At 43.7% G+C, this 144,179-nt stretch overlaps 5 protein-coding genes across 7 annotated transcripts; 3 read left to right on the top strand and 2 right to left on the bottom strand.

Moving 5' to 3' along the window:
- Nucleotides 1-25,925: 25,925 nt before the first annotated feature.
- armc10 (armadillo repeat containing 10) lies at nucleotides 25,926-34,536 on the top strand. Of its 2 annotated transcripts, none has more exons than XM_039001367.1 (6): nucleotides 25,926-26,007; nucleotides 26,926-27,071; nucleotides 27,347-27,481; nucleotides 31,521-31,697; nucleotides 31,819-31,890; nucleotides 32,230-34,536. In XM_039001367.1, exons 2-6 carry the CDS (start codon nucleotides 26,976-26,978, stop codon nucleotides 32,479-32,481), a joined length of 732 nt encoding a protein of 243 aa, XP_038857295.1. In that variant the 5' UTR covers nucleotides 25,926-26,007; nucleotides 26,926-26,975; the 3' UTR covers nucleotides 32,482-34,536. The 2 variants fall into 2 exon arrangements, with proteins under 2 accessions (XP_038857295.1, XP_038857294.1); XM_039001366.1 differs by having other exon boundaries at nucleotides 25,949-26,435.
- Nucleotides 34,537-40,737: 6,201 nt separating this feature from the next.
- cax2 (cation/H+ exchanger protein 2) lies at nucleotides 40,738-58,816 on the top strand. Its single transcript, XM_039001364.1, has 20 exons — nucleotides 40,738-40,863; nucleotides 45,205-45,378; nucleotides 45,538-45,644; nucleotides 48,514-48,622; nucleotides 48,801-48,917; nucleotides 51,378-51,439; nucleotides 51,861-52,025; nucleotides 52,898-53,089; nucleotides 53,330-53,429; nucleotides 53,546-53,687; nucleotides 55,310-55,493; nucleotides 55,622-55,721; nucleotides 55,934-56,058; nucleotides 56,286-56,323; nucleotides 56,465-56,577; nucleotides 56,677-56,822; nucleotides 56,948-57,042; nucleotides 57,209-57,287; nucleotides 57,671-57,779; nucleotides 58,071-58,816. The coding sequence occupies exons 1-20, from the start codon at nucleotides 40,812-40,814 to the stop codon at nucleotides 58,142-58,144; spliced, it is 2,283 nt and encodes a 760-aa protein (XP_038857292.1). The 5' UTR covers nucleotides 40,738-40,811; the 3' UTR covers nucleotides 58,145-58,816.
- Nucleotides 58,817-59,877: 1,061 nt separating this feature from the next.
- LOC120054009 (kelch domain-containing protein 10-like) lies at nucleotides 59,878-73,554 on the bottom strand. 2 transcript variants are annotated; one of them, XM_039001363.1, is made up of 10 exons: nucleotides 73,337-73,554; nucleotides 72,314-72,406; nucleotides 70,011-70,232; nucleotides 69,713-69,867; nucleotides 67,744-67,892; nucleotides 67,564-67,648; nucleotides 67,402-67,468; nucleotides 67,271-67,318; nucleotides 62,820-62,959; nucleotides 62,414-62,740 (listed from the first exon to the last, which is right to left on the bottom strand). In XM_039001363.1, the coding sequence occupies exons 1-10, from the start codon at nucleotides 73,428-73,430 to the stop codon at nucleotides 62,531-62,533; spliced, it is 1,263 nt and encodes a 420-aa protein (XP_038857291.1). In that variant the 5' UTR covers nucleotides 73,431-73,554; the 3' UTR covers nucleotides 62,414-62,530. The 2 variants fall into 2 exon arrangements, with proteins under 2 accessions (XP_038857290.1, XP_038857291.1); XM_039001362.1 differs by having other exon boundaries at nucleotides 59,878-62,959.
- Nucleotides 73,555-84,393: 10,839 nt separating this feature from the next.
- LOC120054007 (ubiquitin-conjugating enzyme E2 H-like) lies at nucleotides 84,394-111,205 on the top strand. The gene is made up of 7 exons (XM_039001361.1): nucleotides 84,394-84,658; nucleotides 108,842-108,918; nucleotides 109,069-109,143; nucleotides 109,277-109,316; nucleotides 109,483-109,535; nucleotides 110,335-110,463; nucleotides 110,548-111,205. Exons 1-7 carry the CDS (start codon nucleotides 84,606-84,608, stop codon nucleotides 110,667-110,669), a joined length of 549 nt encoding a protein of 182 aa, XP_038857289.1. The 5' UTR covers nucleotides 84,394-84,605; the 3' UTR covers nucleotides 110,670-111,205.
- A 6,818-nt stretch (nucleotides 111,206-118,023) lies between these two features.
- Nucleotides 118,024-134,043, bottom strand: LOC120053262 (genetic suppressor element 1-like). Its single transcript, XM_039000404.1, has 15 exons — nucleotides 133,869-134,043; nucleotides 131,612-131,841; nucleotides 127,974-128,146; nucleotides 127,509-127,707; nucleotides 125,425-125,432; nucleotides 122,838-122,999; nucleotides 121,928-122,157; nucleotides 121,427-121,703; nucleotides 120,585-121,216; nucleotides 120,352-120,464; nucleotides 119,977-120,259; nucleotides 119,617-119,730; nucleotides 118,953-119,543; nucleotides 118,617-118,720; nucleotides 118,024-118,347 (listed from the first exon to the last, which is right to left on the bottom strand). The coding sequence occupies exons 1-15, from the start codon at nucleotides 134,041-134,043 to the stop codon at nucleotides 118,024-118,026; spliced, it is 3,615 nt and encodes a 1,204-aa protein (XP_038856332.1).
- Between the last annotated feature and the right edge of the window lie 10,136 nt (nucleotides 134,044-144,179).

The raw sequence follows: 144,179 nt of genomic DNA, 5'->3' as shown, positions 1-144,179 counted from the left end.
TGCCATCTTTATGTAATACATGTATCACTAGCCACTTTAAACTATGCCACTTTATGTTTACATACCCTACATTACTCATCTCATATGTATAGACTGTACACTATACCATCACTGCCATCTGAAACCAGGATTCACATGTAAAAATAGATGACAGCCATCAACGGAAAGTTGTAGCCAAAGAACACTCCAAATATCACGAAGAGGTGATATCGTACATAAACTAAAACAAAGATTCTCACTGTCATCGTTTCTATAATGTTGTTGACTTAATATTTTGGTTCTCTGTGTCTCCGGATTCACGGACACCCAAATATCACTTATGTATATTTTGACATGGCCTATTAATTGACATGGCCACAATATTTCTCTTATAGTTTATGCAATCATTTTCCATTTACCTTGAAACATATGATCATTATAATTTTTGACATTGCTGTGTCTCAATAGGAGCTAAGTGCAATGGTCAGGTCATTCTGAGGAAGACGTTAGTCATCTGTTCGCATCCTGTACAATCCATTAACCTGAGCAAAAATAAATACATCTCTGCTTTATATTGTCGAGTGCTCCAACTCCTTCTTACCTCAAATTAGTCTTTTTTGACGTTTTTCCTTGGTAAGCCATTCTCATTTATAAAATACAGTTACAGTGGCTTGCGAAAGTATTCACCCCCTTGGCATTTTTCCTATTTTGTTGCAATACAACCTGGAATGAAAATACATTTTTGGAGAGTTTGTATCATTTGATTTAAACAACATGCCTACCACTTTGAAGATAAAATCTTTTTTCTTGTGAAACAAACAAGAAACAAGACAAAAGAAACTTGAGCATGCATAACTATTCACCCCCTAAAGTCAATACTTTGTAGAGCCACCTTTTGCAGCAATTACAGCTGCAAGTCTCTTGGGGTATGTCTCTATAAGCCTGGCACATCTAACCACTGGGATTTTTGCCCATTCTTCAAGGCAAAACTAATTCAGCTCATTCAAGTTGGATGGGTTCCGCTGGTGTACAGCAATCTTTAAGTCATACCACAGATTCTCAATTGGATTGAGGTCTGGGCATTGACTAGGCCATTCCAAGACATTTAAAAGTTTCCCCTTAAACCACTCGAGTGTTGCTTTAGCCTGGAAGGTGGGAAGGTGAACCTCCGTCCCAGTCTCAAATCTCTGGAAGACTGAAACAGGTTTCCCCCAAGAATTTCCCTGTATTTAGCACCATCCATCATTCCTTAAATTCTGACCAGTTTCCCAGTCCCTGCCGATGGAAAAACATCCCCACAGAATGATGCTGCCATCACCATGCTTCACTGTGGGGATGGTCTTCTCGGGGTGATGAGAGGTGTTGGGTTTGTGCCAGACATAGCGTTTTCCTTGATGGCCAAAAAGCTCAATTTTAGTCTCATCTGACCAGAGTACCTTCTTCCATATGTTTGGGTAATCTCCCACGTGCCTTTTTGCAAACAGCAAAAATGTTTGCTAATTTTTTTCTTTAAGCAATGGCTTTTTTTCTGGCCACTCTTCCGTAAAGCCCAGCTCTGTGGAGTGTATGACTTAAAGTGGTCCTATGGACAGATAGTCCAATCTCCGCTGTGGAGCTTTGCAGCTCCTTCAGGGTTATCTTTGGTCTCTGTGTTGCCTCTCTGATTAATGCCCTCCTTGCCTGGTCTGTGAGTTTTGGTGGGCGGCCCTCTCTTGGCAGGTTTGTTGTTGTGCCATATTCTTTCAATTTTTTAATAATGGATTTAAATGGTGCTCCGTGGGATGTTCAAAGTTTAAAATATGTTTTATAACCCAACCCTGATCTGTACTTCTCCACAACCCCTGACCTGTTTGGAGAGCTCCTTGGTCTTCATGGTGCCGCTTGCTTGGTGGTGCATCTTGCTTCGTGGTGTTGCAGACTCTGGGGCCTTTCAGAACAGGTGTATATATACTGAGATCACGTGACAGATCATGTGACACTTAGATTGCACACAGGTGGACTTTATTTAACATATTATGTAACTTCTGAAGGTAATTGGTTGCACCAGATCTTATTTAGGAGCTTCATAGCAAAGGGGGTGAATACATATGCACGCACCACTTTTCCATTTGTGATTTTTTTAGATTTTTAAAAAACAAAATTGGAAAAACGCTAAGGGGGATGAATACTTTTGCAAGGCACTGTATATAAGATTCAGAATCGAGAATGAAGAAAGTATTGCAAGAACAGGTTGAAAAATTGCTTCTGTCCCTTTCTACTAGCCAAGGTATGAGGGCTACTATGGAAGAATTCACATATCGCTGTTTTAATGTATAGCTAATAAGAGTCTCTTACATTTTAACCAAAATATAAATGCACTACAGTACATGACCAAAAGTAAGTGGACACCTGCTTGTCAAACATCTCATTCCAAAATCATGGGTATTAATATGGAGTCCCCCCTTTGCTGCTATAACAGCCTCCACTCTTCTGGGAAGGCTTTCCATTAGATGTTGGAACATTGCTTTGGAGACTTGCTTCCATTCAGCCACAAGAGCATTAGTGGGGTCGGGCACTGATGTTGGGCGATTAGGGTTGGCTCACAGTCGGCGTTCCAATTCATCCCAAAGGTGTTCCATGGGGTTGAGGTCAGTGCTCTGTGCAGGCCAGTCAAGTTCTTCCACACCGATCTCACAAACTCTTTCTGTATGGACCATGCTTTGTACACGGGGGCATTGTCATGCTGAAACAGGAAAGGGCCTTCCCCAAACTGCTGCAGAAAAGTTGGAAGAACAGAATCGTCTAGAATGTCATTGTATGCTGTAGCGTTAAGATTTCCCTAACGGGCCTAGCCCGAACTATGAAATACAGCCCCAGACCACTATTCCTCCTCCACCAACCTTTACAGTTGGCACTATGCATTCAGGCAGGTAGCTTTCTCCTGGCATCCGCCATACCCAGATTTGTCCATCGGACTGCTAGATGGTGAAGCATGATTCATCACTCCAGAGAACATGTTTCCACTGCTCCAGAGTCCAATGGCAGCAAGCTTTACATCATTCCAGCCGACACTTGGCATTGCGCATGGTGATCTTAGGCTTTTGCACGGCTCCTTGGCCATAGAAACCCATTTCATGAAGCTCCCGACGAACAATTATTGTGCTGACGAACAGTTATCGTGCTGACGTTGCTTCCAGAGGAATTGGTAGTGAGTGTTGCACCCGAGGACAGACACTTTTTACGCGCTTCAGCACTCTTGCGGTCTTGTTCTGTGAGCTTGTGTGGCCTACCACTTCGCTGCTGAGCCGTCGTTGCTCCTAGATGTTTCCACTTCCCAATAACACCACTTACAGTTGACCTTGGCAGCTCTAGCAGGGCAGAAATTTGGAGAACTGACTTTTTGGAAAGGTGGAATCCTATGATGTTGCCACGTTGAAAGTCACTGAGCTTTTCAGTAAGGCCATTCTACTGCCAATGTTCGTCTATGGAGATCACAAGGCTGTGTGCCTTATTTTGTACACCATTCAGCAATGGGTGTGGCTGAAATAGTCTAGTCCACTAATTTGAAGGGGTGTCCACATACACTATATATACAAAAGTATCTTCTAAATTGCCAAAATTGCACCCAATAAAATTACAGAGGCTTAAACTGTAGTTTACCTACAGTAACTCTGTAGGCTATAACGATGACTCTGCAACACATGGTGACAGTAGTTGCTAGTGATGGGATGATTGATTCGCGGAGCTCCGATGCTGTTTTCTAAGCACTACTGATCCGACTCAATGTACCGATGCTTGTTTCAAAGTAACAGCATCACGTTATAAATTACGTCTGAAGCTTTGTTTGATCAAGTGGTTTTTGAAACCGTATTTTGCAAAATACGAAATCCCACTGATTTCGCTGTGGTTCCGGTGCTTTCTTCGATTCCAAGTTGCTCTTGAAACACCGACCTTTACTTGACACCATACTTACAATGTAGTTAGGATTATTTCATGTAGTGTCACCTGAACGGTAGTTTAGCAGGTAGAGTTGAATTTTTTTTTGCGACACCATACTTTCTGCAAATTGTTGTTCAAACAATTCATATTATTTAGTAAAGTATAAGCTTCTATCCTAAATAATGCCATACATTCAGTTTTTGACAGCAAAAAAATGGTATTCACAACAAAAAATGGAAGCATGATGGAAGGTGCGAACCTGTAACGGTAACTAATAGGAGGCTAACCACTGCGCCTCAGAGATTTAATTAATATTGTTTAAAAAACTTCTACTGTATATGAACATCAAACACTGCTTTTCATTACTGACCAGAAGATGTCACTAAAGTGTCAAAAGCTCAGAGTAATTAACCTTTCTCGGGAACAGGCCCAGATCCCCGTGATTTGCGTGAAGAGGAGGTGGAGAAAAAAGGGCCGGAGGGCAGGCTGCCTTCTGAGAATTAGTAGGCGATCGAATAAACCCCCACTTCCTTCCATTCTGCGAGCAAATGTGCAATCTCTGAAGAATAAAATAGATGACCCATGCGGAAGATTAAACTACCAACGGGACATTCAAAACTGTAATATCTTATGCTTCACGGAGTCGTGGCTGAACGACGATACTATCAGCATACAAATGGTTATACACTGCGCCGGCAGGATAGAACAGCGGCGTCTGGTAAGACAAGGGGCGGCAGACTATGTATTTTTGTAAATAACATCTTATCTAAGGAAGTCTCGAGCTATTGCTCGCCTGAGGTAGAGTATCTCATGATTAGCTGTAGACCACACCATTTACCTAGAGAGTTTATCTATATTTTTTGTAGCTGTTGACATACCACCATAGTCAGAGGCTGGCACTAAGACAACATTGAATGAGCTGTATTCCTCCATAAGCAAACAAGAAAACGCTCACCCAGAGGCGACGCTCCTAGTCGCCGGGGACTTTAATGCAGGGAAACTAAAATCCGTTTTACCAAATTTCTATCAGCATGTTAAATGTGCAACCAGAATGAAAAGAACTCTGGTCTACCTTTACTCCACACACAGAGATACCTACAAAGCTCTCCCTCGCCCTCCATTTGGCAAATCTGACCATAATTCTATCCTCCTGATTCCTGATTAAAAGCAAAAAATTAAAGCAGGAAGCACCAGTGACTAGATCAATAAAAAAGTGGTCAGATGAAGCAGATACTAAGCTACAGGACTGTTTTGCTAGCACAGACTGTAATATGTTCCCGGGACTCCTCCGATGGCATTGAAGAGTACACCACATCAGTCATTGGCTTCATCAATAAGTGCATCGATGACGTCGTCCCCACAGTGACCGTACGTACATACCACACCCAGAAGCCATGGATTACAGGCAACATCTGCACAGAGCTAAAGGCCAGAGTTGCCGCTTTCAAGGAGGGGGACTCTAACACGGAAGGTTATAAGAAATCCCATTATGCCCTCGGACGAACCATAAAACAGGCAAAGCGTCAATACAGGACCAAGATCAAATCGTCCTACACCGGCTCTGACGCTCGTCGGATGTGGCAGGGTTTGCAAACCATTACAGACTACAAAGGGAAGCACAGCCGAGGGCTGCCCAGTGACACGAGCCTACCAGAAGAGCAAAACTACTTCTATGCTTGCTTTGAGGAAAATAGCACTGAAACATGCATGAGAGCACCAGCTGTCCTGGAAGACTGTGTGATCACGCTCTCCGCAGCCGATGTGAGTAAGACCTTTAAACAGGTCAACATTCACAAGGCCACAGGGCCAGACGGATTACCAGGACGTGTACTGCGAGCATGCGCTGACCAACTGGAAAGTGTCTTCACTGACATTTTCAACCTCTGCCTGTCCGAGTCTGTAATACCAACATGTTTTAAGCAGACCATAGTGCCTGTGCTCAAGAACACTAAGGTAACCTGCCTAAATGACTACAGACCCGTAGCACTCACGTTTATAGCCATGAAGTGCTTTGAAAGGCTGGTCATAGCTCACATCAACACCATTAACCCAGAAACTCTAGAACCACTCAATTTGCATATCGCCCTAACAGATCCACAGATGATGCAATCGCTATTGCACTCCACACTGCCCTTTCCCACATGGACAAAAGGAACACCTATGTGAGAATGCTATTCGTTGACTACATCTAAGCGTTCAACACCATAGTGCCCTCAAAGCTCATCAATAAGCTAAGGACCCTGGGACTAAACATCTCCCTCTGCAACTGGATCCTGGACTTCCTGACGGGCCGCCCCCAGGTGGTAACGGTAGGCAACAACACATCGCTGATCCTCAACACAGGGGCCCCCCAATTGTGCGTGCTCAGTCCCCTCCTGTACTCCCTGTTCACTCATGACTGCACGGACAGGCACGACTCCAACACCATCATTAAGTTTGCCGATGACACAACAGTGGTAGGCCTGATCACCGACAACGACGAGACAGCCTATAGGGAGAAGGTCAGAGACCTGGCTATGTGGTGCCAGGATTACAACATCTCCCTCAACGTGATCAAGACAAAGGAGATGATTGTGGACTACAGGAAAAAGAGGACTGAGCACGCCCCCATTCTCCTTGACGGGACTGCAGTGGAGCAGGTTGAGAGCTTCAAATTCCTTGTTGTCCACATCACCAACAAACTAACATGGTCCAAGCACACAACAAAACCTATTTCCCCTCAGGAGACTGAAACGATTTGGCATGGGTCCTCAGATCCTCAAAAGGTTCTACAGCTGCACCATCGAGAGCATCCTGACCGGTTACATCACTGCCTGGTATGGCAACTGCTCGGCCTCCTACCGCAAGGCACTACAGAGGGCAGTGCGAACGGCCCAGTACATCACTGGGGCCAAGCTTCCTGCCATCCATGACCTCTATATCAGGCGGTGTCAGAGGAAGGCCCTAAAAATTGTCAAAGACTCCAGCCACCCTAGTCATAGACTGTTCTCTCTGCTACCGTATGGCAAGCGGTAACGGAGCGCCAAGTCTAGGACCATGACGCTTCTAAATAGCTTCTATCCCCAAGCCATAAGACTTCTGAACACCTAATCAAATTCGGTACCCAGACTATTTGCATTAACCCCCCCCCTCCCTCTTTTACACCGCTGCTACTCTCTGTTGTTATCATCTATGCATAGTCACTTTAATAACTCTACCTACATGTACTTATCACCTCAACTAACCGGTGCCCCACCACATTGACTCTGTACCGGTACCCCCCTTTATATAGTCTCGCTATTGTTGTTTTACTGCTGCTCTTTAATTACTTGTTACTTTTATTTCTTATTCTTATCTGTAATTCTTTTAAACTGCATTGTTGGTTAGGGGCTCGTAAGTAAGCATTTCACTGTAAGGTGAAACCTGTTGTATTCGGCGCATGTGACTAATAAAATTTGTTTTGATTTGATAAGCTTCTGTCTTAAACATCCAAAATAATGCCATAGATTGTTTTTTTATATTGTAAACTTGAAGGCAAAAAAAGGGAAGAATGATATAAAATGCAAACCTGAGATCCCAACTGATTTTTGGCTATGGAGTTTTGACAAAAACAGTGGCAAATGTTTTTTACATCTGATAATCAGATGCTGCTATATTGCTGACCAGCATATGTCACTAATGTGCATTGTGAACAGATAATGAAGCTCCGAGTAATGAACTGGTTTTCAGCACATTTTGGTGAAAGTGCCGAAGCCTTCAGAAAGCCTCGGTTTCCCATCACTAGTAGTCAGTGACACTGGATACTAATATCAGCCTCCCAGGGCCTGTGCTACCTGAAACATTAGGCGGTGAAAGGAAATCCAAGGGTGTATTCATTTCGGAAACTGTTTACCGTTTAAGAACCAAAGGGACGGAAACAGAGCAAAACCAGAGTTTATTTTGGACAAGATCATGTAGGTCCCTCCGCTTTCTGTTCCATTTGCTTCCGTTTAAGAAAAGTTTTGCAACCAATCTTTTGACCAATCACATCAGCTCTGAATGTGATTGGTCAAAAGACCAATTAGTGGGAAAAACATCAGAATTGTTCTGCCTGTGTACCTGCAGCCATATTGATGTCTAAGCTGATGATTTACTTTGGAATGGACTAATCAATTGGAAGAGTGGTGTTCTATTCAAAATGGGACCCACTTATCTAATGGCTACACATTTCTGTGGGCCTGGGTCACAGATTGGTCACATTATCAGCTGTGTAATCAGCCAGCCAGAGAGCAGGGGCGCCTTCAGTATGACAAAACGTTGTGCAACGTTGAATTCAAAGGAAAAGTACTGTACTGAACGACCAGTGAAGAACGGTGTGATCATGGTGGCCCAGAGGGAGATTGTATGGTGTGTGCTGCATGAGTTTTGTGATTTCAAATGGTCACAGTTATCGATCAGGCCACACAGACAAAACGATAGCAAATGTACCTCAAAAGTTGCTGAAGAGTGGTGCGGAAAACGAGTCATTAGGTACAAACCGTCACACAACGTAGTAACCATTGAATTGAACTGAATGCACCCCAGAGGTATATAACAAATGGAACCGAACAGAATAAAACTGAACAAAATGGGGTGGGACCTACCTGAATTTATTCAATAGGAACTTTAGTTGTTGTTGCAAAACGTTTCCTCTACGAAACGAAACGTTTTGCTCCGGTGTGCACTAATGAATACATGACACCAGCACTCACCCAGTTAAGGCAGAAAGGCTCTCACAGGGAAGTTCTACTGGGCTGGTATCTCACTCCATAGCTGCTGGGGGTTTCTAGTGTGGTGGCGTATCAACAGACTGCTATGGCTTCTGGGCTCACTTTCAGGTAAGTTCAATTGCTGAATTAATTGTCTTCTGTTTGTTTGTAAGTTGGTAAAGTGGTTTATGGTGACCTATTTCTAATTCCAATGTTTTACAGGGCCTTCTGGATTTGTTTTCTATTGTTTGACGGTGCTAACTGTTTACCTGCCCAAAAAGGTGCGAATTCTGCAGACACAGTTCCATTTGCATATTGACCAGAATAGTACAGCAACCTTAATAATATTAAACCACGTGTGAAACTCATTCCACGGAGTGACGATTGTCTGCGGGTTCTCTCCCCCCTTGTACTTGATGGATTAATTAAGGTCACTAACCAGTAAGGCACTCCCCTCACTTGGTTGTCTAGGTCTTAATTGAAAGGAAAAACCTGCAGACACTCAGTCGTCCATGGAATGAGTTTGACACCACTGGGCTAAACTTTACACCTTGTTTGTCCTCAGGAAACCCTGTTCTGCGTGAATATCCTTTCAGTAACATTGAGTCCAACAGTTATGGAGGTGTGCCTGCCCCGTATGGAGATGACTCAGGCCTCCTGAACTCTGGAGGCTTCCCAAGGTCTGGTTCGGACTCTGGCTCTGCTGGCATAAGCTACCAGTTTAGTGGAGGGAAACCAGTCCCCAGCTTTGTCTCTGTGCAGAGAGAACCAGTCCCCCAATCCCAGGAGCCTGGGCAATACACACAACTTGTCTCCACTCCAACTAAACCAAAGCCTACGCCAAGCAGATTAAGCCTCGCCAAGGGTGGAACTGTCCCAAACGAATATGAGCCAAGAGAAACCGTGGAGCAGGCAAACTACCCCAGTCACTCCAGCGTTTATCACAATCATGTTTCTAGCCATTCTGGATCTGCCCAGACCGGAACCTCCACAGGGCATGAGCCCAATGAGTTTATCTCAGCTCCGTCCGACACCTTTGTTCAAGAGCCTGAATATGCTAGCACTGGTAAGGATGTCCAAACTCCCTACAACCCTTTGCATGAGAGGCCAGCACTGAGCAGCATTGTCAAGGATGTCAGTTTTGCAACCATTCATGATTTAAAACAATTTGTGAAGTCTATGAGGAACAGCTTCCTTAAGCCAGATCGACCTTTCCAAACAATCTTTGACAACAATGAACAAGTCCCCAGCATTCAGCTGCCAAGCCAAATATCCAAAACCAGCTATGTCCCTATTGATCAAAGGCTTGCCCAAAATGGCTACAGTTCAACCTGGGGTTTGAGAGAGCCAGTCCGTACTGGATCCAACCAGAATGAATGGGTCACAACCATCATCCTACAGCCCCATGAGCCTCTCCAAAGCCCCAGTGCAAGGACATCTGTCCCTGATCCTCTCATCTATACCCAAGATCCAGATTCTCACAGTGGTTATTATGGATGTAAATGCCCTGATCCTGTACCCTTGTATCATTCTAACAAAGTCCCCGCAGGGGAATCTGTTTCAAATACTTATGGAAGCCTTGCTAATGCTGGCTCAACCTTTGGAAACGATAGTGGTGCTAATAACAGTTTTGCGGCCCAGACTGAACAAGTCCCTAATGTCAAGAAGCCGTTCAAAGTGTCAAAAACTGGCTATGCCCCTACTATACAAAGGCCTTCCCCTTCCAGTTCTTCCTCTGGCCAGGATGGACAAGTGTTGTCTTCCAAGAGTGGTGGCTACCTGAGTGCCCCAAGACTCAGCCCCCCTCGCCCATTCATCCCATTCCCTTATCCCCTGGGTCATGGGAATACTTCTCCATCTGAATTATACAAATCTGCACAAACTGGTCATGTCCCTATTGTGCAGAAACCTTCCCTGTCTAGACCTTTCTCTGTTCAAGGCTCTCCTAGCAGTAGTGACTATGTGAGTACCTCAAAAGTTAATCCAGCTATCCAATTTCCCAAGCCCACAAGCTACCAGCCAGGTCCCAGGAAGATGTCTCCATCCGTCTCTGAGCAGCGCCAGCAAATCCCCATTGAACAAGGAACCAAAAATGTAGCCTACAAACCAAGTAACTTTCATAATGCCGACTCTAGCTTTGGAAGCTATGCAGCTGTCTCTATCAGTTATAATGCTCAGGGTGAACAAGTTCCCAATGTCCAGTCGTCAAGCAAAGCATCCCATACTGGCTATGCCCCTAATGTACAAAAACATTCCCACTCTTCCACTGGACAAGGTGGTCCTTACAAAACTGGTAGCTATGTGAGCGACCCAAAGATCAGTCCCCCTAGCCAATCAATATTATTTCCCAAGGCAACAAACTACCAGTCCTCTGGTCATTCAGTTTCTGAGCAGCAGAACAAAGTCCCAATTAATCGGACTCAGAAGCCCAAAGACATGACCTCCAGACCCGGGGTCCAGCTTCCAGCATCCAGTGGCTTTGGAAACTATGTAGGTGACTCTAGCAGTTTGGATGCCCCTAATGACATAGTCCCTAATGCCCAGCAGCCAAACAAAGTGTCACAAACTAGCTATGTCTCCAGTGTACCAGGACCTGCCCCCTCCAGCTCTTCTGGCCTAGATAGACAAGGCTTCTCTAGTCAATCCATCTTATTTCCCAAGCCCACTAGCAACCAGCCCTTGGGTCAAGGGAAGACATTTCCTGTCTCTGAGCAACAGGTGAAAATCCCCATCAGCAAGAAGCCCAAATATGTGACTTCCAGACCCGGGGTCCAGCTTCCTGCATCCAGTGGCTTTGGAAACTATGTAGGTGACTCTAGCAGTTTGGATGCCCCTAATGACATAGTCCCCAATGCCCAGCAGCCAAACAAAGTGTCACAAACTAGCTATGTCTCCAGTGTACCAAGACCTGCCCCCTCCAGCTCTTCTGGCCTAGATAGACAAGGCTTCTGTAGTCAATCCATCTTATTTCCCAAGCCCACTAGCAACCAGCCCTTGGGTCAAGGGAAGACATTTCTTGTCTCTGAGCAACAGGTGAACATCCCCATCAGCAAGAAGTCCAAACATGTGACCTGCGGAACCAGTGTCCAGCACCCTGTATCCAGTGGCTATGACTCTACCCAGACTGGAGGTTTTTCTCAGAGCAGTGGAAGCTATGTGAGCACTCAGAGAATCAGCCCACCCACCATCCCATCTAAAAGGGAAACAGTCCCTAACATTGTCTCAGAGCAACATGTCAAAGTCCCTGTTAAACAAGGGGCAAAAGAAGTGCCTTACAAACCCTGTGGCTTTGGAAATTACATGAATTATGTTGACTCCTCTTTTGGAGCTAATAAAGTTGACTCCAGCAGTTTTGATTTACATGAAGAACAAGCTGCCCAAATCCATCAGCCCAGCAAAGTATCACAAGCTGGCCATATCCCTCTTCGTCCTTATATTGGTAAAGGCCATATGAGTGCCTCAGGAGTTGGCCCCACTCAACCAGCCATCCCATTACCCAAGTGTTCTGGTCAAGGGAAGATATCCCTTTCTGGTTCTGAGCTGCAGCCTGTATCCAGTGGCTCTGATTCCAGACAGTGGTGGTTCTCCTGAGAGCAGTTGTTGCTATGCGAGTACACAGAGAATCGGCCCATCTACAGACTTCTATATGCCCCCTTCTCCTCAGTCCGCTATGTCTGTCAGTCCCACAACAGCTATGAGAGGCAAGGTGGTCTTCTCCAAAACCCGCTACACTGGATACATTTATTTTGCTAAACCCTCCACTAGCAGTGTTGGCTCAAAGAGTGGCAGTAGATCCAGTAGACCTGTCCCTAAACAACCTCGCTACTGCCAAAGAATCAAATCCCATGGTGTGAAGATTCATCAGAGGTAATTTGCAGTCTCTACGAAACCTACTTGGATTTTAAAATGTCTCTACTTTATATTTGAATTCTATTTTGCAGGAATACATTGTGATTTGACAACCAGTTCTCCTTCGAAGGTAAGACTTCCAATATTGTGAAACCATCCAACACATTACTTGCATCTACACTAACTATCCCTGTTTTTTTGCCTTTAACTAGGTTCCATGTGTCATGGCCTGAATCCCTGCTGTTCTGCAAAGATGAATAAAATTGCTTTAACTGAATATTTTCTCTTCAGTCTTTGATGTACTGTAACTTGACAATTTCCAACTACAGTAGTTGCTGGTACTGGTTTATTGGTTGTATTGCTTATGTAGTGGAGTTCACACCCTGGTAAAACAATCTGTTCCTCTCTGTATCCTAACTAAACATGGTTCTCAAAATGGGACACTTTCTTTTATTCAATAGGTTTGCTTTAGATAACAGGGGTTACTTACTTGAAGCACATTGAACACACTGAACAAAAATATAAACGCAACATGTGAAGTGTTGGTTTCATGAGCTGAAATAAAACAACCCAGAAATGTTCCATACACACAAAGCTTAATACACACTCATTTTGTGCACACATTTGTTTACATCCCTGTTGGTGAGCATTTCTACTTTGCCAAGGTAATCCATCCACCTGATGGGTGTGGCATATCAAGAAGCAGATTAAACGGCATTATCATTACACAGGTGCACCTTGTGCTGGGGACAATAAAATGCCACTCTAAAAGGTGCAGTTTTGTCACAACACAATGCCTCTGTGTCTCAAGTTTAGGGAGCTTGCAATTGGCATGCTGACTGCAGGAATTTCATTTGAGAGAATGAGAATGAAAAACGCCAAGGGAGATGAATACTTTTGCAAGGCACTGTAAACGTCAGCCCAGGACCTCCGCACCAGGCTTCTTCACCTGGGGGATTGTCTGAAACGAGCCACCCGGACAGCTGATGAAGCTGTGGGTTTGCACAACCAAAATAATTTCTGCAGAAACCGTCTCAGGGAAGCTCATCTGCATACTCGTCATCCTCACCAACGTCTTGGCCTGACTGCAGTTTGGCGTCGTAACAGACTTCAGTGGGCAAATGCTCACCTTTGATGGCCACAGGCACTCTGGAGAAGTGTGCTCTTCATGGATGAATCCAGGTTTCAACTGTACCGAGCAGATGGCAGAGCGGTTTGTGGGCGAGGGGTTTGCTGATGTCAACGTTGAGCAGAGTGCCCCATGATGGCGGTGGGGTTATGGTATTGGCAGGAATAAGCTACGGACAATGAATACAATTTCATTTTATCTATGGCAGTTTCAATGCACAGAGATACGAAATCCTGAGGCCCATTGTCGTGCCATTCATCCGCCGCCATCACCTGTTACAGCTTGATAATTCACAGCTCCATGTCGCAAGGATCTGTACACAATTCCTGGAAGCTGAAAATGTCCCAGTTCTTCCATGGTGTGCATACTCACCAGACATGTCACCCATTGAGCATGTTTGTGATGCTCTGGATCGACGTGTGCGTCATCGTGTTCCCAGTTCCTGCCAATATACAGCAACTTCGCACAATCATTGAAGAAGAGTGGGACAACATTCCACAGGCCACAATCAACCGCTGATCAAAACTATCCGAAGGAGATGTGTCACGCTGCATGAGGCAAATGGTCACACCAGATACTGACTGGTTTTCTGATCCACGCCGCTACCTTGTTTTTAAAGGTATCTGTGAATTTATTTCAGTTGACTAATTTCCTTATGAACTGTAACTCAGTTGCATTTATATTTTTGTTCAGTGTATTTGTTAAATGTACAGTGCAGTTGGAAAGCATTAAGATCCATTGACTTTTTACATATTTTGTTACGTTACAGCCTTATTCTAAAATGGATTAAATGTTTTTTCATCAATCTACACACAATACCCCATAATGACAAAGCAAAAACAGATTTTTAGAGTTTTTTGCTAATTTATTAAAGAACTGACATATCACATTTACTGAAGTATTAAGACCCTTTACTCAGTACTTTGTTAAAACACCTTTGGCAGTGATTCCAGCCTCAAGTCTTCTTGGGTATGACTCTACAAGCTTGGCACACATATATTTGGGGAGTTTCTGCCATTCTCCTCTGCAGATCCTCTCAAGCTCTGTCAGGTTGGATGGGGAGTGTTGCTGCACGGCTATTTTCAGGTCTCTCCAGAGATGTTAGATCGGGTTGAAGTCTGAGCTCTGGCTGGGCCACTCAATGACATTCAGAGACAAGTCCCAAAGCCACTCCTGCGTTGTCTTGGCTTTGTACTTGGGGTTGTTTTCCTGTTGGAAGGTGAACCTTCCCCCCAGTCTGAGGTCTTGAGCACTCTGAAGTAGGTTTTCATCAAGAATCTCTCTGTACTTTGCTCTATTCATCTTTGCCTTGATCCTGACTAGTCTCCCAGTCCCTGCAGCTAAAAAACATCCCCACGGCATGATGCTACCAACACCATGCTTCACCTTAGGGAAGGTGCCAGGTTTCCTCCAGACGTGACGCTTGGTATTCAGGCAAAAGAGTTCAATCTTGGTTTCATCAGACCAGAGAATCTTGTTTCTCATGATCTGAGAGTCTTTATGTGCCTTTTGGCAAACTCCAAGCGGGCTGTCATGTGCCTTTTACTGAGAAGTGGCTTCCGTCTGGTCACTACCATAAAGGCCTGATTTGGTGGAGTGCTGCAGAGATGGTTGTCCTTCTGGAAGTTTCTCCCATCTCCACAGAGGAACTCTGGAGCTCAGTCAGAGTGACCATCGGGTTCTCTGTCACCTCCCTGACCAAGGCCCTTCTCACCCGATTGCTCAGTTTGGCCGGGCAGCCATCTCTAGGAAGAGTGTTGGTGGTTACAAACATCTTCCATTTAAGAATGATGGAAGCCACTGTGTTCTTGGGGACCTTCAATGCTGCATTCATTTTTTGGTACCCTTCCACAGATCTGTGCCTCGACACGATCCTGTCTCGGATCTCTATGGACAATTCCTTCGACCTCATGGCTTGGTTTTTGCTCTGACATGCACTGTCAGCTGTGGGACCTTACATAGACAGATGTGTGCCTTTCCAAATCATGTCCAATCAATTTAATTTACCACAGGTTGACTCCAATCAAGTTGTAGAAACATCTCAAGGATGATCAATGGAAACAGGATGCACATGAGCTTAATTTCTTGTCTCATAGAAAAGGGTCTGAATACTTATACCTTATTTACATATGTTTTTTATTTTTAATACATTTGCAAATATTTCTAAACCTGTTTTCGCTTTGTCATAACGGGGTATTGTGTGGAGATTGATGAGGGGGAAAAAATATTTTATCAATTTTAGAATAAGGCTGTAACAACAAAATGTGGAAAAAGTCAAGGGGTCTGAATACTTTCCAATTATACGGTAAATCTAAGAGGAGTAGGCCTTCTCAAACAAATGGGTGATAATCTGTTGATGAAGGGAAAGATGTACAGTAAATTAATAGAGCTTGAGAAAATCTGCAAGGAAGATGGGGAGAAAATCCCCGAATCCAGATGTGCAAAGCAGATAGACATACCCAAAATGACTCAAAGCTGTAATCGCCGCCAAACGTACTTCTACAAAGTATTGACCCCGGGGTGTGAATACTTATGTAAATTGATTTCTGTAATTCCTTTTCAATAAACTAAACAACATTTCTATAAAACATGTTTTGACTTTGTCATTATGGGGTGTAGATCGCTGAGAAAAAAAAATGTAATCAAATGTGAATTTAGGCTTTAACATGGCAATGCAGACATTTTTGGGGGACCGTGCTACAGACCGCTATATCAGCCAAAAGGCTGTTTTAGCATGGGCAGCACCATTGAGGGCTTCCACTATGCTTCCGCCATTTTAAAGTAGTAAAAGTAGTCAACTGGGTGGGGATTCCTTTGGGTTGTAGCCTCAATGGCACAGATGTAAAGCGAGTCCTCTATCTCTATGGGTGGAACTGCAGGCATTGTCAGCAGACAACAGGATATCCCCTTTATGGTAATAAAAAAATGACAATCTTAGTGGTGAATCTTCGTGTAGATAAAATGCTTTTTTGAAGACTTATGGTACCAATAATTGCTTCTAATACACTAGATGTATGTCCTTGAACAGATTATTTTTAAAACGCACACAGTAGCTTTGATTGGACTGATAATGTCAACATCATACTTTCACAATCTTAGCTAGCAGTCATCATCATGAATCAAGTTGATAATCTACTGAAAAATCCTTTTTAATCCTTGTTATATGAAGAGAAATAATGAAGAGAAATTATAGATAAAACGTATCGGTGCTCATCGGCTATTGGACATAAACATTACACAACAACTTAGAAATCACAAATTCAACGAGTGGTTCGGAAGGAATCATTGGCAGTGGCTGTGGCTGTGTGGTCCCAAATTTGGGATTAAGGGGCTCTTTTCCAAATTTAAAATGATAAACATTCAACATTGGCCAGGCTGTCAATAAAGCATGATTTGTGCCGCGCTCAAAACAACTAACTCGGAGGACCACAGCGCCATCTTCCTGTTCTAGTGAGCACAGCATGAACAATGTGAGTCCAAAAATGTATAGTATGCTGCTTCATAAATGATGTAATATGCCATGGAGATATGTATACTGTAGCTAAGAAAGTAATGCTAAGTGTTTGTTGTGTAGTAAGATGTTAGTAGCCCATGTCCCTTGCTCTAATAATTTGGTCTATTTACCCCTATTAATTTCGCTTACTGTTTTGACTGTTCTACTGTAGCCTATAACCTGTTTTAGAGAAATGTAATCATCAAATATTGTAAGAGATTTCACTGTCTGCTTATATGGCCCCTTTATTTATCCTACAGTTCTGACTTGGTGTACAGGGAGAACACTGTAAGAACGGCCCATGTTCTGAATTCTGTTGCTGTACATTTTAAAAGTGCTAAACAAGTAGTTATATTGACTGTTACGTCCACCCTAGCTCGCTCATTAATGTCTTAATCAGAATTAAGAATGGCCTCTTATCCGCTTGTCGTCCCCTTATGCCATAGTTTGTACATCTCAATTGTCAATAGAAACCACATCTGTTTAAGCAAGTCAGCCATATCAGCTATGTTTTTTTAAAAGGCAGTAAATGAGGCTGAATTAACTGTTTCGGTGCCAGACAAGGCTCCGCTGATAGCCAGGTGTAGCAGTGGTAAAATGTTGGGACTGCTGTTGGGACAGCTTTCTGTAGACCCTAACAGTTTGTGGGCACCGTTTGTCACCGTTATTGTGCGATTAATGTATTGTTTAGTGTTGTGTAGTGTAACTGGTTGTTGACCTACCCCCAAGCCATAAGACTCCTGAACACCTAATCAAATGGCTTCCCAGACTATTTGCATTGCCCCCCCCCCCCCCCCCTTTTACACCGCTGCTAATCTCGGTTGTTATCAAATCAAAATCGAATCAAATCAAACTTTTTGTCACATGCGCCGAATACTACAAGTGTAGACTTTACCGTGAAATGCTTACTTACAAGCCCTTAACTAACAGTGCAGTTCAAGAAGAGTTATGAAAATATTTACCAAGTAGACTAAAATAAAAAGTTATAATAAAAAGTAACACAATAAGAATAACGAGGCTATATACATGGGGCACCGGTACCGAGTCAGTGTGCGGGGGTACAGGTTACTTGAGGTAATTTGTACATGTAGGTGGGGGTGAAGTGACTATGCATAGATAAACAGCGAGTAGCAGTAGTGTACAAAAAGGGATGTGGGGGGGTCAATGTAAATTGTCCGGTGGCGATTTTATTAATTGTTCAGCAGTCTTATGGCTTGGGGATAGAAGCCTTCGAGGAGCCTTTTGGTCCTAGACTTGGCTCTCTGCTACCGCTTGCCGTGCAGTAGCAGAGAAAACAGTCTAACTTGGGTGACTGGAGTCTCTGACAATTTTATGGGCCTTCCTCTGACACCACCTATTGTATAGGTCCTGGATGGCAGGAAGCTTGGCCCCAGTGATTTACTGGGCCGTTACGGTCAGATGCCGAACAGTTGCCATACCAGGCAGTGATGCAACCGGTCAGGATGCTCTCGGGGGTGCAGCTGTGGAACCTTTTGAGGATCTGGGGACCCATGCCAAATCTTTTTAGTCAACTGAGAGGGAAAAGGTTTTGTCGTGCCCTCTTCATGACTGTCTTGGTGTGTTTGGACCATGATAGTTCGTTGGTGATGTGGACACCAAGGAACTTGAAACTCTCGATCCGCTCCACTACAGCCCCGTCGATGTTAATGGGGGCCTGTTCGGACCGCCTTTTCCTGTAGTCCACGATCAGCTCCTTAGTCTTGCTCATATTGAGGGAGAGGTTGTTGTTCTGGCAACACACTGCCAGTTCTCTGACCTCCTCCCTATCACCGTCTCATTGTTGTCGGTGATCAGGCCTATCACTGTTGTGTCGTCAGCAAACTTAATGATGGTGTTGGAGTTGTGTTTGGCCACGCAGTCGTGGGTGAACAGGGAATACAGGAGGGGACTAAGTACCCCTGAGGGGCCCCAGTGCTAAGGATCAGCGTGGCAGACGTGTTGTTGCCTACTCTTACCACCTGGGGGCGTCCCGTCAGGAAGTCCAGGAACCAGTTGCAGAGGGAGGTGTTTAGTCCCAGAGTCCTTAGCTTAGTGATGAGCTTCATGGGCACTATGGTAGTAGAGATGTAGTCAATGAACAGCATTCTCACGTAGGTATTCCTTTTGTCGACAAGGGCAGTGTGGAGTGCGATTGAGATTGCGTCATCTGTGGATCTGTTGGGGTGGTATGCGAATTGGAGTGGGTCTAGGGCTTCCGGGAGGATGCTGTTGATGTGAGCCATGACCAGCCTTTCAAAGCACTTCATGGCTACTGACGTGAGTACCACAGGGCGGTAATCATTTAGGCAGGTTACCTTCACTTCCTTGGGCACAGGGACTATGGTGGTCTGCTTGAAACGGTAGGTATTACAGACTCGGTCAGGGAGAGGTTGAAAATGTCAGTGAAAACACTTGACAGTTGGTCAGCTCATGCTTTGAGTACACATCCTGGTAATCCATCTGGCCCAGCGGCTTTGTGAATGTTGACCTGTTTAAAGATTTTGTTTACTTCGGCAATCGAGAGCGTTATCACACAGTCATCCAGAACAGCTGGTGCTCTCGTGCATGATTCAGTGTTGCTTGCCTCGAAGCGAGCATAAAGGCATTTAGCTCGTCTAGTAGGCTCGCGTCACTTTCCCTTTGTAATCCATAATAGTTTTCAAGCCCTGCCACATCCGCCAAGCGTCAGAGCCGGTGTAGTAGGATTCAATCTTAATCCTGTATTGACGCTTTGCTTGTTTGATGATTCATCTGAGGGCATAGCGGGATTCCTTATAAGAGTCCGGATTAGTCTGCCGCTTCTTTAAAGCGGCAGCTCTAGCCTTTAGTTCGATGCAGATGTTGCCTGTAATCCATGGCTTCTGGTTGGGATATGTACTTACAGTCACTGTGGAGACGACGTCGTCGATACACTTATTGATGAAGCCGATGACTGAGGTGGTGTACTCCTCAATGCCAATGGATGAATCCCGGAACATATTCCAGTCTGTGCTAGCAAAACAGTCCGGTAGTGTAGCATCCGCGTCATCTGACCACTACCGTACTGAGCGAGTCACTAGTACTTCCTGCTTTAGTTTATGCTTGTAATCAGGAGGATAGTATTATGCTCACATTTGCCAAATGGAGGGGGGGGGGAGCTTTGTTTGCATCTCTGTGTGTGGAGTAAAGGTGGTCTAGGATTTTGTTTCTGTTTGCAAATTTGGTAAAAATGATTTAAGTTTGCCTGCATTAAAGTCTCCGGCCACTAGGAGCACCGCTTCTGGGTGAGCATTTTCTTTTTTGCTTATGGCTTTATAGAGTTGGTTGAGAGCGGTCTTAGTGCCAGCTTCGTTCTGTGGTCGTAAATAGAATGTTACAAATAACATAGATGAGAACTCTCATGGTAGATAGTGTGGTCTACAGCTTATCATAAGGTACTCTACCTCAGGCGAGCAATATCTCGAGACTTCTTTAATATTAGACATCGCGCCCCAGCTGTTATTGACAAATAGACACACAACCCCACCCCTCGTCTTACTAGAGGTAGCGTCTCTGTTCTGCCGGTGCATGGAAAATTCCGCTAGCTCTATATTGTCCGTATCGTTGTTCAGCCACGTCTCGGTGAAACATAAGATGTTACAGTTTTTGATGTCCCGTTGGTAGGATAATCTTAATCATAGGTCATCAATTTTATTTTCCAATGATTGCACGTTAGCAAGAAGAACGGATGGCAGTGGGCGTTAACTCGCTCGCCTACGGATTCTCCGAAGGCTGCCTGATCTGTGGCCCCTTTTCCTACTTCTTCACGCCAACAGTGTAGATCTGGTCCTGTTCCAGTGAAAGAAGGATATCCTTCTCGTTGGACTCGTTAAAGGAAAACGTTTCTTCCAGTCCGCAGTGAGTAATCGCTGTTCTCATGTCCAGAAGTTATTTTCGGTCATAAGAGAGGGTAGCAGCAACATTATGTACAGAATCATCTATGCATTGTCACTTTAATAACTCTACCCACATGTACATATTACCTCAACTAACCGGTGCCCCTGCACATTGACTCTGTACCAGTACCCCCCTGTATATAGTCTCGCTATTGTTATTTTACTGCTGCTCTTTAATTACTTGTTACTTTTATTTCTTATTCTTATTCTTATCCGTATTTTTTATATTTTTTAACTGCATTGTTGGTTAGGGGCTCGTAAATAAACATTTCACTGTAAGGTGAAACCTGTTGTGTTCGGCACATGTGACTAATACAATTTGATTTGATTTATACACGTGCCATGTTCAACCAGTTAGCAAGTCCTAAATTTCCAAGTTCCGACTAACACGTGAACGCGGCATATGTACAAGGTATGACAGCAATCCATGCTTTCATTTAGTTTCCCTGGCAGTGGCTGGCACTGTTTCCAAATGCTAACCTTTTAGCATTTGTGGCACAAATCCCATTCAAGACATGGGTCTGATATTAGCATTTTTCAGGCATCATGTTCAAAGCATGGATAGGTAGCTCAATATATGGTAGTTGTGTGGTAAGAAACGGAAGGAAAAAAACACTGCTCACTCAAGACTGTCTAACTTATAGCAGAGCACTTTTGACACACCCACTACTTTCCACACGCCCACTACATTCTTTTCAACACACCTACTCGTCCATACTCCGGTCGCCATATTGGGAGGCAGTTATCCCCTTTTCAAGAGATTTCCTCTTGAATTTTCCCTGAATTAATTTAGTTAGCCAACATGTAATCTTGGTTACTAGGTAAAGGTAAACCGTACAGGGAAGTCTCCAAACACAGTGAGGCATGGCTTAATGTGACCACGCCCCAATAGACGGTACAGCCATAGGTAATATAGCTAGCTATAAGTGCAAAATTATCTAAATATTTGTCACATTACGTACGTAGTGACGTCTCCAGCTTCAGCAATTTTTGCAATTCGTTCCAGTCACTGGCAGCAGAGAACTGGAAGGAAAGGCGGCCAAAGGAGGTGTTGGCTTTGGGGATGACCAGTGTGATATACCTGCTGGAGCGCGTGCTACGGGTGGGTGTTGTTATCGTGACCAGTGAGCTGAGATAAGGCAGAGCTTTACCTAGCATAGACTTATAGATGACCTGGAGCCAGTGGGTCTGGCGACGAATATGTAGCGAGGGCCAGCCGACTAGAGCATGCAGGTCGCAGTGGTGGGTGATATAAGGGGCATTGGTAACAAAACGGATGGCACTGTGATAGACTGCATCCAGTTTGCTGAGTAGAGTATTGGAAGCTATTTTGTAGATGACATCACCGAAGTCGAGGATCGGTAGGATAGTCAGTTTTACTAGGGTAAGTTTGGCAGCGTGAGTGAAGGAGGCTTTATTGCGAAATAGAAAGCTGATTCTTGATTTGATTTTGGATTGGAGATGTTTAATATGAGTCTGGAAGGAGAGTTTACAGTCTAGCCAGACACCTAGGTATTTGTAGTTGTCCACATATTCTAAGTCAGAACCATCCAGAGTAGTGATGCTAGCCGGGCGGGTGTGGGCAGCGAACGGTTGAAAAGCATGCATTTGGTTTTACTAGCGTTTAAGAGCAGTTGGAGGCCACGGAAGGAGTGTTGTATGGCATTGAAGCTCGTTTGGAGGTTAGCTAACACAGTGTCCAAAGAAGGGCCAGATGTATACAGAATGGTGTCGTCTGTGTAGAGGTGGATCAAAGAATCACCCGCAGCAAGAGCGACATCATTGATATATAATATATATATATTATCACGGCATCTGGTCATTACATACACCTCTGAAGGTAAATAACGTACTTATTTTCAGTAATCTTGAGGGTCCCAGAGATAAAATGTAGCATAGTTCTGTTTGATAAAATCTATTTTTATATTCAAATGTAAGAACTGGGTTCTACAGTTTGAACCCCTGCCATCTCTTATCTGATTGTATTTTATTTATTATATCTTTATTTAACTAAGCAAGTCAGTTAAGAACAAATTCTTATTTACAATGACGGCCTAGGAACAGTGGGTACAATAACTGCCATGTTCAGGGGCAGAACAACAGATTTTTACCTTGTCAGCTCGGGGATTCGATCTGGCAACCTTTCAGTTACTGGCCCAACGCGCTAACCACTAGAATACCTGCCGCCCCAATTATACCTGAAAATGTACAATTATTTGTGTAAAACTAAGTGAAATACGACTCATACGATCCACTGGCTCATGAATAGAAGTCCCAAACTCTCGTGGTAAGGTGACTTTGGTGAGCTTAACAATCAATTTTAGATACTTTCGGTTGATTACAAACAAAAGATAATACAAACAAAAAAACATTTTCACATTTATTTATTTTTCATCTTTGAAATGCAAGAGAAAGGCCATACAAGCTTTCTCTTGCATTTCAAAGATGGGGAAAAAAATGAAAATGTTTTTTTTGTTTGTATTATCTTTTACCAGATCTAATGTGTTATATTCGCCCACATTAATTTCACATTTCCACAAACCTCAGTGTTTCCTTTCAAATGGTATCAAGAATATGCATATCCTTGCTTCAGGTCCTGATCTGAACGCAGTTAGATTTGGGTATGTCAACTTAATTGAAAGAAAAGGGTCAGATCCTTAAGAGTTGGTTAAAGGGCTAGTTCACCCAAATTACAAAATGACAGCCTATTGGTTTCCTTACCCTGTAAGCAGTATATGGACACGGTATGACAGCAATCATTGGTTTAGTTTCCCTGGCACCGTTTCCAAATGCTAACATTTTAGCATTTGTGGCACAAATCCAGTTCAAGTAATGGGTCCGACATTAGCATGTTTCTTGCATGTCCAAATCATCCGAAAGTATCTAAAATTGATTGTGAAGGTCACCAAAGTCACCTTACCTCGAGAGTTTCTTCTGTTTAAGCCAGAGGTTGAGTCTGAGTCGTATTTCACTTGGTTCTAAACAAATAATTGTACATCTTCAGTTATAAAACTGACGATTGTTTATTTTTATTAAAAGTATCGATGATGGTTGTACTGTTGTTTCATGCGTTGTATGCGTGTGCTTACTGTGACCGTCACTACTTCCCAAGTTGTTGCTGGACTGTAGTGCTTGTCAAGCGGGAGCAAATGGCACTGTGTCCACTTGCATAATGGTATATACCATATAGTTGCTATTTATAAACTTCTAATAAAAATTACATGTTAATATCTGAACAATGAGGAAAAAAGTAGTCAACTTCAGGATAAATTCAGCCACTACTCAGGGGGTTTTGTCTGGCTAATAGCCAACACAAATGGGATGCAATATTCAAGATCAATTCAATTAAATCCCACTTGAGACTACCCTGGTCTTGTGAAGTCCCATTTTGTGTGCAAATATTCTCAGCACAGCCTGTAGGCATAGTGCCGTTGCAGAATTATATATTTTTTTATTGGTCCGCTAATACATGACTAGTAAAGGCCCAGTGCATTACTTTTGTGAATAAAAATATATTTTTATTTCGATTTTTCAGGGGTTGCCGCAACACTCTCAGAACCCTTACTTCCCGCGGCTATGCCTGTAGGTCCAGGTTGTGGGAACGACTGTTTTCTATACTGACTATTGCCAACCCAGCAGTGGTGTAGTGGTGCTTGGAGAAGTGGGTATACTCTAACATTGGACAAATTTTCAAAGCAGCCCGTCCGGCAAAGAAAAGGCACCCTGTGTAAAACATTCTAACAGTGACCTACATTCTGAATTATAAAACCCATCATATTGGTCTTTCACAGTCAGGCCAACCCCAGCTTTACTGTGCAGTAGGCTAATGGTAGGCCTACTATTGAAACAGAAACTGAGTCTGAAATTCCCAGGTTTCAGATTTTCCCCAATGTTTCCAGGTTTTCGTTCAGTCATTTTCTTTTTTTTTACAGAAAAACAACTAAATTGTATGATCTACACTGCTCCCCATTAACTTGACACCTGTAACAACGTAATGTATTTGGTACAAAAGCTCATACAGGATAAATTATATATCCTAACATCACTTTGTCGGGCAAAGACTCAACATCAAAACTCAAAATTACAGACAATGACTCTGTTTCACCACTCTAGCAACCATGTCTACGTCGCACCAAATGACGAGCGTCACAAACACCGGGAATCTTCCACTTCAGTTGGTCAACTTTAACATTTACTACAACCCCAGTAATAACTCCTTTAAATGGCGCCATTTTCTTGTGAGCGAAACAAGTCACACATGCCCCCATTCGTTTAACGCCGAGCACCTTCTTCTCCCTCTGACCTGCAGAAACACAAACTATCACAAGACCACTTTTGGTTACCCTCATCGATTTCAAAGTACCCAACTCTGTTTTCACCCACCCTGAACCACAAATGGATCAGCCAAAAGGCAAGAGTCCACTTTCTCCAAAAACTCATCTTTATCCTGACCCTCCGTGTAAGCCTCGGGCTCCGAGAACTTCACCACACCTACCACCTCTGATACTTCGCCCTGATTCACTTCTATTTGTCCTCAGCTCACTTGCTACCATTCATCTTTAACAAACCATCTCCCTTTCCCCACAATTTTTAACCGGCTCAAGCTCGTTTTAACCGACTCAAGCGCTCTCTCTCGTGACATATCTTGTTCTTGCTTTCTCAAGGGACGCCATGTCACAATCTCCGTACAATCAGCATGAACCCCTCGGGATGTATGTAGCGCTCAACTGTGCATCCCACTTATAATGCAGCTGCTTCGTGTTGATGTTATTATTTATCAAAAGCTACAGCGACACTTTTCAATTTCAAACAAGCTCGCTCTCCGCCTTCCTTCTCCGACGTGCCTGCGTTCAGCCACGCAAAACGGTCTTGATCTGCCCAATTAGCTGATTCGCTTTCCATACACCCACTCCTTTCGACACACCCACTCTCTCATACTCCGGTCGCCAACAACCCATACTTGAAACTCATGAACAAGGAACTCCCGTGAAAGCAGTTGGGCGGCCATTGGGAAAAAGTGTACGGACTAGCTAAATTGTCATCTTCAACCTAGCTCGTAGCGTGTGTGCAAAATGAGTTAAATTCGTCATAATAATCTTTAGTTTGGCTAGATGATTCACTTTAAAGATCTGTATTTACTATTTGAAGATCTGTTCATGCGTTTCACTGAAGTTCCAGCATGGGAGATGGCAGTGTCATACCCAAGTTCGGTAGTATGAAGGCTTTGCTTGGGATAGTGGCCGGGGCTGGAGCCTCATACGGGATTTATAAACTTCTCAGTGTAACTAGCTTCAAGGAAAATAAAAAAAGTGCCTACAGCGAAAGTCATGGCCCCAAGAATAACTCACCCGGTGGTATAGTTCTGCAGCCAGGGAGCTTGTTAGCTAAGGTGTCCGGGTTGGTTGTGGTTCGTGGAGGCGAAAGTCAGGCCGTGGATGTTGCATCAAGTAAGAACATTAGCTAGCGAGGTAACGTTGGCTAGCTAGCCAATAAACTAGCGAGCCAACTGAGCCTGTCATTTTGTCAAGCTTACGTTACCAAGTCTTTAGTTAGCTAAGCTAGCTAGTCGGTTTGTTTAAATCATTAATGATCGTGTACTGTAGATTATCGAACGTCTTATATATACTTAGCTAGGTAACTAGTAAATTCGTGCGGTGCCGTGGTTGAGCATAAATCATTATTCATAACCTTAATTGTCGAGTTAGCATGTTTAGTCCTCTAGCTAACATGCAGCTTACATGTGTGTTGAAAAGGTTGCTGCTAGCCAGCTAGGTAACTAGCTAGCATTGTTGACCGCATGATCTAGTTTTGCTGTTGACAAACATGCCAGCGAACTTGCCAGCTAGCTTGAGTAACTAGTGATTCATGGGAAGAGTACTGTATGTCCTGTTGTCTACAAGCATTTGGCCAGTTTAAGACATTGCTTCTCTTCCTCAGGTGACATCATCTCTAGATCACCTGGAAGCCTGGAGCCACAACACTTGAAGATGCTCCTGTCACTTCTTCAGGGCAGCCCCAACCCCTCTGACAGAGCCCAGATCCTCATCACTTTAGGAAATACTGCTGCCTTCACTGTAAACCAGGTGAGACGGGCTTCTCTAAAGCTTGTCTGTTGCCTCAATTCAAACCACTGTGAAAAGGTTTCAAACGATAATTTTCCAATTCACATGTTTGGCTTTCTAGCGGTGTCATTACTCTTTAGTGGAAAATCTGTATTTTCTTGTTATATTCAATTGGTGTAATATTTCTGAAATGTACCATATGTTAAGGGATTCAAATACCTGTGTTTAATGATTGTGCCCTGTCTGAGTATTGCACATACAAGCCAACTTAATTTTCTACCCCCTCTCCCTCCCAGGATCTCATCCGTGAGTTTGGGGGCCTTCACATCATAGCTGGCTTCCTGTCAGATCCTGTGCCAGAGGTCAGAGTGCAGACTCTGAATGCCTTGAATAACCTGAGCATGAACCTTAGGAACCAAGAGCAACTGAAGGTAAAACCCACCAGATTTATTTTAGTCTTTTGCTTGATTCCAAAGTAAAACATCACCCCTCTAGGCACTTATAGTACATCTGAAAGGATGGATGCATGTGCAAATCAGGAGGGCTATGATTTCCTACTATGCCAATTTCTCTACATGAAATGGGACATAACTATAAAACTATCCCACTCTTGAACTTTGATATACCTGTAGAGTATATTAGGTTCAACAATAAATATATTTTTTAAATGGTATATTTTCAATATTCATGTTTATATTTTTCAATATTCATGTGAGAAATACTACTCATATTACAGAGCAAACGGTAAAGCTTCATATGACACTGTTGTTTCATTATGGAGTCTTCAAAGGGGGCCTGGTTAAGGCCAAAATGTCACAAACGTTGGAACTTCAATCAATTATTTCTCAATTATGCTTTAAGATACAAGTGTCAGATATGTAAACAATCCTTCCTCCAAAATGTCCTTCTATGTATTACATTTCATGAAGAAAAAAAAAATCATGGTCCGGTTTTGTTCTAGTTTCGTGCGGTAAATAAGGTAAAAATTCAGAGCCTACCAAATGTCTAGCAGTTATCATATTGCAGATTCTAATCAAATCATTTTGGTTCTTCAGGAAGTTAATTCATTTAAAATTGAGTACCTGAAGATGGTTAGGATTAAAGGTCCCGAACAGTCATTCTGATTCCAGTGTAAAATAGCCTTTTGAGTGTCTAAAACATCACCCATAATATTTGTTTTGGATAGAAATGCAAAAAAATTGAGATCACTCATGGCTAATTACCAAAACGTTTTAAAAGACATGCTGAGTTGGCTGGCCGCTTATATTCTTGAGCTTGCATTGACTGAAAGCTCTTTGAAATGCCGATGTCAAGCAAGTTCAAATAACATTTTATTTGTCACATGCACTGAATACAACAGGTATTTCACCTTACAGTGAAATGCCTACTTACAAGCCCTTAAACAACAATGCTTTAAGAAGTTAAGAGAAAAAGTGTTAAGTAAAAAATAGAAAAAGAAAAAAAAAGTAACGTAATTTAACAGCAGCAGTAAAATAACAATAGCAAGGCTATATGCAGAGGGTACCGGTAAGGAGTTAATGTGCGGAGGCACTGGTTAGTTTGAGGTAATATGTACATGTAGGTAGAGTTAAGGTGACTGCATAGATTAAAAAAAATAAAATAAAAAAAAAAACAGTAGCAGTAGTGTAAAAGGGGAGGTGGGGGGGCATTTGATTAGCAGTTCAGGAGTCTTATGGCTTGGAGGTATTTGTATTTATTATGGATCCCCATCCTGGGGTCCAGCAAAATTAAGGCAGTTTATACAATTTTAAAACATTACAATACATTCACAGATTTCACAACACACTGTGTGCCCTCAGGCCCCTACTCCACCACTACCACATCTACAGTACTAAATCCATGTGTATGTATAGTGCGTATGTTATCGTGTGTGTGTGTGTATGCATGTGTCTGTGCCAATGTTTGTGTTGCTTCAGTCCCGCTCTGTTCCATAAGGTGTTTTAACTGTTTTTTTAAGTCTAATTTTACTGCTTGCGTCAGTTACTTAATGTGGAATAGAGTTCCATGTATTCATGGCTCTATGTAGTACTGTGTGCCTCCCATAGTCTGTTCTGGACTTGGGGACTGTGAAGAGACCTCTGGTGGCATGTGTTAAGGGGTATGCATGGGTGTCTGAGCTGTGTGCCAGTAGTTTAGACAGACAGCTCGGTGCATTCAACATGTCAATACCTCTCATAAATAAAAGTAGTGATGAAGTCAATCTCTCCTCCACTTTCAGCCAGGAGAGATTGACATGCTATTAATATTAGCTCTCTGTGTACATCCAAGGGCCAGCTGTGCTGCCCTGTTCTGAGCCAATTGACATTTTCCCAAGTCCTTTTTTTGGGCACCTGACCACACGACTGAACAGTAGTCAAGGTGCGACAAAACTAGGGCCTGTCGGACCTGCCTTGTTGATTGTGTTAAGAAGGCAGAGCATCGCTTTATTATAGACAGACTTCTCCCCATCTTAGCTACTACTGCATCAATATGTTTTGACCATGACAGTTTACAATCTACTTCCTGCTTTAGTTTTTGCTTGTAAGCAGGAATTAGGAGGATATAATTATGGTCAGATTTGCCAAATGGAGGGCGAGGGAGAGCTTTGCACGCGTCTCTTTGTGTGGAGTAAAGGTGGTCTATAGTTCCCCGCCTCTGGTTGCACATTTAACATGCTGGTACAAATGAGGTTAAACGAATGAGTTTCCATGCATTAAAGTCCCCGGCTACTAGGAGCGCTGGCCTCTGGATGAGCGGTTTCCTGTTTGCTTATGGCCGTATACAGCTCATTGAGTGCTGTCTTAGTGCCAGCATCGGTTTGTGGTGGTAAATGGACAGTTACGAAAAATACAGATAAACTCTCTTGGTAAATAGTGTGGTCTACAGCTTATGATGAGATACTCTGCCTCAGGCGAGCAAAACATTGAGACTTCCTTTGATTTCGTACACCAGCTGTTGTTTACAAATATACATAGAACGCCACCCCTTGTCTTACCCGAGGCCATTGTTCTATCCTGCCGAAGAAGCTTAAAACCCGCCAGCTGTAGGTTATTCATGTCGTCGTTCAGCCACGACTCGGTGAAAAGTAAGATATTACAGTTAATGTCCCGTTAGTAGGATATACATGATCGTAGTTCGTCTATTGTATTATAGATTGATTGTACATTGGCTAATAGGACCGATGGTAAAGGTAGATTACCCTCATGGAGACGGATCCTTACAAGGCACCCAGATCTTTGTCCACAATACCTCCGTCTCTTTCTCCTGCAAATGACGGGGATGAGGGCTTTGTCGGGCGTCTGAAGTAAATCTTTCCCGTCCGACTCAAAGAAAAAGTATTCCTCCAGAACGGGGTGAGTAATCGCTGTCCTGATAACTAGAAGCTGTTTTCGGTCATAAGACACAGTGGCAGAAACATTATGTACAAAATAAGTTACAAATAACGCAGAAAAACAAACAGCACAATTGGTTACGGGATTGTAAAACGGCAGCCATCTCCTTCGTCGCCATTCTTATGGATGCAGTGTTGCAGTGAAATCATCTCAAGCAAATTTTGTGATACACAAAGCAACTCAAACAACATTCAAATTGCATCAGTGATGTCAAATGTTTTATACTTCTCCCGTTTGTCATGCCTCTTGTGACGCAGTTAACAGCAGCACTGATGGATGTGTTGACTTGAACAGCCCCTCCCTCCCTTTGTTCCATGCTGGCTGAAGACCTAGCTAGCCAGTAACTAGCTAACACCAGACACAGGGGAAACATATAAGTAACTTTGCCATAGATGAATATGGTAAACTTTCAGTTATATTTGCTGATACCCTACAGCAGAGGTGTCAAACTCATTCCATGGAAGGCCTAATGTCTGCAGGTTGTTGGTTTTTCCTTTCAATTAAGCCCTAGACAACCAGGTGTGGGGTGTTCCTTACTAATTAGTGACCTTAATTAATCAAGTACAAGGGAGGAGCGAAAACCCATATACACTCGGCCCTCCGTGGAATGATTTTGAAACCTGTGCCCTGTAGTCAAATGTTGGCACCAGTAGAGTAGCTATATAAACCACACTCCACTGCAAACATGCATTCTCTGATGTTGGTTACAATGCAGTACTTATTTAAAGTAGGTAAGAGAATATCGTGTTACCATTGATATGTTAAAATAAGAGAGTTAGGGTGATGTCACCCTGTCCCGCCTCTGGAATCAAAGTGTTTGACATGGGGGAGGGGACCTGTAACTTTATGATCAAACTTTATAAATGTAGAAGCAACAGTCATTTTTCCTACTTTGGTCAGCATTCTCATGAAAAACATGATTTTGACTGTTCGTTGCCTTTTAAGACCTTCCATCCTTAAGTGTTTCTATACTCAATACTCCATTCAATACCTAACCTTCTCTTCAAAGAGGAGAGGGTTTTTAACTACATCAATTTCTTCAGTTTAACAATCAACGTGTCTGTCCTCTGTCTGTCAGGTGTACGTGGCCCAGTTGCTGGAACTAATCGAGATGTCTCCGGTGAACTCTGACCTCCAGATGGCTGCCCTCCGGCTGCTGACCAACCTGTCCGTTACAGACGACCACCACCAGCTACTCAGGGGGTCCATCACCCTCCTCCTTTCTCTGCTCGTTGTTAGCAACCAAGTGTTACAGGTACAGTAGGAGCCATTTATGGACTGTTGTATAGCTTGTGTATATTGGAACTCAACCCAAATGTGATTCAGTGTAAATCCCAGTTATGATTGAATAATGTATTCCTACTTTTTCTTTACAGATCCAAGTTTTAAAAGTGCTTGTGAATTTATCCTCCAATCCTGATATGATGGATGACATGGTGCAAGCTCAGGTAAGACCGACATACAAATACATTTACAGTCAAAACAGACACACGGTCATCAACTCTGATAGGGCCTCGTATTACGATGATTGATAATTTAGCCTACATTTAAGCTTGAACTATCTAGTCACAAACCAGATCTGTTTTCTTTGAACTGTTGGCTCAGTTCAACACCTGGGTCTTTGGGTGTGCATATCATACCTAGTCTCATGAGCCAGACTCAGTCTTCCTTTAGTATTCCCCTGATGGGTGTCCTATGCGCCAGCCTCCATGGTCCTGCTGTGTCATTATTGTTTAGAGCTCTAAACTTGACTTGAGCTGTGTTGTTGCTCTCTGCGTCCTTCCCAGGCTCCAGCCTCTGTGGTGCTGCTGTTTGACGTGCGGACCAGCTCGGCGGTTCTCCTGCGGCTGCTGATGTTTGCAGGGAACTTGAAGGCCTGGAGGCCTTCTGCCCAGGTGGCGGAGGCCCTGAGGAGGAGACAGGATGGCCTGTACCGAGTCCTGCTGGATGAGTCCTCCCAGCTCCAAAGCAAACTGATCCAGCTGCTCTCTCACCCCGATGGCGAGGTCCGAGCCCAGGTGGCCCGTGTTCTCTTGTAGACCCCCATACCGAACTTCAAATCTCGACACAACCTCTTACCTACATTATTAATTTAACCTCCAACTCCAACCTGATTTTTCCCAACCTTGACTCCTTTAACCTCCAGCTCCTCCAATCTTCCTAATCCCCAGTCCTCCTTAATCATGCCACCAAACATACATCCTACTTTCAAACCTCCACCCTCTTACCTCCACACCCCAACCAGACTTAATCAATCTGCCCAGGCCTGCCCGTGCCTTCAAACACCACCCTGCCCTTCACCCCTTCTGTCAATTTCCACCCAATCTGTGTCCTACTTCTCCACTCCAAACCTCAACCCAACCATCATAAACCTTCACTTCAGAAAAATCACCTACAGCCATTGGAAATCTATCCAATTATCCACCGATCAGTGATCATAAAGGAAGGAGGCGAGGTGGAGAGGAAGCCATTTAATAGTATTGAGACTCGGGCCACCTCTCCCTCCCACTCCTCCTTCACTTAGGCTGGAATTTTAGGCTGTATTTAGAGGCAGTGCTCCACTTCCACTGTGTCTTTCTCTCTCCTGAGAACATGTTGTCCACTTTTTCTTGAGGCATCCTGTTCTAGGCGAAGCCCCTTAACCTAAACCCACTGCCAAAACCTTTCAAGCAAGGAGAATGTGTCAGTAATATGCCCTCCAACACCTCACCCAACTAACTGCCCCTGCGTGGTGTGCTGTGCATATGTAATGGCGTTGGTTTGGTGAACCACACTTGCATGATGCGTAAACTTGCCTGAGAGCTGAAGACTTGCAATTGCTCCCTGACCTAATACCTAGGCTTTAGCAGAGTGGGCTAACACATCTTGTGGAGGAGACAAACTGGAGAGGCTGGCCAATCGTTACTGTACTTTGAAGTTACTTGATGCACACAATTTGAATGCCTTGTTGACACCAGGGATACACAGCTCCAGTCTTCGAGTGTCAAGTCTTGCCCTCTTAAACTATCAATCAGTAACTGATTTACATCTGGGAAACAAAGGTCAAGTTAGGTATATCTGAAATGTGTGCACTAGCAGCTTAACGCTTTCAAGCGGAAGGGGTACTCCCTACAGACTGCTTAAATAAATTATAGGCTGAAACATTCCGTGACTTGAATTGTTTGTTTAAAGCACTGAGATAAGAAAGATGACAACCAGCTCGTCTCAGGCTTCCTATAAAATCATACAGCTGGTGAATGAGACTGAGCCAGGTCAGACCTGAGAGGACTGGAGTTAAGGACCCCTGATGCTGGTGTGTCACACACTAGACAGTTTACAGAGGAGCGAGGGAGACTACTGTCACTGATCTCCTGTTTGTATGACTCAATAAATGTCAATGGGGTTTTCCCTGATCCAACAACATTCACATCATCCAAATGGGATTTTTTAGCATTGATCTCATAAGACATGAGCTGAGGCTGATTTGAAGTATAGGCTGCACTGTACTAGGTTTCTCCAACTCCCAGCACCTAGTTCAGGTAACCGTGGCCAGATTGAAGACCATGACTGTTTCAGTGTTTCCCCTACCCATTGTTTCCCCCCCTCCCCCCTGTATAGTTGTTCCCCGTCTCAGCAATTTTAGTGCCAAAAGGCCTGGATGTGGCTTTGGGGGCCTTTGCGCCCCACCTGGAAAGTCATCTAGGGGGAAGACTGGATAAATAGATTTTTTTTTAGATAGGTGTGTCAGTGCTGGTCTGGAACAAAAGCATGCACACCCAGAATTTCTCTGGGACTGGAGTTAGACCTCACTGGTCTGGTCTGTACAAATGCTGCAAAATTCTGATGTCGAGAGACTCCGTGCCAGACCCAAAACTATCTCTTCTCCCAGGCTTTTGTGTTTTCGAGCAGAGATGGGAAGATGGATGTGTATTTTTTAATCAGTACCAACGGTAGCATCCCCTTGTGTAAAGCTTATCTACTACAGTTATTCAGGAAATATTTATTTTGGATTATTCAATTGTTTCTTGTTTCAACCCAGTTTTGGCCTTCTTAATGTATAGATTTGTTTAGTTTGTTTTACATTTGTGAGTAAATATGTTTTATTTTAAAGGTGACTGCCTCCAACTTTCCATGCCTCATTATTTGAGGTTCCTTTATTTCCAGTAAAATACGATGTGCAATCTATGCCCTCTAGTGTTGAAGCTGGTAAGTGGTTCAAAGCCAGCATATTATTATGGCACTGTCGGTTTCTCTGACCAAGAGGGAGGGGAAAGGTTTGTGAATGCTCCCCCCCACATAGCAAAAGATTATTCATGTTTTCATGCTAATACAACTCTTTCCACAAACAAAAGCAGTGAGATCACACACATTGATTGTATTGTCAAAGTCAGACCATGTAGACCAGTAGCATAACAGTTGATTTAAGCAGAAAGACATTTGTCAATCACAGTGAAGACTCAGAGGAGGAAGGGGAGGACCATCCTCCTCAGTGAATTTCATAAAAATAGTAAAACATTAAAGTTATCCTTTTTAGATAAAACTATACTAAATATATTAACGTCACCAAATAACTGCTTAAAACACACTAATTGTCAATGAAAGTCTACAGTAGCCTCAACAGCACTCTGTAGGGTAGCACCATTGTGTAAATGGAAGACAGTTCGTTTCCGTCCTCTGGTCACATTGACTTCAATACAAATTCTTAGGAGGCTCAATTATGACAACTTCCAGAGGACACCCTCCAACCTATCAGAGCTCTTGCAGCATGAACTTGTTGGATGCATTTGCAGTTTGTTTTGTCTGTTTCTGAGTAGGGATATCTTCCCTTGACTCGACAGCTTGGGTAATGGGATGGCTGGTTGAGTGGGGCTCCCGAGTGGTGCAGTGGTTTGAGGCACTGCATCTCAGTGCTAGAGGCGTCACCACAGACACCCTGGTTCGAATCCAGGCTGTATCACAACCGGACGTCATTGGGAGTCCCATAGGGCAGTGCACAAATGGCCCAGCGCTGGCCGGTGTAGGCCGTCATTGTAAATACGAATTTGTTCTTAACTGACTTGCCTAGTTAAAGGTTAAATTAAATAAATTCAGCTTGTTCATTATAGGCATCAAAACTGCTGGAGTCACCTCTATTAGCTCCAAAAGAGGAGTCAACATAATTCATGTAATTTCCAACGCCACAGGGTTTGTAAGGCACTTCTTTTGCCCCTTGTTTAACAGGGACTTTGACATGTTGCTCTGAGACAATGTTAGGGACTGTTTCCCTTTTAGATGGGATGGTGGGTGGGCTGATTCTCTGAGTGCTCACATAGCTTCCACTGCTCTGAGGAAAACCTCAAGTCTGTGCTGGAAACTCTTTCCACAGGTCACATATTTGGGCTTCTTGCTGATGGGGACTTTCAGCTATTGCTTAGAGAAGGGAGAAGTCTTCTTTGACCCAAGGCCTGGTTACTAGTGGGCTTGGGAAATAAGATGTTTTGACGAGAGAAGCCTCTAGGCCAGAAGAGCTGGATGCGGCAGGTCGGTACGCTGGAGACATATCTGGATATGTCTCCAGCGTATTGTGTTTGTGGGCATTGGGGACTGTGTCATTATGGCATCAACTGCTAGAATAACCTTAATAGTTTCCAAAGCGACTTGAATGCAAGAAGCTGGACACCGGGTCTTCAGCCCATGTCTTTGGGCTTCTGAATCGGACTGATTGGGACTTGGTTCTGCTGCTCAGAAACTGAGTGACCAGAGAGCTGGTAGTTTGTGGGCTTGGGAAATAAGATGTATTGGCTAGGGGGGCTGACCTTTAGGAAACTCACTTAGCCACCAGTTCTGTAAGGACCACATTGTCCAGAGGAAGCGCTAGAGGGGGAAGGTCTTTGTACATTAGCTTTCCTTGACCGCTGGACATTAGGAACTCTTCCCCCGATTGCTCAGTTTGGCCGGGCGGCCAGCTCTAGGAAGAGTCTTGATGGTTCCAAACGTCTTACATTTAAGAATGATGGAGGCCACTGTGTTCTTGGGGACCTTCAACGCTGAATAAGTTTTTTGGTACCGTTCCCCAGATCTGTGCCTCGACACAATCCTGTCTCGGAGCTCTACGGACAATTCCTTCGACCTCATGGCTTGGTTTTTGCTCTGACATGCAATGTCAACTGTGGGACTTTATATAGACAGGTGTGTGCCTTTCCAAATCATGTCCAATCAATTGAACAGGGGTGGGAAAAGTACCCAATTGTCATACTTGAGTAAAAGTAAAGATACCATAATAGAATAGTGACCCAGTAATAGAATAGTGACCCAGTAAAATACTAGAGTAAAAGTATTTGGGTTTAAATATACTTAAGTATCAAAAGTAAAAGTATAAATAATTTCAAATTCCTTACAGTAAGCAAACCAGATGGCACTATTTTATTGTATATATACAGTTGAAGTTGGAAGTTTACATACATTTAAACTCCATTTTTCACAATTCCTGACATTAAATCATAGTAATAAATCCCTGTTTTAGGTCAGTTAGGATCACCACTTTATTTTAAGAATGTGAAATGTCAGAATAATAGTAGAGAGAATCATTTATTTCAGCTTTTATTTCTTTCATCACATTCCCAGTGGGCCAGAAGTTTACATACACTCAATTAGTATCTGGTAGCATTGCCTTTACAGATGAACGTGGTACCTTCAGGCGTTTGGAAATTGCTCCCAAGGATAAACCAGACTTGTGGAGGTCTACAATTTTTTTCTGAGGTCTTGGCTGATTTCTTTTGATTTTCCCATGATGTCAAGCAAAGAGGCACTGTGTTTGAAGGTAGGCCTTGAAATACATCCACAGGTACACCTCCAATTGACTCAAATGATGTCAATTAGCCTATCAGAAGCTTCTAAAGTCATGACATAATTTTTTGGAATTTTTCAAGCTGTTTAAAGGCACAGTCAACTTAGTGTATTTAAACTTCTGACCCACTGGAATTGGGATACAGTGAATTATAAGTGAAATTATCTGTCTAAACAATTGTTGGAACAATTACTTGGGTAGTGCACAAAGAAGATGTCCTCACCGACTTGCCAAAACGATAGTTTGTTAACAAGAAATTTGTGGAGTGGTTGAAAAACGAGTTTTAATGACTCCAACCTAAGTGTATGTAAACCTCCGACTTCAACTGTATATACGAATAGCCAAGGGCACACAGCCAGGGGTACACTGTTTAGTGAGTCCGCCAAATCAGAGGTAGTAGGGATGACGAGGGACGTTCTCTTAGTAAGTGTGTGAATTGGACCATTTTCCTGTCCTGCTAAACATTCAAAATGTAACGAGTACTGTTGGGTGTCAGGGAAAATGCATGGAGTGAAAAAGTACATTGTTTTCTTCAGGAATGTAGTGAAGTAAAAGTTGTCAAAAATATAAATAGTAAAGTACAGATACCCCAAAAAACTACTTAAGTAGTACTTTAAAGTAATTTTACTTAAGTTCTTTACACCAGTGCAATTGAATTTACTACAGTTGGACTTCAAGTTGTAGAAACACCTCAAGGATGATCAATGAAAACAGGATGCACCTGAGCTCAATTTTGTGTCTCATAGCAAAGGGTCTGAATACTTATGTAAATAAGGTATTTCTGTTTATTTAGAATACATTTGCGAATTAAAAAAATAAATAAATGTTTTCTCTTTGTCATTATGGGGTAGTGTGTGTAGATTGAGGGAATAAAAAAATAAAAACATTTTAGAATTAGGCTGTGATGAAACAAAATATGGAAAAAGTCAAAGGGTCTGAATACTTTCCGATTGCACTGTAAGTGTGGCTTGGAACGCTGCTCGTCCAATCAGCATCCAGGACCCAAACAAGTTGTATAATAGACCCATAAAAATTAGAGTTCCAAACCTCTCTGCCAATAACAGCTAGTTTTCTGTTATTTCCTTCCCTACTCAGACCACTCCCAGACAGTCCTAGCAAAGTTCTTACTTGAGAAACACTCTTTGCTACAAAGCTATTTTGTCATTTAAAAAAAATCATATAGCATATAATCACACATTTCATTTGGCATTTAACAACCATGTCAATCTTAAATGCTCATAAGGGCTCCACAAGGTCACTCCATCCCTTCCTGTTTTGGGCTAAATTAAACATCGCTTTCCAGGTGATCCCTAGTCTGGTCTTGATGGTATGTGAGGGCAGGTACTGTAGTCATAATTGCTAGTCATGATTCATTTTTACTGCCGCACCTGTTTTCACAGTAACTATTGCTGGATATTTACAGTGATGATAAACCACAAAACATGGAACAATATTTCACAGGCAAAATATTTATTTAGATTATTTCTTGCCCAACTAAATTAACGTAATTAGGAGACTCCTTCCTCCACCATGATATTTAGCAGGTGGTTCCACACTGATACCATGCATGTTCATGAATGCAATTAAGAACTCCATTCAGCTACTGGCCTTTTCCCATGCTGGCATGGCAGGGTACAGCAAATCCAACCTTGTTATAGCCAACCACCCTTAACTTCTTATTTTTATAACAAATGTGTTGAATACCCCAAATTGTTTACATAGTCAACTTACACACAGCTCTGACACACACACACACACACTTACCCCACCAGACATGCCACCAGGGATCTTTTCACAGTTCCCAAATCCAGAACAAATTCAAGAATATAGAGCCATTATTTAATGGAACTCCATTCCATCTCCTATTGCTCAAATGAACAGCGAACCTGATTTAAAAAATAGATAAAGAAACACCTTATGGCACCACGCCTCTCCCCTATTCGGTCAAGATAGTTTGTGTGTATGTATTGTTATGTAGGCTTTATTAATGTAATTCTGTCCTTGAGTTGTTCTTGTCTATTAATGTTCTGTATTATGTCATGTTTTGTGTGGACCCCAGGACGAGTAACTGATGCTTTTGCAACAGCTAATGGGATCCTAATAAAATACCAAATACCTTCCCCTGATGTAAATATCTGATGTTCATCTGGCCCAAGCCAGGATCAATTGTACAGTGCCTTCAGAAAGTATTCACACCTAAATAAGTACAAATGTGCTTAACAAGTCACATAATAAGTTGCATGGACTCACTCTGTGTGCAATAATAGTGTTTAACATGATTTTTTAATGACTACCTCATCTCTGTACACCACACATACAATTATTTGTAAGATCCCTTAGTCGAGCAGTGAATTTCAAACACAGATTCTGTTTGCAACAAGGCACTAAAGTAATACAGCTTAAAATGAGTCATGTTATGAGTATGCTTGTAAATGTTAAGGACTGGGGAGTTTTTCAAGAAGAAAAATAAATGCAATGGAGTTAAGCACATGCAAAATCCTAGAGTAAAACCTGGTTCAGTCTTGCTGTCCACCAGACACTGGGAGATTAACTCACCTTTCAGCAGGAGAATAACATACAACACAAGGCTAAATCTACACTGGAGTTGCTTACCAAGAAGAAAGTGAATGTTCCTGAGTGGCTGAGTTACAGTTTTGACTTAGATCTGCTTTAATATCTATGGCAAAACCTGAAAATGGTTGTCAAGCAATGATCAACAACCAATTTGATAGAGCCTAAAAGTTGTTTTAAAGAATAATGGGCAAATGTTGCACAATCCAGATGTGGAAATCTCTAAGAGACTTAACTAGAAAGACTCACAGCTGTAATCGCTGTCAAAGATGAGTCTGAAATGTATTGACTCAGGGTTGACTTATGTATTTGTCATTAATTTTGTTCAAATGTTATATATATTTTTAATCCATTTTAATCCCAGTTTGTAACACAACCAAATGTGGAATAAGTAAAGGGGTGTGAATACTTTCTGGATGCACTGTAAATGGATCAGAATCAACATTTCATGTAGTGTACATATCACAGATAGGTGGTTATTGTTGTGCATCTCACTTGTCTCACAGTGCCAGACACCACACCATGACTAAACGGATGGGTACAAGGCCTCTCACAGGCTGTCAAATGCAAGCATAGGCTGTCTTTGAGACTTCCTCTGGTGAAAGGTTTTGAGAAGTTTGCGACACTGAGAGCACGCACACACTTACACACAAACGAGTGGAGATTGCTGTACGTCTTCCTTTGTAAATGTGTAAAGGATGCACATGAAAGCCCGATCGAGCGACCAAGAGATAGGTAGACATATGCCCACTCAAACTGTATTACGAGGAATGGGAAATTAATAGGAAAACCTTCCCAGTAAAGGTCTACATGCCTAGCCTACAACACAGCCTATATAGTGCAGCAATCACTACGTTTCCCACAATTCCATGTTGCCTAATCCGTGAGCGCAGAACTCTCCGCCGTCATACAACAAGGTTGAGCAAGAAGCGCGTGATGGAACCCATTACTATAACTGACTGAGAGACTGATTTGTCTCTCTCGAGCCCACACATGTCAATAGACACAGAGAGTCGACGGCGGAGATCACCCATCGACAGTCAAGGTGAGGCCGAGCTAAATAGCCTATTATTGATGTAGCTAGTGTTGTGCGATGCTAAACTTTTTTTAGGCTATGTAAACTAACACACCAGCCATATACTTCGTCTCGTCGATATGCTTTAAAAAAAATCTATGTCATATAATAAATAATCCTACCGCGAAATAATACCTACATGTTAATACATGCACATTAGGCTACAGTGTCATTTCAAGAAATTGAACAAAGGGAAAAGATAGGTGCATTGCCTATGCCTATCCTTTTTTTGATAATGACTGTGTTAATACTGAATAAATACATTATTGTCGTGGTCACTTAAATCAAAATCTGAGAATAACCTGTGACGTATGATCACACGGAATACGCTACAGGTTAGGCCAAAAACGGCAGATGGCGATATTATCTGGTTTCATTTTACCATCCAAAGGCGTTGTATGCAGCCGGCAATACACTGCTATCCACCTTGGACCGGTTCCTACCTACAACGTTCTCCATTAAGGCTGCAAAGGCGTTGATTTCCTCCTGAATTAGATTTAATGGAGAGATGGTATTTTTGTTGTTGTTGAAAATATACATACTTTCTTTATGAAACACCATTTTCAACACCATGCAAATGATACTTCCTGGTGTCGGGCCCTGCGTTCAACTAGCGGTAAACAACAGATGGCTGCAAACAGATGGCGGCATGGGATATGCAACATCTGGGATTAGTGTTTGTAGGCATTAGCCACTTTAGCATGGTGGTGGAACATTGTGTTTCATAAAGAAAGTACGCATATTTTTCCCATTTTTTCGCCAGCCTTCTTGCCATTAAATATAGTTAAGGTTAAGGAGGAAATCGATGCCTTTGCAGCCCGAATGGAGGAAGAACCGGTCCACTGGGATACGGGATTATTGCCTGCTGCATACAATGCAGACTGTAAAATGGAAATGACTCAATATCACCATCTGCCGGCCTTTGGGCTAGCAACAGGTGTGGTGATACTGATGGTTTGTAGGGACTGATGGTTTGTTTACATAGCTGGTTAGAACTAACATAGCAGGTTAGGGGAGTTAATGTAGCAAATTAGTAGAACTAACAACGCAGCAAGTTAGGAGAATTAACATGGCAAGTTAGGAGAATTAGGTTAAGGTTAGGAAAAGGGTTTGGGTTAGATTTAAAATGCTAGTTGTCACCAACTGTTGTCCCTGATACGACAACTAGATAGAGCTGTAGGCCTACTTCATATAATGACAACCATAGAAACATAAACAAACCATCAGTCCCGACAAAACAATAGTATTATAACACCTTCACCAACACATGCTCGGACACCTGTCACGCAGGAATTTTTTCCTTGTGTCAAATGTTCTGCTCAGAATTTTAGAATTCATTGGGCTATAATACAGTTTAACTAGATAGGTGATAACATTGTGGACTTTTTGCTTTTCTTCAACCCCAATCATCCCCAGTCATATCCATAGAAATAGAATCTCATTCTAGTTATGTTCAGTTTCCTGAGCGGGAAAAGGTGCTGTCGTACCCTCTTCACGACTGTCTTGGTGTGTTTGGACCATGATACTTTGTTGGTGATGTGGACACCAAGGAACTTGAAACTCTCGACCCGCTCCACTACAGCCCTGTCGATGTTAATGGGGGCCTGTTCGGACCGCCTTTTCCTGTAGTCCACAATCAGCTCCTTAGTCTTGCTCATATTGAGGGAGAGGTTGTTGTTCTGGCAACACACTGCCAGGTCTCTAACCTCCTCTCCTCCCTCTCATCGTTGTCGGTGATCAGGCCTACTGTTGTTGTGTCGCCAGCAAACTTGATGATGGTGATGGAGTCGTGTTTGGTCACGCTGTCGTGGGTGAACAGGGAGTACAGGAGGGGACTAAGCACACACCCCTGATGGGCCCCAGTGTTGAGGATCAGCGTAGCAGACGTGTTGTTGCCTACCCTTACCACCTGGGGGCGGACTTCCGTGAGGAGTCAGGATCCAGCCAGGATCCAGCCAGGATCCAGTTGCAGAGGGAGGTGTTTAGTCCCAGGGTCCTTAGCTTAGTGGTGAGCTTTGTGGGAACTATGGTGTTGAACGCTGAGCTGTAGTCAATGAGCTGCGTTCTCACGTAGGTGTTCCTTTTGTCAAGGTGGGAAAGGGCAGTGTTATTGTATGCTGTAGTGTTAAGATTTCCCTTCACTGGAACTAAGGGGCCTAGCCCGAACCATGAAAAACAGCCCCAGACCATTATTCCTCCTCCACCAAACTTTTACAGTTGGCACTATGCATTGGGGTAGGTAGAGTTCTCCTGGCAAAAAATACTAAGCGCACACTTCCAAGAACTAAACAAGTTGAAGTCGAGCAGTCATTTGAAAGAGTACAAAAATTTCAGCGTGACAACTCGGGCGAAATCCATTAACGGCAAGATAATGAAATTCATTGCCCTTGACAATCAACCATTCTCTGTCGTGAATGATGTTGGCTTTCGCCGCCTGGCCCGAGCACCTCGAGCCACGGTACACACTACCAAGTAGGCGCAATTTTTCAGATGTTGCCCTACCGGAGTTACACAGTATTATTGAAACGCACATCCATGAGCTACTTGCTATGGGCGTCACTGCTATTATCTTCACGACTGACATTTGGACCAGCGATGTCAGCCTCATAAGCATGCTGAGTCTGACAGCACAGTGGGTCGATGAGGATTTTGTACTGAGGAAAGTCATATTGCATGCTCAAGAATGTGCTGGTTCTCATACCGCTGCTGCCATTTCAATGGCATTTGAGAACATGTTTGAAATTTGGAAACATGAACACACTCCTAACTCCATTCTAACAACTGACTCGAGAAATAAGCTCATCAACTACATCTGCAGCAGACGTGATACCCTCTGTCATGGCATTGAAACGCTTGCTCAACAAAACTGCCGACACAGACCGTGGGGTTAAAACTTGAAAAAGTACTCTACAAGAGGCTGCGAACTAGCGATTTGGTGGCATTCTCTCTGAGCCACTTTACTGTGTCGCCACCTTGCTAGATGCTAGGTACAAGGACCACTACTTTGATGCAGACAAGAAACCGGGTTTACGTGAAATGTTAGACACAGCTGGACAAGATGGAAAAGGACACAGTGACAGTGTGCACCGAGGAAGAGAGGCCACGGACAGACATAGCTGAAACTTCACTGCTTGACATGTATGATAAAACCTGGATGAGACTGAACAAATGAACAACGAAACAGGACAGCAAGTAAGTGAAAGAAATAGGTTTTGATGATGTTTTACTGGTAATGGGGACATGCGTAAATGCCAACAAAATAACTTTTTGGTCGGTGTGTGGTTAGGTTTTATTCAGGGTTACTACTCATTTTAGTCTAACAGGCATTGCTGTGTTTACGAAGTAGCTCTTTTTCCCCATGGACAAATAATGTCACTGAATGGTAGTGGGTACTGTAAGAACCGATTACCAGTAAGACACGTCTCACAAGTTTGATCTTTCAGTGTTAAGGACAGGAACTGCCCCTGTTTGTGGCTGGCGGCCTGCTAGTATCAACATTGGATAACGTCTGTCTGCCTCGTCTGGTTACAGGAATCATTAAATGTTTGTAACATGCAGTTGAAACTGTATGACCTTAAGGGACATTGAAGACATTTTGGCAGAAAGATGGGGAAGTTCAAGAACATAGTTTGTATTTATACTGGTAAAGGGAAGTGATACTAATCCTTCTGTATTTTACTCAAATCAAAGGTTATTGGTCATGTACACAGTTTAGCAGGTGTTACTGCAGGCCTACTGTGACTGAGAAGCCTTGGTACAGAAAAACAAGTCAGGGGAACATTAGATCACACTTTGGCCTAAGTGCATTGCATGACTGCTTACCTGGATGAATAAAGGTTAAATAAATAGTGTAATGTATTGGGTCATAAAGTTTATTTGCCACCATCAAGCACATTCTGAAAATAACCGACCAGGCAGGCACGTCTGTCTTGTTTCCTGCAGATTTTTGTCTCCGTGAACAAGCCCAGCTTATGTCTGTGCCCATCTGTCTGTGGCTGTGTGTGTCTGTCTGTGGGAGGTGGTAGTAATTAGAAACAACAGCTCTTGTTATAGCCAGTATACAGTGCAGACGAAGACACACTTCAGACTTAGTTATGACCAGCACGAGTGTGTTCTAACTTAAATCACATGCCTCTCCTCCTCTCCCAGACATGAAGTACAGGGCATTGTCTCTGACCTACGGTCTTAACATGTCTCTCAAGTTCCACCAGAACACCACACGCTAGACCAGTGTTTACCAAACACTTTGGGTCACGGCCAGAACCTCTTGTGCCATTGCTTACATCTCCTCTCCTTGTCCACTCCCTGCAGATTCTCCATGGGACCAAGATCACCGGGGGGGGCACCTCCACGGGCCAATGTGTGACCGGCTGTGTGTGGCCAGCCTGCACTCCGAGCTGAGGGATGCTTGCACCACCTCGCTTTCCCCCTCCCTCCTCCCCGGACCAGGTGTCTACACGCCAAAATGTCCGTCCACACACACACGTGAGTACAAGGTCCAGTCACATTTTGGTACTATAGCACTAGGAGAAGAGAGGGCGCTAAGGGTTGAAATGGAACCGGGCCAGAGATGAACTTTTGGTTGTTATTATTAACCTCAATAGAGTTTGATTGTAACATGATTGAATACATCTCACCCTTCAGGACTCAGCGCCCATGCCTCTGATGATGTATGGGAGGATGCCACTAACAAGACCACTATCAGAGCAGAGAACGAAGTGGAGGCCAACAAACTAGCCAACAACTACAGGGTATAGTACAGTATAGTATATGAAGCAGAATAAACAACATTGCAGATGAATGAAAGATGTTGATCCATCCCAGGGATGCAGCACACGATCATACAAATTCACAATACTTACAATTTCAACACAATAAAAACATACCATACCAAGGAATTTAAGAAAAGTCACTAACAAAACACGTTCCTGAAAAACAAACACATTCCTCAGTCAAAACGTAATCAACCAACTGTCTGAAATGTCCTAGCGACACCAAAACATCCAACTTGGTAGAATTCTAGAGATCATTCCACAAGGTGCAAAATTAACTAAACGCAGATCTACCTAACTCAATGCTGACCAAAAGGATCTCCAGAGTTGGCCATCCCTGTGATCCGGTCTGGTGACTCATATGTCTGTAATTTAACAGTGATGTAAGGTATGGCAGAAGTTTGCACGAGGGCTTTATAAACTAAAATAGAGCAGTGCATTGATCTACAAGACTTTAGAAAATGCATACAGAATGCAGTGTACTGAACCTATCACCGGTAATAAAGCATAGTGCACTATAATAAACTGTGTCCATTGGCTTCAATATAGTGGCAGCTGCATTCATATACCGTGCATTCGGAAAGTATTCAGACCCCTTGACTTTTTCCATGTTTTGTTATGTTACAGCCTTATTCTAAAATGGATTTTGAAAAAATGAAATACCTTACTTACATAAGATTTCAGACCCTTTGTTATGAGACTTGAAATTGAGCTCAGGTGCATCCTGTTTCCATTGATCATCCTTGAGATGTTTCTACAACTTGTTTGGAGTCTACCTGTGGTAAATTCAATTGATTGGACATGATTTGGAAAGGCACACACCTGTTTATATAAGATCCCACAGTTGACAGAGCATGTCAGAGCAAAAACCAAGCCATGAGGTTGAAGGAATTGTCCGTAGAGCTCCGAGACAGGATTGTGTCGAGGCACAGATCTGGGGAAGGGCCCCAAAAGGGCCCCAGAAGGGCTTCCATCACTCTTAAATGGAAGAAGTTTGGAACCACCAACACTCTTCCTAGAGCTGGCCGCCGGGCCAAAGTGAGCAATCTTGGGGGAGAAGGTCCTTGGTCAGGGAGGTGACCAAGAACCCGAAGGTCACTCTGACTGAGCCTCCAGAGTTCCTCTGTGGAGATGGGAGAACCTTCCAGAAGGACATCCATCTCTGCCGCACTCCACCAATCAGGCCTTTATGGTAGAGTGGCCAGACTGAAGCCACCCCTCAGTAAAAGGCACATGGAGTTTGGAGTTTGCCAAAAGGCACCTAAAGACTCTCATACCATGAGAAACAAGATTCTCTGGTCTGATGAAACCTAGCTTGAACTCTTTAGCCTGAATGCCAAGCGTCACGTCTGGAGGAAACCTGACACCATCCAAACGGTGAAGCATGGTGGTGGCAGCATCATGCTGTGGGGATGTTTTTCACAGGCAAAGACTGGGAGACTAGTCAGGATCGAGGGAAAGATAAACGGAGCAAAGTACCGAAAGATCCTTGATGAAAACCTGCTCCAGACCGCTCATGACCTCAGACTGGGGCGAAGTTTATCTTCCATAAAGACAACAACCCTAAGCACACAGCCAGGAAAACGCAGGAGTTGCTTCAGGACTGAATGTCCTTGAGTGGCCCATCCAGAGCCCTGAAAATAGCAGCGCAGCGACGCTCCCCATCCAACCTGACAGAGCTTGAGAGGATCTGCAGAGAAGAATGGGAGAAACTCCCCAAATACAGGTGTGCCAAGCTTGTAGCGTCATACCCAAGAAGACTCTAGGCTCTAATCGCTGCCAAAGGTGCTTCAACAAAGTGCTGAGTAAAGGGTCTGAATACTTATGTACCTGTAATAATTAAGGATTTTTTTGTTTATTTTTATTTACTTTTTTCTCCCTAATTTTATGATATCCAATTGGTAGTTACAGTCTTGTCCCATCGCTCCAACTCTCGTACGGTCGAGAGCCTTGCGTCCTCTGAAACACGACCTGCACTGCTTCTTGACACCCTGCTTGCTTAACCCAGAAGCCAGCCACACCAATGTGTCGGAGGAAACACCATACAACTGGCGACCGTGTCAGTGTGCATGTGCCCGGCTCGCCACAGGAGTCGCTAGAGTGCGATGGGACAAGGACATCCCAACACAGCCCGGGCTCGTACCGGCCAAGTTAATTTTTGTTTTTGTTTTTTTGTTTTAATGAATTTGCCAACATTTCTAAAAACCTGTTTTTGCTTTGTCATGGGTTATTGTGTGTAGATTGATGGGGGGGAAACAATTTAATCAATTTTAGAATAAGTCTGTAACGTAACAAAATGTGAAAAAAGTTAAGGGGTCTGAATACTTTCCGAATGCACTGTATATAAAGTGTGATATTGGGACGCAAACTCAACATCTAAACTGACATGGTACAGGTGTCTTCTTTTTTTAAGCCCATGACCATGTGTGTGAGGCGTATACTTTTATTTCAAAGTAGATTTGTTTAAGACTACCAAGAAACACTCTGTGACCCTGATTTAGCCCACTGCAGTAAAATGTTAACATGGTTAAAACTATCATTTTGATATCATGGTCATTCCTTGCATCCATAGCTCTGTCGTTGAATTTGAGAGTTGTTACATTTCTCCAGCCTTATCCCCCGCTTTTTACTGAAATAGTGTTGGGGAGAAGGCTTTGTCATTGTTTTAACTGCTGATTTGCCACTGTACGCAGGGTGTCTAGCACATCACAAGTAGAGTTGTTGAAATGAAAACAAATATTTACTAAATCTGAAGTTAGAAAGTATGTTTTGTACAGTACAGGTTCAAATGAACTGTAAATCATGTGTGCACATTTATTCTCTCGCTGCGCGTGCGTGCGTGTTTTAGTTTGGATTTAGGAAGTGGAAGAGTCATGTGACGGAGCGTCCCTTTGAGGACAGGTCGGATGTGGTCAAGGAGCTCTATTCAGAGCTCAACGTCATCAAACCACACACAGGTGAGTGTTTGTGTGTGTTTTTGTGTATTTGTGCTTGTAAGGAGGAAAAGTAGTCAACTCTATAGATGTCACTGTGATACTCAGTACAAACCCTGAAGTCCTCAATCATGGCTTGCTGTGAATAGGACTACATGGCGTCATCACTAATTTCTCTCTGTCTGTGTCTGTGTGATGTTAGGTCATCTGATCACCTGTGGAAATGTGGTGTATGTGTTGTTGTTTGGCTGGTGGGTGTCTCTGGGCTACCTCCTGGTCAGCATACTGATGTTCATCACCATCATTGAAGTACCATATGGTATGGATATCCATTAGCAGTACTTACTGTCTATCCTTTGGCAGTACTGTGTTATCAATTTTTTTTGCCACATGCGCCGAATACAACAGACCTTACAGTGAAATGCTTACTTACAAGCCCTTAACCAACAATGTTTTAAGAAGTTTTAAGAAAAAATAGATAAGTCCAAAAAATAGAAAATTAAAGTAACAAATAATTAAACAGCAGCAGTAAAATAACAACAGCGAGGCTATATACAGGGGGTACGGGTAGAGTCAATGTGCGGGGGCACCGGTTAGTCGAGGTAATTGAGGTATTATGTACATGTAGGTAGAGTTAAAATGACTATGCATAGATAAATAACAGCGAGTAGCAGCAGCGTAAAAGAGTGGTCTGGGTAGCCCTTTGATTAGCTGTCCAGGAGTCTTATGGCTTGGGGGTAGAAGCTGTTAATAAGCCTTTTGGACCTAGACTTGGCGCTGCGGTACCGCAGCGAAAAGTGTATGATTAGGGTGGCTGGAGACTTTTACAATTTTTAGGGCCTTCCTCTGACACCGCCTGGTATAGAGGTCTTGGATGGCAGGAAGCTTTCCCCCGGTGATGTACTGGGTCGTACGCACTACCCTCTGTAGTGCCTTGCGGTCGACGGCTGAGCAGTTGCCATACCAGGCAGTGATGCAACCAGTCAGGATGCTCTCGATGGTGCAGCTGTAGAACCTTTTGAGGATCTGAGGACCCATGCCAAATCTTTTCAGTCTGCTGAGGGGGAATAGACTTTGTCGTGCCCTCTTCACGACTGTCTTAGTGTGTTTGGACCATGATTGTTTGTTGGTGATGTGGACACCAAGGAACTTGAAGCTCTCTACCTGCTCCACTACAGCCCCGTCGATGAGAATGGGGGCGTACTCGGTCCTCCTTTTCCTGTAGTCCACAATCATCTCCTTTGTCTTGATCACGTTGAGGGAGAGGTTGTTGTCCTGGTACCACACGGCCAGGTCTCTGACCTCCTCCCTGTAGGCTGTCTCATCATTGTCGGTGATCAGGCCTATCGCTGTTGTCATCTGCAAACTTGATGGTGTTGGAGTCGTGCCTGGCCATGCAGTCATGGGTGAGCAGGAGGGGACTGAGCACGCACCCCTGAGCGGCCCCCATGTTGAGGATCAGCGTGGCGGATGTGTTGTTACCTACCCTTACCACCTGGGGGGGCCAGTCAGGAAGTCCAGGATCCAGTTGCATAGGGAGGTGTTTAGTCCCAGGGTCCTTAGCTTAGTGATGAGCTTTGAGGGCACTATGGTGTTGACTACAGCTCAACGTTCAATGAATAGCATTCTCACATAGGTGTTCCTTTTGTCCATGTGGGACAGGGTAGTGTTGAGTGCAATAGAGATTGCATCATCTATGTATCTCATGGGGCGTTATGCAAATTGGAGTGGGTTTCTGGGATAATGGTGTTGCTGTGAGCCATGACCAGCCTTTCAAAGCACTTCATGGCTACAGACGTGAGTGCTCGGGTCGGTAGTCATTTAGGCAGGTTACCTTAGTGTTCTTGGGCACAGGGACTATGGGAGTCTGCTTGAAACATGTTGGTATTAGGTATGTTGGTATTGGGTGTAAAATGTCAGTGAAGATACTTGCCAGCTGGTTAGCGCATGCTCGGAGTACACGTCCTGGTAACCCATCCGGCCCTGCGGCCTTGTGAATGTTGACCTGTTTAAAGATCTTACTCACATCGGAGAGTGTGATCACACAGTCATCCAGAACAGCTGATGCTCTCATACATGTTTCAGTGTTACTTTCCTCGAAGCAAGCATAGAAGTAATTTAGCTCGTCTGGTCGGCTCGTGTTACTGGGCAGCTCACGGCTGTGCTTCCCTTTGTAGCCTTAGATTTCGTGCACCAGCTGTTGTTTACAAACATACATAGACCCCCACCCCTTGTCTTACCAGAGGCCATTGTTTTATCCTGCCGAAGAAGCTTAAAACCCGCCAGCTGTATGTTATTCATGTCGTCGTTCAGCCACGACTCAATGAAACATAAGATATTACAGTTTTTAATGTTCCGTTGGTACATGCTCATAGCCCGTATATTTTATTATCCAATGATTGTACGTCTGAAGTAAATCCTTCCCGTCCGACTCATCAAAGAAAAAGTAGAACGGGGTGAGTAATCGCTGTCCTGATATCTAGAAGCTCTTTTCAGTCATAAGACATGGTGGCAGAAACATTATGTACAAAATAAGTTACAAATAACGTGAAAAAACACACACAATAGCACAATTGGTTAGGGAATCATAAAACGGCAGCCATCTCCTCCGGCACCATTATTTTCGATAATTATGATAATTATTATAATTGGTGGACTCCAATCTGAGATGAAACCTTTGTATCTTGTGGAGGGAGGGATTATCACATACTGCCATCCTAACATATGATTCCTTTAGATATGATTGAGTCTCTCGCTCTCTCTCCCTTTCTGCTTTTAGGGAAGATGTGCTGGAAGTTGTCTTGGTATTTCTTATGGCCATTTGGGAAGTCCATACAGGAGGTACAGTAATAAGTGTTTTGTCCATCACATTGCTTCCACTGGAAAAGATCAGTTTAGAGGAAGTCAGTTAGAACTGTTAAGATACGCCACATCTGTTTCAGCTCCTGTCTTCACTTCCTGTCTGTTTGTCTGGGGTGGTTAGGTAGCAGAAGTCCCTGTTTCTTTTCCCCACCACAAGCCATTCACCTCATAACACCCACTTCATCTGACTGGTCATTAAAGGCAAATATCCACAACAATCATGTAGACTTAAAGGTCTATGTTATCGAAGCATATAAAATAGCTAGAATACAGCTAGATTGTTGAACATTGTTGAACATGTGATGACTTATAGGGCAAAGATTAGACAGACAGACAGACAATGTCCTCTAAGAGAATGAATGTTGTGTCTGGGCTAAACTCTCCTGTGTTCCCCCTCTAGTTGGGAGGAGGTGTAGGGAGGTGCTGTGGGAGGTTCCCCCACTGTGAGGCCATCCCAGAGGATGTGGAGGACAATGAGGACGCTTCTCCCATCCTCCTGCCATCACCCACTGAAGAGCCCATCCCAGACCTGCTACAGGGGCCACCGCAGCACAAGCCCTACTGGGTAAGAGTCTGATGTGTGATGTGGGGGCTTATATACAGTTGCGGACAAATATATTGACACCTTGCACTTTTCTTAAATAATTCCCAATTTCTACTAAAATAAAATATAACATACTTTTGGTCACCACACCTTGTTATTGGATTTTCAACATTGCAGAACCAATTTTATTTTTCTGAACTTAAGTTTACACATTTGATTTAGAAAATAACGACAAATGACATGGACAATAGTATTGGCACGCCGGCGCTAGTACTTGGTGGCGCAGCCTTTGGCCAAGATAACTGCGGAGACAAACGCTTCTTGTAGTCGTCAATGAGCTTGCTGTACCTTTCTGCTAACCTTTCATGTTTGTTTACTTTTTCTTTACGCGCACATTTTTTGTGGTCACCCTCCCTTCACATTTCCCACTGTCAATTGTGAATGATAATTATTCAAACTTTACTGGTGAAACGTCCATGCAGCACCTCTATACAGTAGCATAGCCTACCTGTGTTTAGTTTCAATCAAAGCACCTATTTTGCCTAGTGGCCCTTCGCACAATCATCCTAAAATCTCATACGAATTGAGATGGTGTTTTTTTGTCTTAGAGTAACTTTATACTATGCTATTATATTCGGCTCTGTTATGTAGAATGCTATCATTATGTGATATTGCATACATTGATTCAGCTTTGATCTAACTTTATTAAACGAGCACCATTCGCCATGAGTAGTCTGTTATCTACAATTAGAGCAGCGATTGTGCGTAAAGTAGAGTGTCATGCGCAGAAGTTTCGAGACCTTTAGCTGTCGGGAAGAGGGGTCCAGAAAGGTTGGATCTGCAGCCACTCCGTGTGATTTATACCTTCTATCTGTCTCCTCTATCCTGTGTAGCATCGTGTGAGCACGTATGTGTGGCTGCTGTTGGGTTATCCTTTGCTGGTTGTGGTTCACTCCCTGGCCTGCCTGATCTCCTGGCTGCTGGTGTTCACCATTCCCGTGGCCAAGATGAATGCCCGGACCCTGGCCTCCATCCTTCTCATGCCCCCTGAGAACCTGTCTGTCTCCACCTGCTCAAAGAGGAAGGTAGGGGCAGGGCAGGCAGACAGGGCGCTGATAATTTAAGAATTTAAGCCAGGTATAGCCAGATCTCCTCCTTGGGAGCTGGCTATGCAGGCTTTTGTTCCAACCCTGCTGTAACACACATGTTTTAGAAAATCTAAGGCCTTGGTGAGCAGCTGGTAAAATGAATAAGATTTTCTAGATTAGGTCTCAGTAAAGAAGCCATGTATTATTACTAACTGTAATATCCTGTATGACTTCCAGCCTCAGGGTTGTGAGACTCGAGCGCTGCTGTGCTGCTACCACGCGGTCAACTGGTATTACTACAAATACACTGTGGATGGGATCAATGTGTTCGCTGTCAGTATCCTTTATCACAAGGCCTATAGTGTTGGGGCCAAAAGGACTAGGCCGGCGTTGTTTTTGGACCAGTCATTTGATTTACATTTTACATGTTGAATTCCTTAGCCCCTTCATCAGACCTCCTTCCCCTGGTGATAGTGTCCCTGGTGATTGGCTATGTAGATAAAGGAAACCAGTTTGCCAGCTCTGAGGTCAAGTTTGCCACAGCAGTCGGCTCCATCATTCCTCTGTCCTACTACATCGGCATGGGCATCGCCAGGTCAGCACACGCACTCACACACAAATACTGTAGGGGGGAGTGGGGTATGTTGAGCCACCCTTGTTTCTAGGAAACCATACACAAAATTAACAATTTGACCAAATATTTGGGAAGAGGTCATCATTTCATGGAGTCTGTGAAGGAAGAAACCACATGGAAAAAGTGGTAAACAGTTGCGTCCAAAATAACTGATTTTCACCAAGTCAAATTAATTTATTGTGTTAAGGTGTCGTGATGCTTGTATATAAACAAAAGTAGAGATTGTTCTATACATCAGTTGGTGTCTCTTTAAGCGTCCATATGATGTCCTAAACCTAGCATGAAGGTACATCCTTGTAGCTGTGTGGGCTAATAGTAAAAATGTTTGCCTTGGGGGTAAGTTGAGCCAATGTAAGTGTTTTCTTCCCAGGTGTAATGCAAGTCATTATCACTGGGATATGAGGTAACAACAGGGCCTATGTTTAAAGTGTACAAAAAAGTACAAATTGTTTGTTAGGCGTTAAGCCTGTGTTAAAAGATGCTTAATAACCATATCAGTGCCGAGACCCCAGCAAAAATGGTCTTTTCATTTATCTAACTTTCTATTATCTGCATGTCCAGCCCTTATATTTAGCCTCACAGTGAAGTGTTTTACAATTTTATTTTCAGGACGACCAGAGCTACAAGTACAACACAACACAATTTGATATGAAACAGTTGCATTCATGAGTTATATTGACAAATGAGTGCTGCAAGTACAGCAATAGAATATACAACTAGTCAGTGACATCTCTGTGGAGTTTGTGACAGCAACTATGTGAGCTTATTACAGTATATGTCCTGGGATTTCCTGTGATCTTCTATGTAGAAGAACCCCTCACCTTCTAACGACGCTTGTGAGCAAAACATGTTACCTGTTTGTGAGAGTCTCAGCTTTTCATGGTTAGCTTTTAATAGTTTGTAGCTCAACCCATTCACTCTACAGAGGTTTTTGTAAAAAGACCTGGCCCCGCTCTAGCTCAGCCCCCATTAATGGTCGGTATCTACGGATGCAGAGGAAATTGATTGATCCAATGGTACAACCCATAAGTATGTATGTAGCTCATACACACTATGTTTAAAAGGTAAGCCAAAACGCGCCGGTGTTACAGTGGGACTCATTGGGTTAAAATGATTCAAAGACAAAAAAGCTATTTTGATTGTGTTGAATGGTGTTTGGGAAATTAGGATATACATGGTTTTAAAAAGGCAGTGATAATATTTCATTCGGTACAGAAATGTGTAGCTGGCAATACCCGGGGTAAATTGTGTCAAGAGACAACTTTTTTTGGACAAGCTATGTTTTCAAAACTGTAATGTTTACATGAATTCCGATTTATTTCCAGGGATACACAGAACCCTGACAGATATCTTTGTTAGAATGGATACTATATTTCCCTTGACAGATTGATGCTGAATGAAAAAAATGGCTCTTCTTACCCCACTCTTCCCTACATATTCCCATAAACAAACATGGATACAGTACATGTATACTTGAGGAGCAAACATGACTAGGAATACTCGTATTACCCTTTATTTTAAAGCTGAATAAAAACAAAGCCACAACAAAGTCATATGAACAATGCCCCTTATCCCTTCTGCAGTATCTCTGCCCAGAGCAACTTTGCGGTGGGGGCGGTGGTGAATGCGACCTTTGGCTCCATCACAGAGATGACCTTCTATATCACGGCCCTGCTGAGGGGTCACCGCGCTGGTAATGCCTGTCTGCAGGAGATCGTTAAATCTGCCCTCACCGGCACACTGCTGGGCTGCATCCTCTTCATCCCTGTGAGTCTCACACACACACACACACACACACACACACACACTGAAATGTAATACGTCTCTCTTTCCTTCCTCTTTTTTGCGTACTCCCCCAACCACCCACTCTTGCTCACTCTTTCTTACCTCTCTAGGGGATCTGTATGATCATAGGAGGGCTGAGACACAGGGAGCAGAGGTTTAACAGTCGTTCAGCTGGGGTCAGTTCTGCCTTGCTCTTCATCTCTGTGGGAGGTGAGTCCAGACCTCCTCACCACCAACTCCTCCCTTCGTCCTTACTCCTCACCCCGTATCCAAGACCTTCAACTCTAAACCACAACTCACCTCTAACCCCTAACTCCGTTCTCACCCCGTACCCAAGACCCTCAATTCTAAACCTAATCCCCACATATCCTCAAAAAGGTTTTATTCCCCTGGCTTACCCTCTCCTCATCCTGTCTCTGTAGGTGTGTTTGCCCCCACGCTGTTCTCTAAGGCGTATGGGAACCTGGTGTGTGACAACTGCACCAATTCCACAGGGGGCAACACCACCAGCGGGTCCTTCGTCTGCCGCAACTGTCACTACGACCTGGTCAGTAACGCTTAGTCATGCTCAATCATTAACGGACACATGGTCAAACTGTAACATTCAATCATCAACGGACACATGGTCAAACTGTAACATTCAATCATCAACGGACACAGGGTCAAACTGTAATTTCGCAAAGTAACAGAAACACTCTTCTGTATAGTACTGTAGTAGACAGTCATGTGGCACTGAGTATTTCACCTGATGATATATTGTCATCTTACCAACAGAGTGAGAACAACTACACCTTGTTCCACAGCCACATCCAGTGAGTGTTGAGAGGTTCTGCTCCAAATTATTAGTACTTTTTTTGTAACTCATGATCTGAGTGAATATTTAAAAAATATATACTTTTGTAAAGAATTGTAATACTCATCTTTATTTGTGTGTGTGTGTGTGTGTGTCTCAGGCCACTGGTGTACACGGTCTCCTTCCTTCTGCCTGTTGCTTACATCATTGGTTTAATCTTCACACTGAAGACACACTCACACATCTACGACATTCACGTTGGCGAGGGACAGGGTAAGAGTAAAATACACACACACACACAGTTATAAACTGTATAAGTAACAGCCATCCATAACTGTGTGTGTGTGTGTGTGTGTGTGTGTGTGTCTGCAGTGACCGGTCACCATGGTGCAGTTGTCCACTGGTCTCGGTGGAGAGCTCTGGCCATCCTCATCATAGCCACTCTACTGATGTCAGCCTGCGCTGATGTCACCACTGAACACATCCAGCCCATACTGAGTCAGCCCAATATCTCACAGGTACTGTATATACACACACACACACACACACACACACACACACACACGGTTGTCTTGTCATCATGATGATCTCCCTATCGCTCCCTCTCCTCTCGACCCTCACTCTCCCTCTCGTTGTTCATCAGTACTTCATAGGAGTAACGGTGCTGGCCATGGTACCTGAGATCCCAGAGATTGTCAACGGGATCCAGTTTGCCCTTCAGAACAACATCAGTCTGAGGTGGGTCCTCACTAACAGAGGTCACGAACAGTTGTTTTTCCTAACCACATGATCTGACGGGGTAGAAACTGCAATGGTGACCTGTTGGTTAGCAGGAATTCTCTGACCGAAACAAGTGTTTGATGGGGAGTGACTGACTGCTCCTCTGTTGTGTTGCTTTTCTCAGCCTGGAGGTGGGCAGCTGCATCGCTGTACAGGTCTGCATGCTCCAGATCCCCCTGCTTGTTTTATTCAACGCCTTCTACGTAAGACACTACCCCTTGACTGTACCTATCACTAGATAACTAATCAATAATATAAGTCCAGTTGAGAAAGGAAACAGCATGCAGCAGGATGTGTGAGCAGAACCTGGTCAGCTTAAATGGAGCTCCAACTCAGGTAGGCGTGATTGTTACTAAAGTAGCATCCAATTGGTGCACTCTCAGCTGATGTCAGCTAAGGCGGGCACTCGGATTCCCTTTCTGAAGTGGCTTCGCTTACATTTTCATGGATGGATTACATTTTTTCATTTGATTTGTCAACTCACCCAAAGACCATAGTTATACCATGGGAAACTATAGAAAATAAATATGTTGATGGTAAAAACAGACAAGTCATTTCCTGTGTGTGTGTGTGTGTGTTATGACAGGATGTGGGCTTTGTGCTAATATTCTGTGACCTGCATCTGTGGGCCAGCATCTTCAGCGTGGTCCTCGTCAACTACATCTTCATGGATGGCAAATCGGACTACTTCCAAGGTAAGGCGTGACTGGAGGGTTTGCCTCAGAGCGATCCATCCCAACCTGTATGCCTGACTGTTTCTGCATCAGCCAACGTGGCATTGTAAACAACAGTGTTGTTCAATGCAGAAACGGTCAGCTACACTGTACACAGGGTAATCAATTAACACGTTGAAATGATCATTGATCCAACCAAATCATCCTTGTCCATCTGTTGCCGGTCATCATAGGATATTGATTATTTGAGCATGAGAGAACTGCCCTCTAGTGGATTAAGTGTTTATCTGGACTGTGTTTTCCTCTCGTCAGGCACTGCTCTGGTGGTGGTCTACCTCATCCTCCTGGCATCGTACTTCTTCGCTCCATCGCCAGCTGGCTGCTGAGGGACTAATCTGAGCATCATCTTGTTACCTTTTACATCAGACTAAGTTGCATTTGTTTTTTTACTTCTTAGTTAAGTTATTTATGGAATTGAATATGGTGTGCAGACTGCTAGACAACATCTAGAAATGTCTCTGGACTGCGGTTCAAAAAACATTCTAACAGTTGGTGATGAACACTGTAGTCAGCCCAGTCTCACAACTCCAGCTAACAAAATATATACTGTAATCCTCCAGTTCCACGCTACATTTAGTCACTCATCTGATTCTGGCAAATCAGAATCTACATATTTTCTTAGAACCACTTCTCTGAATTTACTGATTTTACGCACCAACCAAACCTTAGTACTGTACTCCCTTGCTGTTTAATATTATTTATTTTAAAACCATCACTGAGAATGTTCAATAGAAGCTATGCAAACTGGAGGACAACATTCAACTGTCAGAGCTATGATTAGTCGGTGTACAGTTTGGTAAACTTTACACTGGACCTCTCTCCCTGGCTTAGGTTTGTTTTTATTTTTGTACTTGTTTGAAAACCACTAGGGTGTTTTCAGCAGCCTCTGTAAAGAAGGTATTTTTGTACATTTAAAACACGTTTAGAAGACGTCAAACTTATTTTGTCAATGCTAAAAGTATTTTAATGCAAAGGAATAAATACATTTAATAGCCAAATGTGTGGGTGTTTAACGAGCCTCAGTTGCTTTGATGATAAATCATTCTGAAAGACCTTAAGAATTTGAAAATGTCAAAGGGCCTATCCAGATCACTATGGTCAATGGAACCTTTTTGAAACGTCAGCCACTTCACTTGTCAAAGTCTGTCATCCACCCGACCCAAGCATGACAATTATCCAAGTTGGACTTTTTCCTGCATTACAAAATGTATTTTTTGCAATCAGCTTAATAAAGCACTTTTGTGGGGAAAACTCAATCGGAGTGGCTGGGCCTGGCACCCATGGCTGCACCCCAGCCCAGTCATGTTAAATCCATAGATTAGGGCCTAATGATTTTTTCAATTCACTGATTTCCTTATGAACTCATAGTTTATTGTTGTGTACATTTTTCAGAACGCTTTAAATCTAGACAGAAATACTTCGTTTCATCAGCTGTCCGGGTAGCTGGTCTCAGACAATCCTGCTGATGAATAAGACAGACGTTGAAGTCCTGGGCTGGCGTGGTTACACGTGGACAGCGGTTGTGAGGTCGGTCGAACGTACTGCCAAATTCTCAAACTACGTGAGGCGGCTTATGGTAGAGAAATGAACATTCAATTAAATTCTGTCAACAGCTCTGGTGGACATTTCTACAGTCAGCATGCCAATTGCAAACTCCCTCAACTTGAGACATCTGAGCATTGTGTTGTGACAAAATTGCACATTTTAGAGTGGCCTTTGTAAAGGTGCACCTGTGTAATGATCATGCCGTTCAATCAGCTTCTTGATACGCCACATGTTAAGTGGATGGAATATCTTGGCAAAGGAGAAATGCTCACTAACAGGGATGTAAACAAATTTGTGCACAACATTTGAGAGAAATACGCTTTTTGTGCTAATGGAACATTTCTGGGATCTTTTATTTCAGCTGATGAAACATGGGACCAACACTTTACATGTTGCATTGATATTTTTGTTCAGTATAATACAAAGCCAAAATAAGTTTTGTTTGAAAGGGAGTCAGTTAAATCAAATACATAGTACCTGGATTATCAGGCCAAATAATACCAGTCAAACAAAGTTTAAAAAAAAGTGCTTACAGTACATTTATTGATTCAAACAATTAAATTAAAAAACCTAATGGAGTCATGACAGCGTCATCATGATTGCCTTTAATTGTGCAGAGTCAGGTTCAGTTTGTCCATCCACATTCAGTACAGCGTGTGTACATCCACATTCAGTACAGCGTGTGTAAAGTGACTACATTCACAGGTTGACATGGAGTTCCAAAATCTATTACTTCCATAGATTACCAACAAAACAATACAGACCACTGGGTGCAGTGTCTCATACAGAAGCCCACAGTTTCCCAAAAAGTATAGTTATAGCAAAGGCAAATTTCCCAGTCCAAAATCAACCCTTAGGCACTATCCCTTGATACTTCTCATGATCCTAAAAGATTTGAGTGGGTGTCAGAAACATGTCAGAAGCCAAACCTAGTCTTCCAGATCTACAAGTAGTAGCCAGGGGGCTAGAGGATTGGCATTGATTTCAGACTGAGCACCTGTATTCTGTGCAGAAACTATAGTATAAAAAAAGGAGGACCAGAGGTGCCAGGTGAGTTACATTCTATCAGTCTAACTGACAGGGAAAATGTGTGGGATATTAAAGAAAGAAAATTAAACCCAACATTGTTGAAAAGTTAAAGGCAGAGTCGTGATTTCATTGGTTTTTCCACCAGATACATCTCCAGTTTGGTTTAATGTTAAAATGACCTGAAGACACTGGTGCACATCTTTAAAAAGCAAAAATAGGATAAATGCAGAAGGGGGTAGCTGCAGCCCAATATGACGCCCAGAGTATGGGTGAGTGGGCATGTCAAAAGGATAGTAGTGGGCGTGTGGAAAGGAAAGTAGTGCTCTGCTATAGGTTACACCAGAGTTTCCTGGGGACTCCAAGAGGTGCACGTTGTGGTTTTTGCCCCAGCGCTACACAGCTGATTCAAATAAATCAACAAATGATAATTTGGTTATTTGAGTCAGCCGTGTAGTGCTGGAGCAATACAAGACCGGGTGCACTAGTCATTCGCACTGGCTTACACTGACAGGCAAAACGGTCGAGTGGCAACAAATCTGCCCAATTAGCTGATTCACTTTCCATACACCCACACTCCGGTCACCATATTGGGCTGCACCATACCAAATAAGTCTATACATAGTCTGTCCAACCAAATTCACAAGTTAAGGGTTCACTATGCGTGATCGACATTCAGAAACCCAAATAAAAAGAGAACGGTAATGGACAGAATGGTTTGACCAAAGGTCAGTAAACAGAATAGGTGGAAGGAGGACAACATTAAAAGATGAGCGAGTCAATGGCTCATATTAGTAAAGCATGGGGGAACGGAGACTGGTGGAGGGCTATATGGACATTTCCATGTTTTCAGTGACTAGGAGTAAAGTTAAAAGCCATGCTTCAGGGACACATGCGTGGTAAAAGGAGAGAACTCTACACAACCAATACAGTTGTGACACTGGAAAAAATGATCTGAAAAGGCACTAAATGAAATAAATGGCGTGCTCTTGTTTTCACTTTGGAGCTACAGTACAGTTTCACACAGCTCCCTCTGTGTGTGTGATCAGGGTGTCTAAGACCGGAAGCTGTAAGACTCAGGTTCTAGAGAATCACAGTGCTGTCACAGGGGGTTCACATAGTCACACTGGCTCAAGAGGTGAACTATACAGAACAAGATTTGCCCTGTCTGTCCTAAATCAATGCCTTGCCCCACCAGCCTGCTAAATGAGACTTATTCGTATTAGACCAGTCAGTAGACATAGCAGCAGCTGCTTCTTTACCAGTGGGCTTCCTTACAGAAAACAACAAGACACCATGTTTACCAGCATCATGTACCTGGTCTGTCTCCCTCAGGAACCTATACATCACAGTATCAAAGAGACAAAAAAAAAAAAAAAAAAAAATCCCTTTAGGCATTAAGGAAATAAACCACCACTGAGTTGGAAGTTTCCGCTATTCCCTTTTGAACAGCATGTGTGTGGTGGGAGGAATAATGAGTAGAGTTAAGGGCTCCCCATAGTGGTTTTCAGTCTACGGAGCTACGTTTGCGTCACGTTCTAAAAATTCAGCCGCACAAAAAAAAATCGTAGAACTACGTAGAGAGCTAAGCAAACTAACCTCCATCGGCTACGTTGCAGATCTTTTGCGTAGATTGTAGAGCCCTTTGGAGTGCCTTGAAACAATACTCAAGATAACGGGTATGATTAGTGTGGTCAGCTGCATGCAAACATATAAAAGGATGAAATAAGTAGCATTCAGTGAACTCCAATTTCTACTAAAACTCCACTCTCCTAGTTAAGCCATGGCTAATGAAATATGAAGGCAAACAATCCCTGAAATACACCAGGTCCCAGGGACTCCAACACAAATCTCAAACATTCCACTTGGGATTTCAAACTCAGTCAAAGTGCACACATTAAAAACGTAATTTTTTAAAATGGCATCCAATGTATGTTTGAGGATGACCTGACGTCAGTTCTCTTCCCTCAGTCCATTCCCAGACATGCCAACACACCTGTTCATTGTTCCATTGGCCATTCAGTCCCTTTGCTCAGTGGTGGCAGGAAAGGGAGTCAACTCAGTTCCATCCACAATCCGTTGGCCTTCACCGCTGTCCTTGCTTTGACCTGTTCCCACGTCAGCCGTGAGGGCCTGGTGGTCTACTTGATGCGCTGGATGAGGGTGTGTGTGAGGCCCAGGCTGAGTAGCTGCAGGGAGGAGAGCTGGGCCAGGCGAGGGAAGGCCTTGAGCAGCCTCTCCCAGGTCAGCTCCAGCAGACTGGGCACCACTAGCCACACCTTGTACAGAGACCCAGTCCTCCTGTTCTCTGACATGTTCACCACTCCACCATGCACATACATACAGCCAGCCTGGGAGAGGACAGGGAGGAGAGAGACGTGATTGAAAATCGTACATCCAGAAAAGTGTGCGTGTGTGTGATGTACTGACCGGTGTGACTGCAGCACAGTGGAAGTAAGCAGGCTCAGGCATGACGGTGGGTAGCTTGGTCCACTGAAAGGTCTGCAGGTTGATCTTCCACAGGTCAGCTAGGATCAGCTCCCCGTTGTAACCCCCACATAGAAACACCTCTGAGGGGGGAGACAGAGGGATGAACACTGACTCCCAGTCCATAGCCTAGACTAAGGTGGCACAGTATGTTATTGGTAACTTTCAAAGTTTACCAGTAAACTACCAGAATTTAGGTAACTTAAGGATTTTATGGAACTTTATCATGTGTACTTCAGATTATCACATTTATGCAATTATTTCTGGCCCTCTGTGTGGCCTTATCACATGTAAAATACACTGAGTGTACAAAACATTCAGACATCTGCTCTATCATGACACACTGACCAGGTGAAAGCTATGATCCCTTATTGATGTCACCTGTTAAATCCACTTCAATCAGTGTAGATGAAGAGGAGACAGGTTAAAGAAGGATTTTTAAGCCTTGAGGCATGGATTGTGTGTGTGCGCACACCATTCAGAGAGTGAACGGGCAAGACAAAAGATTTAAGTGCCTTTGAACAGGGTATGGTAGTAGGTGCCAGGCGCACCGGTTTGTGTCAAGAACTGCAACGCTACTGGGTTTTTCACACTCAACAGTTTCCAGTGTGTATAAAGAATGGTCCACCACCCAAAGGACATCCAGCCAACTTGACAGCTATGGGAAGCATTGGTTTGGCGCCCCCTCTGGCTCGTGCGGTGGGGGAGATCTTCGTGGGCGATACTCAGCCTTGTCTCAGGGTAGTAAGTTGGTGATCTGTAGATATCCTTCTAGTAGTGTGAGGGCTATGCTTTGGTAAAGTGGGTGGGGTTATATCCTGCCTGGTTGGCCCTGTGCGTGGGTCCACAGTGTCCCCCGACCCACCCGTCTCAGCCTCCAGTATCTAGGCTGCAATAGTTTGTGTGCCGGGGGACTAGAGTCAGTCTGTTATATCTGGTGTAATTCTCCATCTTATCTTGTGTCGTGTGAGAATTTAAGTATGCTCCCACTAATTCTCTCTCCCTCCCTCTCAGAGGATGTGAGCCGTAAGATCATGCCTCAGGACTACCTGGCCTGATGACTCCTGGCTGTCCCCAGTCCACCCGTTCGTGCTGCTCCTCCAGTTTCAACTGTTCTGCCCGCGGCTAGGGAACCCTGACCTGTTTACCGGACGTGCTACTGGTCCCGGACCTGCTGTTTGACTCTCTACCGCACATGCTGTCTCGACCTCTGAATCCTAATGTTTGGTACTCATTGTATATCAAATAAGATTTAAAAATAAAATGACAAAAGCTGTAAAACATTATCTTAAATTTAAAACATCAACTTAGTGAATACAATTGTGTTCAACATGGTTTCAGCATGAAATATACTTTTTTTTTTACACTTAATTTACTGTCAATACATCTTTATTGTATATGTTTTGGTGCCAAACTGGTGGAAGTTCTGAAGTCCAGAGTTGCTGAGTTAATTTTAAATTCCATTATTGATTTGATGCTTTTCATTAGCCTATTTTCTCGTGAACCATGGGCTATCCCCTAGAAACTAAATGCACAATATGGACACATAAAAATATATACTATATCATGCCTTAAAGTATTCATATCCCTTGACTTATTCCACATTTTGTTGTGGCACAGCCTGAATTCAAAATGGATTAAACAGATTTTTCCCCTCACCCATTTACTTACACACACAATACCCCATAATGGTTGTTGATCATTGCTAGACAGCAATTTAAGTAACACTCAAAAGTTTGGACACACCTACTCATTTAAGGGTTTCTTAATTTTGACTATTTTCTACATTGTAGAATAGTGAAGACATCAAAACTGTGATATAACATATGGAATCATGTAGTAACCAAAAGTGTTATATTTTATATTTGGGATTCTTCAAAGTAGCCACCCTTTGCCTTGAGGACAGCTTTGCAAACTCTTGACATTCTCTTAACCAGCTTCACCTGGAATGCTTTTCCAACAGTCTTGAAGGAGTTCCCACATATGCTGAGCACTTGTTGGCTGCTTTTCCTTCACTCAACTCATCCCAATTGGGTTGAAGTCAGGTGATTGTGGAGGCCAGGTCATCTGATGCAGCACTCCGTCACTCTCCTTCCAGGTCAAATAGCCCTTACACAGCCTGGAGGTATGTTATGGGTCATTGTCCTGTTGAAAAACAAATGGTGGGACTAAGCGCAAACCAGGTGGGATGGCATATCACCGCAGAGGTAGCCATGCTGGTTAAGTGTGCCTTGAATTCTAAATAAATCACAGACAGTGTCACCAGCAAAGCACCCCCACACAATCACACCTCCTCGCTTCACGCTGGGAACCACACATGCGGAGAGCATCTGTTCACCTACTCTGCGTCTCATAAAGACACAACAATTAATACCAAAAATCTCAAATTTGGAATCATCAGACCAAAGGACAGATTTCCACCGGTCTAATGTCCATTGCTCGTGTTTCTTGGCCCAAGCAAGTCTCTTCTTATTATTGGTGTCCTTTAATAGTGGTTTCTTGCAGCAATTTGACCATGAAGGCTTGGTTCATGCAGTCTCCTCTGAACAGTTGATGTTGAGATGTGTCTGCTATTTAAACTATGTGAAGCATTTACTTGGTCTGCAATTTGAGGCTGGTAACTAATTACCTTATCCTCAGCAGCAGAGGTAACTCAGGGTCTTCCTTTCCTGTGGTGGTCCTCATGGGAGCCAGTTTCATCATTGCGCTTGATGGTTTTTGCAACTGCACTTGAAGAAACTTTCAAAGTTCTTGACATTTTCCATATTGACTGACCTTCATGTCTTAAAGTAATGATGGACTGTTGTTTCTCTTTGCTTATTTGAGCTGTTCTTGCCACATATGGACTTGGTCTTTTACCAAATAGGGCTCTCTTCTGTATACCCCCCTACCTTGTCATAACACAACTGATCGGCTCAAACGCATTGAAGAAATTCCACAAATTAACAAGACATACCTGTTAATTGAAATGCATTACAGGTGACTACCTCATGAAGCTGGTTGAGAGAACGCCAAGTGTGCAAAGCTGTCAAGGAAAAGGGTGGCTAATATATTTTGATAAATGTAACACTTTTTTGATTATTACATGATTCCATTTGTTATTTCATAGTGTTGATGTCTTCACTATTATTCTACAAAGTAGAAAATAGTACAACTAAAGAAAACCCTGGAATGAGTAGGTGTGTCCAAACTTTTGACTGGTACTGTAAGTAAAAACTGTAACTAGGCCACTTGGGAACATTTAATGTCATCTTTGTTAATGTCATCTTTGTAAGCAACTCCATTGTACATTTGGGTTATTAGGTTTATTGTCCTGCTGAAAGCTGAATTGGTCTCCAAACAGGTTTTCCTCTAGGATTTTGCCTGTGCTTAGCTCTATTCCGTTTCTTTTTATCCTAAAAAACATCTTAGTCCTTGCCGATGACAAGCATACCCATAACATGATGCAGCCACCACCATGCTTAAAAATATGAAGAGAAGTACTCAGTGGCGTTGTGTTTGCCCCAAACATAAGGCTTTGTATTCAAGACAGTTTTACTTTAGTGCCTTATTGTAACATGATGCATGTTTTGGAATATTTTTATTCTGTACAGCCTTCTTTTCACTGTCATTTATGTTAGTATTGTGGAGTAACTACAGCATTACCTCCCATAGTCACTATTGGCCTCACGGTGAAATGCCTGAGAGGTTTCCTTCCTCTCCGGCAACTGAGTTAGGAAGGGCGTCTGTATCTTGGTAGTGACTGGGTGTATTCATACACAATCTAAAGTGTCATTAAAAACTACATCATGCTCAAAGGGATATTCAAAGCCTGCTTTTTATTTCTACCCATCTACCAATAGGTGTTGTTCTTTGCGAGGCACTGGAAAACCTCCCCGGTCTTCCAGTGCCGGTAGTGAGGTAGTATGTGTGAGGTAGTCATTCAAAAATCATGTTACACACTATTATTGCACACAGAGTGAGTCCATGCAACTTATTATGGGACTTTAGCACATTTTCACTCCTGAACTTATTTAGGGTTGCCATAACAAAGGAGTTGAATACTTATTGACTAAAGACATCTCAGCTTTTCATTGTTAATTAATTTGTACAATTTCTAAAACACATAATTCCACTTTGACATTATGGGGTATTGTGTGTAGGCCAGTAACAAAATCTCAATCGAATCCAATAAAAATGTAGGCTGTAACAGGTCAAATGTGGAAAAAGGTCAAGGGGTGGGAATAGTTTCTGAAGGCACTACATAGGATTTAAAATCATTTTTGCAAGTTAATCAAGTATAAATTACCAAAGTTACCATAAATTACCTGTTATTTACCAATATTACTGAAAATTCTAGTAACCCTAGCCTGGACACAGAGCTGATTCCTAGTAAACAGATCTAAAGTTCTTACCCTGCCTGACCTGGACACAACTGTGACACCGTCGTGCTGCAGGATACCCTGACAACAACAGAACACACATCAGTTTACACGTGTGCACAGTAATGTGTATATGAACAACATTAGACCCTTATGCAACCAACCTATTTTTTCATGAGGTTTCGTGATGATCTCCTCCCAGGAGTTAGTCTCTAGGTTGTAGGCATGTATCTGAGGGGGGAACAGAACGTAAACCCCCATGTTAAAATATGTCAGTAAAACAACCATCATACATACATACAGTGTTCTCTCATCCTGTACTGTACTTTGTCTAGGGGATATGATGTCCAGGAAGTCCCGCCTCCTAGGATGTATATTCTCTGTCCATCATGGGCCACCTCATGTCTGTACCTGAAAGAGAGATTAAGATGTGTGTGTGTGTGTGTGTGTGTGTGTGTGGGGGGGTAACTACCAGAAGATTAAGAGGTATATAAGGGGTGACTGACCTTTCCTCTGGCAGGTCTGTAGGGGGGTTGTTGGGCTTGAGGTGGGTCCACTCCCTGGTAGTCAGGTCCAGCCTGTGTAGGTCTGTGCTGTAAACGTAGCCTGTCGTCCCTCCAAACACATACAGATAGCCATTAATGATGGCCATGGCCTGGAAGGAGGAATGAGAGGGAGAGAGCATGGCTGTGGGGAATTTCCTTACTGTCAAGCCAAGGGATTCAGAATTAAGTGATTTGTTACAGTAGGTCATACTAACAATGTAAATAATTGTGTCAGTTATTTATTTTGACCGAGCGAATCCTTTCAGATCAGAGGTTAGGAAAGACAAAGGAAGGAAGTCATATATAGTGCATTCGGAAAGTATTCAGACCCCTTAACTTTTTCCACATTTTGTTACGTTACAGACTTATCCTAAGATTGAGGATTTTTATTTAATCAATCTACACTCACAATACCCCAGAGTGACAAAGCAAATATGTTTCTCAATTCCTTTGCAAATTTATTAAAATAAACATCAATACCTTATTTACGTAAGTATTCAGACCTTTTGCTATGAGACTCAAAATTGAGTTCAGATGCATCCTGTTTCCATTGATCATCCTTGAGATGTTTCTACAACTTGATTGGAGTCTACCTGTGGTTAATTCAATTGATTGGACATGATTTGGAAAGGCACACACCTGTCTATGTAAGGTCCCACAGTTGACAGTGCATGTCAGAGCAAAAACCAAGCCATGCGGTCGAAGGAATTGTCCGTAGAGTTCCGAGACAGGATTGTGTCAAGGTACAGATCTGTGGAAGGGTATCAAAAGATTTCTGCAGCATTGAAGGTCCCCAAGAAGACAGTGGCCTCCATCATTCTTAAATGGAAGAAGTTTCGAACCACCAAGACTCTTTCTAGAACTGGCCGCACGGCCAAACTGAGCAATTGGGGAGAATGGTCACTGACAGAGCTCTAGAGTTCCTCTGTGGAGATGGTTGTCCTTCTGGAAGGTTCTCCCATCTCTGCAGCACTCCACCAAGCAGGCCTTTATGGTAGAGTTGCCAGACAGAAACCACTCCTCAGTAAAAAGGCACATGACACATGACATGAGAAACAAGATTCTCTGGTCTGATGAAATCAAGATTGAACTCTTTGGCCTGAATGCCAAGCGTCACGTCTGGAGGTAACATGGCACCATCCCTACAGTGAAGCAAGTTAGTGGCAGCATCGTGATGCTTTTCAGCAGCAGGGACTGAGAGAGTAGTCAGGATCGAGGGAAAGATAAAGAGCAAAGTACTGAGATCCTTGACGAAAACCTGCTTTAGAGCGCTCAGGAACTCAGACTGGGGAGAAGGTTCACCTTCCAACAGTACAACAACCCGAAGCACACAGCCTAGACAACGCAAGAGTAGCATCGGGACAAGTCTCGGAATGTCCTTGAGTGGCCCAGCCAGAGCCCGGACTTGAACCCGATCGAACATCTCTGGAGAGACCTGAAAATAACTGTGCAGCGACGCTCCCCATCCAACCTGACAGAGCTTGAGATGATCTGCAGAGAAGAATGGGAGAAACTCCCCAAATACAGGTGTGCCAAGCTTGTAGCGTCATACCCAAGAAGACTGGAGGCTGTAATCGCTGCCAAAATTTCATCAACAAAGTACTGAGTAAAGGGTCTGAATACTTATGTAAATGTTTGTTTTGTATTTGTAATACATTTGCTTACATTACTAAACTTGTTTTTGCTTTGTCATTATAGGGCATTGTGTGTAGATTAAAGAGGGGGAAAAATCAATTTAATCAATTTTAGAATAAGGCTGTAACATAAAAAAAATTTTTTTTAAGTAAATGGTTCTGAATACTTACTGAATGCACTGTAGGAGTAATGGAAAATGCCATAGCCCAGGTTTAAAGCTAACCGTTAACTCTCCACAGACCACACGATGTGTCAGTGGGACAGCTCAGGTGCTGAACAGATGAGAGCTCTTTACCTGCCCGTAGATTCGGTTGGGTTTCTTCCCTCGGCAGTTGAGCAATTTCCAGCGTTTGTAGTGAACATTGCAGACATGGACGTCGTTCCCGTTGCTTTCTCCAAAAGGAATCCCAGTGCCCCCAAACACCAATAGATTGTTGCTGTGTAAGACAGCTGAGACACACAGAACAAAACAAACTGTTCAACAGTCTGTTCTCAGTCTGACCAGGAACGGATAATAATGGTTAAGCAAGTTAATTTTGCAATGGATCGATGGGTACATAAAAGGACAGACAATCTTCAACTTATTCCCTTACCTGACATGGAAGCCAGCTCGGTGGGCATGTAGCCCTCTGTGTGGACCTGTTGCCAGGTAGCCGTGGCGAAGTGAAATCTCCACAGCTCCCTGAAAAGAGGGTAGTCCTCGTTCTCCGAGCCACCAGCCTCCTCAAAGTCAGGGTTGTATCCTCCAAACACATATAGGTTGGCATTGTCTGCCACACACCGGTGCCCGCTGCGGGCCGGGGGGGCACAGTGACCTGAGGGGGAGGTGAGTAAAGAGCAGGGTTTCATGGATGGAAGAGGGAGCAAGGGTGGGGGAAGGAGACAGGGTTACAGGGGAATTTTCCTTCCTCTTGCACTTCTTTAGTGCCCTTTGTGGATCTCTGCGATAACTTTAAGCAATAGCGCCACCTTTTCTCTTTCTGCCATATGGTTTTCACCTATTTAGTCCAGCCAAATTGAGGCAGGAACAAAAGCGCAGAAGGGGCCGTTATTTGGAATGGAGCCTGAAACATTGTCTAGATTTCAATCTAAAACGTGTATCCTACTCTTGTTGACTTGACTGCCCCTACATGATTTGCATGGGCTGAAGAGCCATAGATGTGTAGGCCTAGTCTGTTATTTCCCAGCTGTGTGTCACAGACAGCTGATCTAGAGACATAAATTAATATAATAAACTGCAGTGAAGTAATCCAGCGGGTTTCCATCAGATTTCTACCCAAAGCCATTATATAATCTGCTGCACAGATTACCAAGAACATGGCTGCATAAGCAGACAGCTTTCAACAAGCAAACGCTAAAACATTTCTGATTATTTAAGAATCTAGATAAATAGGCCTAGCCATCACGTAAGCAAGCATGTGGTTAAAGTACTCCCTATATGACAGGCTTAGGAGAAAGTCTGCATGTTAAATTAATAATGAACCATATCTTATTGACATACTTCGTAACATTTTCACTGTGGAGGTGGTCGAGTTCACTGTGTGTAAGGATTAAATGTCCAGGCATCAGTATGATGAGCTTTGAGTAAACAGCAAAGGACTAAACAGCCCTATGGAATCATTGAGCCTCAAGATATTTTGTTGTTGAAAACACCAGAGGAATGCTTTTAGTGGAATAACAGATCAAATAGATCTACTTTCAGACACTGAGGAAAATAGGAGGTACAGGTGAAGGGCTCTACACTGACTTTCTAATTTTACTTTAAAAATTTATTTTTTAACAAGGAACAGGTATGAGCCTACGTTGAAGAATGTAGGCGCACAAAGAAAGATATTTGAGGTAACAAGCAATTTTCTTTGTAGTAATGGTGCAAGCATGACGGTCATGAATCTGCGCTCAGTGTATTCTCCATGGCACTCAGGGGCAGCGGTACAGTGAAGTAATCATTGCAACCATTATCATTTGGGTGATTTTTTTTTTCTTCTCCTAGGCGCACGGAGGTCTATTGCTTCCTATAACAATTATGACAATCGTTATAAGAGCAACAACATGACCGACTCACAGAGAGAAATATAGAACAGAGAAAGCGAGACCTCAGAACACTCCATGACAAACATACATCCAAACCCAGAGAGACACTGAGGGAGAGAAAGCCTCCCTGGGTCCAACAGAGAAAGCTGAAGAGGATGAGTGAGAAGAGGAAAGGAGGAACCAGGGCCAATCAGAGTAAGAGAGACTCTTGCTAAGAGGGATAAAAGTGATAAAAGAGAACAGGAAGGAAGAGAAGAGGTGGAGTGTACCGAGAACCATTACAAGGGAGAGGAAGAGGCTGTTTTGATAGGAAGAGAGGAGGAAGCAGAGTGGTACAAGTGGATTTCCTTGAGTCATGGGAAATGAGAGGAGGGAGAAGAGAAGCACTGCAGGCTGGACAAGGGAGTGTGAGAGAGGAGGTGGGAGAGCAGATAGGACATTAAGTGCTTGCCCCGTTCTGGCCGACAGCAAAGTCAGCTCAAAACAAAAGTGACGTACAGTAGGTGAAGCATGTGGGGTAATATGTAAGAATCTGTGTATTTCTATGCAAAAATGATTGCGCTTGATAAATCTGCATGCTTAATCTGCATTCCCAATGAAACCTAGTTTGAAAATTCAAACATATATTTCATGGAAAAGAGATGTTTCTGAACAATGCTTCATGATGTCTTGTTGACAAGATGACCAAGTGGCGCTGATTACTATTCAATTTTAGCAGGGCGCACCCTGCTATCCCTGTTCAACCCGGGCCAGCTTAAATTGAATCCCTCATTCTTTAGCAGTCAGAGCACTAGAGTTGCGTTAGTATTGGTCGGTGAAGAGAGAGGTGGTCTTGGCTGCAGTCTCGGGTGTTACGGTTACCCACCTTCTCTCAGAAACCTATTAGGGATGCGGAAGTTGGGGCACGAAGGGGAGAAGATCCGCCGAGCCTGAAGCCATCTTACTCTCTTCTTAGAGCCTGCCAGTCATCACCAACCACAATCACCAGCCATGATACAGACATGTGCACACACAGACACAATTAGCGGAGATCAAAACCACAAAAACATTACAAAAGCACAGACCGACATTCCACCCCAAACATAGGCTTTAGGTGGAGTTCAGTTCAAGCCTGCTTAGTGTCTAACCAAATAGGCTAGACAAGTGGCTTGTCCATTGTTGTATGACAAAGACATACAGGTACCCTAATATTTATATATTTCTTAATTCCATTATTCTACTTTAGATGTGTGTGTACTGTTAAACACTACAGCACTGTTGGAGCTAGGAACACAAGCATTTCACTACACCCGCAATAACAGCTGCTAAATATGTGTATGTGACCAATAAAATGTGATTTGAGAGAGAGACACAGCCTTGGTGGTGCAGCTACCACATAAGTGGCTGACACTACCCAGCCCCTCAGAACCTAGAGTATCTTTGACTCGAGTCAAAAGATACTTTTCCAACCTTACATCAGTACTTGAGTTGTTTCAAAACTGTGGTTGCCACTGATTGGTCAAAACTACAATATTTCCTATGGAAATACATTTAGATCTACTCAGCAAAGTCAGTAGTACAAATGACTGGCAATGGATTGCACAGAGGGAAAATGTATGCTTCCCACCATTAGTCAGTCTTCTTTGCATGACAGTTGACTTCCGTATCAAACTGAGCTAACGTTAGTTAACGTTAGCTGGCTAAAATACTTGGTTAAAGTCAAAGCTAAAGTTAATCGCCTGTCTCTAATAGTGTAATTCGAAGATCTGCCTTCCTAAACAATTACGCTGACTAGTTTTTTTTAGATTGCCCGCCAGTTAGTTACTTTAGCTAGCTAGCTAATTCTAGCTAGGTAGTTTTACATGGATAGCAGCTAGATAGAAAAATAACAGTTCAGCTAGCTACAAACCTGAGTCTCTGATGGGAGGCCTCCCCGACAGTTTCTCGAATTTGTTGAGTTGATACAAGCCGCGACTACATTCACCATCTTCAACAGAGGACATTTTGAAAAGGTAACTAACAGTAAATAAAAACTTTCATCGATTGAAACGATGTCGCAACAAACTGTGATAAGGACAAAAAAAACTAAACACCAGTTGGCTAGACATGCATCCACGTCAACTTGAAACGTCGTCCACGCCAGATGAAATGCTCCAGCCAATCAGATAATCGAGAAGGCATTCAAGAGTTACAGTATTCTAAAACGTTGGGAAATGGGTTATAAACTGTTTGCAAACAAACTTCCAAGCAGATGGGTGGTAAATGTAGTCAGGGTTAACAGAGCAGACGTTTTGTAAGTTACTTTATAATGGATAGCCAAAGAGATATGAGGACATAGAATTAGGAATTAGATTTAATTTATTAGGATCGCCATTAGCCGATACCAATGGCCGCAGATAGTCTTACTGGTGTCCGACCAGTCGCGGTCGGTGCCGTTTATGATGAGGGAGCATGGCCTATTTCTGTTACAGCATATTGGATGACTGTCATTTATATTCCATTAACCCAGTTCTTGTAACATTGATAGTTTTAGGCTACTACATGATACTAAAATGTTCCCTGTACCCATATTGAGGTTACTACAACCTAGCCTATCAATGAAAGTCTACAGCGTAGGTGAACTCAGGTCGAGAGCAAATTTTGAGCTGACACATTGACAGACAGTGACACATTCAATACCACCTTGCACACTCTTGCCTACATCTAGCTGATCTGGGGTGTAATCATTAGTCTATCAGTTGCAAATGAGAGTTTCTATTGGACAAATTCAGGTATGTTTACCCCCGTTTAGTTCCGTTTAAAAACGTTTTTCAAAAGAATCGGAAGAATGAATACACCCCTGATCACACTTAAATTCTGTTCACTTTCATGGCAGCTACGTTGTATTCCTTCTGGCATCTATGCACTCTCCTTCTCACCTTTTCTCTTCGTTTGTGGACTTCAATGCACAACACATGGTATGTGACCAGGCAAAAAAAACTTTCAAAGCCAAACCATATCATAACCGCTACACACAGCCTACATCGTTGTCACAAAATTAGCTAAAGTAACATCATAGTCAACAAAGCTAATAGAACTAACTCGTTAGTAAACCCGCTACAATCATGCATTAATGTTACAATGTATAGTCAGTAAGCAGTTTAGCACATGTAAAACCAAAAGCTTACACTACCTTGGCTTGGAAGATGTCCAGTGTTGTGTTGAATAATCATGGCCAGATAGCTAACATAGCATCCTTCTGTTTGAGCAGGGTGTTTGAGTAGGCTAACCTAGCTAGCAGCATTTACTAGCTAAGCAAGTGAAACTGAAAGTGAAAAACAAATCTCTCTCTCTTGCTTCTCCTTCATTTTTGAAGAAAGTAATTTGATCAAAACTGTTCAACTATTGTCTTTCTCTCTCTTTGAGTCAACTACTCACCACATTTTATGCACTGTAATGCTTGATAGCAGGTAGCCTAGTGGTTAGAGCGTTGGACTAGTAACTGAAAGGTTGCAAAAATGAATCACCTAGCTGACAAGGTAAAACTCTGTTCCTAGGCCGTCATTGAAAATAAGAATTTGTTCTTAACTGACTTGCCTTGTTAAATAAAGGTAAAATTTACAACAAAAAAATAGCTGTAGCTTATGCTTTCAGTATTATATTAATTCTTTGATCCTTTGATTGGGTGGACAACATGTCAGTTCATGCTGCAAGATCTCTGATAGGTTGGAGGACGTCCTCCGGAAGTTATCATAATTACTGTGTAAGTCTATGGAAGGGGGTGAGAACCACGAGCCTCCTAGGTTTTGTATTGAAGTCAATGTACCCAGAAGTGGACGGAAGCTAGCTGTCCTCCGCCTTCACCATGGTGCTACCCTAGAGAGAGTGCTGTTGAGGCTACTGTAGACCTTCATTGCAAAACAGTGTGTTTTAATCCATTATTTGGTGACGTGAATATATTTAGTATAGTTTTATCTAAAAATTATACCTTTTTAAATGTTTTAATATTTACATTTTTATGAAATTCACTGAAGAGGATGGTCCTCCCCTTCTTCCTCCGAGGATCCTCCACTGAGTCCGACACATAACGAAAAATACATTACAGACAAAATACTTTTGACAAAGCAAATTTGAGGAAAGCGCTTCTGAAGTTCTATCAACACATTGACTGTAGTACTTGCGCTAGGAAAGCACTCAACCACTGCTATTCTCTCTTCCGGGATGCCTACAAGGCCTTCCCCCACCCTCCCTTTGGCAAATCAGATCACAAATCCATTTTGCTCCTCTGTTCCTATAGGCAGCAACTCAAACAGGAAGTACCCGTGCTTAGGTCTATTCAACGCTGGTCTGAACAATCGGAATCCATGCTTCAAGATTGTTCACTGGGATATGTTCCGGGTAGCCTCTGAGAATAATATTGGGTCTGAACCACGCCCTGTGCAACTGGGTCCTGGACTTCCTGACGGGCCGACCCCAGGTGGTGAAGGTAGGAAACAGCACCTCTACTTCACTGATCCTCAACACAGGGGCCCCACAAGGGTGCATGCTCAGCCCCCTCCTGTACTCTCTGTTCACCCATGACTGCGTGTCCACATACGCCTCCAAGTCAATCATCAAGTTTACAGACGACACAACCATAGTAGGCCTGATTATCAACAATGACGAGACACTCTACAGGGAGGAGGTGAGGGACCTGGCGGAGTGATGCCAGGAAAATAACCTCTCCCTCAACATTAACAAAATGAAGTAGCTGATCGTGGACTTCAGGAAAAAGCAGAGGGAGCACGCCCCTATCCACATTGACAGGACCACAGTGCAGAAGGTGGAATGCTTCAAGTTCCTCGGCGTACCCATCACTGACAATTTGAAATGGTCCACCCACAACAGCGCCTCTTCAACCTCAGGAGGCTGAAGAAATTTGGCTTGGCCCCTAAGACCCTCACAAACTTTTACAGATACACAATTGAGAGCATCCTGTTGGGCTGTATCATTGTCTAGTACGGCAACCGCACCGCCCACAACCGCAGGGCTCTCCAGAGTGTGGTGTGGTCTGCCCAACGCATCACCAGGGGCACACTGCCTGCCCTCCAGGACACCTACAGCACCCGATGTCACAGGAAGGCCAAAAAGATCATCAAGGACATAAACCACCCGAGCCACGGCCTGTTCACCTCGTTATCATCCAGAAGGCGAGGTAAGTACAGGTGCATCAAAGCTGGGACTGAGAGACTGAAAAACAACTTCTATCTCAAGGCCATCAGACTGTTAAATAGCCATCACTAGCCGGCTACCACCCGGTTACTCAACCCTGCACCTTAGAGGCTACTGCCCTATATACATAGACATGGAATCACTGGTCACTTTAATAATGGAACACTAGTCACTTTAATAATGTTTACATACTGCTTTACTCATTTCATATGGATATCCTGTATTCTATTCTACTGTATTTTAGTCAATGCCACTCCGACATTGCTTGTCCTAATATTTATATATTTCTTAATTCCATTATTTTACTTTTAGATTTGTGTGTATTGTTGTAAATTGTTAGATATTACTGCACTGTTGGAACTAGCAACACAAGCATTTCACTACACCCGCAATAACATCTGCTAAATATGTGTATGTGAAATTTGATTTGATTTGGTGTGTGTGCATCTATCAGTTACACATACTAAAACATTATCAGTACATACACACAACAAGTAGGTCACATGGGGCAGAGCCATTGTGCTGTGTGGTGTTGCTTTATTTGTTTTTTTAAAACCAGGTTTGCTGTTCACTTGCGCTATATAAGATGGAAGGGTGTCACGCCCTGACCGGAGAGAGCTTTTTATGTCTCTATTTTGGTTTGGTCAGGGTGTGATTTGGGTGGGCCTTCTATGTTCCTTTTTCTATAATTTGTATTTCTTGGTGTTTGGCCGGGTGTGGTTCTCAATCAGAGGCAGCTGTCTATCGTTGTCTCTGATTCAGAACCATACTTAGGTATCCTTTTTCCCACCTGTATTTGTGGGTAGTTGTCCATGTATAGTTGCCTGTGAGCACTACATTGGCGTCACGTTTTCGTTTGGATGTTTATTGTTTTGTCGGCGACATCTTATAATAAAAAAGTATGTACGCTGGCCACGCTGCACCTTGGTCTACTGTTTCCACCTTAGACGATCGTGACAAAGGGAGTTCCATGCACTCATGGATATGTATAATACTGTACGTTTCCTTGAATTTGTTCTGGACCTGGGGACTATGAAAAGACCCCAGTGCTGTGTGTAAGTTGACTATGCAAACAATTTGGAATTACCAAAAACATTAATATTTCTTCTAAATACAAGAAGTGACACAATCAGTCTTTCCTCAACTCTTAGCCAAGAGAGACTGGCATGCATAGCATTAATATTAGCACTCTGATTACAATGAAGAGCAAGACGTGCGGCTCTGTTTTGGGCCAGCTGCAGCTTAACTAGCTCTTTCTTTGCAGCACTTGACCATATGACTGGGCAATAATCAAGATAAGATAAAACTAGAGCCTGCAGGACTTGCTTTGAGAATCTCTTTATTACAGAGAGACCTCTTTCCATCTTTACAACCATTAAATCTATATGTTTTGGCCATGACAGTTTACAATCTAAGGTAACACCAAGTCATTTAGTCTCCTCAACTTGTTCAATAGCCATACCATTCATTACCAGATTCAACTGAGAACTTAGGATATTATTTGTACCAAATGCATGTTCAGGACCAGTTTATTACTGGCCACCCATTCCAAAACAGAGTGCAACTCTTTGTTAGCTGTGGTTGCTGATGCGTATAAGGTTGAATCATCAGCATATATGGACACACATGCTTGGTTTAATGCCAGTGTCAGGTCATTGGTAAACATTTAAAAGAGTAGAGGGTCTAGAGAGCTTCCCTGGGATACTCCACACTTTACATGTTTTACATTAGAGAAGCTTTCATTAAAGAAAACCCTCTGAGTTCTGTTAGCTAGATAGCTCTGAATCCATTTTATGGCAGAGGTTGAAAAGCTATAACATAACAAAAGTTTTCTCAACAACAGGTTATAGTCAATAATATCAAAGGCTGCACTGAAATCTAACAGTACAACTATCTCAATCTTCTTATCAATTTCCTTCAACCAATCATCAGTAATTTGTGCCAGTGCAGTGCGTTGAGTGCCCTTCTATATAAGCATGCTGAAAGTCTGTTGTTCATTTGTTTACAGAGAAATAGCATTGTATTTGGTCAAACACTATTTTTTCAAGTTTGCTAAGAGCTGGCAGCAAGCTGTAACCACAGTGAGGGTTCGCTGCTTCCCCAATAAAAGCCCTGTATTAACACAGAGGTTGGCACTAAACTAAAGGACAGGGCTACCGCACACAGAGCTATCGTAGACAACCCTGGGGCTATGGCAGAGGACAGGAATAAGTACAAGAAGTCCCGCTATGACCTTCCCAGAGTCATCAAACGAGCAAGAGGATAGTATAGGAATAAGGTTGAATCCTACTACACAGGCTCCGACGCCCGCAATATGTGGCAGGGGCTACAGTCCATTACGGATTACAAAGGAAGACTCAACCGTGATCTGCCCAACGATGCTTCTCTACCAGATGAACTCAATGCATTTTATGCACGCTTTGACAACAACAACATCGTGCCGGGTGTGAGTGCCGTCACCAACCCAGAGGATTGAGTGATCTCGCTTTCCAAGGCCAACGTGAAAAAGGTCTTTAATCAGGTCAATACCCTCAAGGCCGCAGGGCCAGACAGAATTCCAGGGCACGTTCTCAGAGTATGAGCAGAACAGCTGGCAGGCATGTTCACGGTAATTGTCAACCTCTCCTTGTCCCAGTCTGTAATACCCACATGTTTTAAGATGACCACCATAATTCCTGTCCCCAACAACTCTAAGGCTTCATGCTACAATGACTACCGCCCTGTAGCACTCACTTCTGTAATCAGGAAGTGCTTTTGAGAGGCTGGTTATGGCACACATTAGATCCATAGATGACGCAATCTCAATCGCTCTTCACACTGCCCTCACCCACCTAGATAAGAGCAATACCTATGTGAGAATGCTGTTCACTGACTACAGCTCAGCGTTCAATACACTTGTCCTCTCCAAGCTCGTCACCAAGCTTAGGACTCTGAACACCTTCCTGGACTTCCTGATGGGCCGACCCCAGGGGGTGAGGGTAGGCAACATCACTTCCACCACACTGACCCTCAACACAGGGGCCCCCAGAGGTGTGTGCTTAGTCCCCTCCTGTACTCCCTGTTCACCCATGACTGCATGGCCATGCACGACTCCAACAAATTCATCACGTTTGCTGACGACGGTGGTAGGCCTGATCACCGGTGATGATGAGTCAGCCTACTGGGAGGAGGTCAGTGGCCTGGCAGTGTTGTGCCAGAACAACAACCTCTCCCTCAACGTAAATAAGACCAAGGAGCTGATCGTGGACTACAGGAAATGGGAGGGCGAGCACGCCCCCATCCACATCGACGGACCGCAGTGGATCAGGTCGAGAACTTCAAGTTCCTCGGTGTCCAAATCACTAAAGAATTAAAATGGTCCAAACACACACACAGTTGTGAAGAAGGCACAATAGCGCCTCTTCCCACTCAGGAGGTTGAAAAAGATTGGCATGGGCCCTCAAATCCTCAAACAGTTCTACAGCTGTGGCTCTACAGAGGGTGGTGCGGACAACCCAGTACATCACTGGGGCCAAGCTCCCTGCCATCCAGAACATCTACAGTGCATTCTGTAGATGTATTCAAAGGTCTAAATACTTTAATGCACTGTATTTCAGGTAGTGGAATAGGAAGGCCCGGAAAATCGTTAAAGACTCCAACCACACTAGCCATACACTATTCTCTCTGATTCCGCATGGCAAGCGGTACTGGTGCATCAAGTCTGGCACCAACAAGCTCTTGAACAGTTTCTATCCCCAAGCAATAAGACTGATAAATAGTTAACAAAATAGCTACACAGACTGAGTTAACCTTGTATCCTCATTGACCTTTTTATTTTTGTCTCTATGCACACTCACTGGGCCCTACACACTCACTCCATCATCTCCTCACTCACACTATCACGACTCAGGATATGACCCAGATGCAGACACAGGAGGCAGATAGTTTGATTCTCAGAATATTTATTATAACAAAGGGACAGGCAGAGGACAGCTCAAGGGCAGACAGAGGTTCGTAATCCAAGGCAGAGTCAATCAGTGACAGAACGGCAGGCAGGCTTAGGGTCAGGACAGGCAGAAAGGTCGGAACCAGGAAGACTACAAAACAAAACTTTAGAACAGGAGAAACTGGAAAAACGCTGGTAAGGCCTGACATAACAAGACGAATTGGCAATAGACAAACAGAAAACGCAGGTAAAAATACACAGGGGATAATGGGGAAAAATAGGAGACACCTGGTGGGGATTTGGAAACGAGCACAAGACAGGTGAAACAGATCAGGGTGTGACACACATAACATGCACACATTTATACTGACTCTACCCACAAGCACACCCACTCACATTCAAGCTGCTGCTACTCTGTTTATCTTATATCCTGATGCCTAGTCACCTTACCCCAATACATATCTACCTCAATCACCCCAGTATCTCTGCACATGTAAATATGGTATTGGAACTGGCCCTGTATATAATATGCTTACTTACTTATTGTGTTCTTCATATTTCTTCTTATTTCTCATGTGTTTTTTTCTAGTATTACATTGTTATTGATTATTGCATTGCTGGGTTTTGAGTTTGCAAGAAAGGCATTTCACTGTACTTGTGCATGTGACATTAAAACTGTCAACTTTAAACTGTTAGAACCAGTAAAGGCTGCTTTACCATTCATGGGTAGTGGAATGATTTTGGCTTCCCTCCAGGCCTGAGCACAAAGACTTTCCTACAGTCGTGGCCAAAAGTTTAGAGAATGACACAAATATACATTTTCACAAAGTCTGCTGCCTCAGTGTCTTTAGATATTTTTGTCAGATGTTACTATGGAATACTGAAGTATAATTACAAGCATTTCATAAGTGTCAAAGGCTTTAATTGACAATTACATGAAGTTGATGCAAAGAGTCAATATTTGCCGTGTTGACCCTTCTTTTTCAAGACCTCTGCAATCCGCCCTGGCATGCTGTCAATTAACTTCTGGGCTACATCCTGACTGGTGGCAGCCGATTCCTGCATAATCAATACTTGGACTTTGTCAGAATTTGTGGGTTTTTGTTTGTCCACCCACCTTTTGAGGATTGACCACAAGTTCTCAATGGGATTAAGGTCTGGGGAGTTTCCTGGCCATGGACCCAAAATATCAATGTTTTGTTCCCCGAGCCACTTAGTTATCACTTTTGCCTTATGGGAAGGTGCTCCATTATGCTGGAAAAGTCATTGTTCGTCACCAAAATGTTCCTGGATGGTTGGGAGAAGTTGCTCTCGGAGGATGTGTTGGTACCATTCTTTATTCATGGCTATGTTCTTAGGCAAAATTGTGAGGGAGCCCACTCCCTTGGCTGAGAAGCAACCCCACACATGAATGGTCTCAAGATGCTTTATTGTTGGCATGACAGGACTGATGGTAGCGCTCACCTTGTCTTTTGCCGGACAATCTTTTTTCCGGATGCCCCAAACAATCGGAAAGGGGATTCATCAGAGAAAATGACTTAAGCTAGTCCTCAGCAGTCCAATCCCTGTACCTTTTGCAGAATATCAGTCTGTCCCTGATGTTTTTCCTGGAGAGAAGTGGCTTCTTTGCTGCCCTTCTTGACACCAGGCCATCCTCCAAAAGTCTTCGCCTCACTGTGCATGCAGATGCATTCACACCTGCCTGCTGCCATTCCTGAGCAAGCTCTGTACTGGTGGTGCCCCGATCCCGCAGCTGAATCAACTTTAGGAGACGGTCCTGGCACTTGCTGGACTTTCTTGGGCGCCCTGAAGCCTTCTTCACAACAATTGAACCGCTCTTCTTGAAGTTCTTGATGATCCGATAAATGGTTGATTTAGGTGCAATCTTACAGGCAGCAATATCCTTGCCTGTGAAGCTCTTTTTGTGCAAAGCAATGATGACTGCACGAGTTTCCTTGCAGTTAACCATGATTGACAGAGGAAGAAGAATGATTCCAAGCACCACCCTCCTTTTGAAGCTTCCAGTCTGTTATTCGAACTCAATCAGCATGACAGAGTGATCTCCAGCCTTGTCCTCGTCAACACTCACACCTGTGTTAACGAGAGAATCACTGACATGATGTCAGCTGGTCCTTTTGTGGCAGGGCTGAAATGGAGTGGAAATGTTTTTGGGGGATTCAGTTCATTTGCATGGCAAATAGGGACTTTGCAATTAATTGCAATTCATCTGATCACTCTTCATAACATGCTGGAGTATATGCAAATTGCCATCATACAAACTGAGGCAGCAGACTTTGTAAAAATGTATATTTGTGTCATTCTCAAAACTTTTGGCCACGACTGTATAGGCTCAGATTAAAGATATGACAGATAGGAGTGGCTATACCATCAGCTACCATCCTTAGTAGCTTTCCATCAGTTATCAATGCCAGGAGGTTTTTCCATTATTGATCAATAACAAACAAAAAATATTGTTAGGTCTCTTAATAGCAAAGTAAACAAAAGAAACATGTATTTGAAAGAGTGGAACGGTGGACACATGGGCCACATCCAAAAAACCTTATGGTATCGCAGTGCTGTTAGTGAAGGTCACTGTTCTCCAGAACCCCACATTGTGATCAATCTTATCTGTATAGCTGTAGTTTTTTGGGCCAACACTTCTCTGTTAGTACCCTTATATGTCAACAGAAGGCTTGTGGAAGAGTAGCCATAGCTGTCATGCCCATTGAAAATTAAAAGGCATATGTCCCCTTAGTTTTGGAAACACACAAAAAGTATAGCATCTTTTACCATCATTATAACATATTTTATCAGGTGTGGATATAGATTGTCGCGCCCCAGGGTCCTTGGGTCACTCTTTACCTTTAATGAATGTCATATATATCTATACAACCTTAACCACACTGCTACAGGCTACAGGAAACCCCATTTAAAGAGCTTGCAGTAGGCCAACAAACAGCCAGCTGCATCATTTTTTTTATTTAACCAGGCAAGTCAGTTAAGAACAAATTCTTATTTATAATGACGGCCTACCCCGGCCAAAACCTAATCCGGACGACGCTGGGACAAATGTGCGCTGCCCTATGGGACTCCCAATCACAGCTGGTTGTGATACAGCCTGGAATCAAACCAGGGTCTGTAGCGACCCCCCTAACACTGAGATGGAGTGTCTTAGAACGCTGCACCACTTGGGAGCCCAGAGTTAATGAGTGTTTTGTTTTATGATGTGTTTTCACCCGGTGCCGTGGTTCATAAGCATTATTTATCATAGTAATTTTCATTCGCCTGTGTAGAAATTCTCCTTCGCATCTGTGGGAAGAAAACGATGTCGATGGTTGTACTGTCTATTAAGTCTTTCTATTTCTATGTTCCAATGCCGCTTTCAAGCAATATTTGGAACTAGGAAACTCGGCAATAGCTAACTGTTTGTAGTTATATACATGCGGCTTTCTACAAATCAGCAAGTCGATCATATCTGAGTTTCCTAGTTCCGAATAGTATATGAACACGACACAAGCTCTCCTCTCTCGTCACTGAATGTTGCTTAGTTGGGAATGATGTCACTGGCGGAGGGATAGTTTTATTCAGGACAGGACAGACATTTGTACAGAATTAGGCAGAGAGAGAGAGTAGACCTGATGTGCGCTCAGTTCGCTGAACGTTTGCTACGTTGCGGAACGGTTTGAACTGAACGACACGTTTCCACAAAATGTTATTGTACGTTCTTGAACAGACTGAGGTACGTTTGCTCCGGTTCTGTGGGTGTGGCTTGAACCAATGAGTGACGTATTTGAAGGGCAGTGGGCAAGCTGACAGCGCCCCCCTTCCCGTTTTCAACTGGTCGTTCAGTACAGTACTGTTTCCGTTCAATTGAACGTTCCAGAACGTAAAAGCGTAGTTACTGAACGCAGCCCTGCAGACATTTGCTAGTGTTGTTGAGCGAAAGCGAAGAATGTTGAAATATTTCGTTCGATGGACAAACTGAAAAGGCAGAAGATATAGTTAGAATAGCTTGCCTCATCGAAGTAAAGTATCGAGCTAGCCAAGGAATAACGTTACAAAAATGTCTTCGCCAAGTCCAGGCAAGAGGCGAATGGATACCGACGTGGTGAAACTGTATCCTTTTCTGAGCAAAAACAACAGAGACAGGCAAAACAATCTTTGTCGTCTTTAGCTAATCATAAATTGTAGTGACAACTATCTACAACTATTGTAATTACATGTATTGGTTACTGATGACAACAAATAACTAGATAATACAGTATGTTGTGTAAGCGAACAATAACGGCTGTTGTTGGGTTTTCTGACAACAAAAGTAGGAAACATTTAGTTTTGATCAGGCATCACACGATTCGTTTCAGTTAGCCATAGCTGGGTCAGATCTAGGCTAAATATTTCACCCTCAATAATATCTGCTATATAGTTGTGTTTGCTCAGATCAGAAAACTTCCCAAATGTCGTCCAATACCTGTAGTTATCATTTATCAAGCTAATTAGCTTGCTTAATGTTAGTGATGCTCTCATCAACCCTTGGTTGTTTTCCACAAACCCTGATTTATTTTATGCAACACATAGCTAGCTAGCTGTATCTCTTGAACGACGATGACTAGAAAAACTAAACAATGACGATGGCCTTGTAGGCACCATTTTCTGCGTGCAATCGGTCGTCCGTCCTTTTACTGGCCTTTCTTTCCTATCTAAGCTATTTCGCTTGCTATTATATATCGACCTTGTGAAGTCATTCATGCTGACAGTCCTGCTGTTATAACGTTAGCTGCATGATTAACAATCAGTAATATTGCATCGCTCTCTTGTTTACAAATCGTTTACATGTCCCCTGCCTTGTCAAGTTTGCCAGTATTTTTGTTTTTAACCAGCTTGATTTTCCACCCTTGAGTCATGTGGAAATGATGTACTATAATAATGGTAAAATGTTTGTGTTAAATGTATTCCCATCCTAAAGTAGTAAATGTTGTAACTTAGTGGATAATGTTTTGCATTTCCCCAACGCTAACTATGATGCAAGTTGAATTCCGAATTTTATCAAAGTTATAATTGATGCTAGTTCTTAACGTTTATTGTATTTTTTTTATTTAACAAATTCTTATTTATAATGACGGCCTTGTTCCGGGGCAGAACGACAGATTTTTACCTGGTCAGCTCGGGGATTCGATATAACAACCTTTCGGTTACTGGCTCAACGCTCTAACCACTAGGTTACCTGCTGCCCCAAATTGTAGCCCATTTTACCAAATTATCAGAAGGTAGATGGACATTTTTTTTTAAATCTAGCGCTTAGTTTTTGAAATTTGCCTGAAAGGTTAGGTTTAGACAGCGTGAGTTGAATTGTTTTGTTTTTGTGCTCCTGCAGCGACAGCTAGCGCCTTGATTGGTCAGCCTGTTACTATCCGGAAACTGGTAGGGGGCGGGACTAGATAAACAGCTGCTCGAGTGACAACAAATGGGTGGTGCTATCGGGGCTCCTTGCCCCCCCCCCCCCTCCTCCTTCCATTGACGTTGACAATTAAAATGGTTCAAATAAAATTAGATTTGTCACTACACGTTTTTAGCAGATACTTGTGCTTCTTGTTCAGACAGAGCAGCAATATCTAACAATTCCACAACAAATACCTAATACACACAAGTCTAAGTAAAGGAATGGAATTAAGAATAAATAAATATATGGATGAGCAATGTCATAGATTGAGATACAGTAGATAGTATAGAATACAGTATATACATCAAATGTATTTGTCACATGTGCCGAATACAACAGGTGTAGACCTTACAGTGAAATGCTTACTTACAAGCCCTTAACCAACAATGCAGCTTTAAGAAAATACCTAAATTTTTTTTTTTTAAAGTAAGAGATAAGAATAACAAATAATTAAAGAGCAGCAGTAAATAACAATAGCAGGGCTATATACATGGGGTACCGTGTGGTGAAGAAGTGGTGAGATGAGTAATGCAAGATTTGTAAACATTTTTTAAAGTGACTAGTGTTCCATTTAGTAAAGTGGCCAATGATTTCAAGTCTGTGTATGTAGGCTGCAGCCTCTCTGTGCTGGTAATGGCTATTTAACAGTCTGTTGGCCTTGAGATAGAAGCTGTTTTTCAGTCTCTCGGTCCCAGCTTTGATGCACCTGTACAGTCGTGGCCAAAAGTTTTGAGATGACACAAATATTAATTTTCACAAAGTCTGCTGCCTCAGTTTGTATGATGGCAATTTGCATATACTCCAGAATATTATGAAGAGTGATCAGATGAATTGCAAAGTCCCTCTTTGCCATGCAAATGAACTGAATCCCCCAGAAAACATGTCCACTGCATTTCAGCCCTGCCACAAAAGGACCAGCTGACATCATGTCAGTGATTCTCTCGTTAACACAGGTGTGAGTGTTGACGAGGACAAGGCTGGAGATCACTCTGTCATGCTGATTGAGTTCGAATAACAGACTGGAAGCTTCAAAAGGAGGGTGGTGCTTGGAATCATTGTTCTTCCTCTGTCAACCATGGTTACCTGGAAGGAAACATGTGCCGTCATCATTGCTTTGCACAAAAAGGGCTTCACAGGCAAGGATATTGCTGCCAGTAAGATTGCACCTAAATCAACCATTTATCGTATCATCAAGAACTTCAAGGAGAGCGGTTCAATTGTTGTGAAGAAGGCTTCAGGGCGCCCAAGAAAGTCCAGCAAGCGCCAGGACCGTCTCTAAAAGTTGATTCAGCTGCAGGATCGGGGCACCACCAGTACAGAGCTTGCTCAGGAATGGCAGCAGGCAGGTGTGAGTGCATCTGCACGCACAGTGAGGCTTAGACTTTTGGAGGATGGCCTGGTGTCAAGAAGGGCAGCAAAGAAGCCACTTCTCTCCAGGAAAAACATCAGGGACAGACTGATATTTTGCAAAAGGTACAGGGATTGGACTGCTGAGGACTGGGGTAAAGTCATTTTCTCTGATGAATCCCCTTTCCGATTGTTTGGGGCATCTGGAAAAAAGCTTGTCCGGAGAAGACAAGGTGAGCGCTACTATCAGTCCTGTGTCATGCCAACAGTAAAGCATCCTGAGACCATTCATGTGTGGGGTTGCTTCTCAGCCAAGGGAGTGGGCTCCCTCACAATTTTGCCTAAGAACACAGCCATGAATAAAGAATGGTACCAACATATCCTCAGAGAGCAACTTCTCCCAACCATCCAGGAACATTTTGGTGACGAACAATGCCTTTTCCAGCATGATGGAGCACCTTGCCATAAGGCAAAAGTGATAACTAAGTGGCTCGGGGAACAAAACATTTGATATTTTGGGTCCATGGCCAGGAAACTCCCCAAACCTTAATCCCATTGAGAACTTGTGGTCAATCCTCAAGAGGCGGGTGGACAAACAAAAACCCACAAACTCCAAGCATTGATTATGTAAGAATTGGCTGCCATCAGTCAGGATGTGGCCCAGAAGTTAATTGACAGCATGCCAGGGCGGATTGCAGAGGTCATGTAATTGTCAATTAAAGCCTTTGGCGCTTATGAAATGCTTGTAATTATACTTCAGTATTCCATAGTAACATCTGACAAAAATGTCTAAAGACACTGAAGCAGCAAACTTAATGAAAATTAATATTTGTCATTCTCAAAACTTTTGCCCACGACTGACCTCGCCTTCTGGATGATAGTGGGGTGAACAGGCAGTGGCTTGGGTGGTTGTTGTCCTTGATGATATTTTTGGCCTTCCTGTGACATCGGGTGCTGTAGGTGTCCTGGAGGGCAGGAAGTCTGTCCCCGGTGATGCGTTGTGCAGACCGCACTACCCTCTGGAGAGCCCTGCGGTTGTGGGCGGTGCAGTTTCCGTACCAGGCGGTGATACAGCCCGACAGGATGTTTTCAAATGTGCATCTATAAAAGTTTGGGAGGGTTTCACCACACTGTGTGGGTGGAGCATTTCAGTTTGACTGTGACATGTATGCCGAGGAAATTTCCACCTTCTCCACTGGTGTCCCGTCGATGTGGATCTGGGGTTGCTCCCTCTGCTGTTTCCTGAAGTCCACAATCATCTCCTTTGTTTTGTTGACGTTGAGTGAGAGGTTATTTTCCTGACACCACACTCCCAGAGCCCTCACCTCCTCCCTGTAGGCGGTCTCATCGTTGTTGGTAATCAAGCCTACTATTGTTGTGTCGTCTGCAAACTTGATAATTTGGAGGTGTGCATGGCCAGGCGTGCATGGCCACGCAGTCATGGGTGAACAGGGAGTACAGGAGGGGGCTGAGCACACACCCTTGTGGGGCCCCAGTGTTGAGGATCAGCGAAGTGGAGGTGTTGTTTCCTACCTTCACCAGCTGGGGGCGGCACGTCAGGAAGTCCAGGACCCAATTGCATAGGGCAAGGTTCAGACCCAGGGCCTCGAGCTTAATGATGAGCTTGGAGGGTACTATGGTGTTGAATGCTGAGCTATAGTCAATGAACAGCATTCTTACATAGGTATTCCTCTTGTCCAGATGGGATAGGGCAGTGTGATGGTGATTGCATCGTCTGTGGACATATTGGGGCGGTAAGCAAATTGGAGTGGGTCTAGGGTGACAGGTAAGGTGGAGGTGATATGATCCTTGACTAGTCTCTCAAAGCACTTCATGATGACAGAAGTGAGTGCTACGTGGCGATAGTCATTTAGTTCAGTTACCTTTCCATTCTTGGGAACAGGGACAATGGTTAAGGTATAGGTTTAGGGTATGGGCGTCCGAAGGACCTCGGATAGCACTGACCTACACTAAACCCTGCTTGCACAGGGAGCGGATGGGGGGCTGGGAATAGACAGGCCTAGCTACTGACTTGTTAGTACATTCTATCAGGCCATAAGCTGAGGCCCACCTGCCATTATGAAATCAATCCATTGGAGGTGATTCAGTGTGCATGTCAAGTTTTTGGAGAAAACATTTGATTTTGTTGTTGCAAACGGTTGTTGTCTTTTGGATGATAGCACTGTAGGGTTTAAAAATATCTAGTAACGTAATCTCTCATGACGGTGTGTGTGTTTTCTGATGTCTACTCACTCTATAGGTCAGGATGACTACTTTCTAAATACACCTGGGAAAACATGCACAATGAGATTTCCCCTCTGGCCTTGAGGTCTTTAGTAAAGCTATTACGTCCTCCTTCTCCCCTCCCCCTAACCACCTTCTCTTTTTCAGGCTAGTTCTTCATTGCATATACATACTGTCCGGTTTGAAATCAATGCATGGATATCATGAGTAATTAGCTGCCTTCCTGGGCAGTTCTCTCAAGACATTAATATAAATGGCATAACATTCATCCACTGGATAAATAATGAACAGTACAGTAGGCTAAACATCAAATGAGCAGTGGCCTATTGCGTGTGCCAGAGGTCTGTCTGGGGGGGGGGGGGGGGGGGGGGGTTGTCTGTAGATGCAGGAGACTGGCTGATCTAACGTGCAGCTGCCATCGCTGTGAGGAACATGAATGTGTTGGAGAGGGAGAGATACTCTCATGATTGTGTGTCATCTTGAGATGTTTGTTTTTTGTCTTAGCATGTTTTGTGTTTGTGTGTGTGCGCGCATGCACGTATGTACTTGTGGGTTTATACACGTGTGGGTGTTCCTGAAGTTTAGGTGGGGGTTTGGGTATTGTGGTAAATCTTTCCTTTCTTTGTGCCTGCCAAATCAGCATAGTCTGTTGTCTCTGGCACTGGATCTTGTATGTTAGTATGTGAAGCCTCTGCTCTCTTATCTGATAAGAGAACATTGTAAAGCCTGGTAGAAAAACCTGTACACTGTAAATCCAGTGTTTTTAGCCCAGTACCAGTGGAGAAATGTGGGATGTGCATGATACTTTTGTGTATATAGTGTATGTGGACACCCCTTCAAATGACTGGATTTGGCTATTTCAGCCACACCTATTGCTGACAAGTGTATCAAATTGAGCACACAGCCATGCAATCTCCATAGACAAGCATTGGCAGTAGAATGGCCTTACTGAAGAGCTCAGTGACTTTCAACGTGATACCGTCATAGGATGCCACCTTTCCAACAAGTCAATTCGTCAAATTTCTGCCATGCTAGAGCTGCCCCGGTCAACTGTAAGTGCTGTTATTGTGAAGTGGAAACATGTAGGAGCAACAACGGCTCAGTTGCTTAGTGCTCACAGAATGGGACCGCCGAGTGTTGTAACGCGTAGAAATGGACTGTCCTCGGTTGCAACACTCACTACCAAGTTCCAAACTGCCTCTGGAAGCAACGTCAGCACAATAATTGTTCGTCGGGAGCTTCATGAAATGTGTTTTCCATGGTCGAGCAGCCGCACTCAAGCTTACGGTCACTATGCACAGTACCAAGCGTTGGCTGGAGTGGTGTAAAGCTCACTGTCTTTGGACTCTGAAGCAGTGGAAACTCGTTCTCTGGAGTGATGAATCACGCTTCACCATCTGGCAGTCCGATGGACAAATCTGGGTTTGGTGGATGCCAGAAGAATGCTACCTGCTCGAATTCATAGTGCCAACTGTAAAGTTTGGTGGAGGAGGAATAATAGTCTGGGCATGTTTTTCATCGTTCTGGCTAAGCCCCTTCGTTCCAGTGAAGGCAAATCTTAACACTACAGCATACAACGATATTCTAGATGATTCTGTGCTTCCAACTTTGTGGCAACAGTTTGGGGAAGGCCTTTTCCTGTTTCAGCATAACAATGCCCTGTGCACAAAGCAAGGTCCATACAGAAATGTTTTGTTGAGATCGGTGTGGAAGAACTTGACTGGCCTCCACAGAACCCCATCGAACACCTTTGGGATGAATTGGAACGCCGACTGCGAGCCAGGCCTAATCTCCCGACATCAGTGCCTGACCTCACTAATGCTTTTGTGGCTGAATGGAAGCAAGTCCCCGCAGCAATGTTCCAACATCTAGTGGAAAGCATTCCCAGAAGAGTGGAGGGTGTTATAGCAGCAAAAGGGGGGACCAACTCCACATTAATGCCCATGAATATGTAATGAGATGTTTGACGAGCAAGTGTCCACATACTTTTGGTCATGTAGTGTATATCAGCCACTCAGTGTGAGGGCATGTCTGGTGTTTACTCCAGGCAGCAGAGGAACAGGTGAATGTAGAGCATGCTCAATGTAGAACGCTGACTGTTTGTCATGTTGACCTCTGGAACACTGGGGCCTGGTTCCATTTCAGGCCCTAGTCCCTTCCCTTTGTACCTACTGACTCTTTCAGTGTTTGGTATTGTCTGTGTGTGTGTACGCAACAGGCCTGGGGCCTAGATCTCTCAAGGCAACCCCCTGGGGAAAGACAAGACAGAGATGCACCATTCCACAAGGCATTGTAGCCAGCCTTATTTATAGGTCCTGTCTGTTGTAGGTCACAGTCACTGCTGCCTGCCCTGCTCCCATCCTTTAGTCTAGGCCAGTGTTCTTCAATCCTGCTCCTGTTCAGTTGTTCCTAAACCCAATAAAAAACACATTCTCTTGATGTTGGGACTTAAGCCTAGCTGGAAACCAAGACAGACTGAAGATAATAGATAGATAAACCAATAAATACATGGCTGACAGCTGCATAGGAGCGACTCTGACATTGGGGGGGGCAGTTTTTGCTACCGGGGTCCGGGAGCATGCCCCCAGATTTTTTGTTGAAAAACAGGTTTTAAATGCTAATTTCTAGTGACTTGAGTAAAGGATATTGACAAATCCGGAATTAGCCTTGTAAAGTTGCCCATTTGTAAGGGGGGCCTTGCAGAGGTGTACTTACTCTGGTACAGTCCAATCAGTCTTAGGGCCATGTCCATTCATACTGTACTGAATACCAGTGTGACTGTTAATGTGGATATATTTAATTAAACAATCTCCAAGATGTTTTGAGTGGACAGGTAGTCGTTGATGCAAAAAGAGAAGAATAAGATCAGGGTTGAGGGACATCAGGGATAGAAAACCTACAAGGGGTGGCCAAAAATGCAAACAAATAATGGAAAAGATGACAATTGGGTGACTAATCATGCACTTTCAGGTGAGGGCATTGTTGTCTTTCATTCATCCAGGTTCAGCCATTGTTTAGGTCCACCACCTGTACCTTTTTAACACACAGTAGAGGGGGAGATTTGAAGCTGTCTTCAGATAGGCTTTAGGAAGACAAGTTGGACTAATTAACAAGAATAGCAGAACAGCAAATGCAAATCAGCTTTCAGAGAATTTATTGAAAGTTGTTTGCGTTAGGGCATGGCTGTGCATGCTTCTTATCCACAGAGGGCCAGTGTGGGTGCAGGGTTGTGTTCTAACCAAGCATTAACACCTGATTCAACTAATCATTTCTTGATTGAAGTCGATGATTAGTTGATTTAGTAGAGTCAGGTGGGAGGAAAAAATGATTCATATAATGCTAAATTCACAATCGACAAGAATATAAAATGTATAAATACATATCAAGTTTCATCAGTCGGCAAGTTGGCAAGAACAATAGCCAAAGTCCACATTTCTCTGGATACGATTAGACACCCCGCTGTTATGAGTGCTACATCTGTGATGAATAGCAATGATCAGTTTATTTTAACTTTTGGGGAGATAATATGATCAAATATTACATAAGAAATGTCAGTTTAGAAGTTTGGAAATTAATTAAAATGTATTATTTAGGAGGTGGACTTATTTGGAACACCCAGGGGCCTTTAAAGGGTACACTTGGTACCCATTAAGCCCACTCCAGACTTTTCACACATTTTATCAAATATTTGTATGTCTTTTTAAACAAAATTGTAAGGAAAGTCAACTTCACATGAGATATTATTCTTTCATTTGCTCTCCACTTTCCTTACAAACATTAGGGCAGTATATGTTAGAAATGTCTAAACCTATATTTAGTTGGGTTTACCCTACTGGTGCCCTACATACTATATGGTTTAATGTCTAAACCTATATTTAGTTGGGTTTACCCTACTGGTGCTCTACATACTGTATGGTTTAATGTCTAAACCTATATTTAGTTGGGTTTACCCTACTGGTGCTCTACATACTGTATGGTTTGAAACTTAATGTAATATTTCCAACTTATAATAGTTGTCATACTGTAATAATAACCAGCAACAAACTGTTTTAATTTGAAAGAAGTTAGGCATGAAACAGAAATTATTCAGTCTCCACTCAACACAAAATAAAATAATGGCTGCCACTCTCCTGCATGAAGCTAACACATGCAATACACCCTCTAGACTTAAGATGCTAGAGCATGCTGATGAAATGATTCATCAGAGATCAGATTGATTGACACTATGACTAATCATCCGTCTCTGAACTCTATGAGCTTGAAGAGGTACTTCTCACTATCTGCCTGTCTGTCGGTTCATGGCTGTCACTATCCTGCCATGACCCTATGATGGAGACTAAGATAGTAATTGCATAAGTAATTATGTAGCTAGCAAGTATTCTTGGCTTCAAAACTTTCACTATCAGTTTATCACACAGCCAGAACTATCCAAACCAAATAGTATTTGTCACATGCTTCGTAAACAACAGGAGTTGACTAACAGTGAAATGCTTAATTTCGAGCCCTTCCCTAACAATGCACAGAGAAAATATTTTTTTATTGCTCAATCTAATTCATGCTGATACATTTTTTTATAATCTATAGGCCTAATGGACACATGCTCAAACTTGCACACTTTTGATAGACTTAAAGACTACTGTATTTTAGTCTATGGTACTCTGACATTTCTCATCCTAATATTTATATATTACATAATTCCATTCTTTTACTTAGGTTTGTGTGTATTGTTGTGAATTGTTAGATATTTCTGCACTGCTGGAGCTAGAAACACAAGCAATTCGCTACACCCGCAATAACATCTGCTAAACATGTGTATGTGACCAATAAAATTTGATTTGATTTGAAGGGGAAAGCTGTAGTTGTACCTTTATTAATGTAAAGATATAAATTAATCGTATTATTGTATGTAGTAGAAAGCGGTGGGTTACAAGAAGCCTACATAACCAACCCATAAAGTGACATTTTACATTCATATATGGCCAGCTATGTAAACTGTAACATTGATTTATCCTGCAATAGATGTTGTTAAATTGGTAACATACATTTTGTTCTTCTAATCTAAAAGTCTAACCGAATGTAATCAGATTACGTTAATGAGTTTGGTTAATTCAAAAGTTACATTACTGATTACAATTTTGGACAGGTAACTAGTAACTTTAACGGATAACATTTAGAAAGTTACCTACCCAACCCTGGTGATGAGTCAAAAGAGTTAATGCCAAAAGGTGGTTGATGCTGATAGTCCGGGTAGCTATTTGGTTAAATTTTTAGCAGCCTTATGGCTTGGGGGTAGAAGCTGTTCAGGGTCCTGTTGGTTCCAGACTTTGATACCGCTTACTGTGTGGTAGCAGAGAGAACCGTCTATGACTTGGGTGGCTGGAGTCTTTAAAATGTTTTTATGGCCTTCCTCTGACACAGCCTGCTATAGAGGTCCTGGATGGCAGGGAGCTCAGCCTGACGCATTGCCATACCAAGTGGTGAAGCTTCCTGCCATCCAGGACCTCTATACCAGACTGTGTCAGAGAAAGGCCCTAAAAATTGTCAAAGACTCCAGCCACCCTAGTCATAGACTGTTCTCTCTGCTACCGCACGGCAAGCGGTACCGGAGCGCCAAGTCTAGGTCTATGAGGTTTCTAAATAGCTTCTACCCCCAAGCCATAAGACTCCTGAACACCTAATCAAATGGCTACCCAGACTATTTGCATTGTCCCCCCCCCCCCCTTTTACACAGCTGCTACTCTCTGTTGTTATCTATGCATAGTCACTTTAATAACTACCTACATGTACACATTACCTCAACTAACCGGTGCCCCCTGCACATTGACTCTGTACCGGTACCCCCCTGTATATAGTCTCGCTATTGTTATTTTACTGCTGCTCTTTAATTACTTGTTACTTTTATTTCTTATTGTTATCTGTATTTTTTTTTAACTGCATTGTTGGTTAAGGGCTCGTAAGTAAGCATTTAACTGTAAGGTCTACTACACCTGTTGTATTCGGCGCATGTGACTAATACATTTTGATTTGATGCAGCCAGTCAAGACGGTCTATGTTACAGCTATAAAACTTCTTGAGGTTCTGAGGGCCCGTGCCAAATCTTTTCAGCATCTTGAGGGGGAACAGAAGTTGTATTGCCTTCTTCACAACTGTGTTGGTGTGCGAGGACCATGTTAATTCCTTAGTGATGTGGACACCAAGGATCTTGAAGCTCTCGACCCGCTCCACTACAGCTCTGTCGATGTGGATGGGGTGGTGCTCGGCCCTCCTTTTCCTGTAGTCCACGATCAGCTCCTTTGTCTTGCTGACATGGAAGGAAAGGTTTTTGTCACTGACCTCCTCCCTATGTCTCATCTTCATTGGTGATCAGGCCTATCACTGTCGTGTCATCAGAAAACTTAATGATCGTGTTGGAGTTGTGTGCGGCCACGGAGTTGTGGGTGAACAGGAAGTACAGGGGACTAAGCATGCACTCCTGATGGCCCCCCGTGTCATTTAGACAGGTTACCTTGGCGTTCTTGGGCTCATGGACTATAGTGGTCTGCTTGAAACATGTTACAGACTGGGTCAGGGCAAATGTTAGTGAAGACACTTGCCAGCTGGTCAGCGCTTGCTCTTAGTACCCGTCCTGGTAATGCCCCGCTGCCTTGTGAAAGTTAACCTGTTTAATGGTCTTAGTCGCATCGACTACGTCTGGAAAAGTTGGTGCGCTCATGCACGGATCAGTGTTGCTTGCATTCTATGCTCGCTTCGATGCATTTAGCTCATCTGGTAGGCTTGCGTCACTGGGCAGCTTGCGGCTGGGTTTCCCTTTTGTAATCCGTGAGAGTTTGCAAACCCTGCCACATCTGACAAGTGTCAGACGGGGTTCGCACAAGGTGCTTAAAGTACTTGAATTTGGCACTCTAAAATTAAAGTACTGGTATACCTTGAAAATCAGACATTTTCTCAAGTTGGTACAATAAAAATACTTGAATTAAAATGAGAGGAGAACAGATAATGATCAAATATGTTTATGAAAACGTATTGGTCTTGCAAATTTAATTTCTAGGCAGACAACAGAGTTTTATTTCCTTACGTGTTTCGCACTGTGGTTTCCAGGCAAGCTCGCTTATTCCACCCACACTGCCACTCAGCCAGGCAGGTATAGAACTGACTGATTAGGTGCTGCCAAACGTCACATCAATAGCTAAAATGTAGATTCAATCCTGCCTTTTGTACATATTTAATTAAAAATATATATTTTACTTCAGTTCATGAAACATGATTGCGTTCTATATTTTTGTTCAGTATAGTTTACCCACCTTTTACCACTACATCACTGGACCCAACCAACCCACACCGTGTAAGGTGCAGAAAATGCGTCAGACTTTGACATTGTGAGCATGGGTGAATCGGCCCTGAAGAGCCACATGAAAGGGGAAAGACACAGCGCTGCATCCTGCGCTGGCGGCAGTTCTACATTGTGACTTTTTTCTCTGCAGCAACCTCCCAGATTTTTTTTTTTTTTTGCCAATCGCCTCAAGGAGCGCAAACGATATTCCGCTTTATCAAGCAGCAGCCATGCTCCTGCTGTTCTGGTGGCCGTTCACATGCTGTTTTCCTCACACAGCCCACCTGCCCTTCTCCCTTAAGCTGCCAGTCGGAAGCAAGACACTTTTTTTGTAGCTATTAAATAGTAGATTCCTAAATGCCAGATTTTAAAAACAGTCATTAAGCTGGAATTGTGTAGTAATGCTAATATGAAATGTGTTCACCAGAAGGCATGTACAAAAACTCTGCTCATCACTACTCAAATTACAACATCATCAGTACTGACTTACCACTCATGTATGTAGTAAAACAATGTATTATTGAGTAGAACTTGTCAGGTAGTGTTGAATACTAAGTTGTTTTTTTCATGAGGTTGTGGCAATATACTGGCATCTGGTGGCGACTAGAAACAATTGCATAATATGAACTATTACAAATCGATAGTCCTTGAAAATAAATATTAGTGTTTGAAAAAGTACTTGAAAGTCCTTGAATTTGACTTGCCACTGTTTGTACGAACCCTGGTCAGAGACGGCGTAGTAGGATTCGCTCTTAGTCCTGTACTGGTGCTTTGCCTGTTTGATGGCTCGTCGGAGGTTGTAGCGGGATTGCTTATAAACGTCCGGATTAGTATCCCGGTCCTTGAAAGCGGCAGCTCTAGCCTTGAGCTCAGTTTTTATTTTTTTCCACCTTTATTTAACCAGGTAGGCCAGTTGAAAACAAGTTCTCATTTACAACTGTGACCTGGCCAAGATAAAGCAAAGCAGTTGACAAAAACAACACAGAGTTACACATGGGATAAACAAACATACAGTCAATAACACAATAGAAAAATCTATATACAGTGTGTGCAAATGTAGTAGGATTAGGGAGGTAAGGCAATAAATAGGCCATAGTGCCGAAATAATTACAATTTAGCATTAACACTAGAGTGATAGATGTGCAGATGATGATGTGCAAGTAGAGATACTGGGGTGCAAAAGAGCAAAAACAAAATTACAGTATGGGTATGAGGTAGGGTGGGCTATTTATTATTGATTCTGTCTCTTCGCAACAAAATCTACAGAGCTGAGATTGTGGTATGCCCCATATACAGTGGGGAGAACAAGTATTTGATACACTGCCGATTTTGCAGGTTTTCCTACTAACAAAGCATGTAGAGGTCTGTAATTTTTATCATAGGTACACTTCAACTGTGAGAGACGGAATCTAAAACAAAAATCCAGAAAGTCACATTGTATGATTTTTAAGTAATTAATTTGCATTTTATTGCATGACATAAGTATTTGATCACCTACCAACCAGTAAGAATTCCGGCTCTCCTGTTAGTTTCTCTTTAAGAAGCCCTCCTGTTCTCCACTCATTACCTGTATTAACTGCACCTGTTTGAACTCGTTACCTGTATAAAAGACACCTGTCCACACACTCAATCAAACAGACTCCAACCTCTCCACAATGGCCAAGACCAGAGAGCTGTGTAAGGACATCAGGGATAAAATTGTAGACCTGCACAAGGCTGGGATGGGCTACAGGACAATAGGCAAGTAGCTTGGTGAGAAGGCAACAACTGTTGGCGCAATTATTAGAAAATGGAAGAAGTTCAAGATGACGGTCAATCACCCTCGGTCTGGGGCTCCATGCAAGATCTCAACTCGTGGGGCATCAATGATCATGAGGAAGGTGAGGGATCAGCCCAGAACTACACGGCAGGACCTGGTCAATGACCTGAAGAGAGCTGGGACCACAGTCTCAAAGAGAACCATTAGTAACACACTACGCCGTCATGGATTAAAATCCTGCAGCGCACGCAGGTCCCCCTGCTCAAGCCAGCGCATGTCCAGGCCCGTCTGAAGTTTGCCAATGACCATCTGGATGATCCAGAGGAGGAATGGGAGAAGGTCGTGTGGTCTGATGAGACAAAAATAGAGCTTTTTGGTCTAAACTCCACTCGCCGTGTTTGGAGGAAGAAGAAGGATGAGTACAACCCCAAGAACACCATCCCAACCGTGAAGCATGGAGGTGGAAACATCATTCTTTGGGGATGCTTTTCTGCAAAGGGGACAGGACGACTGCACCGTATTGAGGGGAGGATGGATGGGGCCATGTATCGCGAGATCTTGGCCAACAACCTCCTTTCCTCAGTAAGAGCATTGAAGATGGGTCGTGGCTGGGTCTTCCAGCATGACAACGACCCGAAACACACAGCCAGGGCAACTAAGGAGTGGCTCCGTAAGAAGCATCTCAAGGTCCTGGAGTGGCCTAGCCAGTCTCCAGACCTGAACCCAATGGAAAATCTTTGGAGGGAGCTGAAAGTCCGTATTGCCCAGCGACAGCCCCGAAACCTGAAGGATCTGGAGAAGGTCTGTATGGAGGAGTGGGCCAAAATCCCTGCTGCAGTGTGTGCAAACCTGGTCAAGAACTACAGGAAACGTATGATCTCTGTAATTGCAAACAAAGGTTTCTGTACCAAATATTAAGTTCTGTTTTTCTGATGTATCAAATACTTATGTCATGCAATAAAATGCAAATTAATTACTTAAAAATCATACAATGTGATTTTCTGGATTTTTTAATTTATTTTTAGATTCCGTCTCTCACAGTTGAAGTGTACCTATGATAAAAAATTACAGACCTCTACATGCTTTGTAAGTAGGAAAACCTGCAAAATCGGCAGTGTATCAAATACTTGTTCTCCCCACTGTATTTAGCATTCTGTTGGTGGCAAGAATTTTATGTAATAATTTAAATTGAAAAACTCTGAGTCAAGTGTAGTTTTTTTGTACCAGTTCATAAACCATGTGCCATGGAATTGGTACATCGAAAATCTCCTCCCATTTATTTTGCAACCCGGTCCTTGAAAGCAGCAGCTTTAGCCTTTATCGCAGTGTGGATTTTGCCTGTAATCCATGGCTTCTGGTTGGGATAATTAAGTACGGTCACTGTGGGGACGTCGTCGATGCAATTATTATTGAAGCAGGTGACTGATGTGGTAAACTCCTCAATGTTATTGGATGAATCCCGGAACATATTCTAATCTGTGCTAGCGAAACAACAGTCCTGTACCTTAGCATCCACATCGGACCACTTCCATATTAAACGTGCCACTGGTACTTCCTTTTGGAGTTTTTGCTTGTATGCAGGAATCAGGAGGATATAGTAATGGTCAGATTAGTTATGGTCAGGGAGGCCAAGGGAGAGCCTTGTATGAGTTTGTGTGTGGAGTTAAAGTGATCAAGAGGTTTGTCCCCTCTAGTTGCACAGGTGACATGCTGGTAAAACGGATTTCAGTTTCCCTGCATTAAAATCACCGGCCACAGGAAACTGCATGTGGATTCTGTGGTTTGCATGTGGTCCTATACAGCTTGTTGAGTGGTGGTAAATAGACCGCTACGAAAAATATAGATGAAAGACTTTCTTGGTAGATAGTATGGTCTGCAGCTTATCATGAGGTATTCTTACTCAGGTGAGCAAAAACTTGAGAATTCCTTGACATTAGAGATTGCGCCCCAGCTGTTGTTAATAAAGAGACTCACTCCTCCCCCCTTCACCTTACCCGAGGCTGCCGTCCGGTTTAGATGATGCATGGAAAAACCAGAGAAATGTGTATTATCTGTGTCCTTGTTCAGTTATGACTCTGAGAAACAGAATATTACGGTTCTTCAAGTCCTGTTGATAGGATAGAGTGGAGCTCGTCCAGTTTGTTCTCTAGTGATTGTATGTTTGCCAATAGAACGGAGGGTAGAGGCTGTTTATTTGTTCGCCAACGTAGTCTCGTCTGGATGCCGGCTTATTTGCCTCACTTGTGCCGTCCTTTCCTCTTTCGAGTCCCGGTGATAAGGGCCCTATTCCGGAGTAAGCAGAACGTCCAGAACTGCCGACTCGTTGAAGTAGAAAGGCTCGTCCAAATTGAGGTTAGTGATCACTGTTCTGATGCCCAGAAGCTGTTTTCGTTCATAGGAATAGGAAATGATGGCGGAGACATTGGGTGTTTCTCAATATGTAGACTAGAATTAATTTGAGAAGCAATCACACTTCCCCTACTGTATTACCTCACACTGCACCTCCCATTCACTAAACCTTCTTTTAGCCAGGACAATGGCAACAATGGAGAAGAAACAAGATATACACAAAGCAAACGTTTTACTTTGTAACTATCAGCTAGCTACATGTGAATAATAATCTAGCTAGCCAGCTTGTTAAACAGGCTAAAATGACCTAAAACTAATGTTATGCAAGGTTGATGTCAATTTTCCGTGGGTAGCTAGCTAGCAATTTAGCCCTATTGACATACTATGGACTTACCCATTCACTAAACCTTCCAGTTAGGACAATGGCAATAGAGATGAAACAAAATATACACAAAGCAAATATTTTACTTCATAACTATCAGCTAGCTATGTGAATCGTAATAATCTGTCTAATCAGATAGTTTAACAGGTAAAAATGACCTAAGACTAATGTTATGCATGTGTCGTGTCTTTGGCATCATTAAAACTGAATACTTATTTATCAAATAACTCTCTGTAATTATTATTACGCGATTAAACTGATTAATCATGTAACTGTAACTAGGAAGTCGGGGCACCAAGGAAAATATTCAGATTACAAAGTTATAATTTTCCTAATATAACTTTCAGATATTTTAATATCTGATCAATTAGTCTTCGAATTAATGAATTATTATTTACCTCACGTTAGTCTCATTCCAAGCGTCGTAAATTGTTGGTTATCTGCACGAACCCAGTCTTCACTATGAGTCATCCATACATCACTTGTCTTAAATCATTTATTTACTAATTAAGTAATTCATAGAAATGCATAAACAAACAGTAGATAGTTACAAGAAAATGATAACGGAGTTTCCCTAGTGGGATAAACCGGTATCGCGGCTTGGTGGACAAAAAGGGAAGTGGGGGTCAACTGAGATGAGACACTACAAAGTTGATAATTATAACAATTGAAATGCTAATCCTTTGCACATGAACGCTCACTCATTCGGGAACAATTGCAATCAATATATATATTTACACTCAGTGTGTCGTCGGGATCTCTGTTGAAAAGTTTGTTTCTGTTGGAGAGTTTGTCCGCCCTATCTCTCTCTCTGTCGTGGTTAGAATGGATAGTTCAGAGTGACATTCATTCATGTTGTTATAGAATTGATGTTTCGGCGGTTGTCGGTCTTCGCGTTCAATGATACCGAATTTCTAGCTGCAGACTAGTAATTAATATAAAAGACTTGTTCTTATTCTGTCGGTATCGATAGTCTAAGAGTTGAACCACGTGGTATGGTTAAAAGTTTCAGCCATCTACTCAAACCTTAGGTTTATGGTCTCTACTCAAACCTTGGCCCTCTCGTGGTAAGCTGGTCTGCAACCTTTAGCCATCTCGTAATTGAGGTAAGCTCGGTCTTCTCTCAAACCTTGGCCCTCTCGTTGTCGAGGTAAGCTGGTCTGGTGATAGAAAACCCGGGTGGGGATTTTATTCGGAAGAGCAGAAAAGGCTGTCTCATGACGCCAGGTCCTGGCTGTGCCCCTGGGGGCGTGCCAATGACTTAGTGAAACTTTTTAGGGAATTGGAGTTTCCTTCATTAAACAGTCCAAAATCACAATCCACAATTTCACAAACAGTATCATCCTCATTCATCTTATACAACAATTAGATGTAAACCTCATAACTGAGGCTATTGTATAAACAGCGTTATGGTAATGTGGCTGTATTGTCTCCCATGAGTTTCACAAAATTGTACCAAACGGACCAGTTCGTAGCTGGATTCTTCGCCGATCTTTTATACCTTCTCCAGAACATAAATGTCGTTCGGTTCTCCAGTTCTGTGAGGTGGAAGAAATTAATTTGTTCTCTCTATGAAACTCACTCTCTCTCTATACTGTGGCCCTGAATTTATGATCTGAGGTCGCAGCAGCCTGAGTGTAGGAGACAGAGAGAGGGGGATGGTGCTCGCTGTACCCAAAGAGGGCAGCGTCATGACACATGGCAGATGTCAATTCTTCCAGGGTAGCTAGCTAGCTAATAATTATTTGTGGCTATATGGCTAGCTAACAGTAGTAGCTATCCAGTTAGCCCTATTGATTTACTATGGCTTGCGATCTATGCACACTACAGTGGGTATTGTAAGCAGGTAAACATGCCAAAATTAACACAGCATGTATTTATTAACGTATCAAGATAAAATATTGTAGGCAGGCAACATATGAGATGTTGAATGGGCAACATTTAATTCCAAAGTCTGAGTTTATTTTCACTCGCTTCAGCTCAAATAATGTCCGCCATTGATTTTCAATACATTTTTTACGTGGTTGCATCATATTTCTGTGCATACTTTTCATTGAAGCTTGCATCTATGCATGCTTCAAAATATGTACAAACGGAGTACGCATTCAAGAAAATCCCTCGTGCTCAGTTTGGCATACTTTGATTTTGATTCATACTCCAACCCTTCTGTGCTCCAATTTGCGTCCTCGGAGCACGGTAGTATGCATTTTGAGAAACCCTATTATTTACCCAAAAAAAGTTAAAAAATAAATAAATAAATAGCAGAATTAGTCTGGAGCCCGTAAAACAGCTGCTATTCACTGCAGCGTCATCTTATTATTCAGCGTTAGCTAGTTAGATCAAATCTGACACAGCTAAAAATGACTAAACTGTAAATGTAAGCTTACTAGCTACTAGCCAGGATAAAGCTTATAGTTGTTCACGTTCATTCTAACATCAAAGTTTATTTACATTCATACACTTTATTTGAACTTACTTTGTTGGTGCCAACAACAATTACTTTCCCTGGTGCGGTGAGTAATGTGCTTCTAACATTGGGGGGGGGGGGGCGGCATGTCCTCCACGGCTCCTATGCCCTTGGTGGGTGATACAGAAATTAATGAGATTAAATAAAAACCTGAAGTAAAATCTTCTTGATGTGGACTGGAGTTGCGAGTTAGATCTCTAAACATATCATGTTATCTAGCTATCTCTATGGTCCTATTCCCACTACGAGATATGAAGGAGAGGAGCGGAGTGGCAAAAGAATTCTACTTTTTAATTCGCATTACATCCTTGCCTTTCGTTGTCAACACAAGATTCTTGGTCTGCAGCTCAAATTGACCGTAAATATCACAGTAGGCACTAGCCAGCACAAACTATTCAACAATGACAAACTTTTCTTCTAAAACATATTACATTATTAAATAATGCAACCAAACCATATTACGCTATTGAATAATGCAACAATTCACAAGCCTGTATGTGCAGTCAATTAAAGGGTTTATCTTCTCATATGTTGGCTACACTCATTACATTTTAGCTTCAAGACAAAAGCACAGAGTTGCTGTAACAGCATGGCTTCATCAAGTCACGTCAGCCTATCAAAAATGACAGATTAACCCTTTCACTTGCATGTAAAAGTACAGCAGGCCTACCTTACAACATTACAACAAACCAGGCTTCATTTTTATCAATATCATGCAAATCATTACGTGGTAAAAGCAAAATGCGACTGAAAATGTGCATATAAGGGAATTCACTGCGACCAAACTTTTTTATTTGTAAGCCCAATTTATTTATTTTTACTAAAATGCCACTTGATTTGTCAACATGCACAATTAGTCTGTGCTTCAGTCTGATCAACTGTAGCCTACTGATAACATCCACAGCTGCAGGTAGCCTAGAGAAGCCTATGCGCTCTGATCCCATCTGGGCCTGGGGAAACATAATGTCATGTTTTTGTAGCCTAACCTATGAATTTATAGCCTAAAATAGGCACATTTATTTTTGTTCTGAGAATTTGAATTTGATCAAATTTGATGTATATTCACACTTCGGGTGGCTAGGCTACCTACAGCTTTATATAAAAAATGATTGACTGGAATTAATACATTAACACAATAGTGATGACATACTGTATGAGTATCTTTTTAATTACAGATGCAAAGGCCTGCGCAATGCCTTTGCAATATAGCGAGCTCAGCCCTGTTCTTTTTTTCTTTCTTTTTTTGTCCAATCACATTTGTCTGTTTTTGTGTAAAGGGTTTTAATGTTTTCATCCTCCCTAGGGTAGGAGTTTTCCAGGTGAAAAAATCAATAAATAATCATATGGCCTGATTTTAGAAAAATAATCTTGTCCCATCAAAGCCCATATACAGTGGGGCAAAAAAGTATTTAGTCAGCCACCAATTGTGCAAGTTCTCCCACTTAAAAAGATGAGAGAGGCCTGTAATTTTCATCATAGGTACACTTCAACTATGACAGACAAAATGAGAAAAAAAATCCAGAAAATCACATTGTAGGATTTTTTATGAATTTATTTGCAAATGATGGTGGAAAATAAGTATTTGGTCACCTACAAACAAGCAAGATTTCTGGCTCTCACAGACCTGTAACTTCTTCTTTAAGAGGCTCCTCTGTCCTCCACTTGTTACCTGTATTAATGGCACCTGTTTGAACTTGTTATCAGTATACAAGACACCTGTCCACAACCTCAAACAGTCACACTCCAAACTCCACTATGGCCAAGACCAAAGAGCTGTCAAAGGACACCAGAAACAAAATTGTAGACCTGCACCAGGCTGGGAAGACTGAATCTGCAATAGGTAAGCAGCTTGGTTTGAAGAAATCAACTGTGGGAGCAATTATTAGGAAATGGAAGACATACAAGACCACTGATAATCTCCCTCGATCTGGGGCTCCACGCAAGATCTCACCCCGTGGGGTCAAAATGATCACAAGTGATGAGCAAAACGGTGAGCAAAAATCCCAGAATCACGCGGGGGGACCTAGTGAATGACCTGCAGAGAGCTGGGACCAAAGTAACAAAGCCTACCATCAGTAACACACTACGCCGCCAGGGACTCAAATCCTGCAGTGCCAGACGTGTCCCCCTGCTTAAGCCAGTACATGTCCAGGCCCGTCTGAAGTTTGCTAGAGAGCATTTGGATGATCCAGAAGAAGATTCGGAGAATGTCATATGGTCAGATGAAACCAAAATATAACTTTTTGGTAAAAACTCAACTCGTCGTGTTTGGAGGACAAAGAATGCTGAGTTGCATCCAAAGAACACCATACCTACTGTGAAGCATGGGGGTGGAAACATCATGCTTTGGGGCTGTTTTTCTGCCAAGGGACCAGGACGACTGATCCGTGTAAAGGAAAGAATGAATGGGGCCATGTATCGTGAGATTTTGAGTGAAAACCTCCTTCCATCAGCAAGGGCATTGAAGATGAAACGTGGCTGGGTCTTTCAGCATGACAATGATCCCAAACACACCACCCGGGCAACGAAGGAGTGGCTTCGTAAGAAGCATTTCAAGGTCCTGGAGTGGCCTAGCCAGTCTCCAGATCTCAACCCCATAGAAAATCTTTGGAGGGAGTTGAAAGTCCGTGTTGACCAGCAACAGCCCCAAAACATCACTGCTCTAGAGGAGATCTGCATGGAGGAATGGGCCAAAATACCAGCAACAGTGTGTGAAAACCTTGTGAAGACTTACAGAAAACGTTTGACATCTGTCATTGCCAACAAAGGGTATATAACAAAGTATTGAGATAAACTTTTGTTATTGACCAAATACTTATTTTCCACCATAATTAGCAAATAAATTCATAAAAAATCTTACAATGTGATTATTTGGATTTTTCCCCCTCATTTTGTCTGTCAGTTGAAGTGTACCTATGATGAAAATTACAGGCCTCTCTCATCTTTTTAAGTGGAGAACTTGCACAATTGGTGGCTGACTAAATACTTTTTTGCACCACTGTAAAACTTTTTTTTTTTTTTTTTTAACAGCTGATTTATTACTATGTCATTCGCTACAACTAGGGTGGGAGTTGGTTAGGTTACCCTGCTACCCCATCAGGAAAAATTGGGCCCCAGGAAAACAATTCAAACACTCCAGGACCTGTGGTGCCACATCTGAAATCAGCAAACAATGTTATAAAACATATCCTGTTTTACATGTTTTTGGTGGTGGGGATGGGCTTCCATAGTTTTACATGGCTCAGTGCATCTGGCAGCTAATGCGACAATTTCAGAATGTAACTGTGTGTGTGTGTGAGAACTTCATGTTGTTAGACCCAACTGACCCAGGTGGAAACGAAACAGACTACTAGAGCCATAGTAGTTTCTCATCTCTGTGACAACCCTAACACACACAGCATGACACACTGTTGTTGCTCTGGATGAGAGAACCACAGAGATGAACTACTATCAACACAGGAGCTGTCTGTCACTAAACAAACTCCCACCTATCAACCCAGGAGCTGTCTGTCACTAAACAAACTCCCACCTATCAACCCAGGAGCTGTCTGTCACTAAACAAACTCCCACCTATCAACCCAGGAGCTGTCTGTCACTAAACAAACTCCCACTGTTGTCCACCAGACGCTCCGTTAGCCCTCCTCTCCGTTTTAGGGAAAGTGTTTCATTCTCTAAGCATCCTTTTGTACCTTGTGGCATGATCCAGAAGTTAAGTTGTGTAGTGCTTTGTTGAGCTTATTTGCTGTAGAAATATAGAAAAGACACCTCATGTGTGATGGATGGGTTTCTATCTAGATGTCAGCGGTGTCCAGTCGTATCCACAATGAGGGCCAGTGCATCTGGCAGCTACTGCGACAATTTCAGAATGTAACACGCTGTTGCTGCAATTTCAGGTAAAAACTCAATAAAACAAGTCTCAAATATTAGGAAAATGTCTACATTTCAGCTCTGCTATTACTATGTATACTACAGGAGTCTTTGCTCAATGAGACAATTGTGTTTGCCCTGATTCAAGGGGGGCAACTGTCAGGTGAATGTTGTGCACTGCCCCCAGAAGTAGGGGTTGAGAAGTAGCAAGTAAGCAAGTTTACATTTGAGTAATAAGTGTAGCCGTCTGTATTTTTACGAAACGTTTAGTAAGTTTGAAGAGTCTCAGTCTCTTTATTTTCTTCTCCCATTCTTTTCCCTCCCTCAGCCTCATCTCTTTCACCCAGGTGAACTTGAACACTGGCCAAATGAACTGTCTCAATTCATTGGTCAAAACAATACATGGCACAGGTGTCAGAATGTGGAAGGTGTTTCCATCCATAGACCCTGGTGACTGATGCCCAGCATGTAGCTCCACAGTGGGGGTCCTCATCAGGCCAGAGCATCGTCTCCCAGAGGCCTAGACTAGTTGATGGGACACTGGTGCTTCCCTATTGTTTCGGTTCCTATTCTCCCAAGAAGAGAAGCTGATACTCGCAGTTGGTTAGTTCTGGGTAGAGCCTGAGGGTGTTGGTTCGTTCTGGTTATTGTGTAAAGTTAGGCTATTTCTGGTTATAATATGACATTGTTTGTTGTAAGAGAGTGAGGTAAAGTATTAGTTATTTGTGTGGTTAGTTTTGGTTAGGGTAAGTGTTTTGTGTTTTGTGTGTAAGCTGAGCTGTGTGTGTTGGCTGAGTCTGATCACTACATTATTGATCAGACACCACGGCTGGCGTTATCGATCCTATGTTTGACCTTAGCCCAGAGTATTTCTCTCTCTCACACACACACTGGTTCTACTGACCTCAGACCAGGGCTGAGTCCCAAATGGCACTATTTATTGCACTACTTTTGATCAGTACTGTTTGGAACGGAGCCCAGTTCACCCAACTAGTTGGATTCTGATTGTGGCTCATTTTAATTGGCTTGTTTACTTTCATTTAAAATGTGTGTTGTTTGTACTGTAGCCTTCTCGTTAGTCACGTTCAGTCGTGTCTTTTCCTTAACAAGTGCTCAGCATCGAGAGCAAGCATGAGGTAACCATCCTCAGCGGACTCAATGAGTTTGTGGTCAAGTTCTACGGCCCACAAGGAAGTAAGTGTTTTCATAAACAGCCTAATGACTTCCGCTGGCTTCTCACTGGGCTCATTGTGTCTATGCAAAGATCTGTATGGTAGGCTATATGGAGGCAATCTTCCTCCCTGTGTGTGTTTGTGTTTCTAATCAAATGTTGTTGTGTTTTAGCACCGTATGAAGGAGGTGTATGGAAGGTGCGAGTAGACCTACCAGACAAATACCCCTTCAAGTCTCCATCTATAGGTACAGTATCAAAATGCATCTGTCACAACAATCTCTATGTAATAGAAACTAATAACATAACTGGTTAAAGCATTGTGGAAATTACAATAACACAGGTTTTCTATGAAAACTAACTTTATTGTTCTCCTCACAGGATTCATTAATAAAATCTTTCATCCCAACATTGATGAAGCGTAAGTTCATTTTGATGATATCGTTTTAGTAGTTTGCAACTAATGTACGGTATGTTGACGTATAGGCCTGGACAATCTTATCAGTTATACATCATGTTTGTTATATCACAAAATGCTGCTCACAATTCTGTTTATTTTCTGCTCTCTCATCTCCCCTCTCCTTCAGGTCAGGGACGGTGTGTCTAGATGTCATCAACCAGACGTGGACAGCCCTGTATGGTGAGTAACAGCTCAGAATTTATTTCAAAATGGACACAATGGACATGCTACCACTTCAGTTTGGAAATGTTTGAAACTCACTGAATGGTTTGTTCCATGACATGGGTACATACTGTACCCTTTCTCTATGATCATGTCTGGGCTGGTGGCTGCTGGGAGCAGCTGTGAGGAGCTGACATAAGAGCGACCGAATAGGAAAACAGGTCTACAATGTCTCAACTTAAGTAGCTCTCAACTTAGTGTTTATAAGGCTTTTATATGGCTCGCCTTGTGAATAGCTGAGCATGATTGCCATACAGAAGTTCCTATCATTGAAAACTGACCTAGCAATTTAACCGTACAAGGAATTTACCTTGTTACTGTGATTTGTACTCTTGTTTCAACGATTAGGAACACTGTGTCAGTGGGACATACCAGACGTGGCATTATAATATGTATTTTTTGGCAGGGTCGATCGGTTTTAACATGACTGAAACAGATCACCCGTTCTGGTTTGAGTTGTTGGCCCATTCACTGCTTGTAGCAGATAGGCTGTTGTATTGATGGTGAGCGCTGAACAGAGACTTAGTAGTCATTTGTCATGACAGGACTGGATATGAAATGCAAAACTGTGAAGCCAACTAACCTCCAAATGAAATACTTGTGATGTGGCGTTTTTTTTGCAGTCCAACTTGTACGGTTCTACTAATTGTGCAATTAGTACAGCTCATTGAGTGTTTGCCTTGAGTCAAAGGTTGCACATTAGCACCTCTTTAACCCCCATAATGTAAAACACTGGTCCTCCCTCCTCCCCTTGCAGACCTGACCAACATCTTTGAGTCATTCCTGCCCCAGCTGTTAGCCTACCCCAACCCCATCGACCCTCTCAACGGAGACGCTGCCGCCATGTACCTGCACCGGCCAGAGGACTACAAACACAAGATCAAAGGTGAGGCACACACATATACATACTGTATATACATACACACACACACGATCGACTGTCTGACTCTTTTCCTTCTCTCTGTTCCAGAGTATCTCCAAAAGTATGCGACAGAGGAGGCTCTAAAGGAGCAGGAGGAGGGAGGTGACTCCTCATCTGAGAGTTCCATGTCTGACTTCTCTGAGGATGAGGCTCAGGACATGGAGTTGTAGTGAAGGGCTGGCAACCGCCCTCCCCTCACCCACACGGACTATCATTTCCTAAAGAGCAGAAGCAAACTATTATATTCATATTTAAACAAGGCAATTGTTTTATTACTAAACAAACAATGATTTTTATGGATTATATGTATGAGAAGTGGCGGTGTGAAATGTCAGTCTCCCCCTCGTCTAGGTATTCTTTATTACTTACTCATAGCCCTCTACCAACACCACCCCACCCACATTATTACCCCCTCCTACCCAGAAAGGAGTGCAGCATTCCCAGGATCCTCGATGCCCTCCTGCGGTCTGGGTGATATTCTGATTAACCTTTGACCCAACCATGATGGAACCGACGATGGGGCGAGAGCAGAGCATCATGGGAAGACGAGACTGTCAGACTTTCGTTGTCATGACGGAGACAGGGATGGAATGTTTACTCAGTACCCCCCCCCCCCCCCACCACAGTTTATATTTTTAATTCTCAGAATTGTTCTGTATTTGGTGAATGAAACACTGTTTCAACAGTTACAGCTTTTTTTCCCCTCCCCATGCTCTACCAGAAGCTCTCTGTCTCTAGTGCATGGCCCCCTCTCTCTGGAGTTATTACCACAATAAGGAATTACACAATTTTGAAAGTAATTTTCTGCCTTCCTTTGGATGGGGTTGGAAGCTACCATCAGGAACAGGATCACTCCTTCCTGAGGATCAGTTGGTGGTTTTCATCCAGATCCACCTATCCAATATGGCTGTTGTTGACCCATCTTTCAGGCCTTGCCCCAGAGGCCAGTATGCAAGCCTATCAACCCACCACACCCTGGTTGTCATAGAAACTGTTCTGTAAACATGCCTTTCACCCCGTAGACAGGAGCACCAGCTCACCAACCAAAGACAACCTACCACACCACTTAACACCTGAGGGGGGATGTGTGTGTGTGTGTGTGTGTGTGTGTGTGTGTGTGTGTGTGTGTGTGTGTGTGTGTGTGTGTGTGTGTGTGTGTGTGTGTGTGTGTGTGTGTGTGTGTGTGTGTGTGTGTGTGTGTGTGTGTGTGTGTGTGTGTGTGTGTGTGTGTGTGTGTGTGTGTGTGAGAGAGAGAGAGAGAGAACCTCATGTTGTTAGACCCAACTGACCCAGGTGGAATTGAAACAGACTACTAGAGCCATAGTAGTTTCTCATCTCTGTGACAACCCTAACACACACAGCATGACACGCTGTTGTTGCTCTGGATGAGAGAACCACAGAGATGAACTACTATCAACCCAGGAGCTGTCTGTCACTAAACAAACTCCCACCTATCAACCCAGGAGCTGTCTGTCACTAAACAAACTCCCACCTATCAACCCAGGAGCTGTCTGTCACTAAACAAACTCCCACTGTTGTCCACCAGATGCTCCGTTAGCCCTCCTCCTCTCCGTTTTAGGAAAGTTTCATTCTCTAAGCATCCTTTTGTACCTTGTGGCATGATCCAGAAGTTAAGTTGTGTAGTGCTTTGTTGAGCTTATTTGCTGTAGAAATATAGAAAAAACACCTCATGTGTGATGGATGGGTTTCTATCTAGATGTCAGCGGTGTCCAGTCGTATCCACACTGAGGGCCAGTGCATGGCCAGGCTTCATTCCATCCAAGCACTAACACACCTGTTTGGACTTCTCTGTCTTTATGGAAGACTATGATTAGTTGAATCAGGTGTGTTGGTTGGTACAGGAGCCACACCACTGGCCCTCTGTAGATAAAACGGGACTGCCCTGATCTAGGGGTTGGATTGGGTTGTTGTGTGGGACTGGGATGGGAGGTGTTGAGGGGTACCTGGGGACTTGTGGGGTGTAGAGGAATTTTGCCTATTGCTTGTGTTCAACTATAATAGGTATTTGACTTGCGTAGTGCTAGTTAATGTGCCAGATGGTGAATCCTATTATAATATATGGTTTTATTCCTTCTATAGCAAGCTAGTTTCAAAGCGAATTGTCCTGTAAAGGTGAAGCATTTAGTTTTAATTAGATTTGTTTTTTTCTTCTCCTGATTTGAATCTGATCCTCCCCAAAGGCATGTTGCATCTCTTTATCCTTTCTCTTATGCAAATGGTCTCTTCTGTCTGCATTGTCAGTGTGCAAGTGAACTTATCTAGCCTGGGTGTCTGGCTGTTTCTGCTGTGGCCAACTCCTTTGTTCACTGTTGTGACATCATGTTGGGCTAAAGCAGAAACACACTGCCTGGCACCCAGGCTAGGTGAGTACAGCTACATACCCAGACTGGCAAGCAGTGTTTTGGGTTTTTCAAACTTTGTGATCTCTAACTCAGCAGCACCACATTGGGAGTGCTCCAGGATTCTCCTCTCCTACTATTGTGTTCATGGAGAGGTTGGTCAAGGCTCATCAACCTACACAGGGTGTCCCATTCATGCCACAGTACATGGGCCCAATCATATCCCCAGATTGGTGTGCTTAATCCTATGATATTCTATAGGGCACATTCTATATGAGACTTTCAGATAGAAATGTAATGTGAATGGGTGTCTGTTCCACACAATAGAGGATATTGTCCATTCTGTACATGACAGATCTACCTATGATTTCTAAACATTGTGCATCAATTCAATATGCTACTAGTGACATGTACAGTAACTGAAAAAGGTTGAGGTCCTAAACTTTAGGAGCCGGGTGTATATTACTGCCAAAATAATGTGGACTCTTTGCTCAAAGCAGATGTCATCATGCTTCAAAACACTGCCGTAAAGCCTGTTACAGGGGGGTGTACTGGCCTCTTGTCCCAGGTCACATAAGATGAGATGTCATCTGTATTTCTTTAAGAAAACTCATCATAGCTTTCATTGGGGACATCCTAGTCGTACACATAAGAATTGAATCACAATTTATTTAATCCCTTTGTTTTCATAATAATATAGTTAACATCATTTTAAGTATTAGGGTGCAGGGTGAAGGTACAGATGACATGACAGAACAGGCCCCACACCGCAGTACCTACCACATGATGGTGAAGCTATTGTTGATATTTGTATTTTGCCTCCATTAAACTAAGGACAGGAGAGTCAATGAGACAGGAAAATGAAATTTCTTTGAGAAATAATATTGCATTGAAAAACATGCACTGTCTGTACTGACATGGGAAAGCCCCAGCATTGAGATGGTTCGAGTTAGTATTAGCATCCTAATACATTATGAGTGTAGTTTTAGCATAATGCTAACTGTGTCTCAATAACATGGGCACCAGACACTGTGGTGTATTGTAATGGTTACCTCAAGAGAACAGCCATAGTGTGTAACTATGTTGGCTATTAGCAAATTGAGCATCATTTGAGGAAAAACATGTATTCTACACATTCAACTTGGCAGAAAAGCAGAACAACAACGAACATCTGAAGAAAATACTTAGTCTGCTCTCACTGTTTGATGAGTTGCAAGCTTGTTGGAAGCAACAATCAGTGAGTGGACAGGACCCTTTCCCTATGGCTATTTAACGTCAGGACACATGAGTCATTACAGTATGTGTATTAACTCCCTTTCAATAATGAGATATATATATATACTGTATTTGGAACGTTTTTGTTTGATTTGTTTTAATCCTTTAAGGATGTAGAAGACCAGAAATTCCCACATTTTTAAAGGCAAATAAGTTAATGAATAAGTGTACTTCCCTTGTAACTTTAATAAAGAAATAAACAAAAAATATGAAAACAAACTCCTTTAAAATCGTCTCTGTTTTACTACTGGTTTGTGGTCTGATTATCTCCACTTTCCCTGGAGTGTACAAATGCTCACTCCCCCTTGTGAGTTTTAAAGCATTTTGATTGGTATAACTATCGGCTGGATGGATTTTTCATCATATTTCTAAAAGACTGAGCAGCACCAGAATCAGAGGGGCGACAGGTAGCCTAGCAGTTAGAGGCAAGCCAGCAACCGGAGGTTTGCCAGTTCTCCGGAAAAAATCCTGGAGGAAGTGAGCTGGCAACCGTTGCGTTGCTGGCATCAAATCCTAGATGCCATTGTCTGGCGTTGTGCCCTTGAGCAAGGCACTTAACCCCCCACAACAACAGTTCCCCGGTCCCCAATGTGGCAGCCCCTCGCACCTCTCTAAAACCTGTATGTATGCGTGTGTGTCTTTCGGAGAAGTAACATTTTGGTTGGACACCAATAGTGTCATACCAGGTCGGGCCAGCAGAGGGCATAAACTACATGTAAATACTTGAAGCTTTTCTACCGTTCTTCTGTAGTTCAATGTCCTTTACTCTCTTTGGTCAGACATATTCTCAGATATTACAGTCTACATAGTGCACAGTGGTTTCATTTCCTTGTCTCCTCTCCCTCATCTGCACTGATCTAAAAAAAAATACAATAAAAACACGCCAGTTCAGAGTAGATGGACAGGAGATGTAGCCTAGCTGAGGAGTAAAATGTTGTCAAAAATGACTCCAATTTAAACATTTTTTTATTGATCAAAATTATTATTTACACAGGTAAGTCCCATTGACATTGATCTAGACAAGTTCTAAATTATACAAACATTTTATTTGCATTTTCATCTGAAATATTTCCATAAATAGCTATATATATTACATTATAGGCCTACAAGCAAAAGATTAACTAGAGCAGGTAGAAACATGATTTCACAGAATGTGTCTTTGTTTTTCATTTGTTGTGGGGGGAAGCTGGGGGCAGATAGTGGTTGTGTACTTACTGTAGGTAGGCTAGGTTAGGCGTGAGGTAGAGCGGGGTTGGACTGAGTATCTGCAATGGAAGGGCTGAGTTCCTCTAAAGTCAATAGGGTGTAGAGAGATGACCCGTCATTACTAAAATGTGCAGTAGGTCTCTGTGGTAAACCTGTGTCAGCATGGGGACCATCTGTTTACAATTGGCTGGGTGACTTTTATTTGTCATTTCTGTCCTGTGGCAGAAGATAGCTCAATGACAAACAGGTTATGAGGTGATTGTGGCTGGGACTCAGTTTAAAAGAAGATAAAATAGCTATCATTATCGAAATATTACCCTTTCTGTCCCCCGCCTCCAGCGCACAGCCATCTGCCCACTCATTAGGCGGGATTAGGCAAGATTGACGAGGGCGGCAACAATACATAAAACCTCACATAATTCTGCCCCAAAACAATGACAATTTATCTCAACCAGTGGCATATGGGCTTTTTAGGTGATCTGATGCCGCCCTGTGATAAGCAGTGCCACTTTGTCAAAGGCAGGGGCGCAAAATATTTTGCTTGTCCATTCCCAGCGTGCCTCTCCAGGGTGCTGTTGGAGAGATGCATTGCTGCGGCGCTACACCAACGTTCCGTCAAAAAAGAATCTAACATAAATCATGTAGCAGATACAGGATATGGTAGATAGGGTATGTAGCCTTTTCTGTAGACCAAAGAATGGAGATCAAATGTATGACAATGTAATGAGACGGACACTTTTTACATCATGCCGGTTTCTCCTATCAAATAGCCTAACTAACCTAAATGGTGCTAATAAAATATGTGCTGTCATGTTAACACATTCTAAAAACAGAACAGGTGAAACAAAGTAAAATGGACAATATGGAATGGACAATCACAACTGTTGTCCCGGAGTTTCACCTTTGTCATGATCAGTATTTTTAAGTTTGTATCTACATTTTTGACAAGCTGATCATAGTGAAAAATAAAATACTTCTGCTTTTCCCGCTGTGTAAACACATTGCAAATAGGCTCACGATAACTCCTGATAAAGTTGGTTAGCTGATATACAGAATTTAAATATCCAAATTGATTAGTCACAGGTATCAGAACTAATTAAACCAATGCATCGGCCTGTTTTACAAACGGCGGGCCTACCACATGAATGGGCATTTATAAAATTCCATTTTGGCTGACATGGTAGGCTACACCCCAGTAAGCACGAGCCAACGTCATTTGGAAGTCTTTTTTCATTCGATTTTTTTTAAAGGGTAGGTTTACCACATAGATGGACATTCATAAAATTAAATTTCAGACAACACTGTAGGCTACACCTCAGTAAGCAATGACCGACGGCGACGCCTTTTGGTCATCTTTTTTTGGTGCAATCATAGACGTCTATGTTTGGTTCAGATTTGATTTCAACGTCCACAGACATAGATCCACAGACATAGATTTCTGGACCAGCCTTGATTTGAGCCAAACATAGACGTCTATAAATTACTTATTTTCAACTTTAATTTAAGAACCAAAAATTGACCTGATTTCAACGTCCGGAAAATACATATTTTTCCTACGTCCAGAAAATACGCTTTTTCAACATCCTGGAAAATATGTATTTTAAACATACGAAAAATACATTTTCACTTTTCATTCAAAACCTACATTTACCCTAACTTCAACGTCTTGAAAATACGTATTTCCAATGTCATTTTGCTTACGGGGATGATTCTAGTTTTGTAGGGGGCAGCATTGTTTGGTCTCACCTAGGGCGACAGAACGGCAAGGACCTGCTCCAGGGTACTTCTTTCTCACCTCCCTAAAATGTTTAAAGTGGGAGGCGGGATCAGATCGACATGGCATTGTCCAATGAGGTTGTAGAGTAAGCCCAAGCACGTGCATGTCTTTGTGCACAGCTGCAGGGCTCGAGGGCAATTACGTGATGACATAGTACACTACTTTTATGGAGAACCTTTAACATACAGCGCTTCTAAAATGTTTACTTCTCTTTAAATATTTCATACTGGCCAGCAACAGCACAAAATTATTCCAAGCATCTTGTTTTTACCCCAAATGTTTATTCTAAAGCAGGCTTTTAAATAACAATAATTAAAACAATAAAAACATACAACATTCTGGCTTAATAGGTAGGCTATTTACATTATCAATGGCATAATTATTAAAAACATAACTGAGACTTCTAAATCCTATAAAGATTTATTTAACCTTATTTAAAAAAAATATTTTTCAAAACCTCCAGTTATTTCCTTATAGAAACACTGTCTTAAATATTCTACACCTGTGTTTTTGCTAGTCCATGAACCCAAGTGAAAAAAGCTCCAGAATAGTAAAAGCTCTACAACACAGTGTTTAGTTCTAGGTAGTTTCAACAGTACTGTCACTAGTATGATCACTAGTAGCTCTTCTAGGTCTTTAAGTGCATCTTGGCTGATTCAAGTCCTTTCAGTTCAGTGGTTGGTTGGCTGGCTATTGGTTGCTTCCAAACCCTTCCAGACCATAGAGGGAAAAGGGAGGACATATGACTGCTCATTGTATTCATCCCAAAGTCTACAATTGGTTAAAAAGTGTCCCAATATTATGCCATACCCTTATGTAGCTATGTCCTCTAGCTTTTAGACTACCAGTCTTTCACCAGTGGTGAGTCTGACTACAATACAAAGTCTAGGAGAGTGGCATGTGAGGTTACAGGGCCTGTCCTCCTTTTCTCCCTCCTCCCTTTCTATCATCCTGTCTTCCTTCCCAGTCCAGAGCTCTCTTCCCCCTCTGCCTCTGACTGGGAACCAATTCAGTGTCCTCTCTCTCTCCATCGGTCATCGGTCGTTGGTCTGTCTGTCTGTCTGTCTGTCGGTCTGCAGCAGGACAGGGGGTCACCGGGGAGGGGCGACCTTTGACCTGCCCCTTGCCCCAGTGCACGTTGGGAATGGTCAGACACTTCCTGAAGTGTTCCAGCTGAGCCTGCAGCCTCTCTCTCTCATCTCTCACCCTCTGTCTCTGACTCACCAGCTCCTAGAGAGAGAAAGACAGGGATGGGAGCAAGAGAGATAAAGAGCGAGAGCGTCACTAAAAGTGAGAGTGGGGGTGAACAAAGCACATCAGTGTAGACAGAAACAGACAGACTGTCAGTCAGAGTGCTGATCAAGCTTTACTTTCCACTTTTAGATCATAATAAATAAGATTGTATGGACAGATCCTATATCAGCACTCCTACTCTGAGACACTGTGTGTATGTGGACTTTGAGGACACTTTGTGCATATATGGGCCTTGAGGTTCTTACCGCCATGCTGTGTGAGAGTTGTTCAGCTGTCAGACTGAGAGTGTAGTTCTGAGTCTCCAGCCTCCGGCACTGACTGTGAAGAACCTGTCTCTCCATACCCCGCTCTGAGAGAGAGAGAGAGATATAGAGAGAGCGACAGGAGGGTAAAGGGAGACATGGGGTCATAGAGGGAGAGAGAGGAAGACCGATAGAGAGAGCGGCATAGAGGGTGAGAAAGTGAGTGTGGGGGGGAGAGACAGCAAGTGAGACAAAAACATAAAATACAAACATATTTGTAGATGAAACAGGTGTATTTTTATTTGACTGATCCCAAATAAAGCCAAAAGGTAAACTCACCATCCACATACTCCTGATACGCCTCAAAGACTGACTCTATGCCCCTCCACTTCCTAGGGGCTTCTCCCTCCTCCTCCTCCTCCTCATCCTCTTCCTCTGACAGCTCATCACGTACGCCAAGGGGTACATGGTGGGGTGGAGAGGGGTAAGGGTGATGCCCGTTGGTGGGGTGTAGGGATGTGTTGAGGAGGGCTGGTCTCTTCAGTGGGGGGATGTTGTAGGGCACTGAGGGCTCAGACTTTATACTGGACTCTGGAACGCAGGTGGAGCCACTCAGTGTCTTGTGGGTAGACTGCAACACAGACTGGTTGAATCTTTCCCAGGGTTTGTTCTGCCCGTTCTGCACAGCCAGGGGCACCTTCTGTTGAGGATGATGGCCAGGGTGGCCTGCTCCATTCTGGAGGCACTGGAGCCTCTTAGCTGGGTGACCTCCACCCAGTCCTTTCGTGTTGGGGTCGGGGGCCAGGGGAGGCGGTTGGCTGGGTGGAGGGGTGGATGGTTTTAGTGGGTCTGTGTGGAGGTTGTTGGGGTGGTGGGGGTAGGAGGGCGAGGGGCTTGGGGAGTCTGGGTAGTGGAGTCCGTTTGATTCGCCTGATAACATAAACATAAACGCAGTATAAGGATCTCATGGGTTTTACCCTTTGTGTGTGTGTGTTTGTCTTACCAGTTGGGGAAACAGGGGTGCTTCTACAGAGGGGTAATGGGTTGTATCTGATGGTGTCCAACGTTACACTCTTCAGCTTTATAGCCTTCAACAACCCTTCCATCTTCTCCTTATCTATAGAGAGAGGGGGTGTGTGGGGGACGGGGGGTGGACGGGGGAGGGTGAGAATGAGACTGATTTAGACCTGAGACACCAATTAATTATCAGGTAGAAAAGAAAACCAGCGGTACTCTTGACCTCTTCGAGCAAGATTTGAATACCCCTGGGATATAGCATTACAGTACACTAGAGTGTAGTGGTTAGGGGTTGGAGAATAAGAGCTAGGGTGTAGTGTATAGGGGTTAGTGTAGTGTATGTTACCTCTCCTCTGCTGGTTGGTCACATGGGACAGGCTGAACATGTTGAGAAAGTGTTTCTTGTCGTCCAGGTGAGGGGAGCAGTTCATCTCCTCTGGGGTGAGAGTGGTGCTGAGGGGGGGAGCGGGTGCCACAGGAGGCGGAGAGGTCTTCCTCTTGCCTCGTACTGCTGGAGGGGAGATGCTGCGCTCTCTCAACATCCTCCTCCTCTTCCTCCTCTTCTGATGAAGCAGCTGGTCACGATGGGCCAGCGTGGTCAGGCCACACACACGCAGGAAACACATCTTCTACAAAAAAACAGATTACAGAGAACGAACAATCACACAACGTTATAGTAAGAGGACGTGGCGATTCTTAAGTGTGCGTGCATGGCAGTTACCTCTGAGGATGTGTCCAGTTTTAACGGGGGCTGCTCTGCTACCCTTCTGAGGTGGGCCCTCACTTCCTCCTCATCACTGTCATCATACCACTCATCTAGATCATAGTCATACCCTGGTGAGAGAGCACCGACAATATTTATGTTAAAGACCACACCAGATTTCGTCTCATACACTCTGAAAAACCCCTCTCCTCACCTCCCTCTCTCTTACATCCCGTCCCCTCTCTTTTTACCTCCTTCCCTGGCCTCTCTCCTCCTGCTCTCCTCCAGGTCCAGCTTGCTGACCAGCCTGCGGTGCTGCTGGAGGATCTCATCGTACACCACTGGGTTCTGAGGCTCCTGGCCTGGCCGTTCAGACCTCTGGAGGTCCATGGAGGGAGATGGGGAGCTGGCGTGGTGCTGGACCCCCAGGTTGGAGCTGGGGCTGGGGGAGGAAACGGACAGCGAACCACTCTGGTGGAGGTGGTTATGGTGGTGTTTATGGTGGTGGTGGTGGAGACTGTGAGTGGATCTTTCAAGCTCAGCCCAGCCCCAGAGGCCAGGCTCCTGCAGAATGGGTCCCCTGACAGACGAGAACCTCTCTGCGTCCTTCCCCCTCTTCCTGCACCCATCCTCCCCCCTCTCCCAGCTGGGGGACCGCTCGGCTCTGGTCAGGTCAGGAGGGGAGCGAGATGGAGGAACAGGGGAGTCGAACCTGAAACGGGGGTCTGGGGGCGTCTCAGTGAGGGAGGCAGGGTTCCAGAGGGTGGTGGAAGGGGCAGGGGGGTGGGGGAGGAGGTGAGGTTTGGGTGAGATGAGTGGAGGTGGGGCTCCTAGGTGAGGTTGAGATTCTCTGTTGCCTGTGTCACGTTGGCTGGCGTTGGATCTGTGAAGACAACAAACACAATGTAGTCACAAACACACACTGGGTTTTATCAAAGTTGACCTTGATGATGCAGCCAATCTAAAAGTAGATGTCAGCAGAGTAGAGAGAGTACTGACTCGGCGGATACTGTAGTGTTATCAAACAAACGCACACACACAGGTCAACCCCACCTTTCTCAACTGCTTGTTCCTTGTCTGATTAAACACTGACCTGTAGCTGTCTCTCCTAGGCTCCACCCCTTCCCCAGGTGGCCACACCTCCCTCTCCTGCCCCTGCCGGCGTTGACGTGCCAACATGCGCTCCTCCCCATTGGCCTGTTGGAGCATCATGGCAGAGACCAGTGTTCCATGGAGCCCCCCGGAAGAGGCTGAGGCAGTGTGTGTGTTCCCCATCTGAAAGGGCACCAGGCTGGGCATGAGGTGAGGGGCTGACTGGAGGCCTGGCTGTAGAGGTTTAGGTAATGGGAGGGCAGGGAGGGTGGGCTTACCTGGGGAAAATAGATGAGGTATTACAATGAATGCTTCATTTCATTTTAAGAACACACTTTGAAATACATTATGGTTGTTATAATGCATGATATTGATGGCAATCAGGCTCTACTTAAAAGAGAAATTTCTGGTCCATAATTAACGGGAAATCAACCAATCAATGTGTGTGTATTGCATCTATACTGTGTGTGTGTGTGTATGTATCTGTGTGTGTACACCGTACCCAGTCTGTTAGGTGTCAGCCTCTCCCCAGGTCTGACCCTGTCCTCCGGCAGAGCCGTGAGAGCCTTCAGCCCAGCAAGGTACTGGCTCTTCACCACTCTCACCATCTGTCTCTCCCTCTCTCTCTCCCGCTCCCTCTCTCTCTCCCGTTCAAGCTCATGCTCCCTCTGTTTCTCTCGTTCACGCTCTCGCTCCCTCTCTCGTTGGCGAAGCTCTTCCTCCATCTGTATTCTGTGGGTGAGGTAAAAAAATACACACACACACACACACACACACACACACACACACACACACACACACACACACACACACACACACACACACACACACACACACACACACACACACACACACACACACACACACACACAGGGGAGAGAGGGTGAGAGATGCAACACCCACCATGGGGCAGATTAACCACACACTGTTTAACACACACACCTATGCACACACATGCCCAAGCATGCACTTACACACACACACACACACACACACACACACACACACACACACACACACACACACACACACACACACACACACACACACACACACACACACACACACACACACACACACACACACACACACACTATATTAGACATACACAGCATGAGTGAGCAAGAGCAGATGAACAATTAATAGGTAACCACAGGATGAACACACACACACTGATGTGTGTATTGGTGTGTGTTCGTGATGTGTGTATGGTAGCATGGTGGGGTGTGTTATAAAAATATAACAGTCAGCAACCTGTGCCTTTCCTGCAGAGAGATGTGTGTGTTGTGTGCATGTACAAACTGTGTGTGTTTGTGTGCATGTATGAGTGTAACACCTTTCAGCCAGTGTGATGTGTGGGAAGGTGCAGGTGTGTGTGTGTGTGTCTTATACGTGTGTGTGTGTTACTGTACCTCTCAGCCAGTGCACTGTGTGTGTGGCTGAACTCCCCAGGGTAGCGTGCCCCAGGCAGGTGCATGTGGAGGGCAGAGGGGTGGAGGTGAGGGAAGGCCCCCCCTGCTGGTACAGAGTAGAACTGAGACCGTAGTGCAGAAAGACACAAAGACTCCTCCATCCTGGAACACACAGGGACAAGTGGAAAAGAAGGAGGGAGAAAACGAAAACAAAGAAAAGGAAAGGAGGGAAAGAGTCAAAGAGAGAGGGAGCAATGTTTTCAACTTATAATTTTTTTTACAGTAAGGCACACTTTGGGGTTCAGTCGCGTTTATACATCTCATCCTGGAAACACAAACACACAGGCTGCTGCAAACCCCGTCTCCCTGTCTGTCTCTCTGTGTCCCTGTCTGTCTTTTCATCTTCCTGTCTGCCTGTCTATGGGTCTCTGTCTCCATATCTGCAAAAAACTGACTCTGATAACTGCAGAGCCAGACTGAAGTAGGCAGGGTGGTCTGTAGACTGACTGTGTAGGTGGTGTAGGCAGGCAGGATGGTATATAGACTTACCTGTGGAGGTTGTGGAGGGAAACAGGGTGGTCTATAGACTGACCTGCGTAGATGGTGGAGGTAGGCAGGGTAGTCTATAGACTGACTTGTGTAGGTGGTGTTGGCAGGGTGGTCTATAGACTGGCCTGCATATGTGTTTGAGGTAGCCAGGGTGGTCTATAGACTGACCTATGTAGATGGTGGAGGAAGGCAGGGTAGTCTATCGACTGACTTGTGTAGATGGTGGAGGAAGGCAGGGTAGTCTATAGACTGACTTGTGTAGGCAGGATGGTCTATAGATTGACCTGTGTAGGTGGTTGAGGTAGGCAGAATGATGTATAGACTGTCCTGTGTAGGTGTCAGGGTAGTCTATATACTGACCTCTGTAGGTGGAAGAGGTAGGTATTGTGGTCTATAAACTGATCTGTGGAGGTGGTGGAGGTAGGCACGATGGTATAGACTGACCTGTGTATGTGGTGGAGGAAGGCAGGGTGGTCTACAGACTGACCTGTGTATGTGATTGAGGTAGGCAGGGTGGTATATATACTGACTACTGTAGATGGTAGAGGTAGCCAGTGTGGTCTATAGACTGACCTGTGTAGGTGGTGGAGGTAGGCAGGGTGGTCTTTAGACTGACCTATGTATGTGGTTGAGGTAGGCAGGGTTCTATAGACTGACCTATGTAGGTGGTGGAGGTAGGCAGGGTGGTCTATAGAGTGACCTGTGTAGGTGGTGGAGGTAGGCAGGGTGGTCTATAGAGTGACCTGTGTAGGTGGTTGAGGCAGGCAGGGTGGTCTATAAACTGACATGTGTAGATGATGTAGACAGAGTGGTCTATAGACTGACTTGTGTATGTGGTGGAGGTAGGCAGACTGGTCTATAGACTGACCTGTGTTGGTGGTGGAGTTAGGAAGGGTAGTCTATAGACTGGCCTGTGTATGTGGTAGAGGTAGGCAGACTGGTCTATAGACTGACATGTGTTGGTGGTGGAGTTAGGAAGGATAGTCTATAGACTGGCCTGTGTATGTGGTAGAGGTAGGCAGGGTGGTCGATAGACTGACCTATTGCGGTAGGCATGGGAGTCTATAAAGTGTGTAGGTGGTGGACATAGGCAGGGTTGTCTATAGACTGACCTGTGTAGGTGGTAGAGGTAGGCAGGATGGTCTATGGAATGACCTGTGTAGGTGGTAGAGGCAGGCAGGGTGGTCTATAAACTGACATGTGTAGATGATGTAGACAGAGTGGTCTATAGACTGACATGTGTAGGTGGTAGAGGCAGACTTGTCTATAGACTGACCTGTGTAGGTGGTGGAGTTAGGAAGGATGGTCTATAGACTGACATGTGTAGGTGGTGGACATAGGCAGGGTGGTATAGACTGACCGTGTATGGGTAGAGGTAGGCAGGGTTGTCTATGGACTGACCTGTGTAGGTGGTTGAGGTGGGTAGGGTGGTCTAATGACTGACCTGTGTCGGTGGTGGAGGTAGACAGGGATGGTCTATAGACTGACCTGTGTAGGTGGTGGAGGTAGACAGGGTGGTCTATAGACTGACCTGTGTAGGTGGTGTATGCAGGGTGGTATAGACTGACCTGTGTAGGTGGTGGAGGTAGAGTAATCTATAGACTGACCTGTATAGATGATGTACACAGGGTGGTCTATTGACTGTCCTGTGTAGGTGGTAGAGACAGGGTGGACTAAAGACTGGCCGGTGTAGGTGGTAGAGGTAGGCATAGTGGTCTATAGACTGAGCTGTGTAGCTGGTGTAGGCAGGATGGTCTATAGACTGACCAGTGTTGTTGGTGGAGGTTGGTATGGTGGTCCATAGACTGACCCGTGTAGGTGGTGTAGGCAGGGTGGTCTATAGACTGACCTGCTGAGGTAGGCAGGATAGTCTATAGACTGACATGTGTAGGTGGTGGAGTTAGGCAGGGTGGTATATAGACTGACTTGTGGAGGTAGGCATGGTAGTCTATAGAGTGACCTGTGTAGGTGGTATAGGTAGGGTTGTCTATAGACTGACCTGTGTAGGTGATGTAGGCAGTGTGGTCTATAAACGTACCTGTATAGCTGGTGTAGGTAGGCAGGGTGGTCTATAGACTGACCTGTGTAGGTGGTGGATGTAGGTATGCTGGTCTATAGGCTGACCTGTTTAGGTGGTGGAGGTAGGTATGGTGGTCTATAGACGGACCTGTGTAGGTGATCGAGGTACCCAGGGTAGTCTATAGACTGACCTGTGTAGGTGGTGGAATTGGTATGCTGGTCTATAGACTGACCTGTGTAGGTGTTTGAGGTACGCAGGATGGTATAGACTGAGTTGTGTATGTGGTGGAGGTTGGCAGGGTAGTCTATCGACAGACCTTCGTTGGTGGTTGATGTAGGCAGGGTGGTCTATAAACTGACCTGTGTAGGTGGTGGATGTAGGTATGCTAGTCTATAGACTGTCCTGTTCAGGTGGTAGAGGTAGGCAGGGTGGTCTATAGACTGACTAGTGTAGGTGGTGGAGGTAGGCAGAGTGGTCTATAGACTGACCTGTGTAGGTGGTGTAGTTCAGGATGGTCTATAGACCGACCAGTGTAGGTGGTTGTAGGCAGGGTAGTCTATAGACTGACCTGCTGCGGTAGGCAGGGTAGTCTATAGTCTGCATTTTGTAGGTGGTGGAGTTAGGCAGGGTGGTATATAGACTGACTTTTGGAGGTAGGCATTGTAGTCTATAGAGTGAACTGTGTAGGGGGTATTGGCAGGGTTGTCTATAGACTGACCTGTGTTGGTGGTTGAGGTAGACAGGGTGGTCTATAGACTGACCTGTGTAGGTGGTGGATGTAGGTATGCTGGTCTATAGGCTGACCTGTTTAGGTGGTGGAGGTAGGTATGGTGGTCTATAGACGGACCTGTGTAGGTGATCGAGGTAGGCAGGGTAGTCTATAGACTGACCTGTGTAGGTGTTGGAGGTAGCCAGGATGGTATAGACTGAGCTGTGTATGTGGTGGAGGTAGGCAGGGTTGTCTACCGACTGACCTTAGTTGGTGGTTGAGGTAGGCAGGGTGGTCTGTAAACTGACCTGTGTAGGTGGTGGAGGTAGGCAGGATAGTCTATAGACTGAGTTGTGGTGGAGGTAGGCAGGCTGGTCTATAGACTGAGTTGTGTAGGTGGTGGAGGTAGGCAGGCTGGTTTATAGACTGAGTTGTGTAGGTGGTGGAGGTAGGCAGGCTGGTCTATAGACTGAGTTGTGTAGGTGGTGGAGGTAGGCAGGCTGGTCTATAGACTGAGTTGTGTAGATGGTGGAGGTAGGCAGGCTGGTCTATAGACTGAGTTGAGGAGGTGGTGGCGGTAGGCATGCTGGTCTATAGACTGAGTTGTGTAGGTGGTGGAGGTAGGCAGGCTGGTCTATAGACTGAGTTGTGTAGGTGGTGGAGGTAGGCAGGCTGGTCTTTAGACTGACCTGTGTATGTGGTTGAGGAAGGCAGGGTTCTATAGACTGACCTATGTAGGTTGTAGAGGTAGGCAGGGTGGTCTATAGACTGACCTGTGTAGGTGGTATAGGCAGGGTTGTCTCTAGACTGACCTGTGTAGGTGATGGATGTAGGCAGGGTGATCTATAGACTGAAGAGTGTAGGTGGTGAAGGTAGGTAGGGTGGTCTACAGACGTACCTGTGTATGTGGTGGAGGTAGACAGGGTAGTCTATAGACGGACCTGTGTAGTTGGTGTAGGCAGGGTAGTCTATAGACTGACCTGTGTAGTTGGTGTAGGCAGGGTAGTCTATAGACTGACCTGTGTAGGTGGAGGTAGGCAGGGTAGTCTATAGACTGACCTGTGTAGGTGGAGGTAGGCAGGGTGGTATCGATTGACCTGTGTATGTCTTGGAGGTAGGCAGGGTGGTCCATAGACTGACTGTGTAGATGGTGGGGGTAGTCAGGGTTGTCTATAGACTGACCTTTGTAGGTGGTGGAGGTAGGCAGGGTGGTCTATAGAATGACCTGTGTAGGTGGTGGGGGTGGGCAGGGTGGTCTATAGACTGACCTGTGTAGGTGGTGGGGATAGGTAGGGTGATCTATAGACTGACCTGTGTAGGTGGTGGGGATAGGTAGGGTGGTCTATAGACTGACCTGTGTAGGTGGTGGGGATAGGTAGGGTGGTCTATAGACTGACCTGTGTAGGTGGTGGAGGTAGGCAGGGTGGTAGTAGGCAGCAGCAGCAGTAACGTGGGCAGCAGTGGTGGGGTCGAGCCCCAGGGGCAGCGAGCGCAGGCGGAGGTCATCTGAGGTGGCGAAGGGGCGGAGTCCTCTTAGGTACTCCTCTTGGACCGCCCCTGAGTGAACTGCAGGTTGTACCTGACCAGGTAGACTACAGGAGGGGGAGGAGTTGGGGATCAGATTGCAAATTGGAGTCTGCTGTCATGGAGTTAAAGGAGGTGTATGCGTTTTAAGGTTTAAGCAAGTATAGAGACTTATATGATGGGTTTGTGTGTGTGTGTGTGTGTGTGTGTGTGTGTGTGTGTGTGTGTGTGTGTGTGTGTGTGTGTGTGTGTGTGTGTGTGTGTGTGTGTGTGTGTGTGTGTGTGTGTGTGTGTGTGTAGGCATCCACAAGCTGAGGATGATAGAGTGGCTCACCTGAGGCCCTGTAGTCGCCGGTCCTGCATGACAGAGCTGGGGGTGAGGCTGAAGGGGTAGGATGGGTGAGCCAGGATGTGAGGAGAGAGGACAGGATGAGCCCCTTTCTCCTGGGGAAGGCTGAGCTCAGACCCCACAAGCTCCCTACTCACCCCCCGAACACCCAACTCAGCCTGACAGAGAGACAGCAGGAGAGAGAGACAGAAAGACAATCTTTGTTAGGCAAAAAGTTCCTACTCACAACATGTGGAACTTCCATTTATGGACATTTTCCAAGTCAGGATTTGTCCCTTAATGTTGATCTATCCATAGCATGTTAACACTGTCACATCCTAGCTAATCCAACCACCCACTCTGTTTTCAGCACGCATCACTGACTCCCATGCCAGTAATGCTCTCATCATTACTTTGGCACCCCTGTCATGTCTGTTCGCTATTCACACACACACACACACACACACACACACACACACACACACACACACACACACACACACACACACACACACACACACACACACACACACACACACACACACACACACACACACACACACAACCTTCTTGGTCAAGGTAAGAGACTCACACGTTAATAGCTCTAAGAGCCTTGAGGCAGGGAGGGAGAGCGAGAGGAGAAAGGATGGAGAGTAGGGTAGAGGAAGGAGAGTAGGGTAGAGGAAGGAGAGTAGTGTAGAGGAAGGAGAGTAGGGTAGAGGAAGGAGAGTAGGGTAGAGGAAGGAGAGTAGGGTAGAGGAAGGAGAGTAGGGTAGAGAAGTGCTTCTGATATGTCAGAGGAAGTCAAGATCAGGGCATGAGGGGACATCCTAAAACTCATCCTCCCTATACTACACCCTTCATCTTTCTCTGCTGTCTACCTCTCTCTCCATAAAGAATAAACATTCTAGAGGTCGACCGATTAATCGGAATGCCGGATTAATTAGGGCCGATTTCAAGTTTTCATAATAATCGGAAATCGGTATTCTTGGGCGCCGATTTGCCGATTTTTTATTTTATTTTATTATTATTATTATTTTTTATACCTTTATTTAACTAGGCAAGTCAGTTAAGAACACATTCTTATTTTCAATGACGGCCTAGGAACGAACGGTGGGTTAACTGCCTTGTTCAGGGGCAGAACGACAGATTTTCACCTTGTCAACTCGGTGGTTCCAATCTTGCAACCTTACAGTTAACTAGTCCAATGCAATAACGACCTGCCTCTCTCTCGTTGCACTCCACAAGGAGACTGCCTGTTACGCGAATGCAGTAAGCTTACCAGGGTAAGTTGCTAGCTAGCATTAAACTTATCTTATAAAAAACAATCAATCATAACCACTAGTTAACTACACATGGTTGATGATATTACTAGATATTATCTAGCGTGTCCTGTGTTGCATATAATCTGACTGAGCATACAAGCATACAAGTATCTAAGTATCTGACTGAGCGGTGGTAGGCAGAAGCAGGCGCGTAAACATTCATTCAAACAGCACTTTCGTGCGTTTTGCCAGCAGCTCTTCGTTGTGCGTCAAGCATTGCGCTGTTTATGAATTCAAGCCTATCAACTCCCAAGATGAGGCTGGTGTAACCGAAGTGAAATGGCCAGCTAGTTAGCGCGCTAATAGCGGTTCAAACGTCACTCGCTCTGAGCCTTCTAGTAGTTGTTCCCCTTGCTCTGCATGGGTAACGCTGCTTCGATGGTGGCTGTTGTCGTTGTGTTGCTGGTTCGAGCCCAGGGAGGAGCGAGGAGAGAGACGGAAGCTATACTGTTACACTTGCAATACTAAAGTGGCTATAAGAACATCCAATAGTCAAAGGTTAATGAAATACAAATGGTATAGAGGGAAATAGTCCTATAATTCCTATAATAACTACAACCTAAAACTTCTTACCTGGGAATATTGAAGACTCATGTTAAAAGGAACCACCAGCTTTCATATGTTCTCATGTTCTGAGCAAGGAACTTAAACGTTAGCTTTCTTACATGGCACATATTGCACTTTTACTTTCTTCTCCAACACTTTGTTTTTGCATTATTTAAACCAAATTGAACATGTTTCATTATTTACTTGAGGCTAAATTGATTTTATTGATGTATTATATTAAGTTAAAATAAGTGTTCATTCAGTATTGTTGTAATTGTCATTATTACAAATAAATAAATGTAAAAAATTGGCCGATTAATCGGTATCGGCTTTTTTGGTCCTCCAATAATCGGTATAGGCGTTGAAAAATCATAATCGGTCGACCTCTAAAACATTCACTCACTTATTCACTCACTCACTCCACCAAACTACTCCCACACACGAGTAACCTTGCTGAGGACTTGTATTAGCTCCCAGTGCTAATGCCTAGTGTTGGATAATAAAGTCTAGGTTCACTCCAACAACCAGGGTTTCTGGCTGCAGCAGTGAAATCTCTGTGCTTTGAATATCTTTGAATATCTCTCTCAGGGAAATCAGATTCACACCAGGCTTTCCAATAATGATCAAACACACTCCAGTCTCTTTCTGGTCTCTCTTTGGTCTCTGATCTCTGATCTCTCTCTCTGATCTCTCTCCCTAGTCATTATCGCCTCTTTCTGGTCTCCATCCACCGTTGTAAAGAGGAGGATCAAGGGACAAAACAAAGCATGCTTGTGTCTGCGTGTGTATATATGTATGTGTGCACGTGTGTGTGTGTGTTGGGGTTATCCAGGGCAGAAGAAATTGCAGCAGCTCCCAGAACACACCTTGACCCCTGGCCTTACAGACACAGGACATGCTGTCCTTATTGGTTGAACTGGATGTACTCTGACTGAATGTGAAGCACCTGCTACATCAATGTACCGGAAGTCAAAACATCACATCCTTTCAATCTTTAACTTCCTTCATACTCCCTTTTATTCATCCCCTCTCCCCCTTTCTTTTTCAGTCTGTCCCACTTCCCCTCTCTCTCTCTGTCCCACTTCGCCTCTCTCTCTCTCTCTCTCTCTCTCTCTCTCTGTACCCCTTCCCCCCCACTCTTTCTCTCTCTTTCCCCAACTTTCTCTCTCTCAATCTCCCCCCCCCCCACTCGCTCTCTTTCTCTCTCCCCCACTCTCTCTCCCACTCTCTCTCCCCCACTCTGTCCATTTCTCTGCCTCTTTAACCCTCGCTCTCCTTTCTCTCTCTTTCTCTCTTCCGCTGACCCCTCTCTGAATAGGAGCCCCAGGGTAGGAAGCCGAGCCAGACAGACTGGTCTTTGTGAGGGGGAGAAAGGCTGCTCAGGGGGCTAACCCCTGGATTGTTTAGGGGGCTTGGTTCCTCACTCCAGCTTAAATACAAACACACATACACAGAGGGGTCTTGGGACAAAAGCAAATGTACACAAAGCTCCCTCAAACTACACACACACACCACACACACACACAATCCGGAAATATAACAATTGGAGACAGCGTCTACAGCTACCGCTTTTTCTCTCCAGTATGGGTCCACTGGGTGACTCCCTCTTTACCCTCTCTCTCAGAGAGAAACAGAGATGGAGACAGAAATAGAGATGAGAGGGACGGGTGATTCTGACACATTGACTTGGATAAACGTTGGGACTATATCTTTAATGGTGGAAGTGGTAGCAGGAGGGGTGGGGGAAAGACAGAAAAAGAGAGAGAAGAGTACTAAGGTTCTGTGTGTGTTTCTTCTTACCTGGCGCCCTTCTCCTCTCCAGAGAATGCTGCCGGTCTTGGTGGGAGTAGGGGCGATAGTGACTACAGATGGGGTGGAGGGAAGGCTGTGTCCCCGAATTGGGGTCTGGAGTGGTCCTGACAACCCCCTCTTAGGAGTGTTGACTGGAGAATTGAGACTGGTGGCTGGAGAGGAGACTGGAGACTCACTATTGGGAGAAGAACCTAGGAGAGAGAGAAAGAGAGAGACAGAGAGAGAGAGAGAGAGAGAGAGAATTTCACAATAAAGAGGCCATCAGAAACCCATTACTGTAAAAATTAGATGTCTCACTAATCAACACACACACAAAAGCAGCTAATGGGGCTCATCCAAGAGGGATGTGACAGAGAGAGAAAGAGAGAGGAAGAGGGAGAGAGAATTGGCGGAGGAGAGTGATGCCAGAAAAACAAATGGAAGAGATGAGTGAAAGAGAGAGGGATAGTATAAAGGAGATAGTATAAGGGATAGGCAGGGAGAGAACGAGAGAGTGAGTGGGAGTGAGAGAGAAGGAAAGTGAGGGCGAGAGAGTGAGTGGGAGTGAGAAAGAAGGAAAGTGAGGGCGAGAGAGTGAGTGGGAGTGAGAGAGAAGGAAAGAGAGGGTGAGAGAGAAGGAAAGAGAGGGTGAGAGAGTGAGTGGGCGTGAGAGAGAGGGAAAGAGAGTGAGTGCGAGTGAGAGAGAAGGAAAGAGAGGGTGAGAGAGTGAGTGGGAGTGAGAGAGAGTGCGAGAGAGTGAGTGGGAGAGAGGGAAAGAGAGGGTGAGAGAGTGAGTGGGAGTGAGAGAGAGGGAAAGAGAGGGTGAGTGGGAGTGAGAGAGAGGGACAGAGAGGGCAAGAGAGTGAGTGCGAGTGAGAGAGAAGGAAAGAGGGGGTGAGAGAGTGAGTGGGAGTGAGAGAGATGGAAAGAGAGGGTGAGAGAGTGAGTGGGAGTGAGAGAGAGGGAAAGAGAGGGCGAGAGAGTGAGTGCGAGTGAGAGAGAAGGAAAGAGAGGGTGAGTGTGAGTGAGAGAGAGAGGGACAGAGAGGGCAAGAGAGTGAGTGCGAGTGAGAGAGAGGGACAGAGAGGGCAAGAGAGTGAGTGCGAGTGAGAGAGAAGGAAAGAGGGGGTGAGAGAGTGAGTGGGAGTGAGAGAGAGGGAAAGAGAGGGCGAGAGAGTGAGTGGGAGTGAGAGAGAGAAGGAAAGAGAGGGTGAGAGAGTGAGTGGGGGTGAGAGAGAAGGAAAGAGAGGGTGAGAGAGTGAGTGGGAGTGAGAGAGAGGGAAAGAGAGAGCAAGAGAGTGAGTGCGAGTGAGAGAGAAGGAAAGAGAGGGTGAGAGAGTGAGTGGGAGTGAGAGAGAAGGAAAGAGGGGGTGAGAGAGTGAGTGGGAGTGAGAGAGAGGGAAAGAGAGGGCGAGAGAGGGAGTGAGAGAGAGGGAAAGAGAGGGCAAGAGAGTGAGTGGGGGTGAGAGAAGGAAAGAGAGGGTGAGAGAGTGAGTGGGAGTGAGAGAGAGGGCGAGAGAGTGAGTGGGAGTGAGAGAGAGGGAAAGAGAGGGCAAGTGGGAGTGTGAGTGAGAGAGAAGGAAAGAGAGGGCGAGAGAGTGAGTGGGAGTGAGAGAGAAGGAAAGAGAGGGCGAGAGAGTGAGTGGGAGTGAGAGAGAGGGTGAGAGAGTGAGTGGGAGTGAGAGAGAAGGAAAGAGAGGGTGAGAGGGAGTGAAAGAGAGGGAAAGAGAGTGCAAGAGAGTGAGTGCGAGTGAGAGAGAGGGAAAGAGGGGGTGAGAGAGTGAGTGGGAGTGAGAGAGAGGGAAAGAGAGGGCGAGAGAGTGGGTGGGAGTGAGATAGAGGGAAAGAGAGGGCAAGAGAGTGAGTGGGGGTGAGAGAGAAGGAAAGAGAGGGTGAGAGAGTGAGTGGGAGTGAGAGGGAAAGAGAGGGCAAGAGAGTGAGTGCGAGTGAGAGAGAAGGAAAGAGAGGGTGAGAGAGTGAGTGGGAGTGAGAGAGAGGGAAAGAGAGTGAGTGGGAGTGAGAGAGAGGGAAAGAGAGGGCGAGAGAGTGAGTGGGAGTGAGAGAGAGGGAAAGAGAGGGTGAGTGGGAGTGAGAGAGAGGGAAAGAGAGGGTGAGAGGGAGTATGTAATAGCAGGTAATTACCTGCATTAGGAGCTAACACACAAACACGGATGGATGGATTTTGTATAGATGATATTGTCTGTCCTGAGGTAAAAGGAGGCGGGGTCCCTGTGCTAACCTCTGGGGTCTTCAGCCTGTTTGGCCAGTTGACGGAGAGCGGCAGCGAATCCGGAGTGAGCAGACTGAGCAGCCACACTCCCGTTGGCTAGCGGGGTAAGAGGGCTGACCGTCGCCGTGGTGCGAGTTGCCGTGGAGATCATTCCTAATGACCACGACTTTGACTCATGGTTCATACCTGGAAAGATAGAGGGAGAAGGGGAGGAATATGAGGAATATTTAGCCTTTTTGGATTCTCTCTATCATAATAGAACAGTGTGTGTGTAACGGCTCTGAGAGATGGGGAAGGAGCTGAGGTCAAGTATAAGGTCAGAGGTCAGGTTAGTCTGTCAGAGCCGTGACAATGACACACACACACACACACACACACACACACACACACACACACACACACACACACACACACACACACACACACACACACACAGGCAAGCAGACACACACACACATAGGTGCACACACACAGACACACACTAACATTATTAGTGTTCCCCCACTGCCCTCCCAGTGACCCACATACAGCTATTAGCACTGAATTTAACCCAAGCATCATACACTCTACCGCCCCACCCCCCCACCACTTCGACAGACAGAGAGACAGACACACACACTCAGATCCTTACAGCTGCGTGTGTGTTGAGACATCACCACATCCTCTCTCTCTCCTATTCCCATTCCTTTAGCCCCCTCTCTCTCTGTTTCTCTCTGTTTCTCTCTGTCTCTCTCTGTTTCTCTCTGTCTCTCTCTCTATTTCTCTCTTTCTTTCTCTCTCTCTCTCTCTCTCTCTCTCTCTCTGTTTCTCCCTGTTTTTCTCTTTCTCTCTCTGTTTCTCTCTCTCTCTGTTTCTCTGTTTCTCTCTCTCTGTTTCTCTAACATGCTCTTGAGCTTATTTAGCATAACTCACACAAACATGAATGCACACTCTGCCTCTATATTTCCCCCTTCCATGCTCGCTTTGGTTTGTTTATCTTTTCTCTCTCTCACTCACTGGGTCTTCTTCTCTCTCACAAAAATACATACACACTGATACACATGCTCACCACACCAGGCAAACATACACTAGGACATAACAAACAACACTCACCGGCTCCCTGTTCTTCCTGCTGGCATTATCTTTTCTCTCACGCTCTCTTTCCCTTTCACACTCTCCCTCTTTCTTCTTCACGCTCCGTCTCTCTCTCGCCACCCCTCTCTGTCTTGCTCTCTCTATCTCTCGTTCTCTCTCATTCTCTCTGTCTTGTTCTCGCTCCTCCAGGAACAGCCCTCTCAGTCATGCAGCTGCTACACGATCACGTGATTCCCTCACTGTCCCCCTCCCTTCTCTTTCACCCTCTCTCCCTTTCTATCCCCATACCCTTATTTCTCCCCTCCATCCTTCTCCCCCTTCCTGTCTACCCCCTCCCTCTCACACCTCCAGCCACCTCTTCTCTTCTCCCTCTCTCCTCCCCCACTCTTAAGAATGAGGAGGAGCAGGAGGATGAGGATGGAGGGAGCAGGGGTAGACTTCATCCATCACTCTGTCTCCACACATCAGCCCTGTCTGCTGCAGGGACCCTGACAGTGACATCTCTCCCCTGACCCCTGAGTCTATGCTTGGCCAGGGGGACAGGGACTGACGAGGGATGGTGGAGTGTTTAGAGTGGACAACATGACAGCCCAGCACTTACACACACATATAAACAAAAAATAACTCAGCCCTCTGTCTCTCTTACACACACACACACACACACACACACACACACACACACACACACACACACACACACACACACACACACACACACACACACACACACACACAGTGTGGCAGGGGACCTGCTCTGACCTTTGTGTGTGTGTTTGTGTGGCAGGTTAGCATTTTTCGTCATGAATATTGTTCTGGAGGCAGCTCTGCAGAGTGGTAACTCGCTGGCACAGGCACAAAGTCATAAAATCTTTTAAACATAACCTTAACTCTAACCACACTGCTAACTCTAATGCCTAAACTTAACCTTAAATGAACACCAAAAGCTCATTTTTGTTTTCCTGAATTTTTACAACATAGCCAATTTTGACATTGCAGCTGTCCTATCTAGTGGAAATTGCTCAGTTCTGCCGCAAGAACAAGACTCAATAAACGTCAACCTGTGTGTGTGTGTGTGTGTGTGTGTGTGTGTGTGTGTGTGTGTGTGTGTGTGTGTGTGTGTGTGTGTGTGTGTGTGTGTGTGTGTGTGTGTGTGTGTGTGTGTGTGTGTGTGTGTGTGTGTGTGTGTGTGTGTGTGTGTGTGTGTGTGTGTGACATTAGGATTGGTAAACAAGTATTTACACTGCCCATGCTCATTAACCCTGAGAGTATGTGTGTGTTATTTCCTGCTCTGTCATTACACCACGGAAGAGAATGGAACACACACACTGTAAACACCGCTCCCTCCTACCCCCATTTCAATTTTATACAGTAGCTGGCAGAGGATTTTATGTTCTACTGACACGGAAAGTAGGGTCAGAGCCAAATGTTTACAATCCTCGTAATCATGGCTGTAATATAAATTCTGAGTGCAATGTGTGTGTGCATGAGGAATTGTAATCTCTCAAATTAACAGCCTCAATCACACAACATTATGACGTCAGTTACTGGCATCTAACAACACACATACACACACACAAAGTCACACACACACTATCTGCTGACTCAGTATTTGTGCATCATGCGTCACACATAGTATGGCCCTAAACATCTAATCTCCAGGGACAAGACTGCCAGCTAGCATCTTCAGCCCTGAGAAGCTAGGGAAATGGAAGGTACATGTACAGTAGTAATTACTGTACTGTAACTCATTACTAGATAACTATTTTATAGTGCAAACAATACAGTACATACAGTGCAACATTGAAAACACACACATATGTATACAGTTGAAGTCAGAGGTTTACATACACCTTAGCCAAAAAACATTTAAACTCAAATTTTCACAATTCCTGACATTTAATCCTGGTAAAAAAAATCCCTGTCAGTTAGGATCACCACTTTATTTTAAGAATGTGAAATGTCAGAATAATAGTAGAGAGAATTATTTCAGCTTTTATTTCTTTCATCACATTCCCAGTGGGTCAGAAGTTTAAATTGTTTAACTTCGGTCAAATGTTTCGGGTAGCCTTCCACAAACTTCCCACAATAAGTTGGGTGAATTTTGGCCCATTCCTCCTGACAGAGCTGGTGTAACTGAGTCAGGTTTGTAGGCCTTATTGCTCGCACACACTTTTTCAGTTCTGCCCACAAATTTTCTATAGGATTGAGGTCAGGGCTTTGTGATGGCCACTCCAATACCTTGATTTTGCTGTCCTTAAGCCATTGGGCCACAACTTTGGAAGTATGCTTGGGGTCATTGTCCATTTGGAAGACCCAATTGCGACCAAGCTTTAACTTCCTGACTGATGTCTTGGGATGTTGCTTCAATATATCCACATAATTTTCCATCCTCATGATGCCATCTATTTTGTGAAGTGCACCAGTCCCTCCTGCAGCAAAGCACCCCCACAACATGATGCTGCCACCCCCATGCTTCACGTTTGGGATGGTGTTCTTCGGCTTGCAAGCGTCAGCCTTTTTCCTTCAAACATAACGATGGTCATTATGTTCAAACAGTTCTATTTTTGTTTCATCAGACCAGAGGACATTTCTTGAAAAAGTATGATCTTTGTCCCCATGTGCAGTTGCAAACCGTAGTTTGGCTTTTTATGGCGGTTTTGGAGCAGTGGCTTCTTCCTTGCTGAGCGACCTTTCAGGTTATGTCGATATAGGACTCGTTTTACTGTGGATATAGTTACTTTGTACCTGTTTCCTCCAGCATCTTCACAAGGTCCTTTGCTGTTGTTCTGGGATTGATTTGCACTTTTCGCACCAAAGTACGTTCATCTCTAGGATACAGAATGTGTCTCCTTCTTGAGCGGTATGACGGCTGCGTGGTCTCATGGTGTTTATACTTGCGTACTATTGTTTTTACAGATGAACGTGGTACCTTCAGGCATTTGGAAATTGCTCCCAAGGATGAACCAGACTTGTGGAGGTCTACAATTTTTATTCTGACATCTTGGCTGATTTCTTTTGATTTTCCCATGATGTCAAGCAAAGAGGCACTGAGTTTGAAGGTAGGCCTTGAAATACATCCACAGGTACACCTCCAATTGACTCAAATGATGTCAATTAGCCTATCAGAAGCTTCTAAAGCCATGACATCATTTTCTGGAATTTTCCAAACTGTTTAAAGGCACAGTCAACTTAGTGTATGTCAACTTCTGACCCACTGGAATTGTGATACAGTGAATTATAAGTGAAATTATCTGTCTGTAAACAATTGTTGGAAAAATTACTTGTGTTATGCACAAAGTAGGTGTCCTAATCGACTTGCCAAAACTATAGTTTGTTAACAATACATTTGTGGAGTGGTTGAAAAACGAGTTTTAATGACTCCATCCTAAGTGTATGTAAACTTCTGACTTCAACTGTATATTTACTGCACAGACATAAAACTATTTTAAAGGTACAAACAAAACATAGCAAAAAACATTTAAAAAATGAAATAGAGCTTAATTATAAATAAGACAGTAATGGTAATATTACAACAAAAATGATTGTTAAACTCAAATATACAAATTGATTTAAAAAAACAATATATATTTTTTTAATTAAAGTATAATTTTTGTAAATAATATCATAAATAGGACTGGTGGACTTATGTCACACATGCAGCTAACAAAATTATATGGAAAATTGCTGCTCTACTCTAAATTACAACCAACTAATTGCAGCATTGCCACAAAAATGGAAGAGACAAGTGGAAGGGGGAGAAAGTAAAAACCTTGTCTGTTGGCCCTGCTTTAAAGACCTAAATTGGCTAAATAAAATTATGATAAATAAAGAAGTATATCAGTTTCATTTAAGGACCAAATAAATTGACAGCTGTGCCATATAGATAGCAAATTAGTTGGGAAGAGATTTTCGATGTACCGATTCCATGGACATGGTTTATGAACTAATACACAAAACGATGCTGGATTCAAAATGTAGAGTTTTTCAATTGAAATTATGACACAAAATTCTTGCAACCAATAGAATGCTATATATATGGGGATTACAACCATCCCAGCTCTGCAGATTTTGCCGTGTTTGTTTTGGTATTGTCATATGTAGCTTGTTTTTAGTCACAGGTTTTGGAATGGCTAAAGAATTGAACATTTACCTGGAGCTGACTCTGCAAATACCACTGCTGGGTGATTTAAAAAATCATAGTAAATCGATCAATGATCTAATAATACTCTTGGCAAAAAAAAATATCTTTCATTTATAGTAAGTTGGATCTATAAGAATATAAAGGTTCAGAACTTTTGTGAAACTTCACTGCACAGTTGAAAAATATATTGCAAATAGAAATCAAAACTGGATGGTGTTCAGAGATAGACGGGAGGGGTTGAGGGTAGCTGAAGGATGGGAGTGAAAACAAACAAAAGATAAATATTGTAAAATATACTGTGTCCGTAAAATGTATATGTATAGGCTGGAAGTAGGAGCCTAAGTGTTGTTGTCCATTAGTGTACTCCATTTAGAAGGGGGGGGGGGGGGCAGCCAACAATTGCTCAGCATTAGTGGGAACTGCTTCAAGAATGTTGGAAAAAGCATTCCAGGTGACGCTGGTTGAGAGAATGCCAAGAGTGTGCAAAGCTGTCATCAAGGCAAAGGGTGGCTACTTTGAAGAATCTCATATATAAAATATATATTGATTTGTTTAACACTTTGGTTACTACATAATTCCATATGTGTTATTTCATAGTGTTGATGTCTTCACTATTATTCTACAATGTAGAAAATAGTGAAAAACCTTGGCTAGGTGTGTCCAAACTTTTGACTGGTACTGTATACATTTACAAAAAAAAAATATGGGGAATGGAAATGATGCAGACAATTACATTGATGGAAGCCAAAATCTATCTGCAATATTATAGCTGATCTACCCCCAAATAAAACCCTGTAACCCTGTAATAGCCTGTAGCCAATACGACTCTTTTAACTGCTGTAGACTCCATGGAAACAGTTTACTACCACAATACAGGCTACTATCCTGTTAGGAGAGAGGAGAGGAAGGAAAGAGAGAGAGGAGAGAGAGAGAGAGGAGAGAGAGAGAGAGAGAGAGAGAGAGAGAGAGAGAGAGGGGAGAAGGAGAGAGAGAGAGAGGAGAGGAGAGGAGAAGGAGAGAGAGAGAGGAGAGAGAGAGAGAGAGGAGAGAGAGGTGAGAGAGGAGAGAGAGAGATCAAAATATCACAGTAGACCCTAGCCAGTAAGCACAAACTATTCAACAATTCAAGCAACTTTTCTTCTAAAACATATTACAATACTGAATAATGCAAACAAACCATATTCCACTCTTGAATAATGCAACAATCCACAAGCATGTGCAGACAATTCAAGGGTTTATTTTCTCGTCCTTACACATTCAATTAGCTGACATTACACAGCTAACTCCTGCTAGGTAGCTAGTTAACTAACAACATGCTTCATGATCAAGTAATGTTAGCATATCAATAATTAACGTTTACCCCTCCTATACGAATATAAAAGTACAGTAATGTTATCATACAGTGTCATTCATATTATAATATAGGCTACACATCTAGGTTATGTTAGCTAGCTAGCTAAACAAAATCATTTCTGCATCCTCACATAAATCTCACATGAATGCTGACATTTAGCTGAACCTTAGCTAGACAGGAGCTCTTAGGCTTACACTAGCTACTGTATCATATTAAAGTTATCTTAGAACAAACCAGCCTTCATTTGATCAATTTCATGGAAGTTATTATGGGGTTAAAGCAAATTGTGACTGAAAACGTTGATAATTCCCTGGGGCCTAGTGTAAATTTCACACTAAATTTCTGTGTGCACCATTTCTGAAAAGTCTGCGAACTTATCATAAAACTGCGTGTGTGAACCAGAATTGAAAACATTTTTTATTTATTTTTTATTTCACCTTTATTTAACCAGGTAGGCTAGTTGAGAACAAGTTCTCATTGACAACTGCGACCTGGCCAAGATAAAGGAAAGCAGTGCGACACAAACAACAACACAGAGTTACACATGGAATAAACAAACATACAGTCTATAACACAATAGAACAAATGTATATAAAGGAGTAAGATAAGGGAGGTAAGGCAATAAATAGGCCATAGTGGCAAAATAATTACAATTTAGCAATTAAACACTGCAGTGATAGATGTGCAGAAGATGAATGTGCAAGTAGAGATACTGGGGTGCAAAGGAGAAGAAAAAAAAGAACAGTATGGGGATGAGGTAGTTGGATGGGCTATTTACAAGATGGGCCATGTACAGGTGTAGTGATCTGTAAGCTGCTCTGACAGCTGGTGCTTAAAGTTAGTGAGGGAGTTATGAGTCTCCAGCTTCAGTGATTTTTGCAATTTGTTCCAGTCATTGGCAGCAGAGAACTGGAAGGAAAGGCGGCCAAAGGGGGAATTGGCTTTGGGGTGACCAGTGAAATATACCTGCTGGAGCGCGTGCTACGGGTGGGTGCTGCTATGGTGACCAGTGAGCTGAGATAAGGCGGGGCTTTACCTAGCAAAGACTTATAGATGACCTGGAGCCAGTGGGTTTGGCGACGAATATGAAGCGAGGGCCAGCCAACGAGAGCATACAGGTCGCAGTGGTGGGTAGCATATGGAGCTTTGGTGACAAAACGGATGGCACTGTGATAGACTGCATCCAATTTGCTGAGTAGAGTGTTGGACGCTATTATGTAAATTACATCGCCGAAGTCAAGGATCGGTAGGATAGTCAGTTTAACGAGGGTATGTTTGGCAGCATGAGTGAAGGATGCTTTGTTGCAAAACAGGAAGTCGATTCTAGATATAATTTTGGATTGGAGATGCTTAATGTGAGTCTTGAAGGAGAGTTTACAGTCTAACCAGACACCTATGTATTTGTAGATGTCCACATATTCTAAGTCAGAACCGTTCAGAGGAGTGAAGCTGGATGGGCGGGCAGGTGCTGGTAGCGATCGGTTGAAGAGCATGGATTTGGTTTTACTTGCATTTAAGAGCAGTTGGAGGCCACGGAAGGAGAGTTGTATGGCATTGAAGCTCATCTGGAGGTTTGTTAACACAGTGTCCAAAGAAGGGCCAGAAGTATACAGAATGGTATCGTCTGCATAGAGGTGAATCAAAGAATCACCAGCAGCAAGAATGACATCATTGATGTATACAGAGAAAAGAGTCGGCCCGAGAATTGAATCCTGTGGCACCCCCATAGACACTGCCAGAGGTCCGGACACCAGGCCCTCCGATTTGACACACTGAACTCTGTCTGAGAAGTAGTTGGTGAACCAGGCGAGGCAGTCATTTGAGAAACCAAGGCTGTTGAGTCTGTCGATAAGAATGTGGTGATTGACAGAGTCGAAAGCCTTGGCCAGGTCTATGAATACAGCTGCACAGTATTTTCTCTTATCGATGGAGGTTATGATATCGTTTAGGATATTGAGCTTGGCTGAGGTGCACTCATGACCAGCTCGGAAACCAGATTGCATAGCGGAGAAGGTGCAGTGGGATTCGAAATGGTTGGTGATCTGTTTGTTAACTTGGCTTTCGAAGACCTTAAAAAAGGCAGAGTAGGATAGATATAGGTCTGTAGCAGTTTGGGTCTAGAGTGTCTCCCCCTTTGAAGAGGGGGATGACCGCGGCAGCTTTCCAATCTTAGGGAATCTCAGACAATATGAAAGAGAGGTTGAACAGGGGGCGGCTTAGGCAAGTTGCTGTGGGGGGGTGCAGGGCTGTTGACCAGGGTAGGGGTGGCCAGGTGGAAAGCATGGCCAGCCGTAGAAAAATGCTTATTGAAATTCTCAATTATCGTGGATTTATCGGTGGTGACACTGTTTCCTAGCCTCAGTCCAGTGGGCAGCTGGGAGGAGGTGCTCTTATTCTCCATGGACTTTACAGTGTCCCAGAACTTTTTGGAGTTCTGCAGGATGTACATTTCTGTTTGAAAAAGCTGGCCTTTGCTTTCCTAACTGTCTGTGTATATTGGTTCCTAACTTCCCTGAAAAGTTGCATGTCGCGGGGGCTATTCGATGCTAATTCAGTACGCCACAGGATGTCTTTGTGCTGGTCAAGGTCAGTCAGGTCTGGAGTGAACCACGGGCTATATCTGTTCCTCTGTTCCTGGTTTTTTTAATGGGGCAAGCTTATTTAAGATTGTGAGGAAAGCACTTTTAAAGAATAACCAGGCATCTTCTACTGACGGAATGAGGTCAATATCCTTCCAGGATACCCGGCCCAGGTCGATTAGAAAGGCCTGCTCACTGAAGTGTTTTAGGGACAGTGATGGGTGTTCGTTTGACCGCAGACCCATTACGGACGCAAGCATTGAGGCAGTGATCGCTGAGATCCTGGTTATGATGATATCTATGAGGGTGCCTGTGTTTACGGATTTGGGGTTGTACCTGGTAGGTTCATTGATAATTTGTGTGAGATTGAGGGCATCAAGCTTAGTTTGTAGGATGGCCGGGATGTTAAGCATGTCCCAGTTTAGGTCACCTAACAGCATGAGCTCTGAAGATAGATGGGGGGAAATCAATTCACATATGGTGTCCAGGCTACAGCTGGGTGCAAAAGGTGGTCTATAGCAAGCGGCAACGGTGAGAGACTTGTTTCTGGAAAGGTGGATTTTTAAAAGTAGAAGCTCAAATTGTTTTGGCACAGACCTGGATAGTAAGACAGAACTCTGCATGCTATCTCTGCAGTAGATTGCAACTCCGCCCCCTTTGGCAGTTCTATCTTGTTGGAAAATGTTATAGTTAGGGATGGAAATTTCTGGTTTTTTTGGTGGCCTTCCTAAGCCAGGATTCAGACATGGCTAGGACATCCGGGTTTGCAGAGTCTGCTAAAGCACCGAATAAAACAAACTTAGGGAGGAGGCTTCTAATGTTAACATGCATGAAACCAAGGCTTTTACGGTTACAGAAGTCAACAAATGAGAGGGGAATGGGAGTGGAGCTAGGCACTGCAGGGCCTGGATTAACCTCTACATCACCAGAGGAGGAGTAGGATAAGGGTACGGCTAAAGGCTATAAAAACTGGTCGTCTAGTATGTTCGGAACAGAGAGTAAAAGGAGCAGGTTTCTGGGCGCGGTAGAATAGATTCAATGCATAATGTACAGACAAAGGTATGGTAGGATGTGAATACAGTGGAAGTAAACCTAGGCATTGAGTGACGATGAGAGAGGTATTGTCTCTAGAGACATCAATTAAGCCAGGAGAGGTCACCGCATGTGTGGGA

Source organism: Salvelinus namaycush, chromosome 9, assembly GCF_016432855.1.
Source record: "Salvelinus namaycush isolate Seneca chromosome 9, SaNama_1.0, whole genome shotgun sequence".
NCBI classification, from domain to species: domain Eukaryota; kingdom Metazoa; phylum Chordata; class Actinopteri; order Salmoniformes; family Salmonidae; genus Salvelinus; species Salvelinus namaycush.
Note: the sequence above shows the minus strand (reverse complement) of the source record. Positions and strands in the feature narration are given on the sequence as shown.

Coding starts and splice junctions, on each gene's coding strand:
- armc10 (XM_039001366.1), top strand. CDS start 26,168: ATGGGAGATGGCAGTGTCATACCCAAGTTCGGTAGTATGAAGGCTTTG. Junction 27,072..27,346: donor CTGCCTTCACTGTAAACCAG/GTGAGACGGGCT, acceptor TCTCCCTCCCAG/GATCTCATCCGTGAGTTTGG. Junction 31,891..32,229: donor ATGACATGGTGCAAGCTCAG/GTAAGACCGACA, acceptor CGTCCTTCCCAG/GCTCCAGCCTCTGTGGTGCT.
- cax2 (XM_039001364.1), top strand. CDS start 40,812: ATGTCAATAGACACAGAGAGTCGACGGCGGAGATCACCCATCGACAGT. Junction 53,090..53,329: donor CCACCTGCTCAAAGAGGAAG/GTAGGGGCAGGG, acceptor TATGACTTCCAG/CCTCAGGGTTGTGAGACTCG. Junction 56,823..56,947: donor GTCAGCCCAATATCTCACAG/GTACTGTATATA, acceptor GTTGTTCATCAG/TACTTCATAGGAGTAACGGT.
- LOC120054009 (XM_039001362.1), bottom strand. CDS start 73,430: ATGTCCTCTGTTGAAGATGGTGAATGTAGTCGCGGCTTGTATCAACTC. Junction 67,893..69,712: donor CCAACCGAATCTACGGGCAG/GTAAAGAGCTCT, acceptor TCCTCCTTCCAG/GCCATGGCCATCATTAATGG. Junction 67,469..67,563: donor CATCATATCCCCTAGACAAA/GTACAGTACAGG, acceptor TTCCCCCCTCAG/ATACATGCCTACAACCTAGA.
- LOC120054007 (XM_039001361.1), top strand. CDS start 84,606: ATGTCTTCGCCAAGTCCAGGCAAGAGGCGAATGGATACCGACGTGGTG. Junction 84,659..108,841: donor GATACCGACGTGGTGAAACT/GTATCCTTTTCT, acceptor ACAAGTGCTCAG/CATCGAGAGCAAGCATGAGG. Junction 110,464..110,547: donor CTACAAACACAAGATCAAAG/GTGAGGCACACA, acceptor TCTCTGTTCCAG/AGTATCTCCAAAAGTATGCG.
- LOC120053262 (XM_039000404.1), bottom strand. CDS start 134,043: ATGAACCATGAGTCAAAGTCGTGGTCATTAGGAATGATCTCCACGGCA. Junction 122,158..122,837: donor CACAGTGCACTGGCTGAGAG/GTACAGTAACAC, acceptor CCTCACCCACAG/AATACAGATGGAGGAAGAGC. Junction 118,348..118,616: donor AACTCTCACACAGCATGGCG/GTAAGAACCTCA, acceptor TTCTCTCTCTAG/GAGCTGGTGAGTCAGAGACA.